Here is a 144,179-nt window from a genome sequence, read left to right as displayed (position 1 = left end):
GTTTATTCGTTCTTCTGCCTCTTGTATTCTGCTGTTAGCGGCTTCTAGTGAATTTTTTATTTCAGTGATTGTATTTTGCATCTCTTCTTGTTTAAGGTTTATATCTTGTATCTCTTTGCTCAGTGTTTCCTGTAAGTTAGCTATCTTTGCCTCCAGTTTATTTCCAATGTCTTGCATCATCTTCAGCATCAACAATCTAAAGTCTTTTTCCTGTATGCTGAGAATCTCCTCATTGCTTAGCTGATTTTCTGGGGTTTTTCCTTTCTCCCTCATCTGAGTTATAGTTCTCTGTCTTTTCATTTTTATAGGTTTTTAGCCTGGTGATCTTTTTATAGATAATAGAGTTGTATCCTCTCTTACTTCTGATGTCTGCCTCCCTTGTGGCTGAAGTCAGTATGGGGGGCTTGCTGTAGGCTTCCTAGTGGGAGGGCCTGATGCCTGCCCACTGGTAGGTGGAGCTGATTCTAACCCCTCTGGTGGGTGGGGCTTAGTCTCTGGATGGAATTAGAGGCAGCTACGTGCCTGAGGGGTTTTTAGGCAGCCTGTTTACTGATGGGTGGGGCTGTGATCCCACCTGGGTTGTTGTTTGCCCTGGGGCTTCTCAGCCTGACTGATGGGTGGGGCCAGATTTTCCCAAAATGGTCCCCTCCAGAGAAAGGCAGCTGCTGAATATTCCCGAGAGCTTTGCTTTCAATGTCCATCCCTGACAACAAGCCACATTCACCCCTGTTTTCCCAGGAGTCCTCCAAGAACTGCATTCAGGTTTGACCCAGATTCCTATGGAGACCTTGCTCTGCCTGGGACCCAGTGAACGTGAAAGTCCGTGCACACCTTTTAAGAATGGGGTCTCCATTTCCCCTGGTCCTGTGGAGCTCCTGTGCACAAGCCCCACTGGCCTTCAATGCCAGATGCTCCAGGGGCTCTTTCTCCCAGTGCCAGATCCCTGCAGGTGAGGGTTTGCTGTGGGGCTCAGAACTCTCACTCCTGTAGGTGAGTCTCTGTGAAGCAGTTAGTTTTCAGTCTGTGGAGCTTCCCACTCAGGATGTATGGGGTTGTTTATATCACGAAATTACCCCTCCTAGCTCTTGATGTGGCCTCCTCTTTTTCTTCTGGAGTAGGGTATCCTTTTTAAGGTTTCTGGTCCATTTGGGTGGAGATTGCTCAGCCTTTAGTTGTGAATTTTGTTGTTTTTAGGAGAGAAGTTGAGCTCCAGTCCTTCTATTCCGCCATCTTAATCTCTCCTAGTCAGATTCTTTTCCACTGCGCCACTACAGGAACTCCCCTGTGAATCTGTTTGTTTTATATATAGATTCATTTTACTATGTCTTTTTAAGAAGTATTAATAATTTCATTTTTTTCCAAAGACATAAGGTAATTTCTTATTTCTCTTTGGGTAAGTAGTGTTTTTCAAGGACTTTCTCCTTTTCAGATTAAGTTTTCAAATATATTGTCACAAAACCATCCCCTTAATTCTGGATGGATCTGTTACCTTCTGATAATCAGGTCTGGTCGGTTTGGAAGAGGAAATAATGAATGTAGGCAAAATGGCTCTCCTCTAGTCTCCACCTCCACCCCTTTGAGGTTAGTTTCTTGTACCTGACATTATTGCTACTTAATATCTTGCTGGAACAAATTCTCATAGGCTGTTTTTCCTTCTCCTATAATACTAATTTCCACCCAGAACACTCTTCCAGATAAAGGGCAAAAATGGTAGGCAAATCTTATGAATATTAACCACAAAACTTCCTGCTTTTTGGGTGGTACATCATCTGTGTTGCTATATATGCTTTATTTCTCCAGGCACCATCTTCTTCAGAATTCTTTTTTTTTTTTTTTTTAATAAATGTAAGTTCCCAGGCTAGGGGTCCAATTGGATCTATAGCTGCCTGCCTTCACCACAGCCACACCAATGCCAGAGCCAAGCCGTGTCTGTGACCTATACCATAGCTCATGGCAATGCCGGATCTCCAACCTACTGAGTGAGGCCAGGGATCAAACCTGCATCCTCATGGATTCTACTCAAGTTCATTAACTGCTGAGGGAAGGGAACTCCAGCAATTCTTAAATATTTATTTTCTCATTTGTCTTTCTGATAGCTCTAGATTATGATTGTTTCTCATTTCCTCATTTACCTTCCAGCTAGGGAAAACACAATGGTGAGATCTTGTAATTGTTCCTCATTTATTAACTCAGCTTGTTAGAAGGTGAGGCATCCATTCCAGAATGAATAGTCTGGAAATGTTATTGAGACTTTACTGAACTCAGTATTTTCCCTTCTCCTTTCTCCTCCTTAAATGCTTCCTTCTCCTTCTTAATTGCTTCTGGAGAGATAGAAGTAGAATTGTCCTTTCTTTAATGGAAAATTTGTTGTGGCACATATTACTGCTGTTTACTATGTTCAGTTCTTCTCTTCTTCTTAGTACATGGATAGCTTGTATTTCCCATTTTTTATAGTTAAATAGGGACATATGCTTTAATTTGACCAATAAAATGTTAGCAGAGTGGTGTGTGCCTTTTCTAGGTGGAAGCATTTATTTGCTAGTGCTCAGCTCTCCTGTTCCTTCTTCCTTTGCTATGGCCATTGAGAGAGAACAGGCTGATGTGTAAGTTCACAGAATTGAAGCAGTCAAATGAATCCTAAACCAACCCATAGAGAAGAGTTGTCTTAGAGAATTAGCCAATATGCAACAAACTTGACTCATTCAGTCCTCTTCTTTAATTCTTGGGTGTCAGTTCTTAAAGACGTATTTCTCACATATACTGTTTATTTTGCTTGAGTGCTGCTAATGTATTATTGCCGTTATATTTCTCTCCTTTTACTAGGCTTGTGTTTGGAGTGAGATTCTATGAGCAGTGTCACTCTGCTCCTTACTTCAGATATCCTAATACCTCAAAGCATATAAAAGAGTCCAAAATTTTAAATTTAAAAAACTAAATAAAACGTTAACTTATATTTATTTACTTGGGAAAGATTTTGTTTTCTTGGCATCACAATGAACATCAGATGTATTCTCTTTCTGTCATCAACCTAACATACCAAAACAGTTTTCATTCAACACTCAACTCATTTACAAACAACTAAAATAAGGGATAAAGTAGTAAGAACATGTTTGAGGAGAGAGTTAATTAGTTTATTTTGTACTTTTCAAGTTTGAGGTGCCTGCAGAATGTTAGCCTAAAAGCATGGGTTTGTATCTTAGAAAGAGAGGATGATTTGAAGTATAGATTAAAGAATCATGAACATAAAGATAGCAGTTGAAAACATGGGACTTACAAAGATGCTTTAAATAAGGTTTATAGTAAGAGAATAGTATAAAGAAATATCTAGAAATTTTACCTTCAAAGACCTACAGAGGAGAAGGAGTCAGTCAAGAAGCTGAAAAAGCAGGAGAAGGACCAGGAGAAAATGGGGAGAAAAGTGATGCAGAGAGTTTTAAGATGGAACACCTGACCTAGACTTTCAGTAGTTGAAATTAGTGCAGTTAGAGTGAAGACCAAAATAATTCCAAAAGATCTGGCTATTAATTTGTTATTATGGTAAAAAAAATGTTTCAGAAGAATGATGAAAGCAGAACCAAGAGTTTAAATTTTTTTTTTTTTTTTTTTTTTTGGTCTTAGGACCACACCAAGGCATATGGAGGTTCCCAGGCTAGGGGTCGAATCAGAGCTACAGCTGCTGGCCACAGTCACACTGCAATGCAGGATCCAAGCCACACCATGGCTCATGGAAATGCTGGATCCTTAACCCACTGGTTGAGGCCAGGGATTGAACCTACAACCTCATGGTTACTATTCAGATTCATTTCCGACATGCCACATTGGGAACTCCCAGAGTTTAACACTTAATATTACTTTAAGAGCATGTGCAAACTCTAATCCATAAGATCCATAGTCATTTATAAAAGATCTTGCAGTTTTTCCAAGAACTAGAATATTAAAGACTCTTCATCTATCTGGTTACTTCTGTGTTGCAGGTTCAGTTCTTGGTCTAGGTACTTTCACATGCCATGGATGCAGCCAAAAAAATTAACAAGTTCTAACTATCTATTCTAATAAGTAAAGAGGAGAAAGCAACAAAAATAAAATTTATTAATGATTACCAAGATAGTACATTTTAATAATGCCCATTAAGTTTTAACGAAATGTCATTTCAAGTAATGGAGCTACTGAGAAGGTTTCAAAGAGTCATTCTTACAAAGATCAACTTTTGACAATGTAAATCATTTTTTTATCTACCCTTAACATGTTTCACTCAGCCCTATTAATTTACAATTGTTTTGTTTCAAGTAGACTTCAGCTATTCACTATCATATTCTCTACATCATCATAAAAAATGACATCATAACCTGTTACTATGAAAACAAATTTTTCATCAAAAATATATTTATCTCTGGGTCATTTATGCCATTTGGGAAAAAACAGAAACAATGTTAAGTCAATGTTTTTACTACTATATAGATACTTTATGGTCAATCACAGTGAATCAATGAAATAAATTAGATCATTGTTAACTAACAAGCTCTATGAGAAAATGCAACTTTTTGAAAATATGTATAAAAAAACATTCATAGTTATCAAGACATAGATCCCACTCATATGATTCCTTCTTTTAATATGAAACATTAGCAGCACACTTTATAGAATAAATGTTCATTATTCTGTTGAATCTGTAGATCTCACACCCTAAGACTGTCAACCCTGACATCACACCCTCCTTCTTATGCCATTACATTCTAGTTATTAATAACAATTTAGGTAGAAGTCATGGAAGAAATTGTGACCACAATGAATAACTCTGTGCACTCTTTTTAGGAAATTTTAGATAATTTTTAAAACATGTTCTTGAAAATAATTTTTATCTGTTGCTACTGACTTAGATCATGGAATGAACATCTACTTTAATAAACAAGGTTGAGTCTGACTCAAATAGGAGTAACAGTTTTATCTAAATATATTTATAGGTTAATAATGAAATAAATCAAATGTAAGCTGTGCACCATTTGAAAACAAACCTGATTTTTTTAAACTGCAGCATGAGAAATATATTGGAAGGTAAATACAGAAGATTTTTTACATTTGCAAAGGCAATAGACTGAGACTTTCAAACACTGCAAATTTATGAATACCGTTAAAGCACCAACATTATTAGAAACAGTGCAGCCGGTCTAGCTCTGCTCCTGGATTTTTATTTGATTGAGTATATGCAGTCAAAGAAATGTTTCCTTGTACTTCAATGTCCTAGCCAATTTTATGGTAGAATAAATATAGCTTAATCTTAAAGTTTGCTAGGTTGCCATAGGTCTGCCTAGGACTACCAGATACCTAATCCTTGCTTCACATTCTTGGATATGAATCTTCTTGGAGGCACTTCTTCAATGATAGACCAATTTCATTTGCTTTCAAGACATTTTTCTTACTCTAAACTTTCCCCTCCTTGACTTTTCAGTTCTCAAGAAAAATCCTTCGGTAGCAATGTGGTCAGCTGATGCTGCTTCTCCTATTAACTTCATGGTTATGAAAAAAACAAATAGATAAACTTCTTAAGGTTTGTCAACCAGTTTTTACTTGTGGTAAAGATTAATTTTGTAGACTGTTGACTTCATCTCTTTTAGCTTCAATTTGCAAGCACTTGACTTTTCTTTTTTTTCATTATCACACATCCATGTAGAAGTCTAACCATGCTATGCATATACTCAAGCCACAATCAACTGAAGTTTGACCTTGACCACACTGTTATCCCTTATTTTATAAAGCATTTGCATTGATTAAAGCAGTTTCCTGATGCCATCTTACATTTTGTATATACTCTCCAAGTTGTCATGGAGTTCAGCATTCTTTTCTTTGATCTGTTCATGATTTCAGTATTCATTTCTTAAAAAACAAAACAAAAATGTAGTTTGTCTTCTCTTTACTTCTAAATCTCTAGCACTAACACCTGACTGGGAGAACCAGGTAACTTTAAAAAAAAATTTTATCAGTTCATGACAATTTCTATTACACTTTATGCCAGAGCAGAGAGATAAGGCCATATTCAAATATGGAAGATAGGTAGCTGGCTAGATTCATTCACTAGTTGAGCGATGTACTTCTGCATACCAGTCAGTGAAACATATTATTTAAGGCAAAGCAAGTTATCACAGAAGAATTGGGATGTTTTTATGATTGCTAAACAAATACTTTAACAACTAGGATGTTCATTTTAATTGGTCATGTGCTCATTTTTTCTGTACATCTTTTATGTGACCAAGAAATTTTCCCACCAACCACCCAATTCATCTGAAATTTTAAAAATATGTATGAGAACAATTACCACAATACAATAAGATAAAAATACCATCTTCACAATGGGGAATAGTATATGCTGATTAATGAAGTTTTCCAGGAGACCTCATTTATGTAAAGCAATTTTCCAAAACAAGCAATGTAGATTTAGTGTTGTCAAAATTTTCTTTCAGGTGTGCACTATTATTTCTCTATTACATATTTATGGAGATGTTGTGTCCTAGCAAACATAGCTCCTTAAGCTTGCAAATAGACCACTAAATGTAGCATCATGTTGCAAGGATGCCTCAGAGAAATATGCAAGTCAGGTGTTCCTGACAACATCACACTTACAAGCATTTCTAGTAAGTAGGAAGATGAGACACTCAAAGTCCAATCATTCCGTACTGATGGGAGTTCAGAGGTATTCCCTAGACAGGGACCTTCTGAAGAAATTTTAGTTTTAATAACAGTCTCCATAACATCTCTTTTAAGTATCCATTAAAGGCTATGGATCACAATAATAATTGACTAATTTCTCCTAAGTCATTTCCTGAATAGGTGAATGGGAAGGGGATGGGAAGTAATAATTACATCATTACTCTTTATTTTCAATAAATTATCAATTTTTTCTTCCATCTTTCTTATATTCCAATGTGCAATCAAAAGAAAAACTTAAGATGGGAAGTAATAATTATAATAGAAACAATAGCTACCACTTATTTAATACTTAGTATTCTTCCAATGGCAAGTGCTAAGTTAATAAGCACATGTAAACCTACCAATGAACCTTTGAACTCAGGATAGACATTATCATTATAATAGATGAGGAATCTGAGGCTTGAAGTGATTAAAGACTTGCCAAAATCACACAATTAGGAATTCCATTCTTCCTGTCCCTGGAGTTCAAGTTCTAACCCACTATGCTTACTTTTATCACTAGAATGACCAGCTATTAACTGTAAAAAACAAAAACAAAAAAACAACAAACTCTTCTAAACCGAACTGAACCAATTTTCCTTTTTCCTCTTCCCGTTAGTGCCTCAACTCTAACACGTATTGATGTATGTAAACTATTATAAATGTTAACTTATTTTAATTTTATTTGTTAATTTCCTAATACTGCTGTTAACTAACTTAATGTCTAGTCTTCTCTTCTTCTTTTTCTTTTAAGTAACTACAGAGTATGCATTCAAAGCCCTTTGTTAATAGAACAATTTATCTGGATGTTTAAAAGAATAGTTTAAAATATTATTTTGAATAATAACTTCATTTTATATTATTTATGGTGGCATTTAAAATATGGTACTGCTATGTGACTATTGCCTATTGTGTCAGTTGAACATAATTATTATAATGTGATTAGGCTTTTCTTTTAATGGTTGTTTATATCCTTAATTTTCCACATACTGTACAAATCTTATTTTTATAAGGTTAATTAGAATTACCCTGTCTAGGAGGCCAGCATTCTTGCTATTTAGGATTTTTAACCAGATTATGATGAGCACTTCACATTATGCCTTTGAAATAAGAGACAATCCTGTATGTCCTCCATTGCCATATTTTGAGCCTTAAGCTTGTAAGTAATACATTAAGAAATAATCAAATAATCAGTTACCATGCTCCAGCTTAATTCAGCAACTATTGTATGACTTAATTAGTTTCTTGGGCTGTTTGTTACATGGAAAACACATTTTAAAATTGTAGCTGGATGTACTGAAATAGAGTAGACCAAATCTTCAGTGGTAGGATATAAATTTGAATTTTTTTTTTACATAAACAAGTAATTCTCATATATAAACACAGAAACGCCTTTCTTTGATTTTTTTCCACAACTGTAGAGATTATTCCAGTAGTAAATTTACCCTTTAGAATGTATCTTCACATGAATTAATTGCCTTTTAATGGGTTGTTAAAATAATCTGCTAAATAGTTAACTTACCTGTTAGTAGTACCCTCTATATTAATTCCACATTACATGGCCAGATGAATCTTCTAAAATAGATTCTGATCATGCTATTCCCCACCCCTGCTCAAAATCCTTGATAGTTCCCCAACGTCCTTCTGGATGATTGGCAGATTCCATAAACTTGCATTCTCATCATGGCATGGTGTGGCCACAAACTATTTATCTTGCTCTGTCTCTAATCACTTTTCTACCCAAATCCACACAAGAACTAACTGACTATTCACCATATTTGCATGTTCTTTATCTTTGCTCATGCTGCCACTTTACCACTTTCACTCATAGAATTAAAAATCCTCCTGAAATCTTAACGTTGAGTTAAATAAATTAAATGGTCTGTACTAGAGGTCAGAAAACTTTCCTGTAAAGAGCCATATAGTGAATAGTTTAGGCTTTTGAGGCTATTCCATCTCTGTCAAAACTACGCAAGAGCAGCCACAGATGATACGTAAAATGAATTAGCCTGCCTAATAAAACTTGACTTGTGGAACTGAAATTTGAATTTCATATAATTTTCTCATGTCCCCAAAACAAAATTCTTTTTACTTTCCTTAATCATTTAAAAGTATAAAAACCATTCTTAGTTCATGGGTTTGTACAAAAACAAACAGTGGGTCAGATATGGCCTACAGGTCATTTGCTAAACCCTTGTCAATATGATAGAATACAAAGAGCCATTCAAGAGAATGGAGTAAGCTTGTTTAAACTGATATGGGATACATTATTATTTATTAAAGTAAGAGAAAAAGTATTATGGCATAATAACTTTAGTAATTTTTTTACATGTTTAATATATTGTTAACTCTTCTAGCAAGGCAACTAAAATCTGTGACATGTGGGAAGATTTTTACTTTCATAATATCCCTTTATGACTACTTGAATTTTCTGTTCTCGCTCATGTGTTACTTTGAGTATTAGTATTACTTAAAATATCAAGACAGTTTATCTGTGAGGTAGAATTTGGTTCATTTTATTTTTCTTTTTATTCTTCTGTGTAATAGAAATTCATTGATAGTATTTTTAAATTACCTATTCCTTGAGGCCAAGCAAAAAAGTCATCTTTCCCTTTTCCATTCCAACTATTGTGCGTTTTCTCTCCTTTAATCTCTCCCCTCTTCATACACACACATATATAAACATGCATGCAATACAGAATTAATGAAAACTCCTGATCAGTCCCTTTAGGAGACATTTTTATTTTTTTCCACTTTATCACACATATTTATGTATAATACACTCTTATGGTCACATTCAGATTTAGACTGTCATGTTGCCTCTAGGGTATACAACAATATGTCCTTTCTCTTTTTACTGGTAAGACCATTTTGGAATACAAATGAAACTAATGCTGTAGAATGATAGTTTAATGCAATCTAATTAAAAAAAACATGAATATTTTGGACTCTATAAGGTCTTTAGAATTTTCAACAGAGAAAACAAAAATCAGATCAGGAGTCAGAATCTCATTGGGCTTCTCAACACCCACATTGAAAGCTAAAACAAAATGAAGCAAAGCCTCTAACACTTTGAAGGAAATTATTTACAAACTGGAGTCAGTCATTCCTACTATCAATCAGGTATGATGAGAGAATAAAGGCATTTTCAGTTATGAAAAGTCTAAAAAATTTTCTTCAGAAGATACTGGAGGAAATGCTCCACCAAAAGGTGGCAATAAGTAAACCTGAAAAGAGAAAGACATGGTGTCAGTTCAGGCTGCCGTAACAATGTACCATAGACCGACTTAAAAAACACACTTATTTCCCACAGTTCTGGTGGCTAGAAAGTCTAAGATCAAAGCCTGGCAGATTCGATTCTGGTGAAAGCCTACTTCATTGTTTGCAGATGGCTGTCTTTTCATTGTATCCTCACCTGGTACAAGGGTGAGGGAGTTCTCTGTGGTCTATTTTATAAGGGGATAGATCCTATTCATGAGGGCTCCACCTTTGTGACCTAATCACATACCAAAGGCCCCACCTCCTAATACCATAACTTTTGAGGTTAGGATTTGAACACATGAATTTTGAGAAGACAAAAACATTCAGTCTGTAACATATGATATTGAGGAAATAGGGGATCAAAAATGGGAAGAAGAATCTTTGGATGATAGTGAAGAGAGATGCCATGATGATGATATATCAAGTATAGAAGGCAACTGGAACAGAGGATGCCAGAAGAGACTTTCAAAAGCATAAAAGTCAATAGAGTATCTGATATATCTATATATCTTAAGAAGGGAGGTACATGGTTAAGGGAGTTTTCTGCTTCACAATTTATAAGTACGTAGGAAATGGAGCAAACAAACACATACAAGACAATTGTTAACCCAAAGGATAAAGCTCTTTAGAATCAAATATTCATTGAGTGACTGAGGGTCAGTCATTTGAAACCAGCCACTGTGGCAGTATTTACACCAGGGAAATTAGCAGACTGTATAAATCAGGACTTCTGAGTTGAGTTTATATAGTCACCATCTTGTAAATACCAAATGCTAATGTAATCAAAATGATACTGGGAGATGGGGTGGAGGTGATAAGGGAGTACATGTGTGGTAGCAGCAAAGTAGTAGGGGAAGCTAAATCTTTCACCTCTCACATGGTGGGAAACCAATAGGTAATCTAAAATAAAAACCCAAAGAATTTGAATTACCTAGAGAAAAGAATCTGCTAAAAGAAATGAAGTGGCTGCCTCTAGAGAAGAGCAAATGGAAAGGAAGGAGGATGGCAAATGCTTATTCTTCATAATAAATCTTATAGAATTATCTGATCCTTTAAATCATTTGGATTTCCATCTTAGAAAATAAATTTAAAGCCTGAAAATAAAGTAAATAGGTTGTGACTATTCATACTTTTTATTTTATAAATTGTTTGCAAACTAACGCTAAGCAGAAATACTAATGTTTCAAGATAGTAGTAATGTGTCTTAGAGTGTTTCTGAGGTTCTATTTACAAGCTTTTACTCAAGCCAGCTTCTCTCCCCACTATTCTTATCGCCTCCTTGACAATATTTCTCGCATGCCCTGCACCTTCTTTGCTTGTCATATAAGTTCCAGAACACTTCCACTCAATTCTGAATGATCTACTGCCTTACAATACACAACTACATACACAATACACACACATACATATTTGGAACACTGTGTATGTATGTGTTTGTGCACCCACACACAAAAGAGTGGCATTTTTTCATGGTTTATTTGAGCCATACATACTAGAATTATGTAAAATGAGAGAAAAAAAATTAAAATTGAGTTACTTTTGAATTTACAACTTTAAGAATGCTAAGAGATATCAGTTTGAATTTAGTTAGGACTCTGTTAGATACATGTAATAGAAAACTCAATTAAGAGTGGCTTATAAGAAACCGTTAGCACATATAAGAAGTTTAGATTATGGGAAGGCTATAGATTAATTTATCTCGTCGTCCAACATTACCATCAAGGAGCATTTCCATCTGTCTATTCTGCTTTGGCTTCATGCTGAGGCTGGTTAAATTTCTGGAGATTAGATGGCTGCCAGGGACAATCAGAGATGCTTTATGAATTGCTCATTTTTGACAGGAGTGAAAGAAGGGATCTCATTACTCTGCCCAAAGAACAATAAAGAACTTTCTAGTTATCTCTTATTTCTACACTAATCACTAACAAACTTATTACCTTTGGAACAACCAGTTTTACCTCTGGAGTGGCGGGTTAGGCTGCTTGCCATGAAGCACTTGGTTTGTTTGGGAAGACGTAATTACCTGAACAAATTTGAAGTTCTATTAGGAAGACCTTGGTAATGGAAAGTGGGTAAGCAAGAGGAGTGTCTATTACAGATGGACAATAAGAATGCCATACCAGGATGTTTCCAGATTTTGAAATCTTGTTTCCAGGTCAACCCTGTATTTTTATTACTGGTTGTGACTTTTGGAAACAGATCTGCAATAATTCATTAGGATGTTAATATATTATGATGTGCCTTCCGTGATTATTGGCTGATTCACTGCCATCTGGTCAGGCAAGAAATACATTTTCAAAGCAAAAAAATGAGAAAAATTAGATGATGGAATGAAAATATAAAAAGTTAAGATACATGAATTAGAAATAGGCTTTGAATAGGGACACCATTTGGGGGGAGGGAGTACACTAAAAAGTCCTTTGTTTTATTTATTTATAATGTCGTAAATAATATTTTCCAAGCAGGGCAGCTAGATTTAATTACTCTTTAAATCATTTTTCTTTCCCAGAATCCTCTATTCTTCTGTAATGATCATGTGGGTTTTATGGCTAACTGGGCTGAATTGCTACCTGACAGGCATTAACCTTTTCTCCACTCCTTTTAAAATTTTCATAATTTAGTATCTGGATCAGTATCACTGTACTTTGTCAGAATTAAAACCAGGGATAACTTCTTTTGGCTTAAAACTTCTCTTAAAATTCCGAACCCTTAAAAACATTAGATTAAAAAGATAAATTCAATACACTTGAGTTATCATACTAAGTTATTGTTGATTCTTTTTTCTAAATCATTCAAATTTGTGAATTTTGTTTTCTAGGCATTTGTGAATTTTGTTTTCTAGGTACTGATGTCTCACTACCAGGAAAATATACCATTAAGGATTTAATGTCTCTCCTCTCCTATGCCCACCACACATGCCCCCACCCCCACCAACATCATCTCCTGACCCATTCTCCCAATAGTTATATTGTAATTTCAATTATATAAATACTCAATATTTACACTATTGTGACATATCAGCTCACTCTAGACCTGAGTCATGTGTCAGATATATTTAGTAAAGTGTAGAAAACTACAAATGGTTTTGTGTTAGTGAGTAGAACTGATAATCTATTCCCATGACCTTTTTTCTCACTGCTTGAAGAATTTTTACCTTCCTTGAATTTGATAACTGCTAATTTGGTAACTTACATTGCTTTTGCCTTTTAAGAAATTAAAGCTTTGTATACTTTCTGGCTTTGTGTGCTACATGGGTTTCCTAAATTCCTATTGATTTCCCACCCCTGGATATTTTTACCTGCCCACATGTTTGCAGATATCTTGCTTCTGCCTTGTTACTTCATAGATAATATCTAGAATTTTTCTGTTGTATTGCCCTTTTATGCCTTCATATAATCAAATATTATGTTTTGCTATGTTCCAAGTGGCCTTTCTTTGAGCTTGACAGAATCCATACAAAACATTCCCAGACCTTGTTCTTTTGTTGTCCTCCTATGTAGGAGTCACCTTAAAGGTGCTTTAGAAATGCTGCCTTAAGAGTTCCCCTTATGCCTCAGCAGTAATGAACCCAACTAATATCCATGAGGACGAGGGTTCAATCCCTGGCCTCGCTTGGTTGGGTAAGGATCAGTCGTTGCTGTGAGCTGTGGTGTAGGTTGCAGACATGGCTCTGATCCAGTGTTGTTGTGGTGTAGGCTGGTGACTGCAGCGCTGATTTGACTCCTGGGAACTTCCATATGCCATGGGTGCAGCCTTAAAAAGACAAAAAAAAAAAAAAGTGAGAAAGAAAGGAAGGGAGGGAGAGGGAAGACAGACAGGAAGAAATGCTGCCTTAAAGAAGGGATTAAATACAATTAAGTTAAAGTCTCATGTGGGGCTAAGTCTAACATGGCCACAGACACATTGGTGTGTATTGTTGCATCGGGTGAAAAAAAAAAACAGAAGTAATATGATCTGGGTTTCATGAAGACGATCCATTAGGGCTGCAAAAACCACTCAGGGTACCAGCAATTAATAATAATACATATCTAAGGAATGCAAAAGGGACAAAATCACTTAGTAGTCATTGTACAATAACCCTTAAACTATAGATACTAATATGCTAGTCTGTATTCTCAAATACAAAAGGTAAAGGATTAAAGACTTCTACCTGTGTAAATCTAAGATTGGTATAAAACATTCCAAATTACCTATCATAACTACCTTTTGCTACATTTAATTACTTTTAATGTCCCCAAATTGTTGTGAGATAATATATGTGGAAATGCTTTAAGAAAATACTCAACAAATGTTTTATGTTATTAGTAATTTAACAAGTTTTTCTAATAAAAAGAGCATGTATACTACAGAACTGGCAACTAGAAGAATTCTTCTCTTTCATTTTAGAACTCTAAGTCTGCATAAACAAAAACAAATTACCACTTTCTTTGTCTGTATACCATTTGAACTACAAAAACTCACCTAGCCATGTACTTCGTCTGCTAATATTTTGGTTTTATATCCTGAGTTAAAATGTGAGATCATTCTCCCCCAATTTAATTTTTTTGACAGTGAATATTTATACTAAATTTAAATTAAGTGTAAAAGAGCAGATTGATAAGAACACCAAAAACCTTGTAGATCAACCAATAACACCAGCTGTCCAAATTATTCTACAGCATTGCAAAGGTTCCTCTAAACTGCATATTTATTGCTGGATACATTCCATCCATATGACGTACAAATTTGAGATTTATACTTTTAAACATAATAAGATGGAGTTCTGCCATGCCTACTGGGTGATAAGTAAATGCATACACAACCAATTTGGTTTAAATCTCAGTCCATAATATTTTTGCATTAATCTTAGGCCATACGACTTTTTTTTTAGATCAAGTACTTATAATTGTAAAATGTACAATCTCTTTCCTATATACTTTCTTCTCAAGGTTTTATAAAAACTTTAAGGATCCTCAATATCATGAGGAAATGTGACAAAAATCATTTCTATTTTCTGCATTTGTACAATCCTGATTTAAAAAATAAATGTATTACATTTATTTATACAGTGCCTCTATATAATGCTTAATCGTCAACAATTGAGTCAGTATATAAAACGTCTTTTAAAGCCTTTACTATTTCTCCTGTAGCCAAATAGTTTGTAAATAAATGTTGCTAATGGCTGAAATATAAAGAATAATATCCCAATGTATGCACTGATGATACTTGAAATAGGAGAAACCTCTAATTAAACAAAATCAAAAAAAGCATGGCTGAATTAGTGGGCAAAAATTAACTAAACAATATTTTAAGTAAATGAACTTTTATTTCAGATGCACACAATAGCTTGAATTAGGCTGAAAAAAAAGAGTTGCTTGATTATTGCCTTCATCAATAGACAAGTCTGTTTAATTAGTAAATATATTTTGCTGTGTAAATGAGGGCTTCTCAAGTGCTGAGAGGTAATCTGTTCATTTAATTCTTTAAACAAATTTGTATATAATCTCTACTTGATAACATCTAAGAAGAAAGAGTAAGGAAAGTAAATGTTAGCCCCAGTGCTAAAAGGCCCCTAGTTTAGAATTTAAGAGTTTGCATTAACAAGATAAACCTGATAGATAATTGACACATGAGGTTCTGAGAGTGTTGAGAATTCTAATTTCAAATTTTCTGCATTATTAACAATGATGCTATTGCTCAAAAACATACATAATGTGCTCTTGATCTTGTTCAAGGCTGGGCCTGTCTGATCTTCAGTGATTCCGAGGAATTTAACCATGAAGTTAATATGGTCTTAGTAACACCAGAATCCTTCTATTTGTCGATTTACAATGTTGTCCTGTATTTATTAGCTTAAAATTCACCATCCTGTCAAATGTGTTCATGAGTAATACATGGTTGCTATTTCTTCTTTGTCTTGAGGCAGTTTTTATTTCTACAAAGAGATCATCACAGTGGAATGTCCAGAATGCAACATGTGAACAAAACTGTCCTTTTTAAAAAGTAAATATTAGAATTGCTACTTGTGTACAGTTTGATCTAATTTCTTACACTTTTTTCTCTTTTGTGTATGCTTTTAATATACATAACATACATGTATAGTACTATATGTTTGTCATTTATAAATGTGTAAGTTGGACTCCATCAAGGATAATTACCTAAATGTTTATTTTATGTAAAGAGGTTTTAAGAAGGATGAGCCAAAGGTTCTCAGATGTTGCATTCAAATTTACCATTTTTTTCACCTTTTTTTTTTTTAATGTTATTTGCTTCCCTAAAAGACAATACAATGTTTAGTGGTCAAACACACAGACTTATCTTTTATACTTCCTTTATTGGCCTACTATGCTACCTACCTTAGCCAAAGTTTGATTTTTTGTTGTTTTTAGTAGTAATAAAGTGTCTTCTTCCCTTTATGGGCATTTTTAAAAGTCTTTTTTCACCATGGTGTTGACTGATCTTCTTACTATGACTTGAAGTTCATTTTCAAGTTGAAAACCAGGTTTTAATTTTTACTCTGAGTGCCTTGTGACCTGATGGAAGTTGAAAGGCAACTATGATTTGCTCCTTATTGGCCTTTTATTGAGTCAGCTAGTCCCCAAGACTTCCCACCCATCCTCCTGCAATGAATATGCACTGTTAATATAGCTGTAGACAATATTTGGTGCATATTATGGTTATTGTTGTTCCTGCTGATGTCATTTTTATTGCTATAGACTTTTGACTTATAATAATAATCACAGAATGAACAGAAGCCAGAACTGTGTAACTAGAGACTTTTTCTTTTTAACAGCTGTTGTCAGCTCTGGGATGTGACGCATAAGGTTCAATCCTTTTTCCAAAATAGTATGATATAGCTTGCTAGAAGCACAATTAGACTCAAGAAAAGTTTTCCTCCATTTGTGATTTGTAATATAATAACACTGAGTTTGTTTAAGGTGGGTAGGAAGTAGATGTGTTTATGAATCTGCTGTGAGTGTCAGAACTTCATTTATCTTTTTACCACTGTATAAAGACAGAGCCTGGCTCGTGGTAGATACTCAGTAAATAGTTAATGAATAAATGAATGAATGAACAAAACTGAAAATCATTTTATTTAACAAATTTCATAATAAAAAATTTATAAAGTTCTCTTGAATCATTGAATAGTATAAGCTTTGGCTTTCATTGAATCATAAGAGTGCTGAATTGAGCACTGGGAATGGAAAATGTCTATACAGGATACCATTTAAGACAGAGTAATTTGCACATAGTGATACATTTTATGGATAGAATTGATTAAAACACAATTTATATAAAGGAGCTAGATTTAAAAACAAATATACAGCAAATTGACATAATACACCTAAAGAAAATATGTATAACATGAGGCTACACTTTCAATTTGATTAGCAATTGCTTAACTCGTAGAAGTGACCTAAATATTTATTGAATGTTGCCAAAGATGATACCATTGACCTGCTACCATGAAGGCATGGGAATTAGTTTTCCAGAAATGGTGCATAGTTCAATGATGATCAATCTATGTTATTTTAACCTTCTTCTCTTTGGAACTAATAGCATATCCTTGTGGATGTGGTAATACAATTAACTTTACTCTGTGCTATACCAAAGCACAGAATACAAATAACTTTAACTCCAAAGACCAAAATGATCCTGTGGCCTCATTGACACCATTGGGTAATCACTTGAGCTAATCTTTTTTTAGGTTGTAAACTTGAACCAATAACAAATGAATAATGAAGAATCTTGAGATCTATAAGTTTATGACTCGTGCAGCTTTTTCCTCCTTTGAATAATGACGTGATAATAATACTGCTTATCTGGGCAGAGGTTACTGGAAGCTTTAAGAAATTATGTCATTGCCATTTACTCACACCTTTAGTTTTATGTCTTTATCTTTAAGTAAAGTTCATTAGGCTTATTTAGATTCTTTAAATTTGTGTTTCAAATAGCTAGGCTTTCATTATTTTTACTACTCTCAAGACCCTGAACATGAACCTGATGAGTTTCTGAGTTTATCCCTTGAGAAATTACATTAAGGAGAAAACCAAACTAAACATGATCACTCATGGGAGTTGAGTATTTCTGGTGCTTTCATTGTTTGTTTGTTTTGCCCTTTGCTGAAGCTCTATGAAGTTTTACTTTTATTCTTATTAAAAAGTTTAGCAACTTTAGATTCAAAAGTGGACACTCTCTCAAGCTTGATCTAAAATGGAGTCTGTTCAAAGAGTTCTATCTCTTACAATAAAGTAGGCATATAGTATCTTTGAGAGTTACAGCATCTCACAACCAAGGGTTTATAATATATTTTAATAAGGTCAACCATTTTTTTCAGGTAAAAACCTTATGTAAAAAAAATATATAGAGAGAGTTGAGAACAGAAATGCAGTATCTTGAAAATAAATTTTCTCAGTGAAACTGTACCATATATGAGTACTTAAAAACTGATGTTAGAATGATGAGTTCAAATTTTTTTCTGAGTATGATACACAATGATTAACTTGATATTATCAGTCATATATATCAGTTGTTTTCTTTTATTAGGCTGCATCCTACAAAGATTAGGTAATGTTTTCACATCTGTGTACCAAGACATATATAATACCTTTTGAAATTAAAGATGAATTTTATAAAAAAACTTAATTTCCTTCCCTTCTAAAGCTCACTTTCTAATTTTTCTGAAGTAAAATATTTCACTTAAAATAAAACAAAAATTTTTAAATTCATTTTATATAGAAGATTATTTAGAATATAAATGTTATTGAACCACATACATTAAAATATGGCATTGATATTTTTAGTAAAAATATAGTTAAGTTAAATGGGAAGTTAATTTGATAGGGTTAAAGATTAATTATGTTTATTTGAAAACTGCTTATAATATTACTTTGGATGTATGCAGCAACAAACAAACAAACAAAATTAGATTCTTTGTGTGGATTTAGTCTTAGAGGAAATGTGTATTTTCCCAGGATTTTAAAATGTTTATAATTTGGATGTCTCCCAGTATTCACCCTTTTCCCATCCCTGAAACATCAATCACTTTCCACATGGCACCTGGACCTGAAATGATGCTTCAAATGAATATATGTTAAAAATAAAAATTTTAAATTTAAAAAAGTTACCCAAATGCCTCTTTCTCTGTAACAAGAGAGACAAAAAAGGGAAAGATCCTCATATGTCTGCATGGTTTTTCTCTGTAATCTGACTCAGTCCTGCCAGAACTCCACTAAAACCTTCACATTCCTTGTAACTGGTGAGTTACTCTTTTTGGAGTTGTAGCTATGTGGTTTCTTACGCCTTTCTCTGATAACAATTGTGATTTAACTTTTCCAAAGATGTTACTATTTAATAGTCTAAATAATTTGAAAAATAAGTCATATACTTTTATTTCCCAGTTTATTGAAACATTTGGGCAAGCAGAATTATTTATACCTACTATCTATGCTCCATTTTTTTTGAGATCATTAATAATTATTTTCCCCACATGGACTTGCATCTTTTTATTTAGTGGTTTAAAGAATAAGCCTATGCAATAAGATTCCATCTGCTCTGTTGTGTAGGATTCATCTCCTTATTTTTTATAATCCTATTAGAAACAAAAGATGAGAGTTATATTAAAATGTGCTCATTTCTTACTATTGAATCTCAAGTCTTCTTTTGAGTTGAATCCTGAGAAAAATAATCAGTACTAAATTCCTACAGATTAATAGCTTAATAAAAAAACATTGTTTCACGAAGCTATTTTTAATCATATAAATGTTAGTATATTGAATGCTTTTTCCTTTGATGTTAGTAAAGCTAGCAAAGCCTTTGTAGAGAAGGATAAAGCTGCTATTAAAAATAATGTATATGCCTTTAGAATATGACAAGTGCTAACACTAAAAGGAATAATTGATATTTATTGAGTGCTTGCCATTTGGCAAATTCCTTTGCATATATTATTTATTTTTCACAAGATTATTTTAAAGTTCATGTTAGCATCTCTGGCTTTACATGTGAGGAAACTAATAACCAGAGAGGTTATATAATTCCCCAAATCATAGAGCAGAAGGACGAAAATTCAAATCTGGATGTTTTAGTACATGGCCCATGCTCTGCTCTTTCCACTATATCATACCATCTATGATTTTATTTTGGAAATCATCTTGTTCAAACCTTTCATATTTACCCATGAAGAAACGGAGCCATAGATTTCTATTGCGAACTATGCAGGATCTGGGACTCTGAGCATTTTCCACTTTGCTGCCCCTGGTAACTTGAAGCAAACTGTCGGGACTGAGCAACTGAATGAATGGATGGACAGAGGACGATGGGCAGAGGCATACAATTGATAGAGCACCAAACCAGAAGTCAGGAAATCAGGCTTTGGGCCTCTTCTGTCTTTTATGACCCATGTGACTTTGAACATGTTGTATAACCTCTTTGTGGCTCTGATTCTCCACTATTTTCATGGGCGTCACAGTGAGCTTCCTGTCCTAGAGAACTGTTACAAAAATCAAATAAGGTCATATATTTAAAAATTACATTGCAAATTATGGAACATTTTATAATGTAAATCACGTAAGATAATAGTAGTGTGTGTTTAAAGGTACATAGTTCAAAGTTCACATAATATGCAGTTAACTTTACAATGTAAGCCATTCAGGGGAATGACATGTGACATACCAATTAGTCATTACTGGGCCAGAAGAAGGTGGCTGGCTGATGCACAAGTCAAGACAAATTTGGTTACCAGGCATCAGAAGGTGATAAAGGGACTCTTTCTGGGTGGCTCGGGGAATCTCTGATGTTAAGAGACCGAGGCCCTGTGTCACAACTCTCATTTTTGTCGAATATCATGAGACTAAAATTCTAGTTTGAGGAGGGCGATATGGGTTCTTCAGGCCTACACTATTTTCTGTGCATTTGTTCAAATAAAAGAATAAGAAATTCTTCTTAGCAGTAATCTAATTATGCTAATGCAGATCTTCAAAGAGCAGTTAATTTAGCTAATTTATATGGTTTTTGCCAAACAGAACTTTTAAAATTCCGAAAACAGGAGATGATGAAGTATACAGATACAGAGCAGGTAAAGTTAAGTGATTTGACCGAGAATGGAAAGCGGACAATTACAGAATAACATCTAGAGAAAGTTGGACAATTAAGGACTAAAATATAATTTATTAACTTTCAGTTCAATGAATAATGCATTAAATTTCTTTAAAAAAAAAAAACATACAAGATCCAGGAAGATGATGTTTTATGAAGTCCCCTGAAAATTTAACCAGAGCTTTGAAGATAATATCCTGACTTTGAATAACTCTTATTTGAAAGGCTTACCATACATTAATCTTATTTTTCTCTTTAAGGTAATCCTGGGAAGCAGGCAAGGCAGATCACACCCTTATAATACCAGGACATGGGCTCAGATTGTGTGTTTTGCCTAATATTGTTGAGTCAGCAGGTGTCAGAATTTGGGAATTTTGACTCCTAGCAATCATGCTAATTCTTTAAGAAAGGGAGCATTTGAAACTGACCTTTGCCTCTTTGACATCAAAATCCATATTGATAAAGCTAGTAACTATTTCATGTGTTGAAAGCTGAAGATAAAATATTTTTTAAAAGAAAAAACGAAATCCAAATGATTTGCCAGTCATTTTTATCTCAGATTCAAGGTATAGCCCTAAATGAGGCCAAAGGAAACTTTTAGTTTAAAGGGGGAACATGTGAAGTAAAGAGACCAATCCTTCCCATCTCAAATTGCAAATCATCTCTCTTCTAACCCAGAGTATCTTCTTGTCCCCTCTTGTCTAGCAGGATTGTAGAGAGTGTTGTTTTTGAAGTTCCATCAATCTATTAAACATTAGACAGAAGGTTTTAGGAAACAGGCCATGTGTATTGTGACGTACAGTCCTGGAAAGAAAAATGATCAATCTGTGTATTTGCCTTTTAACTAGTTGTAGACAAGTTGGCCACATCCTTGGCACATTAATGAATTCTGTCATATCTCATCTCCACTGCTCTCTTATTATATGAATTCAGATCTCTGTTTGGCAATAAAAATAAAGTGACTGATTTAAGTTTCTACTTCCAAGCCAGGGCCCATGGTCCCTAATAATCAAGAGACTGGATACCATAAGGAAAAGAAAAAGTTTTGTAATGTGATTTGTAACATGTAACTTGAATTGGATTTTAAATGGAATTTTCTATTTGCAGAGATTTATTTTTGCAAATGTTTACTTCCAGCTAGTATGTGATCTACATCTCTATCAAACCACTTTTCCTTCTTTAAAAAAAAAGCCTCAGATATTTTTCAGGATATTTGGATGTTATTGAAAATAATAGGGGCTTTTTCATTTATTCATGGTTATAATTCAATAATTTATACTTAAATCTCTTCATTAATACCAAAATAAGTGTGTGGAACATTTAATTTTTTTCCAGTTTCCATTCAGGGAAGTGATTGAAAACATGGCTCACAAGGCACAACTGTGTTTCCCCCAGTGTCTCCCACTGAAGGGCCTTTCTAGAAAATAGGGCTACTTTTCCTAGCATCTGGTCTCTTTTATCTGGCGCATTGATTCCTGGCTTCTTTTTATCTAGGACAGCCTATTTATAAATCAAGTATAACCACTTAGATCACTCAATTAGTATCCCCAACTTCTGTATTTAAATTAGTTTTTAGGATTTGTTCAAGTTCTCCCTAATGATGTGTATTAAGAGTTTAAAGGCTTTTTTTCATCCATTGGATAATGTCAAAAGAACAGAGTGAACAGAATATTTAAAAAATCATTTTTATGTACTCTAGATATTATCTTGAAGTGGTAAATACATCTATACTCTGAGATGTATGTGTTCATTAACAAAATATTTTTCTCTATTATGAAGTGTTCTGCTTTTCTCTTTTTTGGACAGTGATTTTTTTTTTTTATTCAATAGCTGTAAACCAATAGTAAGAGGATTGCATCAATAATCAATTTGACTGATTTCAGTTTTATTTTCCTGCACTGTGAGTGGCAAAATATTTTGTTTTCTTAATGGCTACATTAATGTCAATTTCCAGTTTTAAGGGTTGTTTGCATTGAGATAATTTTGTTAATTCACTGATTTAAGAGTATTTATTGGAATGCTACTATGTGTCATGTATATGTGCATATACATAAAAATGTGTGTATATATATATACACACACATATATATACACACAACATATATATGTCTGTATATACTACATATATATATATATATATATATATATATATATATGCATATATGTGTGTGTGTGTGTGTGTGTGTATGTAGTTACAGCAGATAAAGGTTCTTACTCTCAAAAAGCCGACACTCTAGTCAGGAGGAGAAAAAATAAACAAGTGTATAGCAAACATGTATTGTGTTTCATTAATTCCAAGAGGCACACATTTTCCCATTTGAATGTATCTGAAAGCAAGATGTATCTTATAATTACTTGGTGTCTGATAATTATTACTGGCTGTGGGCAGTGGTAAAGTGGATGTCATTGCCTGCTGATGCATAAATAGCAAAAACACCAACATAAAAAATTGAAAAATTGGTGTCAGTGACTACAAAGAAATTGCACACCATAGTGCAATGGTCTCTTAACTCCTAGCAACCAAAAAGTTTTGAGCAGGCACTGGAAAAGGTGGGTAATCATATATTTAGGAGTGCCCCAAAGAGGAGGTTTTAGTCTGTGCTTCTCCTAACACCACCTTGGGTGAAAGTTCTTACCTAATGGAGAAAATTAAACAAACCAACAAAAACTATCTCCCCGCAACAAGCCTATTCTAAGATACACTGATCAAAAATTGAAATTAGTTAATTAATATTTCAATACATTATCTCATCATTCCTTCAGGCTAAACATGCAAAGCAGTAATCCTTATTTCCTCACACTTCAAAATTACCACATGATATAGGTAGTCCCCAAAGGGAAATTTGGCTTTTCACAACATATGCGTTGAGTGTTTTCACTCAGACCGTACCAGAGAATTTAGATAAAAATTATAATTTAGTGAAAAATATGCAAACAAACCTTGTTATAAGAAAGTTCACCAAGAGATTCAGTTTGATTCCCCTCTCTGATTGTTTTGGTCTGCAAATTATTCTAAAATTTCTAACAGCAGAAGTACCTGTTGTGGTTCAGTGGAAACAAATCTGACTAGGGACCATGACGTTGCGGGTTCAATCACTGGCCTCGCTCAGTGGGTCAAGGATCCAGAGCTGTGGTGTAGGTTGCAGATGCGGCTCAGATCTGGCATTGCTGTGCGTGGCATAGGCCAGCAGCAACAGTTCTGATTAGACCCCTGCCTAGCCTGGGAACCTCTGTATGCCATGGGTGCAGCCCTAAAAGGACAGAAAAGACAAAAATAATTAATTAATTAAATAAAAATTTGCAAGTTAAATTGTGTCGCCAAATGTTAGCAGATAAGTCTATTTCCCTGCACCAATTTGCATTCAATGCTATAAATTCTATATCTATATCTATACAATTCTTTTGGATGCTCAAAAATAATCTAACAGAAAGCACATTTTCACACATACTGGCTTAAGACAATATATACAGCTTCATTTCTAAGTTAAATCCAATGTTATTTTATTTCCCTAATGTCTTTATGCCTTTATGATGGGAAGCTTAACATGTTACCTTTTTTCCTTCCAATGCTCTTCTAAATTATATCTCAAGGACTGTGGCAGCAAGCAAGCTATTTTTTTCCCTAGAGAAAACAAACTTTGCTACTCAAGTCACTGATGATGGCTTATTTATTTCAGTCCTCATGTGTAATCTCATTGGCATTTAAATAATGGTTCTTTTCTTTGAATGTATGGCTTTCAAGTCTTTCTTTTAGGCATTAAACTCACAGTTGTTTTACACTTGACATGGCCATTGATTTGGTAAGGGGAACTTTCTGTATTTTTTTTTTAAATAATACAAACAAAATTCCACTTTCAGTAAATTCTGCAAGATGTCTCAATTGCCTATAGCGACATCATCAAATGACAAAACCCAGAACCTTCTGGAAGGCAGAACTTGTCTTCTGAAACTAAAAAACAAAATAACACAACACAGAGACACACAGACACATATGCAAGCACACACAGACACATGCACTTCATTGAACAGAGTATAGAACCAGAGATAGATTTTTTGCACTGTCATTACCTTGTTAACTCTTATAAATTCCCTAGACAGTGAAAGGACAGTTACGTGAAAGGAAATATAAATTAGAAAGTTTCAAGTACCTTCTTATCTGTGTGCTTATGTGGGTAAAATAATAGGTATAATCTTGACAATCTGGCCCTCCTAGTAGATTTAGGATTGTCACCGAGGAGAAATGATCAACTGGAGAGGCCCCAATAATTAATTTTTAACAAAAACTATTGTTGGCTCAACTTTTCTGACCTTTTTTTGTAAGTCTAAAGACCCAACATAAATCTCTCATTCTGTAAAATTCCTCTGTTAAAGCTTTTGTTTATCATATGATTATGCAAGTTACTCTGTTTTTCTTACATTCTTGAGAAGGTTACATGATGTGTTGGAAAAAATGTGGATTTTGGAATCACTGAGACCTTGCGACAAGTTCTGGCTGTATTATTTGCCATTATTTACCTTAAAAATTACTTATTCTTTGGTTTACATACTATAAAATGGGATTAATGATGAGAATTAAATAGCAGTAGACAACCCATAACAGATACTAAATAAACATTTTCTTTTATCTTCTCAGGGCTTTTTTAAAATAAATAAAAGTTTGAGCATCACGATTCCCATGAAAAATTAATTTTCCTCTCATTAATTGAAATACTTTGAATTGTGGAAACTGGGGGAATGTGGTAATTTAATAGAGAAGTATGACTTAAGAGTTGCAAAATAAACACAGGCACATTTCAATTAGAGGAAAAAAATTGGAATGATTATCCAAATTGTGGCTTAATACCAGTGCCCAATTTTCTGATAGCTAGCAGTCCCTTAATCAGTTTCTCTTCAAATCTATTTAAATACTTCTGAAGACATAGGAAAAAAATAAAGCAACATCAGCACCAAAATGAAGATTTCCAGGTAATCTAAGAAAATAACTGAAGGAATTTTCCTCAACCGGAAGCCAATGACACTGACAGGACAAGCCAGGATCTTACAGCAGTTTATTATTATGGAGCAGCCCCCTCTAGATTCAAAAATGGAAGAAAAACTTTTTTTTTTCCTTCTTAAGCTTTCTACTCCTTGGTAGAGACACAGGATATATTGTCATATAGTTAGAAAAAATATAATCAGTCAAAAATATGAAGTTGGTGAAGGGACCTATAGAGCATCCATATGACAGAGCATTACTGAGGTCATGTTGCTGATGAGTCTCTGCAGTTATTCCTGGGATTGAATCCTCTCCATTACTCACTGAACCAGGTATCCTTGGTACAGCATCCTCACCTGTGAATGGAGATTAAAAGCAAAAGATGTCATAGGTTTGTTTTAAGAATTAAATAATATGATGCATAAAAAAATACTTCTCTGAGTTCCCATCGTAGCTCAGTGGTATCGAACCTGACTAGTATCCATGAGGTTGCGGATTTGATCCCTTGCCTCACTCAGTGGGTTAAGGATCCATCATTGCCATGAGTAGTGGTGTAGGTTGCAGATGCAGCTTGGATCTGGTGTTGCTGTGGCCGTGATATAGGCCCGCCAACTGCAGCTCAGATTCAACCCCTAGTCTAGGACCTTCCATATGTCACAAGTGAGGCCCTTAAAAGCAAAACAACAACAACTAAAACAACAACAACAACAACAAAAACCTTTCAGTATTTGACACAGATTAGGCCTTCCATAAATTTTTGAAATTGTTATTATTATTTTTGACAGGAAATATTGGGGATAAGGGATAAATTAGGCATTTAGGATTAACATATACCATCTACTACTATATATAAAAAAGATAACCAACAAAGACCTAATGTATAGCACAGGGAACTATATTCAATATTTTGTAATAACCTATGAGGGAAAAGAATCTTAAAAAATATTGTGCACCTGAAACTAACACAACATTGTAACTAAACTATACTTCAATTTAAAAATAAGATTGCATGGATGCAATCTAATGTCACTTTTGTGTGAATGAATGTCTAAACAATGTTAAATCTTCTGAAATATAATACCCATTTATTTATGGTTTCTTTAGCTAACATAGCATTGTTTTGGTTTTTGCTTTCAGTTTGTAGGCCTTACATATCTTTGATTTATTATTATGTATATTTTGATGCTATTATAAATATCATTGATTTTTAATTTCAATTTATGATTGTTTAAGGTAAGACAGGTAGAAATGCAATAGTTTTATTATTTATCTTGAATCTTGAAATCTTGTAAACAAACTTAGTTATAATAGCTTTTTTGCACATTCCATAGGACTTTATATATACATGATGTTATCTGCAAATAAAGACAGTTTTACTTTGTGCTTTAAAATATATATATATATAAGAAATATCCATGTTTTAAGATTAAACAAATAAAATAGAGTACATTGACATGTGTGTGTATATAGCATGACCTCACACACACATGCGCACATGCACACATCAGAATATTATCAGAGTTTATTTTAGGCAGTGGAATTATGAATCATTCTTCTTTGTAATTCTGCATATTTCCAAAATTGTCAATAGTAAACATATTATTTTTAGCATCAGGAAAGCCAAATTAACACATAAAAGTTTCAAAATACAGTAGATTTTATACAAGGCCTACCTTACTCATAGTAGATACTGAACAAATATTTATACAATGAATGGATGAATGAATGAATAAGGCTAGTTAATTCTGTGCCCTAAAATAACCCTGATAATCCTCCCAAAACTCAATTATCTACCAGAAATCCTTTGCTCACAGACTTTCAAAGCTTCACTTGAAGCCAAGAATATGAGTCCAGACTCCTCCAAGAATGGCATACAGGGTTCTACATGACATGGTTGAAAATCACCTTTGTTTTTAAATTCTAACCACTTCAACTTTTTTTCCACATGCTACAGTTTAGCTAAATCACTCACCATTTTCAAACACAAGACACCTTTGTCACATTGATGTCCTTATTGCTGTCACCCAGACTCCTCTACTATCACCTTCCCAAGTTTTCAGGCCTAGGTAAAGGAACTTTGCCCCAATTCAAAGCAGAATTAATTCCATTCTTTGTTGTATTCCCATGGAAGTGCATTTGTACATTTTAAATACCATTTGTTTAGCTACCTCATTTTTCCCTTTTTACCCCAAAGCATAAAATATGTCTTCTCTTAACCTGTTGGGAAGAAGGATGAAACAGTTCCTCAGTTTTTAAATATCTCTTCTTTAGACTATTTTCTTCAATTTTGTGAAAGCATACATATGGTGAAAATTCCAAATGTATAAATGAGTATAGAGAAAATAGGTATATAAATAAAAGTATACTTCCACAAACCATTATTCCCTAGCACGAGAAGCAACCTCTATTACCAGGTTTTTGCATATCCTTCCAGAGCTATTCTGTGCCTACTAAAGAATTATATACATACTTTATTTTTTAACACAGAGATAACATCCTTTACTCACTCTGCTTGCACTTTGCTTTTTAGATTTAACAGTATTTTTGGGAGAGGTTTCTATATCAGTATGCTTGCTTTTTTATGGTTGCATAGTATTTAATTATATAAATGTACCCAAAAAATAGTTAACCAGTTCTTTTGATGGTTATTTAGACTATATAAACTCCTTTGCAATTATAATGTGACATAAATAACTTTGCATATATGCCATTTCACACATATGAAAATATATCTGTAAGATAAATTCTTAAATGTGAAATTTTCATATGCACTTTGAATTTTTACATGAACTTCAGAATCAGCTTCCTTAATTTCAGAACAACCCTGTTTTTACTGTATTAGAATCCATTAAACTATGGATTCATTTAAGGATAATTGATGTATGGTATATTGTTCTAAATAAGAATTTTCTGTGCTTTCTATTTGTTTAAATCTTTTTTTTTCTTATGAACCTTGCTCATTCCTGGTATATCATTGTTTTTGTTGCAATTTTAAATGCAGTTTTACTTCCACTATACTTTCCAACTGGTTGGCTTTTGTATAGATAAAAGTTAATGATTTTCAAGTATTAGTTTAAAGCCCAATGACTTAGTGAGTCTCTTGCTGTTACTAAAGTTTTTTTAATATTTATTTGGTAAACAATTATCTACAAGTTTGTTTTCATTTTGGATTGTTTTTTTGGCTGTGTCTGCAGCGTATGGGAGTTCCTGGGCTGGGAATCTAATCCAAGCTGTAGGGATCAAATTTGGCAGCAACAATGCCAGATCTTCAACCCACTGTGTCACTGTGGGTACTCATCTACAAGCTTTATTTTACTTTTTCTCACCTAATTTGTTGGCTTATACTGCCTCTAGAATACAGTTAAATAATAATTTTACAGCAAGTTTTTAAAAAGTCGTTTTTGGTGTTGCAGCTCAATGGATTGAGAACCCAACATAGTGTCCGTGAGGATGCGGTTTCATTTGTTCTCTGGCATCACTCCATGGGTTAAGGATCTGGCATTGTGGTGAACAGCAATGTAGGTCTCAGATACAGCTTAGATCTGGCATTGTTGTGGCTGTGGCATAGGCCACCAGCTGAAGCTCTGGTTCAACCCCTAATCTGGGAATTTCCAAGTGCCATAGGTGCAGCCCTAAAAAGAAAAAAAATTTTAAATTTAAAAATAGAAAGTCCATTTTTTTCTGAAATTAGTGGAAATGCTTCTAATATATCCCATTACTGACCATATTGCCCATAAGTAATATATATTCATATTTTATGAGTTTTTCTATTATCATATCTTTCCAAAGGTCTATTGAATCATATCCGATGTGCCATAAGTTACATATAAAGTGAATAATTTTATGAGTTATTAATTAGATATATGCCTGTGAAACCATCATCACAGTCAAGAAGCTTATCTATCACCTCTAAAGTTTTCTCATTCCATTTTTATTATTTAAAAATCAAGGGTAGCTACTCATTTCTTGACAAAAAGCTTTACTGAGATATAATTTACATACTATAATTTACATAATTTATGTGTATGTTTAAAGTGTACAGTTCAATAGTTTTTAGTGTATATTCATAGAGTTGTGCAACCACCACCACAGTCAATTTTAGAACATCATCTCAGAAAGAAACTCTATTACCATTAGCAGTTACCCACTTTTCCCCTACTCCCTCCAGCCCGGGGCCACCCTGATCTATTCTCTTTTCCCATAGATTTACCTATTCTGGAATTTTATATAAGTGGAACCATACATTTTTATGTGTTTTTTTATAATTGGTTTATTTCATGTAGCATAATATTTTCAGGGTTTCTTTATGTTATAGTATGTATCAGCATTTCATTCCTTTTTGTGGCTGATTAGTATTCCGTTAGGTGGATTTACCACATTTCATTCATCTGTTCATTGGTTGAGGGACACTTGAGTTGTTTCCATCTTTCAGCTATTATAACTAATGCTGTTACAAACACTGGTATACAAGTTTTGGTATTGGAGCATATACCTAGGACTGTAATTGCTTAGTTTTAAGATAACTCTGTGTCTGATCATCTGAAGAACTATGGGACCATTTTCCAGAGTGACTGCCCATTTTTACATGCCCTTCAGCAGTGTATTTCTCTATATGCTTGTCAACAATTATCTGAATATTTAATTTTAGTTACCCTATTAGATATGATAGTTCATTGTGGTTTTGATTTTCATTCCCTGATGGATAATGATGTTGAGCATCTTTTCATTTGCTTATTTACCATTTGTATATCCTTTTTGAAGAAAAATCTATTTAGATCCTTTTTCCTTTCTATAATTGGACTGTGTATCCCTTTATTATTAAGTTGTAAAAGTTCTTTCTTTATTCTTGACACAAATCCCTCATCAAAAATATTATTTGCAAATATTTTATCCTATTATGTGGGTTGAATTTTCACTTTCTGAGTGGTGTGTTTTAAAATACAAAGTTTTTAATTTTGCTATAGTCCAATTTTTTTTATTTTGTTGCTTGTGCTCTGTATCATATTTGAGAAATCATCAACTCAACAACAAATAAAACCAAACAACGCAATTTTAAAAAATGGTCAAAGTTCTCCAATAAACTTTTTTCCAAAGAAGACAGACAAATAACCATGTAGTATAAGTGCCTGACATTAAACTTTTGATTGCCAAGGCATCCATTTCAGAGACATCCATCTCAAATAAACACAGTGCCAGTGTATGAGTCAGCTACTAGTAAAATAACTAAATAAGAAATCAGGTCACTCCCACATATGAAGTTTAATTTTTAGAAAGCCCTGAGTAACCTAGATAACTACTTGAATGAGCCCACATTTCCCTTCCATTTCTTTTGTTTTAAATTCACCAATAAAGATTTAACTCAAAAAAACCTCTGTACACTTCCTTTAGACCCCACTAAAAGCAGAGCTCTGGGTCTGTTCCCTTGCTTGTACCCCCAATCCTCAATCCAACCATCTTCTTGTGTGGGCCCTGGGTATGCCAGGTACTCTCTAGAATTTGTGAATAACATATCTTCTTCTTTTTTTTTTTTTTTTTTTTTCCCAAAGTTCCTGATAGCTGTTATTGAAGTGCCTCTTAAAGTCATGGTAAGAATTACAAGTGCCAGTCTGGCCATTACATTGGCTCTGGTCAGGAAAATGTCTGTAGGGACCTCACCATAAGTAGAACAGGACCAGGTGAGTGACCCAGTCATAAGCTGAGATCTACCATAAGCTGAGATCTACCCAAAACAGACCAATGAGCACGTGAAAAGAAGTTCAACATTATTAGTCGATGGGTAAATGCAAATCAAATCTACATTGAGGTACCACTGCACACCTATTAGAATGACTATAACTATAATTTATGACTATAAAAACAAAGTGGAAAATAACAAGCTTGTCTACGGAGCAGTGAAATTGGAACGTCATGCACTACTGAGAGGAATGTAAAATGGTACAGCCACTATGGAAGCTAGTTGAGTGATTTCTCAAAAAATAAATCATAAAACTACCATATGACCTTGCAATTCCACTTTTAGTTATATGTCAAAAAAATTGAAATCAAGAACTCAACAGATATTTGGACAACGATATTCATTCAACCTTCATTCACAATAGCCAAGAGGGGTAAACAATCCAAATGTCCATCATTACATGAATGGATAAGCAAAATGTTACAAGTAAATGCAATGGAATATTATTCAGCCATTAAAAAGAATGAACTTCTCATATGTGCCGCAACATGAATGGACTTTGTGCATGGACTACATTTAGTGAAATAATTCAGATACAGTAAGACAAATATTATATGCTTCCACTTATATTAGGTGCCTAGCATAAAGACAAAAAAAATGAAGGATACCAGAAGCTGAGAGCAGGGGACAGTTTTAGTGTTTAACAGGTACAGAGTTTTGCTGATGATAATGAAAATTTTTTGTGTATAGATTATGGTGATGATTACACTGTGATACTTAGGATTTTCAATATATTTTTCTTTATATTTTAATCATGTTATCTTTAAATAGAGATAGGTTTACTCCCTCCTTTCCTTTTTATTTGATTTTCTTGCCTAATTAGTCTTGGTGGAACCTCTAGTAAAATGTTAAGGAACAGACATCCTTATCATGTTCTTGAACTTAGGGGGAACATATCCCATCTTCCACTGTTGAGCATGATGTTAGCTATGGGTTTTTTCATGGACACTCTTTATCAGCTTAAGGAAGTTCCCTTATATTCATAGCTTATTGAATGTTTTGTTTTTCATGAAGGAGTGTTGGATATTCTGAAATTCTTTGTCTGTAGTTATTGAGATGTTCAAGTGTTTTGTTTTGTTTTCTTTCTGTCATTCTCTTGACCAGAGTGGGTTAGATTAATTACTTTTCAAATGTTAAACCAACTTTGCTTTCTTTGAATAAATCATATTTGGTCAAAGTGTATAATCTTTTTTTTTTATATGTTAGTGGATTCAGTTTACCAGTATTTTGTTGAGGATTTGGCCATTGATTTAGTCTATGAAGATAATTGTAGATTTCCTCTTTGAGCTCTTAATATGGTGAATTAATAATTTTTCTAATTGAGAAATATCCATTTGATAGTAATGTCTTATTTTAATATTCAGTTGGAGTATTTTTCTAATATTTAATATTCGAGGTTAAAATTCATAAGTGAAATTTGTATGTAATTTTTGTCACATTTTTCAGTTTTTATATGTGATATAATATTAACTTTAAAAATGTGCAACTTTTTCTTTTTCTAGGCTCTTTAAGTAGTCCTGAAATTTTCTCTTTCTTAAAATGTTGGGTGGATTCACCTATGAGAATTACTTGTCTTGGTCCTGTGGTGTGCAGGCAGGTATAGGCAACAGAGTTTGGTAAATGAGGTTTTTTTTAAATTTAATTTTTTTTACATGTTTTTCTCATCAACTAAATTTGAATATAATTTTGCATATCTATTGTATGTAACTACAGACCATTTGCAAGTATCTAGCATTGTGTTCTTATACATTATAAAATTTTCAAAATTCATTTATTTTTTAATTTTATTTTATTTTTTATTTTTGCTTTTTAGGGCCATACCTATGGCATATGGAAGTTCCCAGGCTAGGGGTAGAAATCAGAGCTACAGCTGTCAGCCTGTGCCATAGCCACAGAAATGCCAGATCTGAGATGCATCTGCAACCTACACCACAGCTCATGGCAGTGCTGGATCCTTACCCACTGAGCAAGGCCAGGAATTGAACCCACATTCTTGTGGATACTAGCTGGATTCATTTCCACTGAGCCGTGATGGGAACTCCCTAAATTCATTTATTTTTATTTGGAATTGATACTATTTAGGTAGCCACTACTACAGTTTTTGTCTCATTATCTGTTAATAGTGACAGCTGCATGCAGCTCTTTAGTTTCAAGCTGGAGTTTGACATATATTAGTAACTGAGGCCATATGAACAACTCCCACGAATCCAGGATATTGCTTTTCTCTTATTCAACACCCCCAACTTAAGCAAAGATTATCTCCACAAGCCATTCAGGAAAAGCCACATGGTTCTGGAAATTGCTCAATACTGGTGAAGAAGCTCTGCATTGTTGCTCATGTATAAATTAAATTTCACAATCAGATTTCAGATGAAGAACAAAAAAATAAAAATAATAATGCCAAGGAAACCATTTCAAGAGAGAAAAACGTTATAAATATTCCTGCATTGATAAGTAAGACAAATTACATTGGAATATCAAAAGGAACCCCTTTCGAAAAACTGACTTAGGGCCAATTCTTGAAAGTTTCTTCTCCTGAAAGATCCTCTTCATATTCCTATCAGGTTGCAAAATATTGAGCCTTAAAATCCTATAATTTTATCATCTAATTATTTTTCTAATAATTTTTAGTCATGCTTGATTTATATTTTTAAAGTATTTTATCAAGCATATAACCTCAATATTTATGTCAGTTCTCAGTAAGAATATTCTTGTTGATTTTCAAAAGCAGCATAAGATAAACATATGATCAATGATATGATAGGAACCAATGATAAAGAGTTGAAACTCTATAACCATTTGATACTTCACCCCTGTTTTCAGTATTTTCTTTTGTTTTCTCAATCCTATATCCTCGGAATTTTAAATATTTAGTTAAATTTTATTTTCTAAACATCCAGAATTAATGTGCCTTTAAATCTTTTCCTAAACAAAATAAGATATTTAGCCTGTGTTTATTTCCCTTGTTCCTTCTACCTTACCCTACTCAAGCTGTCCACCTCCTGAATTACTTTTAATTACATAGTACTATTTTAATTATATAGTACTATTTCAATTTTTTGACTAAAATGAATTTATTGAAGTGAATTTAAGTTGTATACTACTGCTTCCTTTTTTTTTATAATCCAAGTTTTCTTTTGGGTTCATTTGTTATTTTGTTGTATGTTGTAGTATATTCTCAAATAATCCTTTCAAAATGATTTCTTGGGTGATAGGTGTTCTGACTCATTGTAGTATGACAGCATTTTATTTTTTCCTCATATTTGAATTGTTATTTTTCTAAGTATTGAATTGAAGGTTCAAAGCAATTTTTCCTCAGAACTTTGATTCTATAGTAATAATGCTATACTTAGTAGTATATGCATTGTACTAATATATGTATATGCATGTATATATCTATCTATACTTTAGTATATGCATTATACTAATATATATGTATATATAATAATAATATATGTGTATATAATATAATAATAATATATATTCAGTTTTATAGGATGGGAATTGTTTCCAATCTTATTTTCATTTTTCTACAGTTAATGTTTATTATTTCATGATGTTTTCAATGCTTTTTCTTTATTCTTGTTTTGAAATTTTACTATTTGTATGTCTAAGAGTGGATCTTTTCTATTCATTCAGTTTAGCACTTGATAGATCTTTAGACTCTGAAGACTTTATTTAGGTCAGATATTTACTTTTCTATATTTTTTTTTTGTCCTTCCTCCACTTTATTTTTCTCTATTTTTTTTCCTGGATCTCCCAATCAAAGGATACTGGCATTTCTGGGTTTATACTCTAAGTTTTAACATTTTCTTTCATTCTAGCAATTCCTTTGCCCATTTTGTTGTTATATTCTTGGAGGATCCATCAGATTAATTTTTCAGCTCCACAGATTATTTTTGATTGTCTCAGTGCTGCCATGTAGTGAGGCTTTGTTTTAATTCAGTTCTTTTTTCAATTTCCAAATTTTCTGAGTTTTTCTTTGTTTTTAAATCCTCTTGCATTTTTCAAATTATAATCTGTTGCTCTTAACTTTGTCTCATCAAATAGAAGTTCTTCTCTTTTTAGACTTAAGATACTAATTTCGGAGGTGTTGTTTTTCCTCAAATATTTGATGATTTTTGGTCATATACCAATATTTGTAATTAAGAGTCTTTTTTGGCTGTGTTTCACTACTGTAAATGTTATCAAATCCTGCTCTTAATGATTTTTTTTAGGTAAAGAGCATTTGTACAAATGATAGGGCTTACCAGTTACTTGTCTCTAGGATATGAAAGATCCAAATTATTTTGGGGTGTTTCCAGCTACCCAGAGCATGAGATTTCTTTAGCCTAAACTATAATTTCTGTTCCAATTTGCTACTTCTTCCTTTATTAAAAGAAAAAAAAAGCTTATTCATTGGCTGCTCTATAACCCCCCAATAAATCATCCTGATATCACCATAGGAGTCACTTTTGCTCACCATGTGTCACCTCTAACTCTATAGCACCCTTGCACATGCTGTTACCAATTGTAAAAGCCTACTACACAAATTGGGGTCTGTGGATTCATTTTTAGTCTGACACCAGTTACTTCCTCTCATTCTGGGATAGTTCATGGTTTCTGCTTCCACAAAGGCACTTTTCTTGTTTTTCAAGTCTCTCTGTGTGTGTGTGTGTGTGTGTGTGTGTGTGTGTGGAAGGGGGATTATTGTTTGTGTATATAATTTTACTAGAGTTCAAGACTGTCAACATTCCTTTTTTTTTTGTTTGTTTTGTTTTTTTTTGGTCTTTTTAGGGCTATACCCATGGAATATGGAAGTTGCCAGGCTAGGGGTCAAATCAGAGCTGCAGCTGGTGGCCTATACCATAGCCACAGCAATGCCAGATCTGAGCTGTATCTGTGACCTATACCACAGCTCATAGCAACGCTGGATCCTTAACCCTCTGAATAAGGCAAGGGATCATATCCGTGTCCTCATGGTTACTAGTCAGGTTTGTAACTGCTGATCCATGGTAGGAACTACCAAGACTGTCAACATTCTTGTTTTCCACATCAGTGTGTGTGTTTGTGAGTGTAGAGGTACATATATAAATATACACTTAGTATAAAATATAAACATCAATATTTTTAATATAAGGATTTAAGACCAATAAGGAGAGATTGGCTATATGCTCTGATGATATCTGCAATGTTTTGTGACTCCCTTATGGCTCAGTGAGTTAAGGATCCAGCATTGCCACAACTGTGGCTCAGGCTTGATTCCTGGCCCAGGAACTTCCATATGCTGCAGGTGCAGCGAAAAGAAAAGAAAAGAAAGAAATAGACTTTTAAAGCAGTTTTAGGTTCACAGCAAAATTGGGTGGAGGTACAGAGATTTCCCGTATACCTTCAGCCTCCACATATGCACAGCCTCTGCCAGTATTAATATCCCCCAGAGTGGCACATTTGTCACACTTGATGAACCTACATTGACATATCATTATCACCCAAGGTCTACAGTTTATATTAGGGTCCACTCTGTTTTGTACATTCTATGGGTTTTGACAGATATGTATAATGACATGTATCCACCATTATAGTATCAGACAGAGTATTTTCAATGCCCTAAAAAATCTGTGCTCCACCTATTTGTCTCTCCTTTTCCCCATCCCCTGACAACCAATGATCCTTTTACTTTCTCCATAACTTTGCTTTTCCAGAATGTTGTATAGTTAGAATCTTGTAGCGTGTAGCCTTTTCAGATTACCATCTTTCATCTAACAATAACATTTAAATGTTTACCCTTTAAAAGTATCAAGTAATGCACAAAATAAGCTTTCCTATTCAAACGGCATTTCCACTTTTTTTCAGCCTCCACTCTGTCATTAAATCCCGGCACAGGGGTAATCTTGCCGAAACTGAGATCAGGGACAGAGTGAAGATGAGTGATCAGTGCAAGATAAGATAGACACAGACTTCTGTAATATAAAGGAGAGTTGATTATGCTGCAGTAACAATCCACCCCAAAACCCCAATAGACCAAAACAGAAATGGTTCTAGTTATATGTCCACTGAAGTTCATTGTAAAACTCAGAAGCCAGGATGACAGAGCAGTTACCCTCCAGGATATGGCTTTTCCCCATGTTAAAGGGGAAAAGGGCCCTTTGCAGGGCCTCACGCTGGCAATGAAAATCTCTGGCCCAGAGGGGTGTACATTGCCCCTTCTCATGGTTCATGGCCACTAGTCATGTGACCCATCTCCCCACATAGGACTAACAAACAAATACAGTCCCACTCAAGACGGAGAACTAGGAATAGCTGTGAACCATACTAGTGCATAGGTTTGTATATCAAATTTTATGCTTGACCTCAAAAGAGCTGCAAAATCTAGGGTCAGCATGTATTTTAAAATATTATATACTACCATCACTTTCTAGACATTCTGACAGAGACTCAACTCTTCCATTAACGTTCATTATAATTTACGCAAAATAGTAAATGTTTTTATATTACTGTAGAGGCAGAAAATATTTTGAGAATCACTGTCTAAGAATTAAACAATTTTGCAGAATCTTAGAAATGGAAGGGATTTTCGCCATTATTCAACTCAATCCAGCTACTTTTAGCTATTGTATACATTTATATACAGGAGCATTCATGTATATATTTGCACATGTATATATACATATGCACATACACAATTTGATATGGATATATATTAATATTTCTTATTCCTTTGGAATCATACACATGCATTTATATTCAACAAATATTAATCATTATATAATATGCTTTGCTGATTTCTGGGGATGGGGATAATTATTATTTTTATACCATATCTGCTATTTGAAAATTGTTGAAATACAATATGTTCCATCTAGGAATATTCTGGCATGTATAACTAGCCAAAGTAAAGGGAAAATTGTGATTTTCATCTCTAGTTAGATTGCCACCTCTTGACTTGATTCAAGTTAATGTCTTCACTAAGTTGTTTTTTCATTGTGTTTTCATTGTCTGCACATTAGTTTCTTTGCACAGTTGCCTAGAACCTAGATGGGACTGAATAAAATGTTTTGAGATTAAATGTCATCAGTAATAATCTAAAGTACTACAATAAAATATCTAAAAATTAAACATTAAACTTGAAGATGAAGGTAAAATTCTAGCCAGAACGAAAGCCATAAAAGTAATTTAAATATAATCATACCTAGCATTTTATGTAGTAAAACTAAAATGGTGAGAGATTTCATGGATAGTAAATGTCAAAGTATATAAAGCCAGGTTGATAAAACTACAAAATCTGTTTTTATTTTACTATGTCACTGTAGCAGAGACAGTACTGGATGGTAGGTCCCACGTTTTCCTCTCCTGAGCACAGGGGAAGATGACGTTTCCTAAGCTCCCCTGAAACTGAGACTATGTCGCTGAACATGGCTAATGGGATGTGGGTGGAATTCAAGCATGCCACTTCCAAGGCCTGGCCAGTCTTCTGGGGACTCTCTGATTCTCTCTTCCTCTGAGCTCATGTCTTCTGGGTGGTCCAGCTGCAAAATGGCAAAGCTTAAATCAGCCCGGGTTTCTCCACTTTACACCAACTCTTACTGGGCAGTAATGACAGCAAAAAAAAAAATGTTGTTGCCACTAAACTTCTGGAGCTATCCTATAACAGTGGCATAGTCTAGTCCATCCTGACTAAAACATCTAGTTTAATATAGTTATTTTTATTCTTAATTAAATTATACTTTGGGGACAAAGTATCTAAATGTCTGACATATGAGAAATAAAGCTAGACTTTTGGTTTAAAAGATGTTGTAAGTACATTAAACATTACTTTATCAAAATACATTGATCCTTTTAAGCAATTATTTTGGGGATTTGGGGAATGTTTCATAAATATAATAAAATCAGGTCAACATTTTTTAAATTTGCAAGGATGTAATAATTTAAATAATTTATACTCTAAATGTATTATGTTTTCAAAGAATTAAACTAACAGACTATTGTAATTAGATGCTTGTCATCTATAAACTTAAGTCTGAAAGTACTTTAAAAAATGAAACATCTATAGAATTTTTTTTTTTGAGAAACTGGCAAAATTCTTTGACATTTATTTTATCTCCAACCATCAAATAGATTGCCTGACTCAGACCTAATCTGATCCAACATGCTTTGTTTGACCTAGTGATCTTTCCATCTTCTAAAGTTATGTCAATTTTATGACATATCAAAGGAAAGAACTTCAAGACTTTCCTGCTTGGAAACTGACAGTCTTTTTGCATAAAAATACTTCCCTACATAAAAGCTCTTATTTATTATATTAATAGAAAACAGAAGAAAAATTTGCATTTTGAGTGCTATGGAAAAGGATCCCAAAGTCATCAGTTGCTCTGAGCAACATATTGTACATGTTACCACATGACAATTGAACCACACACTCATTTGTTAATCTCCGCAGTGGCAGCATTTACCATTCTTGATGGAGCAAACTTTATTCCAAGAGGTTCATTTGCAGTAGGTTAAGGGTGATAGCCTTATTATGACTACAGATCAGAACCATTTCCTGCTTCCTTTGAAATTATACATATGAATATGTAGAGCTGTGCGAAGAAAGAAGGAACTCATAAAATGTCTTTATGCAAATTGGAAAAGGCACTCCTTCTAAGCAGACAAACTGGAAAGAGGGGCTTCCTGGCAGGACGCTTTTGTGTACTGTACAAACTTGACCACAGAACACAGTGACCATGTAAACATGGTTCAATACATTCTTGATGACTGGCAATGTATGATATTTATTTACAGATGATTATTAGTTTTAGCTGACTCTAAGAAAGTCAGAATATAATTACAGAAAGGTTTCTAGTTCGTTTCTAAGGATTCATTGGTGACATTCATCTTAAGTACTGCTGCTTTAGATAGCTGTCTATCCCCTGAGGTGCTAGCTCATTCTAGTTTGCTCTTTAACTGCTCAGTAGTTAAGAATCAAATTTTTGATCCATTCTGTAGTAGTCAGGACTCTTGCTTTCAAGAGCTGAATGTCCCTTGAGGGACAAAAGTGTCTCTAGTTAAAAACTACTGGGCCAGACAATTGAAAAGTCCAGATATTAAAATAGCTTCAGATAGGATCACACTCCTGTCCAAACACAAGTGACCCAGGGCAGGCTTATTTTCCACCAGCTCAGTAGCTCCAAGGGTTATGGGGAGTGGGAAGAGTACATCTTTCTGCACATCTCTCCAAAGTTCCAGGTGGGGTTTTCCCCACCACAGATGATGTGAGGATCCTCCTAGGAGCCAGTGGTACATTCAACACTCCCTAAACTACAAATGGCAGATGAAGTGCTTGTTGTAGGAAAAGAGAGGAATGTAAAGAAGTTGGACATGCAAAACCAACAATTGTCTGTACATGGTTTTAAGCAAATATTTATGTAGCAGCTTTTAGATTCTGGAAATATAGTAGTGAACAACAACAACAAAAAGAAAAAAAGACAGCTCACGTTTGGCATTTAGCATATTGTTTCTTAATCCTTTTTTTTCTAATGTCATCATTTATTTTTTATCTTGTATATATGTAACTAAGCTGCTAAAATTATTTTTCTGGAAATAGAGGCCATAGACAAATTATGAACATATATGTTGGAGTAAAATCATTTTAGAAAAAGATCAAGTCATAGTGATTCCCTTTCTGCTCTATGCATTTTGAGATTACTTTAGCTTCCTTCTTAACCAGAATAACCAGTTGTTAAGATATATTTTTGTCTTCAGGTGAGTAAGACACAGCTGAAGAGTCTTACTCACACCATTTCTCACTCTTATCCTGACAGTTATAGGCTCATTCCCTTCAGGGTCCACTGAGTTTTCTTTCCCTCCCTCCAACCTCATTAACAGTCTGAAAAATATCTGGTAAGGTTGTGGGTACTAGTTATGACCACAAGTGACAGTGATATCAAAATAACAGTGAGTTAAATCAAATAGAACTTTTATCCCCTCATATATACATGCCTAGAGTTTGCTATCTTGTTCTCGAAGGCTTGCTCACAATATTATGGGTCCAGTCTCTTTTTAGCTTTTTGTTTTATTATGTGACTCTTCAATAACCCAAATGCCATGATGGTTCAAAATGGCTTCTGGAACTCCAACTATTCTTTTCCAAACAGCAGAAAGGAGGGGGTATGAAGAAGGGAAGGGCTCTTTCCTTAGGGACATTTTCTGAAATTGTGCACATCACTTCCATTTACATCCCATAGACTTGAAATCACTCACATGGGCCTTCTTAGCTTCAAGGAGCTTGTTTTTTCTTACCAAGGAAGAAGAGTAGAACTGATTTTGGAGGACAGCCAACAGTGTCTGCCTTGGTGGCTCATTTCCTGGTGGCTCCAGGTTTCAGAAAGTTGATCCTAAGTTCTCGGGTGGTTGAAGGTCAGGGACTGGAATGGGTGTCAGTTAAGATTCACACAGGAAAACCAAACCATTCCATGTCTTATGGGAATGAATGGTGGGAGGGAGGTGATACAGGAATTAGGAATTGCAGAAATGTGAAAAAAAGCTGCGTGAATAAAGGTCAGGAAGGCAGTAGATGAAGATTGGAGAAATAGTAACTGCAGACCTCATTTGAATACTCAAATTGAGTACTTCTCAAAAGTTTCATGGGAAAACTGCTGAAATTCTCAAAAGACCATAGAAAGACTCTCACTAAACATCTCAGTTTGTATAGCCGTGGGGGTACCCTCAAGAGCCTTGTAAGTCTCTGTGAGCTCATGTCCACCCATGTGACCTGCCACAAACTCCTAAAAATAATAACCTGTCCTTATTTCTATCTTCTATATCTACCTGCATTTTCTTTCATTGACCAACTCTGACCTAGAACAATGTAAGAAGGGGATTCTGGAAAGAGTGGTTTTGAGAGGTAGAAACAATGCTGAATTGACAATAGACCATCAAACATAAGAGGTCTAAGTATCATTTATCACCAAATCTGTCTCACTCGGGTTTATCAAAATCCTGGCAACAGCCCAGAAATTAAGATGGATCACATTAATATGAAAGATGAATCATATTATTACAACTTCTAATCCTCAATACTTCAGTACCTTCCTTCTGCCAAAAGCAAAATGTTATGGTGTAGTGTGAGAATGCTCAGTGACAGGTTCAGGTTCCACTACCTAACTCATTCAAAATCACTTATCAGCTCTGGGTATGTGCCACACCCTGTGCTAGTCTTGTGACCTTGAGCAAGTTCCTTAACTTCTTTGGATCTCTGTTCCACTTCTTTCATTAAACATAGGACAAACAATTGTAGAATAGATGTGAAGATAAGATAAAATAACATATAAAGAAAAGAACTCAGGAAAATGTTTTTCATGCAGTACAAGTTCATTTCACACTCATTTTTATCAAAAAGGTTCTATAATCAGTATACCATGATTGGATTGAGATCCAAGGCCAGAAAGACATGCCAATCTAGGCTAATACCAAATTTTTTCTTATACTGAGTCTGTTTAATACACTTTGTAAAAACAGTTTGTAAATATACTTTGTTTAATACATTAAGAAATGTTTTAATATAGATATTTTATGATATAAATATAAATATTTTTAGTACTAGAATCAATTATTTTCTGTTAGTAATTTAAAAAAACTCGTTGGAGAGTTCCTGTCGTGGTGCAGTGGAAACGAATCTGACTAGGAACCATGAGGTTGGGGGTTTGAACCCTGGCCTCACTCAGTGGGTTAATAATCCGGCATTGCCGTGATCTGTGGGGTGGTTCACAGACACAGCTCAGATCTGGCCTTGCTGTGGCTGTGGTGTAGGCCAGCAGCTGTAGCTCTGATTAGACCCCTAGCCTGGGGAACCTCCATGTGCCACAGGTGCAGCCCTAAAAACAGCCAAAAAAAAAAAAAAAAAAAAAAACCTCATTGGCTCTGAGGAGAAGCTGACTAACATCTATCAGGAGTATGGTTGTAATAAATCTTGTGCCAGTTTATTGGCAGGGGCAGATGAATTAAAAAGTAACTTTAAACCCTGAGATTCAAGTGATATACCTTCAGAGTTTATCTATTTTCTTTATATCTTTCACTTTTCCAAGGACAATTTTAGGCCATGACATAACTTCCTTGTTTAGAGGAGATTTTATTTTTTTCAAAGAAATGAGGATTCGAACAGGAGATATGCTGTGTGCTGGCAGAAGTTGCAAGTGAAACTCTTGTGACCCAACTGGCAGAGGAGATGACTACAGAAGAGTAAATGAAGTGACACACAAAGCAAGGCAAAAGTGTGCGTGCTCACACATGCATGTATGCACATGTGTTTATATGTGTATACACACGCGTATGTGTATATGAGAGAAAGAGACAGCGAGATGAAGATAGAGTGTTTTTCAGTGTATTAGTTTCACAGAATCTGTATAATACCTAAATTCCACTTTACTTTTACTCTGTCATTGTTTTATTTTTAAAACCCAAGAAAGTATCTAAAGTTGGGATCCTGTTACTTGCAAACAGAGAAGGGGAAATAAAATAGAAAATAGGCCATGATCTCAACTCTCAAGGAGTTTAACATCTAGTTAAAGAGGCATGTATAGCTATTTGAACTCCTAACCAGCATAATCTCTATGACCTTAAATAATGGAATGAGATTCTCTTTTGTAGGCCATCTAGTTCCTCAGAAGTTAAAAACTCACCTATATCCAGGCAGGGAGCATACATGAGAGAAGGGAACCAGTAAGGCACTTGGGTGAACTGGTGGCTCCTACATAGTCAATAGTGGCAGCTCACTAGCCAAAACCCAGCTCTAGAAGATTGTTGTATGATTAAGATTGTATACTTAGAACTTTTGTTGTTTAAAAAAAAAAAATACTATGTTGGAGCCAGAATATAGGATACCAGCTTTCAAACTATGAATCCAGACTTAAGCCAGCAAATGGAATACATTATTCTCTAAGTGCTAAAGTGTGCAAGAATGTTCTTTTAAACTACTCTTGTCTAAAAATGTTACTCAGTTTTTTTGCCCAAACATCTTAGGAAGATGAATCAGTCTCTTAGATGCTATTAGATATTTTCCTTTTGGAGATTTGTAAAACAAAGCAATTTTCTATCTACAATCACAGAGGAGGGAAAATCAGATTGCTTTTAGCAACTGTGCTCACAGAGTTTTGAGGGGTGAAACAAGGCTGACCCTACAATTTCTGCCTGGCCCTGCCAGCAAGTCTGTTTCAAGTTCCAGAACCATGGCTGTCTATTCACAAGCAGATCCTGCTGTTCCCATTGCATATTTATAGGTGCATCCTGGGTCCTACAACTAAACAAGCATGATCTTCACCTTTACTGGGTAATGAAATTATATTTGTAGTTTAATCATAATTTATTACTTATTAAATTTAAGGTCCTATGACTCATAAATCTGATGGCATTCTTTTGGTGTTAGGTTGTTGCTGTTGGTCTAAGTACATATTTGCCATGCTCTTTGTGCTGATTTTGGTAGCTAAGGTTACTGTTTCAATTACCAGGCATCACCAAATTTTGCTAAGCCGCATTTGAATTACACGGGGAAGCCTTTTACTAGACCTTGTATTTAATTCAAACAGGTTTGTCTTTGGCTTCAAATGCTTGACCGCTCAGAACACAGAGACACACAATATTCATTTGCCCAATGGGGTCCATTGACTAAAAACCTTTTTTTGGAATGGCCACTTCTCAAATTATTGGTTCTATTGAAACCGGTATTTATAACACCAGATGAGGTGCTAGTCCATTCTGTTTCAAATTGTGTCATGGGCACAAACATGCATTCCATGGCTCAAACCATGAGAAAAACACTTAGGAATACAACAGGGCCTTAACTCTTGACTCCATCTATTATTTTCTCCTTAAGGCCGTGATTACCATAGGGACAAATGTTTTCTTGATTTAGCCAGTTAGAAACTGACTTTATAGAACATTAGCTCCCCAAGACCTCCTGAAGTTGTTACTTGAAGTTTAGTTCCAGTGAATTTTTTTTTTTTTTTTTTTTTTTTGCATTTTGCTTTATTGTGCTTCACAGATAATGAGTTGTTTTTTTTTTTACAGAGTGAGGGTTTGGAGCATGTCTTTGGCACCATATTTCCAGTAGCATTTGGTCACTTCATGTCTAGTTCCAGTGAATTTTGCTTTAAATGAAATAACTATTCTCTCATTGAACAAAATTTATAGTTAATATTTTTAAAAATGATTTATTTCCATAGTCATCCAAAGAATAGCATAAGAACACCTGGATTAAGAGAAAGTTAAGCCATCTTCTAACTCAAATTTAAATAATTATCATGAGATTTAATTTATTTATGGGTCATTCTGAGCATACAGTTCAAGTTTTCTTTTGCCAAATTTCTTACTTAAAAATTATACTTCTGTCTATCCATGAATTATTTAGTTTGAAATAACTAGTAAAAGTGGGAAAGCCTCTTGCAAAACTTGGATAAGGACTACCTTTAAGGAGATATGTCTTCACATTTTAGATTCATCTAAAACATAACTAGATTTGACAATCTAAGTGTGGCAGGGCCAATTTTAGATCAGTAGTAGGATCAGCCTTCTGATCTTCCTTAGGCAGAATGACACATCTAGAATGCACAGAAAATAACTGACCAAGAAACAGCCATTGGAAGGGAAATACATGTGTGTAAGAGAAGTAGCATGGCTTTGGAGACAAAACAGGGATAAAAATCCTGAATCTGTACCTAACTGACTGTATTCTTGGATAAGTTACCTAAGCTCTCTGCATCTCAGTTTGCTCAACAGTAAAATAAAGATCATAATAACTACTTTCAAGTATTGTTTTGAAGTTAAAATTAGGGAATCTATGTAAGATGCTAGTGTTGTCCTTAACACATCATAGGTGCTTATTAAATGTTAACGATTATTAATATTACTCATATTTGTGATATTGGGGTGATTAGTGTACTCATTTTTTTTTTATCATCCTCTTTGGTCAATAACATTTTTACAAAACAAAAATATCTGTGTCTTGAGTGTTTAACTGAAAGTCATTTAGAAAAAAAATACATTGAGAAGCACAAGATTCCTTTGAAGAAGTAAATCTCAGACATTGGTTTTTATTAGGACAGTGCTGTGGGAGACATAGGAGGAGGGAAAGGTAAGTTCTAGGGTTCATTTTAACCTTGCTTCTCTATTGGGAACAGAAGGCAATTGTGGTATGCATATGATGTGGCTTCTCTTCCTCAGTGATCATGCTGAGGCTAGCAAGTGACACTCAGATGTTAGCAATTTGGGGTCACATTTGAACTGGTGACTCAGGGGACAAGTGTTCTATATCCCACTAGTTCCTTTAGTCAGCTGCTGAGTCACAACTTTCTTATTTTCTCAAATAGAAGGAGATTGCCTCTTGGGAGCCATTTAAAATGAATAAAATATAGTGTTCCATATAGTAAATTCTAAATTAGCTAACATGATCAGGGAGTTCTCTGGTTGTTCTAATCACTGTGAAAATAACTGCTTTTCAGAGAAATAAAACCAAGTCAAAAGATACTTATCACTAAAATGAAACTGGACAGAATTCTGTTATTCTTAGATTCCAAAGGCCTCTCAGGATTTGCAGGACCAAACTGGTAACTATGAATTATCTTGTAGATGTGTAGACAGATAAGGTAGTGAGAATATTCAGTTGATAGACCACCAGATAAACTAGGTTTTACTAAATTTTAGAATTGATATAGAGATGAAGAGCTCTAACTGACAAACAACAGCAACAATGATAAGTTAACAAACAAAAAATGATTGAGTTGAAGAAATGGGTATTTTTTTTATCCTACCAGAAAGTTGGCTCTATTGAGCTAGGTGCTCGAATATTTCATCTTCAGGACAAACATGAAAGTGGGTATTATTGTATCTGCTGGTAAGACTCAAATATTGGCTGTGTCAAACATACAGTGAGCACCTAATGAATAACAAGACATGTATGGCAGGGCCAAAAGGAAGTGCTCCCTTCCCAAGAAATGTCCTCATCCCCAGAAAAATAAGTAATAATTTCTCAGGATAGCTACTTTTGCACTATAAGTAATAGTTTGGGACCTATTCATGTATTTTTCTCTTTTTTCCCAAGCAAGTATGTTACTTTCTCCCTTACTGGCCTGAGACCACCTCCTACTTAAGAAGTTCAGAGGAGGAGAGGAAGATAGCTTTGTTTAATACAATGCAAAAGAAAGAAAAAAATACCTAGCTTCTGACATTTAAGATATCACATAGGAACCAAAAATATATCACTGAAATTTATGTCAAAGAGTGTTCTGCCAATGTTTTCCTCTAAGAGTTAGAGTATCTGGTCTTACATTTAGGTCTTTAATCTATTTTGAGTTTATTTTTATTTTGGGGTATGGTGTTAGAGAAAGTTTTAATTTCATTCTCTGACATGTAGTTATCCAGTCTGCCCAGCAGCACTTATTGAAGAGATTGCCTTTTCTCTATTGTATATTCTTGCCTACTTTGTCATAGATTAATTGACTATAGGTTCATGAGTTTATTTCTGGGCTTTCTGTCCTTTCCCACTGATCTATATTTCTGGGTTTGTGTGTGTGTGTGTGTTCAAGTAATACACCATTTGGATTACTGGAGGTTTGTAATACAGTCTGAAGTCAAGGAACCTGATTCCTCCAGCTCCATTTTTCTCTCAGGATTGCTTTGGCTATTTGGGTCTTTTTTGTTTCCTTACAAATTTAAAATTTTTTGTCCTAGTTCTGTGAAAAATGCCATTTGTAATTCAATAGGGATTGCATTGAATCTGTAGGTTGACTTGGGTAGCATAGTCATTTTGACCATATTGATTCTTCTAATACAAGAGCACAGAACATCTCTCCATCTGTTTGTGTCTATTAGTTTTGATTTGATCTCTTTCATCAGTGTCTTACAGTTTTCAAAGTACCTTAGGTAGGTTTATTCCTATATATGCAATGATAAATGGGATTGTTAATGCAATAATAAATGGGATTGTTTCCCTAATTTCTCTTTCTGATCTGTCATTGATAGTGTATAGAAATACAAGAGATTTATGCATATTAATTTTGTATCCTGCAAATTTACTGCATTCATTGATTAGCTCTGGTAGTTTTCTGGTAGTATCTTTAGGATTTTTTATGTATAGTATCATGTTATCTGCAAACAGTGACAGTTTTAGTTCTACTTTTCCAATTTGGATTCCTTTTATTTCATTTTCCTCTCTGATTGCCATAGCAAAACTAGTTTGAATGAAAGTGATGAGGATGGTAATCTTTGTTTCTTTGTTTTATTCCTGATCTTAGAGGAAATGCTTTCAGCTTTTTACTCCTTAGTAAGATGTTAGCTGTGGTTTTGTCATATATGGCCTTATTATGTTGAGGTAGTTTCTCTCTATGCACACATTCTAGAGAGTTGTTTTTTTTTTTTTTTTTTTTCCCACTGTATAGCAAGGGGGTCAGGTTATCCTTACATGTACACATTGCAATTACAGTTTTTCCCCCACCCTTTCTTCTGTTGCAACATGAGTATCTAGACATAGTTTAGAGAGTTTTTTTTTTATTATAACCGAGTATTGGTTTTTGTCAAAAGTTTTTCTGCATCTATTGAGATGATTATATGGTTTTTATTCTTCACTTTGTTAATGTGGTGTATTAAGCTGATTTATTTGTGGATATTGAAAAATCCTGGTACTTCTAAGTAAACTTAAAAACTTTTGCACAGTAAAGAAAACACAGACAAAATGAAAAGACAACTCACAGAATGGGAGAAAATATTTGCAAATGAAGCTACTCGACAAGGAATTAATCTCCAAAATATATAAACAACTCATGTGTCTCAATATCAAAAACAAACAACCCAAACAAAAAATGGCAGAAGATCTAAAAAGACATTTCTACACAGAAGGCATATGGATGGTCAAAAAGCACATGAAAAGATGCTCAACATCACTACTTATTAGAGAAATGCAAATCAAAACTACAATAAGTTATCACTTCATACTGGTAAGATGGTCATCATCAAATAGTCTATAAACAATAAATGTTGGAGAGTGTGTGGAGAAAAAGGCCCCTCCTATGCTGTTGATGGGAATGAGAAATTGATGCAGCCACTATGGAGAATAGTATGGATATCCTTAAAAAACTGAAAATAGAACTACCATATAATCCTGTAATTCCACTCCTGAGCATATATCTGGGGGAAAAAAATAAACAAACATAATTTGAAAAGATACATGTACCCCAGTGTTCATTGGAACACTATTTACAATAGCCAAGACATGGAAGCAGTCTAAATGCCCATCAACAGAGGAATGGATAAAGATGTGGTACATATATATGGTGGAATATTACTCAGCCATGAAAAGAATGAAATAATGCCATTTGCAGCAACATGGATGAACCTAGAGAATATCATACTGAGTGAAGTAAGTCAGGCAGAGAAAGACAAATATCATATGATACCACTTATATGTAGAATCTAAAATATATCATAAAGGAACATATTTATGAAACAGAAACAGACTCATAGTCTTTGAAAAGAAACTTATAGTCACCAAAGGGGAAAGGCAGGGAAAAGGGATAAATTAAGAGTTTGGGATTAATATATTAATTATATTATCAAAATAACCAACAAAGACCTACATTATAGCACAGGAAATCCTAGTTAACCTTCTGTAATAACCTCTATGGGAAATGAATCTGAAAAAGATCTTCAGTTTAGGGATTTTCAAGGGAAACAGGATAGAGGGTTTTACTAAGCCTTTTTATCCATTCTAAGAAACTATTTGCATTTTTGGAAATTCCTAAGTATACAACTTGAGAGTAGCATTTTTTTTTTCCAATCCAGGAAATGTGGACTCAAGTCATTCACCAGTTTACCTACAGTTGTGACTACAATTGTGACTCTGGTAACCCATTCGAAAAATTGTGTTTTATAAAGGAATGCTTCATACTTTGGTAGTTTTCTATTGCAAGGTTACAGCACCTTTGCCATCTTCTTTTTCCCAGGGCCTCACTCCCAGTTCCTGGGTATCCCAGGCTGAATCATCTCACATGTACTCCCAAAGACATCTCATTGGAAATGGACCCAGTACCATTTCTCTTTTTCTGCTCTGACCTTCTTAGGGGTCTGGTTCCCAACTCAAGCTAAACATTAGAATCATGGGAAACTTGAAAAGTAGTAACCATGCTGTGGGTATTCTGAATTAACTGGCTATAGTGAGACCACAGACATGAATATTTCTTTAGAACATCCCAGGTAATTTTTATCAGCAACTCAAGTTGGTGACCTATGCCTTAGTGTACTATGCTGCAGAGTCTGGCCTCAGGGATGCTGCATGAAGTTGCCTGATCACTGCTGATGGGTCCTACTTGACTCACCAATTTGTCTTTCCTGGGTATTGCTGCTCCTTCTCTCAAATACTGTCCCTTCCCTTGGTAGAACCACTTCAGCCAGCCCTTCTAGCAATAGCACTTCTGATGTGCCAGAGTCCTTGTGGTCACTAAATTGTGCTTCACCCATCCAGTCAGAGGCTGAGCCAGGGTTCAAACTCCTGACACTTTATTTCCCGCATTCTCTACAAAAGGGGAAATAAGCACAAATTAAGACAAAGGAAGTCCTAAATCAGATTATGTTTTTAGTCAGTACAAAGATTAGAAACTTGCCAATATTATAGGAGGGAACCACTAATTTTCCCATCCTAAGTCTGCATCTGAAGAGGATGTGATACCACCCAAGACACAAGTGAGAAAAGTATTATAGACCATTCTGATATCTAATGGGAGAACATTCATTCAACAAATTACATTTAACGATGACTCTTGGTGTGAAGCTCTGAGCTAGAAGCTGAAAATATAGTAAGTAAGACATGCAACCTCCTGCCTTCCAGAAACTCATGTTTGTTTGGTTGTTTCCAATTTTACCAGCAACTTTTAAATTATTTACTTAGCACTGCTTATTTGAAATATTTTAATCTGTATAGAAGCATAGAATAATATACAGTTTCACTTGCTTCTAATTGGATTTAGAATAGTTATCTTGCTAATAAATATTCTTCACTATTAGGACAATATGATATACCCTGGTTAAAGTGAATAGGATAGGGAAGAAATGGAAAGAAAATTTCATAAAAATAACATGAGTGCTGCCAGCAAGTAGTATATTGCTTGGCTCCATCCTCCTGGATGTGCTGCAAGCTGATTACTTGATTTATCTCAGATTTTAAATAACCTCATAAAAGAGTCCAATCCACCAACTATTTACACCTTTATTGAAGTAACAAACTTTTTATTTTATAAAATAGGTAAGAATTCTTAGAGGAAAAGTATCAAAGGGTGTAGCAATTAGGAAAAGTCAACACCTATAAAGCATTATAAAAAATTTTGCTTTCCAATGGGAAAAAGAATCTGAGGTAATTTCATGAGTTATTCATGAGAATGGGGCAAAAGCTCTGCAGCCAATTATAGCTTCGAGTTCAATACTGTCTTTTTGTTGTCATTTTGATTTTTTGTTTGTTTGTTTTTTCTTTTAGGGCCGCACCCACAGCATATGGAAGTTCCCAGGCTAGGGGTCAAATTGGAGCTGCAGCTGCTGACTTACACTACAGTTCACGGCAACGCTGGATCTCAGACCCACTGAGCAAGGGCAGGAATCAAACCCACATCCCCATGGATACTAGTCAGATTTGTTTCTGCTGCACTACAAAGAGAACTCCAAGTTCAGTACTATCTTGGTATATGCCATAATCACCATCCAAATTCAGCATGTGGAAGAATCTGTAATGGGAACACAGTCTACCCTAGCTGGTCATGCTTCTATAACAGTAGTTGAACTGATCTTGAACTAGAAGAAACTGTGGATGGGGCACCAGTGATAGGTTTTATGAGATGCCAAAGTATTGGAAACTTGGTAATAAAAGTATGGAAGAATTTAATCTTCAACTTTTTCTTCAAAAAAAGGTGACAGAGTAAATGAGGAAGTGATATGAAAAGGTATTTTTAACAGTGTCCGGAGAGCATGAATTTGAAATTCAAGTCAGTTATTTTAAAAACATTTAAAAAATGAAACAAGAAAGGACTTGACAATTTGCCGATTATTTTTCTCTCCTTTTCAGCCTACAGTCTGTTGCTAATACTGATAATGTCTCATGGACAATAAGGAGATTCTTTCAATACCCTGCTTGGCAACTTCTGTTTATGTTTGTAAAGATTTCTGTTTCCTAATAATCAGGGATCCTTAGTTCTTAGTGTTACTTAGCTAATTTGATTTGATAACATTTGAAGTGAGTATTCATCAGATAATGAAAGGCTTGAGATAAAATTTTAAGGAAAGTTTAATATTTTTATCATAAAATGAGTGATTTATCATCAATATTTTAACAGCCAATAAGCACTTAATTAGACTAATAGGGGCTTAGTACATATTCTCGATGTTGAAGCTGATAGGGAGAATCTGCTTTCAAACTAGCTGAGTGATAACTCAAGTCCTGCCAACATACTGTTTGCAAAAACAACCAGAGTCGAGTCAGATTTGTATTATGAGTTACCTGTATTTTCATAAAACACAGTTGTCATGAGGGTAATACAGTTCATAGGCATAGTGGTATGTACTATACATTTAGTGTGTGGGTTGAATTATTTAAAGAGCTCTAGATGGGGTATGCATTTTGACTCTGCTTAGCCACTGCCAATTCCATAATGATACCAGGTAATCTATTGGCATTTACCCCTGGAAGTGCTCAATCTCAGCTGAGTACTCAGAGCCAGTTCATGAAGCCTTAAATAGCTATAAAATTTGACAACATAGGAGAACCATAGCTCAGCTTCTGAAGAACACTGAGGAGATTCTAATTTGGGGAGGAACCAAGTGAAAATAATAATATTTCTAGCCTGCCTACTTTTTTTTTTTTTTCACAGTCCACAGTAACAGCTAGGAAAACCAATGGCAAAAAGAACTTGAAGCTATCATTCTGTGAATTCCCGTTGGTATCCAAATAGGTGGAGATTAAGCATTTTATCTTTGCTTAACCTATAGATCATATTACATGTTTTTATGATACCGAGCAGAACACTCTAAACACAGAAAAATAGTGGTTGGTAGGATCTCAGCTAGAATGTTCTCTCTTTCTCTTCCCCTGTCTCTCTTTAACCATCTTCTACATGATTTGCTAATCTCAAAATGACCTTTTTTGTGTGTTATTCTCACCTATCCACTTCTCAGAATATGTTGAAATATCTCCCCTCTTTTTCATTCTTGATTGCTAATATGCATAAAATTCCCTACCCATCATCAGAAATATTAGATATAGTTTCCCTTTGTGAAAAGGTCCTGAATTTATAAGTTTAAAAACCAATCTTCTTGATAACATAAAAGGGAGTTAAAAGTACCATTGTCACCTTATTTCCGATGGGAAATGGCAGAGTGAGCTGCATTTCATAGTGTCTTGGACACTTTTGCTTCTTCTCTGGGTCCATAGCATTACTGATGGAAGTCATCCTAGTGAAAGCAGAAATTTACTGAGAATAGTTTGTGCTTAAGAAAAATGTGTGTACACATTTTATAAAGTAAACTAAAAAATACTATATTAATTGAATGGATCAAAAATTTAGGCATTTCATAGAAGTAGTGTAATTCAGAACCAGAGGAGGGGATTATTATAAATCCACACCACTAGGTTAGACAGGGTAGTCAAATGGTCACACCACTAATCACAAATCCATTCTGATCCAGTCAGGAGATTCCCAGGTACCTTTGTGGCACTAATTATCTCCCTGTGCTAACTTAGGTGTGTTTCTTTGTTCCTGTGTTTGTTTAAACATATAAGCTTAAGTCACATCCTGCTATCAATCGTAATAGCTACAAGGAGAACTTCAGCTTAGGGAACAGAAGGCCTTGACTTTAATTAACCATCAGGTGGGGAAGCTACTTTTGGGCTTAGAAAGGCTGTGTATCAATACATCATCACCCAAACTCTACTTAGTATCTAGAGACTAAAACTAGCATATCATCCAGTATTTCCTCAACTTTTGGCAAAAGTACTGGAATTTTGGATTTATTTGCCAATAGACCTAAATGCTGGAAAGGCATCCCCAGAGTTTGTATGGTTTAAGAGCTGTGATAAATTCACTTTAACGAGTGCTGCCAAGCTTTTACGTAGATTAACTAACTATAAAGTTTAGTTAATCCAAATTACAGTGATTTTTAGAAATAGGTGTATAAAAATAATTGCCTATCGTAGCTGGGCATAGCAAGGTGTTTGTTAAGATTGTTGAGTAACTCACATTACAGCTACATAACAGGATTTGATTCTTTAGATCAGCAGTCTCCACCCTGAGTTCATTTTAATGCTGATAGAGCACTGCATTCATTCATTCATTCATTCATGCAATCAGCAGCCTGTTTTTGGAAAGGCTGTGGTGTGTGCAATATTCTGCTTAGGGTAGAGAATTCAAAGAAAAATGAGATGACATCCTTACATTCAAGAAGCTCACAATTCTTCACTGTGACTTGTGACTTGAATATTGTTAACTAACATCACACATTTGAAAAACTATTTTGATAAGAATTGGGCTACCCTGAATTAAAAGGTTACCAACAATAGGGGAAGTACTTCCTTCAGCAGGCTTTACTTATGTTGTTTAATATCTATTCCTTGGTTTACACGGTTCTCTGCCTCTCCCCTGCTGCTTTTGGAAAACACATGGAGGAATATTGTTCTCTCAGATCTGTATTTAGGGTTCCCCTCGTCCCACCTTCTTATAGCTTTTAAAATATATTCCATTTGACTCTGAAAACAGCAGCACTGAAGGGGTAAGAGAAGTGACATGAAAAGCATTTAAGGAATGAAATTTCAAAAATGTATTGGCGGCAGTGATTCTTATCTACTTTACCTTGATCAAACAAAGCAATACCCCCAGACAAAAAATGATAGTAATGTTCCTTAAAGCAGTTCACTTTCTGGACCAACAGTACAGGGTTGCTGGAGATCCAAATAGAGGACACTCTTCTTGTGCTTGTGAGTAGCAGACCCATGCCCTGTGGTCCCCTGACCAATGCTCTCTGCTACAGCAGCAGCAGCAGTATGAAAAAACAGTTCTTCTCCCTGGCCCTTCAAGTTGAGATTGGCCATAATAAATGCTTTACTCTCAAAGTAACAGCGCTTGATCTGTCTTTTCATTAGCTATGCAAATTATTTGGACGACAGAGGGATTGTTTCACAGAAGTATAAATCAGTGTCTTCTATTTCATGGATAATAGATCAGAACTCAGGAGAACATCAGCTTTCTATGGTGGTTATTCCAGTAAAGTTCCTGTGCTTTCAAAAATTTGGGCATTAAGGGCAGGCAACTGAAGAAACAGAGTAATGGAGTAGCCTATAACATTTCATTGGCCAATTTTTAATTTAAAAAATTGTTAGGAAGAAATGTTCTATTAAATGCGAATTTTTTTTTACTCTTTATAATCAGAAGGCAATCTGATATTGAATTAATACCATTTAGGAAAATATTAGTAGAGCTAAAAACAATGGGATTCTGTTGCTTTATAATAATTCTCATTTGCTAGAATACAAATAATAAATCCTTGAACTATATATGGATGGAGAAGATGGTGAATAAAGATTTATTTAGAATTTTATTTTTATAACTTGCAAAATATTGTTTAGTGTCTACGCTGAATGCATCTAATTTTACGTTTTATTTTCAAACACTAAGTATTATATAACATGTTCATAGTAGAAATATAATATTTTCAGATAAGATTAACTCTTAAGTACAAGCTCCTACATAGTACAAAAGATAATTAATGATCGATACACTGTGAATATACAATAAAGTAAAAAAGAAAAAAAAGATCTAATTTAAAATAGTGATGAGATCCCTGATTTTGGATTCTTGAGCCCACATTCCTTAAAGAGTAGAGCCAGTTTTCATGAGGGGAAGCTTAAAATTACCAGAATAAAATTAATTTTAATTCACTTTAGTTAAAAATCCACACATTTGAGTATATACATATGTATCTCCCCAAGACCATTTTTAGGAAGAGTGAGAATATCAAGGAAAGGAAACAAACTTCCACTGAATGTGTAGTATCAGGTTATTTTTTATCCTCATGGCAATCCTATAATGCTGGTTTTATTATCCCTGCTTTTACAGAGGGAGGACGATAGTCTTGGAGAGTTTGTGTAACTTTCCCAGGACTGTGAGGTAAGTGGCAGAACAAAGACTCACTCTCCAGAGAGTCTATCAAAGTTTTCCATCCTATATCCACCTCGAAAACTCTGGGAGGGCATCACAACATAAAAGGAAAGGTTTTGGCTTTTGTTTGTATGTTTCCTTGTTTGATGGGAGGATATAAGTTCAAAGAGGTGATGATACTTTGGGTTCAGTGTTCAGAGGCCTAAACGAATCAGTTTCCTTTCTTACCTAGCATGTGAGTACTCAGATATGAGGGGGGAAATCCTGTCTTTCTTGTCATTCCCGTTCTAATAATTAAGGGTAGTTTCAACTTGTCTCCCTGATTTGATATTAGGGATAATTAATTTAAATTGTTTAACATCAACATAAAGACTGAATTTTTAAACTAAATGTAATCTTTAATAATGAGTGTCAGAAAACTGTATCTTAACCTCCAAAAATAGTTTTTCCTTCTCTTAAAATGCAATTTCCACATGTTTTTAGTGCCTTAGTGGGAAGACTGCCATCTACTGAATCAACAATACCTTTTCATGTGCTACCTGAATGATTCTTAAAAATCAATACCATATAGAAGTTAAAGACCTATCTGTATAATTATATATGAAGACATATGTGTATAGTCATATATATAAACATATACAGTGATAATCATTTTACTTTCTCTTTGACCACTTACCTGTGATTTGTTCTTAGACCCCAGATACGTAGAAATGCATCCTGTAGAAATTCAGATATTCAGCTAAAAAATCTAATTTGTAAAGAATTAGATTTATTTACTACAAAGAAATTCCAAATGTTAACCTAATTCTCTGTTCCATTGCTTCTAGTCGGGTCTGGCAGTCACGATATCTATGATGATCTAAAACATATTATTTTCTTTGCTCCCTCTCTCACATGTCTGCTCCTAACTCACATTTCTCTCATTAATCCAGATGTGGAAAGTAGAATTTTTCAAAGTCATTTTTATAATTATTTCACTTTCATTGTAAACATAGGTCTTACGGTCTAAAAAAGTCTGTGTCACTAAGTTAATAACAATATGAAAGGACCATCATTCAGGACAGCCTTTGTCCTTCAGAAACATGATCCTCCAGTTAAAAGGAAACTGTTTATTTTTCAGTTTAATTGTAATTAGTAACAAAGTCTCTAATCATGTGGCTTATTTGTTGAATTCATATGCCCCTTTCTTGCACTGAGCTGCCCATTTTTTCCTCTTCTGCTCAGTGACAGCTCAGCCCCATGAGTCAGCAGGACAGCGTGTTTACTCCTTCCACTGAATCTTTTTATTTGTTTATTTGTTTTTGGTTTCTGGGCTATGTCACTCCTTCAGGGGGAAAAAAGTTTGTCCTGGATTCCCTCATACACAGGAGAGCCAAGTTAAGACTTAATTTGTTTTTCTTAACTCAGGGACTCCAATAAGGAGTCACATTGGGTTTGGTATGAAAAATCCTTCCATCTATTTGATTATATAGGTATTACCTTTCTCTCTATTGGTATCACTAGTAAAATGCCATGAAGTTAAAAAAAAATCTGCTAAGGGCTCACTAAAAAATTTCTGGGTTTTCAAAGATTATCTTTTAATATAAGATTCAAAGTTGTCATAGTCTTAAAAATAAAAATCATTATAAAATTTTTTTAGAAAGCTTAAAAATGGCCAGAAAAAGAAGAAAAATCTACAACATTTATTCACTCTAATTAGTTTTGATATATGCTTATAGAATAATTTGTATTATATTACATAAGAAAAGTATAATAACTGATACATAGTGTATGCAACAAAATGGCTGCTTAAGCTTTTCATTTTCACTGATAATGTCCATAAGTATTACAGGCAATGTTAAAATATTTACCTCTGTAAAGTTTTTGTGGTTACAAAGTAATTTTAGTAAGATCCCTATTTGTATCTCTTTAATAACAAAAGTTACTTATGCAGTAGCTTTTTGGAAATTCCCCAACTTCTGCATATATCTTTGCAATTATGATTTCTCACCAAATTTCAAGATGGAGGGGGGAATTACATTCATACTCACAGATTTCTTGGGAGCAAAGATTTTAAAATGAATGCTACACAGATTATTCCAAAGTAAAGTTATTCCCATTGGAAAAGAAGAGATAATTTCTCAGGGAAAAATAATAGAAAATATAAATTTGACATTGTTGGAAGAAACATTTTAAAGATGTTGAATTTTTAAGTGTTATTTTTGCCAAATACATATGTTGCCCCAACCATTTAATTATTCAAAACTCTTAGTATCCCTGACATACCTAGATATATCACAGTTGAAAGAACAGCAGAGAATCCATAACGGAAATATGTAACCTATGGTAGTTCATTGAAATAGCTAATCATTAGCTGTTGTTTTCCTTTCATCTGTGAAATGTAAGACCTTGAGGATTTTGTCTCCTAGGTCACATCTCAGTCTTTTATCCTATAATTCCATGAAATGTCTTAAATAATAATCCTCATCTTCATCATCTGTTTCTTATGATATTTCCACCTACAGTTATAACCCCATACTCACTTCTCCCTGTAGCATTTCTGTTCTCTGGTGTCGGTCCTCAGTTAAGTAGATAGCCCATGAATGTTTAAATGTATAATTTAATTGTGATCTGTAAAGATGATAAGATGCCACCCCCCATAAAGAAAATAAAAAATATGGATGTCAACATGTACTAATAGAGAATCAGAAATGAAATTTCTCTCTTTGAAAGTTCTTTCTTGTCATCCTGAGTTTTCACCTAAGATTCAATTGGTCTTTAGATTTTCTCAGGGTTTTTTTTTTTTCTTTGTTCTTTTCCATATACCTTTGTTCTCTATTTACTGCCCGTTTATAGCACAAGGGCTCGGCTTGCAATTAGTTTAGCTCCTCCAATATACATTTGACTTTTACCACCAACGTTCTTACCAGCCCTTGTGTCAGCTTTATCTTCCTACACCCACAAGCTGGTCCTGTTTGCTTGCCCTGTGATGCATGGGCAATGTGGGGACCCAACACGTAGGGAGAAAGACATAAGAGTGCAACTTTCTTGCGGTTTGTGTAGAAGACTGGAGATTAGGAAATTTGGCATTTTTAAGCTGGATTCTGCCAGATACATGATTTGTCAAATATAATTTTAAAGTTTATGCAAGTATCCTTTTCCTCCCTCCTTTGCAACAGCTATAAATGATCAGCTAACGTACCTCAATATCAGGATAATACTAATTTACTCTAATAAATTCACCAGGTCCTCTCTAATGCTTCCTAAATCCCATCAAAGGACAAATGTTACTATAAAGAGTGACTTGGGGAAAAAAGTGCTGGTCATAGTTGATTTCAAGTACTCTGTTTAAAATTATGTCAATGTAATTCTTGAGTGTTGCTTTTTCAGTGGGAGTTGTATCATAACAAGAAGTTACTTCACCTTGATTAAATCTAGTCCTGGTAGCCATATTAACTAAGAAGATATATTTAAACAAATTGTCTAAGCATTAACAAGGCTTCATAATATTTCTATGCTTCAAATAAAAAGAAAACATACTCCTTTTGTTTCTTTGACCTATGACTAGGAAAAAAAGTTTGATGGAAATACTGATGACTTTAGCTTTCTGAACCTAATTCACAGGCAATGTTTAGAAGGGAAAGTAAAATGTCCATTGTCTGAGTGGTAAATAAAAATAGGAACTTTTAAATTATGAATTGGGTTAACATCTGTTGGGCAAACTGTTTGCTTAGCCTTATTTTAACATTTCACTTCCCTCACTACTCCCTCTGTCTCCCTTGCACATCTGGGAATGTGGTGAGAATACCGCAGAGGCAATTATAAAGCCAGAGTCCAGTTAAGGACCCTGAATTTTCCATTTTTAGCCTCTGCTGCAATGTAAGGATGTCCCAAGAGTGGCCTGTGTGGGCTCCACAGGAAGAAAGATCTTGATTTAAAATACAAATTAAACCAAAGTCGCAACAAAACAAAAGAAAGACTTTTAAAAGACCAATTAACACAAAGCAAACGGAACCATAAAGAGTTCATCTTAAACATGCTATTAAAGATGCTGAAATATTTTTATTTGAAGAAGAATATATCATCTATTAAGGAGAAATATTTTAGAAACAAGAGTTAAAAGTTAAAACATTCTAGTGGTAAGTGGTTCAAACAGGCAGAATATAGAAATTATTAAGGACAGATGCTTTGATAGAAAACAACTCCTATCCTGGCTCTGCCACTTCTTGGTGTTGCAGGGAACAGATCAGGTAATTTCTTTAAGCCTCAGTTTCTTCATTTATAAAATAGGGGTCTGAGAATTATGATGAGGATGGCATTAACGCATAGACTTATTGGAAGATTAAATGCAATTATCCATACATATGCTCATCACAGTGCTTAGCATGTGATAAATGACCTATTACTAATAGCCAATAGCCATAATGAGATTGTTGAAGAAGGACCATGATTACTGATGATATATGGTAGCATCAAAAAATATATATGTATATACACACAGGAGTTCCTGTTGTGGCTCAGCAGATTAAGAATCAGACTAGTATCCATGAAGATGTGGGTTCCATCCCTGGCCCTAGCTCAGTGGGCTAAGAATTTAGTGTTGCCATGACCTATGGTGTAGGTCGTAGATATGGCTCAGATCTGATGTGGCTGTGGCTGTGGCATAGGCCAGCAGCTGCTGCTCTGATTTGACCCCTAACCTGGGAATTTCCATAGGCTGCAATGGTGGTCCTAAAAAAAAATTTTTTTTAATAAAATCCTAATAGAGAAACTGTGACAATGATTTTTTTTATTACTCAAATGAATTTATCACATCTGTAGTTGTATAATGATCATAACAATCCGATTTCACAGGATTTCCATCCCACAGCCCAAGCACATCCCCCCACCCCCCAAACTGTCTCCTCCAGAGACCATAAGTTTTTCAATGTCTGTGAGTCAGCATCTGTTCTGCAAAGAAGTTCCGTCTGTCCTTTTTTCAGATTCCACATGTCAGTGAAAGCATTGGATGTTGGTGTCTCATTGTATGGCTGACTTCACTCAGCATGATAGTTTATAGGTCCATCCATGTTGCTAAAAATGCTGGTATTTCGTTCTTTTTGATGGCTGAGTAATATTCCATTGTGTATATGTACCACCTCTTCTGGATCCACTCCTCTGTCAATGGACATTTAGGTTGTTTCCATGTCTTGGCTCTTGTAAATAGTGCTGCAATGAACATTGGAGTACATGGGTCTTTGTGAGTCGTGGTTTTCTCTGGATAGATGCCCAGGAGTGGGATTGCTGGGTCAAATGGTAGTTCTATGTTTAGTTTTCTGAGGCATCTCCATACTGCTTTCCACAGTGGTTGCACCCATTTACAATCCCACCAACAGTGTACTAGGGTTCCTTTTTCTCCACACCCTCTCCAGCACTTCTTGTTTGTAGACTTTTGGATGATGGGCATTCTGGCTGGTGTAAGGTGGTACCTCAGAGTGGTTTTGATTTGCGTCTCTCTAATAATGAGTGATGCTGAACATCTTTTCATGTGTTTTTGGCCATCTGTATGTCTTCTTTGGAGAACTGTCTGTTTAGATCTTCTGCCCATTTTTGGATGGGGTTGTTTGTTTTTTTGGTATGGAGCTGCAGAAGTTGTTTATAAATTGTGGAGATCAATCCCTTGTCAGTCGATTCATTTGCAAAGATTTTCTTCCATTCTGTGGGTTGTCTTTTTGTGTTGTTTAGGGTTTCCTTTGCTGTGCAGAAACTTTGAAGTTTGAGTAGGTCCCATTTGTTTATTTTTCTTTTTATTGTCGATACTCTGATAGGTGGATCTGAGAAGATGCTGCTGTCGTTTATGTCAGAGAGTGGCCTATGTTTTCCTCTAGGAGTTTGATAGTGTCTGGTCTTATATCTAGGTCTTGAATCCATTTGGAGTTTATTTTTGTGTATAGTGTTAGGGAGTGTTCTAATTTCATTCTTTTCCATGTGGCTGTCCAGTTTTCCCAGCACCACTTATTGAACAAGCTGTCCTTTCTCCATTGTATAGTCTTGCCTCCTTCATCATAGATGAGTTGGCTGTAGGTGCATGGGTTTAATTCTGGGTTTTCTATCCTGTTCCACTGATCTATATGTCTGTCTTTGTGCCAGTACCATGCAGTTTTGATGACTGTTGCTTTGTAGTATAGTCTGAAGTCCGGGAGCCTGATTCCTCTAGCTCCATTTTTCTTTTTCAGGATGTCTTTGGCTAGTCTGGGTCTTTTGTTCTTCCAAACAAACTTTAAAATATTTTGTTCAAGTTCTGTGAAAAATGTCCGTGGTAATTTGATAGGGATTGCATTGAATCTGTAGATTGCCTTGGGTAGTATAGTCATTTTGATAATATTAACTCTTCCAATCCATGAGCATGGTATATCTTTCCATCTATTTGTGCCATCTTTGATTTCTTTCATCATGATTTTTATGATGAAATGGAAAGCAAAGTGACTTGCCAAATAGCAGATGATGGGGCCATTCACTGAAGAAGAACCTATCTGCTTTATTTTGACTATCTGGAATTGTCATGGTTCTAGTGTCTTTCCTGTAAGACCATTGACTGAATGAGAATGAATTCCAATAAGGCATAATGATAGTCCGTATTTTCTCAAAGACCTCAAGCAGAGCTAGTATGCTTAGGAATTAAAACTGAAGAGATAAACCATGGCGCTATCTCAAAATAAGTTAAAACACCACTCATTCCTCTCTAGTCATTCCAGTCTTATCTTCTCCAAAAATTTTCTACACAGTTCCAGTGAAAATAAAAAAATTTAAAAAAATAAAAAAAATAATAACTGACTGATTCCTGACACTCCACCATCTTGGAAGTTTTTTAAAGATGCCAAGTGTTGTCAGTATAAATCCCAAAGCATCCTACAGAGTTCTCTGGAATTGCCTCCATTACTCTAGCCTCATCTCAGATCATTCCCCTGCATGTCCCACCCTACCAATTTGTATTGGCAAGCCAACTTGTATTGGCAAATTGCCCTCGTGCCCACAAATCTCTTCTGATTCTATTACTTGACTAGCATCGCCCCCCCCCCCACCTGTTGAAATACTCTACCTCCAGCCCTTGGCCATTAGACTTTTAAGACTCAGCTTAAGGACATTCTTCCTCTGGGAAGAATTTCCTCTCCTTACTCATGTTGCTGTCCAGCTGTTCGAAGTACCAAGGTGTGCAGTTCCCTATCCCTGTAAACTGCAGTGCAGTTCTCTTTTACATATTTGTATCCGTTGTGTTTTCTACCACTAGATTGTAAGGTTTTGAGGTCAGTAATAATATCTTGTTCTTCACTTACAGTATAATCTCAATAAACATCACATGAAGGAACGAACTCTCTATGAAGCTCTAGGCTTGCCTTTTGTATATCAATGTGAATATTCATAGTTACTGACTTTTTTTTTCCTTTGGATTAATAGCAGCCTGTTCTCCAAAAGTAAGACTCCTTGAGACTTAGGTCTTAAACACAGATATTGAAATCAAGCTTAAGAAAGTTATGATACCTGCAATGTACACCGCAGGATTTGGCAGAAGTTTGATTTGGCTTATTTAATCACAGATTCGAGGAGAATTCCAAAGATTTCATGCATTATATCTGAAAAGTCGTATAAACTTGGTTCTTATCCCAGTATTAGAGGTCTGGATTTGTTCTTTACATAAAATCAAAAAACATGTAGGATTCTTCAAGACCAGTTGGTGTTTTATTCATCATAAAGTGCATCATTCACATTTTATAAGTGTTAAGTAATATTAACAGTGAGGCTAATCAACGCCTGGTTTTAGATGTCTGTGATGAACGGAAAAATTTAACCTCTCCGTCTCCATGGGCATGTGAGTGTCCTCGCTGCTCTTGACTCGAGGATTACTTCACATGATTGAGGCGTAGACACTTTTAAAAGCAGGATTTCATGGTTTGATCACTGCCATCTCAAATTCCCTCCCAAACATCTGAAATCATCAAATTAATATATTTTCCTGCCATTTTATTGTTTTATCAAGTTATTTTAAAATAACATTAAAAATTTATTTTTATACAACCTTGGGTTACTATTCACATCTTTAGATTGGTGTTATATGTAAGTATATTCCTACATTTCTCAGGCTCCTTCAAGAAAAATAAGATCCCTTTAAATTCAAATATGTGGATACCTAAACTATAGGGACAAAGAAAGTGATTCTAAGAAAAGATAACCTAAGAGAATCTTAATTCTGTTGAGAGGGCAACTGAATACCAAGAATGGCTTATTGCTGTTGACCTGCTCCTTATATGCCTCTCATTTCGTCTCCTGTACAATACACCTCTTCATGTAGTGAATTCCATGTGCAGAAAGAAATGGGTTCAGTTCATAGGAATATAAAACTATGTCCAACTGTATTCTATAATGGGAAAATAGCCATAAATATGAAGTGAGTCAAGTCATTCAATTATTGCTCCTTTTCCTTTGAAGTAAAATGATATTTTGAAAATACAGTAGCTTATCTGTTCAGAATAAATTTGTAACCGATCAGAAAGCCATTCATTTCCTGGGAAATCTCATTTTCCCCCAATTATGCTACTCAGTGTGTTTAATCATTAACTTGAAAAGAAGAAATTCAGTTAAAGAAAAAAAGGAATTATAAGTCTTCATTGTTATTGCTAAATTATCTCTCGATTAGTATGAAAGTAAACATTAAATGGCAAAAAAAAAAAAAACAGAAATAGCATTTCCCCCCTAAAAGTAGAAGCTTAAGATCCTTTCTGCAAATTTATGTCAAATACCAAATATTTGTTTTAAATAATAAAAAATACTCCCCCATCACAATTAAAGAGCAGATTGAAATGTAGTCTTTAGAATAAGGATTTAGTTCTGATTTCTTGCTTCTTTCAATGAAATGTATCACAATTTTGAGACCCTAAAAATGTACATTTACTGAGCCTCTTAGGGTTCAAATATAAATAAAAATAATATATTCAAAGTCCAGATAAATGAATCAAACATTTATTAGTTTTGTCTTTGGATTACACATGGTTTCAGACTTGAATAAAAAAGTTTTTGCTGCATTTAAAATAGTTTATAAATGCATTTTATAAACTTGTTATTTTTGGCAAATGCCATTAGTAGTTAAAACCAAAATCAGATCTCAAGCCTATCTTGTCTTAAACAGATGACATTCTTATAATAGTAAGAAAATGATCATGAATCATATCATAAATGTGATTATAAGTCTTTTCAATTTAGATTTGAAAATTATTACGGTCAGTTTTGGGTTACCTTCTTTGCAGACACCTGATTAACTCAAGTTTAGACATAACAGTGTGGTGTTTTTGCTCACAACAGTCCTAGACACGATGGAGTATTTCAAAAAGAATAGAGCTCTTCTCTCACTATGGGGGCCTGAGAAGGACATAAATGCACACATACAAAATACATACAAAAATGTTTTGTCAAAAACCTTTATTGGGCATAAAGTTCCAGGTCCAGTGAGAATATCAGTATGAGTAAGACACACCCCTTCACTTGGGTTCAGTTTAATGGGGGAGATAAATATCTATATGGGGGTAGAAGGACATTATAAAAAACACACTTGAGAATAAAAATTCAAGGCTAATCTCTATGTGCTCTTTTAATTACTTCATTTCCACAAGCGAAACTTCCTTTGGCCTTTCTTGTCTAAATAGTGAAACAAATACCAAATTCTGCTTGTCCTTGTAGGCAGCTGGTGAGAGCTCTGAGAGGTTATGTATCAGTGTCTTTAGGTTTCCTTTTGAAGCTGGGTTTAAAGAAAAAATCCTAGACCCTAGATAGTATAAATGTTTGAAGGTAACTGAACACTTCTTTTCCTAGTTTTCCCTTTCTCATTGTTCCTGTCTTCTCTCTGAATGGTTGCTTATTATATGTATTTTTATATAGCTATATATGGAGAAGATGGGCCTGAAAGCATTTTGTGAAACGTAGTTATAAGATACCACAAAAGCCACAAGAAGAGAAAGAGTGAGCTTGAAAGAACGAAGCTAAAACTAAATTTTCACATTTTCCATCCAGTAATTTGAGTGGCTTGGTGTGATAGACAGAAACAGGTGAAAAATGCAGAGGCATTGCAGGTTTCCAGGTACACAGGAATTGTGAGAAATGGGAAGCCTGATTGAGGGAAAATCAGATTCTTAAGAGAAAAGTGAAAAAAAATTTAGATCTGTTCAATGTGGGGAAATGACAATATGTTTCATGACCCATTGCTTTTATTTTATTTAACATGATTTATTGTCATTTAGAACAATACATTCTTGTATTACTTTAGTAAGTCTCATGTGTATTCAGAAAGCCTGATTCTGAGGAACTATCTGAAAGAGACAATCCAGTGTGGGTTTATATGCCCTCCCTTTCCAAAGCTACCCCTTTTGAACTTTATTTGGAGAGGATTGTGAGTGAGTGTGTGCGGAAGAGGAGTGGATATAAATGTGTTTTTCTAAGCAATTTCCCTTTAATTAAAAATGTGTTTTGGATTTATATTTATTTACACTTGAATTATCAAAATGTTCCTTTGGAAGAATTTTTTCCCTCTGAGGCATCTTAACTCACCCTCCCGGAAGCCACATTTTGCCATAAGTAGAAAAACTCCACACCAAGAAGTTGGAGTTTTGTTCCAGACTCTAACCCTACAATTTTGTGTGGGTTTTAAACTTGGCAAAGCATATGATCCCATCCTTAATCACAATCCATAATAGTACAGTGTGTGACAGTGGGGACAGAGGAAGGACTCTCCTGAAATATACCAATAAATCTACCTGGGACAGTTGTCTGTGTATTACTGTCCCCTCAGTCCACTGATTCCCAAGGAGAATTTCTCCTCCAGACAGACCTTTCCTTACCCCCAAGATATTTGATAAACAGAGATCCCAAAGCCTCTAGCATGTATCTTGTACTTTAAAATTACAGGTCTAATTACAGAGATGCTCAGGCACTCACTACCCACCATTTGTTTTAAAGTGCAACTCACATGTCGTGCTTTGATTCTTGGGACCAGGACCATAATCCAGCTAGGAGAGTCCCACACAGCTGTCTGTCTGTATGTCCCACTGGGTTCTTTACCTGAGAAAGTTTTACTTACAACCTTGGCTTTCTCAAAGGCAGGGTGTAAAGCAGGTAAAATGTAATTTAAACATAAATCCACTAACATTGAAGATTTTTGGACTTCATCTCTTCATTGGAAAAAAAAAAAAGTCTTCTCTGAGTCATCCCAAGTGAGCCAAACATTATTTTCTCCTCAGAGGGGCTTAGCTGGAGGCCCAGTTAATCCTGACAAAAAGTCTCTTAACTTGAGTAGTTTTGCTTCCTGTAAATGTGGCACAGCCTGGCCCTCTAGATAACAATGTACTCCACCCTTGAGGATGGGCTGATGGGCCTATGGGCCGAGGCCTCTGCTTGATTGTTAACCACAATCTCTAAACCTCATGGGCCAAAGCTCAGGTCTTTTACTGCTTCTAATGGCATATGTGGAAAGTGCAAAAGCATCAAAACAATGAAAGTAATAAGAGTATCTTTAAAAGGTATTTGTTAGCACTCACCCCATGGACTTAACTATTATTTAAGAGAAACATTATAATTGTGGTGAAATTATAGATTACCGTTTTTCTCAGACTTCCTACAGTTAACCTCTACCCATTATGCTCCTATATTTGGAATAGTCCACTGAGCTACTTGGAGGAAGGCCATTAGTTTAGTCCTCGCAACTGGAGTTATAGGAGAAAAAAAAGAGAGAAACTTTTATGATAATTCTTATTTCATAAAGTGTCATGTTATTTATAGAAAAATGAGACAGTAAAGTGTGCTTTCTTTTAAATCTGGCCTTTACTGCACCCTATAATTTATGGTAATATAATAAGTGATTTGAAAATAAAGATTTGAGACAACATTTCAGCATTAGTGTTTTTAAGACAAAACAAACATTCAAAATAAAACCTAAACCACCAAAGTGAACTCTATCATTAAATGCCTACTTTTTGCTAAATTTGTAGTTATGGCAGCTCAAAATCTCAAACTCTTCAATTGTGACCTCTTGCAAAGTAAAAATAATTATATTATTTTTTGTGGAACAAGGGCATTGTGGCCCATTATTTTTTCCTCCCCGAAGTCCAAGTGGATTTGCATCAGCTGCTATTAAATGGGATTAATGAACTTAGAGGAATTTAAATAACAGTATGAGATTTCAGAGATGAACAAACTGCCTATAATATTTCAGGCTCCTGATTCTGAATTATTTCAGCTTTGTCTCCTCAAGGCTCATTGACTTTTATTCCATTGTACATTTATAAATCAGTGTGAACTTTTTAGCTTGCAAGAAATAAATTAAATTCAAACACCTCCTTTCCTGCCCATGGTATGCAATCTACTAACATACTATGGTGCCAAAAATTAATGTGAGAAATACTGTAAATAATGAATGCCAGACAGTTCAATTGAGATCGTTAATGCCATGAAACAACTCTCTCATCTTCATTCCTTATTTTCCCTGTCATTTAAGAGGAGAACACTGCACGTCTCAAGGCCCATGAGATGGGGGTAGAATTAGGAAGGGGAGAAATTCCCTAAAATTAAGGACATAAAACAGGATTTCCTTCACCCCTACATCCCCACTCCCCATGTCCTTGTCTGGGTGGGCTACTCTAAAATGTTTTTACAACATTCTATGCCCATTTTACCTTTGTACTCTTAAGTTTTCTTACTTGCTTTCTAGATATTTGATTTTAGTCCAAAAGCCTCTTCTCATTATGAGGGAAAAAAGACTCTGCTTCTTACCCCATCTTTAGGACTAAAGTTGTTTCTTCTTGTTTGTATTTAGCAAAAAAGTAAAACAAACAAAAACCCCTTGTTTACAAATCAATTTAAATTTTTAGTTTTTGTATGGGGTCTAAAGAAATTCTTGCATCATCTTAAAATTCAGTATTAATGATCACATTTCTCCACTAAAATCTCTTTTAAGCCAAAAGTTCTGCTTCCTCCTCTTGAGGTGTACAAGAAATTCTATTGAATTAATTTGAACTGGAAAGGATTGGTATGGTATAGTTGTTCTCAGATTTGAGCACATGCCAGAATCATCAGGAGGCTTATTAAAACCCAGATTTCTGGGCTGAACCCTCTTGGTCAGAGATGTAGACTTTCTAAGAGATCTTGCATTTCTAAGAAATTTACGAATTTTGCTAATGCTGCTAGTCTGGGAACCACATGCTGATAACCGCAGGGGGGCAGGTAGCTTTGAAGGACTCTCAACTTCTTGTTTCCCCACACTGAAATGTGTGAAACGTCTGTGACATAAGATTAAAGAAAATCTTGTCCTCTGTCATTACATTTGGAGGACATTTCAAAATTTTTGAGGTAGCATGAATAAGAATCAAGTACATTTTATTGGTTCATCATCCTATCATTTCAATAAACCAGTAATCTCACTGGTGTAGAGGCCTGTCTGTTTAATGTAGTATTGTAGGGAAAAAACAACAACTCTTAAGTTTTTCACCACCTTAAAGAATTTGCTCAATTATAGAGTTCTTTTGATGCAATACCCTTGCTCTCTGGTTTTGTTATTGTTTTATGTTTAACGAATCTTTTGTGTGTGTTTCAGTATTTAAAAGCAGGCAGATGTGAGGAGATATTAATATTTGCACCACCCTTTAAGGTATTACACAGTTTTGTAATAGATGTCCCAAGTAATAAACCTAGTCTAACAAATTTTGAAGAAGCTAGTTCAGTGTTAAGGACTCGGCTTCTGCATCGGGAATGCAGACTATGCCTGGTTGTTTCAGGCCTCAGCCAAACAGAGTCTCTGGGTCCTGCAAAGTCATGTTCTCCATTGTTAACAATCCCTGACTTAATTTAATTCACCTTCATGAGCTGCTTTGTGGACACCGCCTGTCACTAATTTGATCGCAAATACCAGGACTAGCTCTGTGAACAGGCATAGTCTAACTCCTCCACAGGCAGTACAATGAATTATCCAAACAACCCTGGATTAGGCCTGTGTACATCCCAATTTATAAGATTAGTAACCTTTCGTGACATTCACTGAGCTTTCATGACATTCACTCAGTAGGCTCCTAAGATGCGAGCTCTATTTCCTCAGTTGTTAAGTCAAGTATCCTTTTGGATCGAAATGTCTGAAATGGCACTGTCCATTCAAGATATTGGATAACACACAGGTGCTTCTTGGAACCATCTACAAAAAGAATCAGCCAGTCGTTACTGGCATCAGACATAGAAGAAGGGCCAAACCTTAGCAGAAATTTAGGAAAGGGACCACGAGTGAATCCACGGTCATACAAAGGCTCTGAAGGTTATTTGTATGGAATTTTGTGAAGCAAAGGACTGAAAATGTTGTCAACAGACATAGACCCCATAGACCCCCAAATCACTTTCTCACTCTTTACCTCACAATTAAGTTGTGTTCAAAATGGTCAAATCGTGAGGACCCTGAGATGGTCCCTTAAAGTCTCACTACTCAGTGCAGTCAGCAGGTCTGTGGCTCAAGCATCACCTGGAAGCCTATCAGAAATGCAGACTCTAGACAATTCACAATCTTCATGTTAACAAGATCCCCAGTAATCTATATGCATAGCATAGTTTAAGACGTGTGTTCTAAAGCATTTGTTCTTAAAATGTGGGCCACAGACCACCTTACCAGCACCACCTGGGTTGCTTCTTAAACGTTCCTGTTTTGCTCACCATCTGGGTCCCATTTAGACCTCCTTAATCAGAATTTCTGAATGTTATGCCCAAGAATTTGCATTTTAAACAAGTACTGTAGGTCCTTGATGCTCCAAATGTGGTCCAAAGACCCCGATAGGTTCAGCATCATCTGGGAGCTTATTAGAAATCCAGCTCTCAGGCCCCACCTGCAACCTGCTGAATCAGTACTTGCAGTGTAACAAGATCCCAGGTGGTCCCTATGCACATTAAATTTTGAAAATTATTGCTCCAGGTGATTCTTGTACATACTAAAATCTAAAAAACACTATTCTAAGATGCATAATATTGTGGCAGGCATGAAGGGAAAAAAAGCTTAATGATGTTCAGTCTCCTGTAGCTTTAAAATGCACAAAAAGAACTGGACATCCAGGCCCACTCCTAAAAATCGCAGAGCCTGGGACAAGTATACAACTGAGGTCCATGTGTCTAAACATTTAAGAGTTTTCAGTCAACCTTAAACAACTGTAAAATAAAATCTTCTCTGACCTACTTGGAAAATGTTTCCATTCTATTACCTGGAAGGCAGGATATTAGGATCTTTAGACTCTTGGATTTCTGTGCTAGAATGTGATAGGGCAGAGAAAATCCAGTCTTAACTCCTGGTCTGCCATCTGTGCCCTTTCTCCTGACAGCCCTGGCTCTATCCCACACCATGAGGCCCCAGGTGCACTTTGTGGACACCCCTTGACAACACCTGGGCATCGCTAGAGGTATGGACCCTGGCTCCATGGTCTTTGCTCAGAAGAACAGACCCTGGAAAGAGGACTGTGCATGGCCTGGAAGTGGCACAAAGCCTTTTGGGAAGGCAGTTCCAGCTTCAGGTACTCCAGGCATCCTTAGAGGAGAAGACATGAGCTTTGGGTGGTATGGGTGGTTTGGGTCCCTTTGCAAAGAAGACTCTTTACCCTGTGCAGAAGTCTTAGAACAGAGCTAGCCATGGGATCCAGGCAAGGGCGTGTCTTCCTTTAGTCTAAGGGTAATACTGCTGGCAATGCTAGATGCTGGTAATGCTCTGAATTTATCATAAGGCCATTCACAAGGAAGAATCTATCCAAGAACATGGAATCTAAACTTAGGTCTAGCTAGGTTCATATCTTAGATCCACCATTTACTCTGTGAGACATTGAGCAAGTTATTACGTTCCATTTTTGTTGTCAAGAAATGAAGGTAATGATAAGAACACCTCATAGGATTATTGTGAGAATGAAATAAAAATGTTCCTTTGAGGAATTCCCGTCATGGCTCAGCAGTTAATGAACCTGACTAGTATCCATGAGGATGTGGGTTTGATCCCTGGCCTCACTCAGTGGGTTAATGGTCCAACATTGCTATGAGCTGTGGTGTAGGTCACAGATGTGGCTCAGATCCTACATTGCTGTGTCTGTGGTATAGACTGGAGGCTACAGCCCAGATTTAACCCCCAACCTGGGAACCTCCATATGCTATGGGTGTGGCCCTAAAAAGACAAAACAAAACAAAAACAAACAAAAAAAACCTTCCTTTAAAGCAATCAGCACAATGCTAAAAACACAGCAACTCTCAATAAATTCCAGATTATCATTATAGATTATTATTTTCCCAACATTGCTACTTAGGCATAATTTATACTGACAAAAGCATTTTAATGTATGTAAGTCACCACTTAGGAGAATTCATGTTTTAAAGGTGTTTAAGAGAGTTCATTTCTCTTTCAAGAAGCCTAATTTTAAGACAAGTGGGAAAGACAAAGACAAATGATATCTTCGGGGGAGGGCAGGGTCAAAAGAAGATAATTGGGTGCATTTTATTTGTTTTTACATGTTTGAGAATAAAGCCTTCATCAATGCACATTCATTGAACACTCACCACTTTGTTTAAAATTTGGCGGTAGCTATTAAATTTGAAAGATGAGGGGAAAGATTCAGAGGAAAAGAATAAGAAAAAGAAGTATAAATGGTATAGTAGTATCCCAGGGAAATAGCTTCTGACCCTGTACTGGTAAAATTACGGGACTTTCCGGAAGATATTTCCAATTAATTGTGTTTTCTCTGTAGAGAATAAACAAGTCATCTGATGATGTGAATCGGGTGAAAATGGAGCAAGGACCAAGAGAAGATCTACATCACCTTAGGCATGAAAGAAAGTGAAATAACCTAGCAGGTAAATACATTTTGGACCTGGTTATCTGGGGATATGGCTGGGTGGGCAAGCTTTTTTATGACATTGATTGTGTAGATAATTGCCTCATATTTCCACTGTCTGGGTAGATAATACTTAAGGATTTTAGATGTTTCCCTAGAGCTATGAACTGTCACCATAGTTCATGCCTCACAATAGAAACTGAACAAGCCTTTTTGGAAAGAGAGAAGAAATGTTTTGCATCAAACCTCATGACGTGCCATGCTGCTAATGCGTTTTGAATTCCACACTCCAAAACATCTGGCAAGACTCCTATGATTCATACATCCATTGAGAGCTTGAAGCTCCAAATTTAGTTAAATAAATTGTTAAGAATGTGTTTTTATTATATAAACTTGAGCTCCAAATAAGTCCAAATATTCTTGGAAATTTCAAACATGAATCCCATAAATAGTTCTAGATTTTGACTGTAAAGGTCTTAAGGGCTAAACAATTATTTAACACTCGTTTTAGTACAAGAATATACTATTGAATTGTTGCTTGCCTTTACCCATTGTGAACAATTTTAGTCATTGATATTTCAATAATTGGTACTTAGCATGGCTATTTCTACCCTACGAGGAAATATGTATACACTCAAAATATTTTGCTGTGTTTTGAGTAAATTTTAAACCTTGAAACTGCTGGCAACATGCCTAGAGTAATTGTTTCCTAGTGAAACATTTTCCATAACAATAATTAAATTTGAATTTATGAAAGTGTTAAGGATATTTTACATTAAAATTATAATTAACTACAAGGAAGCTAATTTTAAATTTCCTCTCAATGCTCTAATTTATACATTATTTTGAATTCATTTTTCCCAGTACCTAAAGCAGTGCTTCCTAAACTTTAATGTGCACAAAAATCCCCTTGAATATCTGGATAAAACGTAAATTCAGATTCAATGGGTCTGGGATGGGACCTGAGACTCTGCATTTTTTACACACTCCTTGTGATGCCACTGGTTTTGAAGAACTCACTTTGAGGAGCAAAGATCTAGCATCTTTCAGAATGTGCAGCCTACAGGTAGTTCAGCGAATATGTTTGGGATCTGTCCTCTAGCCAAATAAAGAGAAAAGCAATTCTATAGTTTAGAATTGTTCCAGTCAATTTTGTTGATTTGGATACTTTTTTCTGGAAATGGCAACTTCAGGTAAGCATTATTGAGCCTCGGACTGTCATGTTTTACTGTTATTATGTACTGTATTCATAGTAATCAGAAAACTCTCTAGGCATTCTATCTGCTGGGTAAGCAAGCTGCTCCTTCATAGAGAGGCTACTCAGAGGGAAATGAATTCAATACAGTGTCCAAGATAATGCACATTATTTTCTTTTGTGAGATAAGTGTAAGGGTGTTCTGTGAATTCCTAGAAATATTTTTAGAACTGTTTCTCAAAGACTAATCAAAACGATATTTATAGTCGTACCTGCAAACCCTTGTATTATACGGCCCCTGGCTAACTCTCCAACTTCTAATACTTCTTCCCCTGGGGAGTGGCTGTGGCCTGCTTTCAGCTTCTCTAGTGTGTCTGGGGCCTTTGTACACACTGTTTCCTTTGCTTTGCACTCTTTGCACTCTCTCTCCACCCTGAATTTCCAGCACCCAGTTAATTCCTACTTATTCCATACACGTGTGTGTGTGTGTGTGTGTGTGTGTGTATACAAAAACACACATTCTACTTATACTGTACTTAAAGCTCAAAGGACTCATACAACTCCATAGCAGAAAAACCCAAACAATCCAATGAAAAAATGGGAGGGAATCTGAATAGACATTTTTCCACGGAAGGCATACACATGGCCAACAGGTCCAGGAAAAGGTACAAAACATCACTAAATCATCAGGGAAATGCAAATAAAAACCACAACGAGATAGTATCTCACACCTATCAGAACAGCTATTATCGAAAAAGACAAATAACAAGTATTGGCGAGGATGCAGAGAAGAAGAAACGCCTGTGCACTGTTTATGGGAATGTAAATTGGTATAGCCACTATGGAAAACAGCACGGAGGTTCCTCAAAAATCAAAAGTAGAATCACCAAATGATCTGCTGGTGATCATTTCTCAGCATGTATAAAAACCAAATCATTATGTTGTACACCTGAAACTAATATAATGATATATGTTAATTACACTTCAACCCCCCCACCACATGGATGCTCCCCAAGGGTTTCCCTGAGACCCCAGTTAATGGTAAATTTCTCCTAGAACCTTACATCTTTTTCCAAATCAGTTAACATAATTAGCAACTATATACGTGTTTCTTTGCTCAAGTATTTACTGTCTCCCACTAAAATAAAAGCTCCATAAATATAGGAACTGGGTTTGTTTTGCTCTTCCTGGTGTCTCCAGGCCAAGCACGGTTCCTGGCATATAACTGGGCTCTCTCAGAACAAACAAGCGAGGAAGGAAAGCCTGATTATTTCCTTCTTACTGATACATATGCTTTGCCCGTGTATGGAGCCCACTGACAGACATTCGTAAAGCTCTTACGATGGTCAGGGAAGAGTCTTAAGGCACCCATTACCCCACCATTCTAAGATGGTTATTAGCATAATAGAATTCTAGAATGCAGGGACTCTAAGGGATCTAAATTTACAGGAGGAAAATCTGAGGAAGAGGGAGAGTGACTTGCCTACTGCTCTTCATCTAGTTAGTGTCCAAGGGAGATGAGCCCTTAGATCCCTTGTCCCCCTTGTGATCATCCCATAGCACACGTATGCATTTATATCGCTGAGGAAATGTTTGCAAACACAGCACAAAGGATATTTGATCCAGCTTCAGTTCTCCCTGGATGTTGAACTATATAATTATGAAGTACACAGCCTATGACAAATACGCAGGTATAAAGTGGATTTAGACTATCAAAATCAGACATCAGCATTTTCCCAATTGTATGTCTTTTCAAAATTCTTTCCAGACTAAATCTCTTTACTCTCATCAATCCAGAACTTCTATAGCTTTATATATATTGTTACCATCCAGAATTGGTTTTAATCTCCTTTATATATTTTTGATGCCTGGATTATCTATCTTTCTTATGGGTTAAGAGTTCCTTTTAAATTATTAATTCCTAAGGGCCGGTGGCCGGGGGGTGGGGTATATTGACGATTCCTCCTATAACCTCACACATTCTGTCAAAATAAATATTGTTCACTGACTTGGGCCCCAGAAAAATGAAGATCAAAAGGTATAACTTTACCTGAGAGTAGCATTCATTTATTTGTCCCATCTTTCAAAGAAATTTCCTAAATTTGACATTTATATTCTGTACCAATTACTTAATTCCTGACTCATTTTAACATCCTCAGAAACTCCACCTCCCCTATATAAAATGAAATAAGACATCATGCAGTAAAGCCTATTAGTATCAGTAGTTACTTCTGATAATAAGTATTCAGAAGGCTCAAAGATGCTGACGAGGGAAACACACGAGTTCCACATATGAAAAGCCTTGAAGGAATTTGCCAATGCTTCAAATGTCACTCCCTGACAACCTAATATTAATGAATAAATGTCTTGAGGGGAATTCTGGATTAAGTGATAGTTTTTATTAATTTCTCAAACTGCTTTGGCCTGGTGAACCATGGGCTTTGACTACAGAAGGTAGGGAGCATGGGCTCCGGCCCAAACGCTGTCAAAGATAAGAAATGGCTCCGACAGACATCAATCTGTTACTGTTCACAGGGCTGTCTCTTCCACTCCTTCTCCTTCCAGTTATTAAGCAACAGTGTCAGTCATGGGCCCGATCCTCTTTTCTCTTTTTATTAATGATTTAACATGGATATGTCATTACTGCTCTATACATCTTTATGCAGATGGCACGACTGTGCATTTTAATGGCAAATCTGTTTCTCACTTAACTACTGAACTGCAAAAAGACTTTGGCAGACTGGTTCCAGGAAAACAAACTGGTTTTAAAAGCAGCAAAAACTAAAACAATGGTTTTTGGCTCTACTGCTCATCGGCGCTTGAATAGTGATTACTTTAAAAGCCAGAATGATTTGAGAAAATGGCTTATTAGAGGCAATTTTCAAATATTAGGTTGAACTTGAGTATATTATATTGTTTTTTTGAAAAGTTAGAAGGTGGGACTCTAGAAAGAATTTCCTTAGCTTTAAGCTAGAGAGATTTTTAAACTAGGTGTAATATTTCTCATTTACTAATTAATACCATGGTAATTTCTCTTTTCTTCAGTTTTCTAAAGACCAACCCCTAAAAATGAATTGATCTTAAAAATCATATTGTTTAATGTAGGCACCCAATGGATAGAAACTACATCTGCTAATATAATTTCTAAGGATGGAAAACACCTGAAACAAATATGATTTGGGGCTGATTTCAGTTATATAAAGTAAGTCATGGGAGTTCCCATTGTGGCTCAGTGGTAAGGAATCCTACTAGTATCCATGAAGACGTGGGTTCTATCCCTGGCCTTGCTCAGTGGGTTAAGTATCTGGCATTGCCGTGAGCTATGGTGTAGCTTGCAGACGTGGCTCTGATCCTATGGTTACTGTGGCTGTGGTGTAAGCCAGCAGCTGCAGCTCTACATTCGACCCCTAGCCTGGGAACTTCCATACGTTACATATGTGGCCTTAAAAAGCAAAAAAAAAAAAAAAAAGTCATATATTCTAATGTATATAAAATGATTTTAAGATTCCATGCTTTGAAACATCAATCCATAACTGTGCACTTTTTTCCCTGTCTCTCTTTCTCTCCCTCTTCCAACCCTATATTCAATATATAGTATATATATTTCAATAGAATTTCTTTAAAATCCATAGTTTTTCTTGACTATTACTTAGTCTGTGTTCATTTTAGCTATTTTTAAAGAGCATTGATTGTTAAATAATAATAGTCATGTATGCTCACTGTATAAAATACAGGAAAAAAAAAAGAAATGGAAAACTTTGCATAATCTCACCATCCAGAAGGGCTTTTATTTTTCTTTATTTCTTGTGTAGTCTATATAATCAATAAGATGCTCAAAAATAATATCATAAAAAATAGCTAATACTTGAAAGAGCATTGGTCATCATTTAGCCCAGAGATTTTCTAACTTGTATTAATTTTGTGATTCTTTCATTATCCGAAAATTCAATATGCAAAATAAATCAAATAGGATCTGCCCTAGTGAGAATAGGAAAACCAAATCTGCTTTTTCTTTTCCTTCTTCTCTTCTCCTATTTTCCAGAACAGCAGTTTGAAGTCAGCTTTCTAGCTCAATTCCCTTATTTTACAAGTACAAAAAAACTATTTTCAGAGTGGTTACTGACTTGTCCAAGATCACACAGCTAATAAAAGAAAAAAAGAACTCTGCCAGCTGTGTGTCAAGTTTTAATCAAAGCTTTGGATTCAGACAGGCTCCTTACTCCAAGAGCACCTGCCATAATATGGAGGACCAATTACTGCCAGAGGGAACCGGTGACAGAAGCACAAAAGAATGGGACCCAATTCAGTTCAGTTGATTTAACTTGAGAACAAAAACTTCCAAACCAAAATCTAGTCTTGTATAGGTATAGGCTGAAAACTACCAAATATTTTTACTGTTTTCTTCCAGTCTTTGTCTAGCTTGTAATAAATGAAATTAACATTCCCGGGGTCAGGGTCCATAAATTGCACTAGAAGTTGAAGACACTGACCATTTTTGGAAACATTTATACTTATTGTAGCCTGACTTAGCAGAAAGCCAAGAACATCCTGAGATTGCATAAAAGGTCCACTTCCTCTTTTTTTCTCCTTTTGATCTTGTGTATAGTATTGGCAATACTTTCCTCTTTCAAAAACAAATGAATAATAATGGTCCCCAATGAAATCTCTTCAAATTAATAAATGTGCGTGAGTGCACATGCACGAGAGAGAAGTGAGGGAGAAAACACACATGCAGAGTATATGCTAATGGAAATGAAATTGCTAGTGAATGAATAGTGCAATGCACACATATTCTATAAAGTCAAAGTACTGTCAGGCTGAAGTATGTGACTTTAAATGCTGGAAAATAATGCCAAGCAGAAAGCAAAAATCCCTTAAGGCTTCCCACAGAAGACTAGTCACCTAGTACAGCACATATAATTAAAGTGTGTTAAGATCACAGATCTTAAAGCATGTGAATTTCATTCCATTGACAGGTGAGTACTAATATCTCTGAAGATGAAAACAAAATTAGTGCTTGCTTAGGAAAAAATTGGAAGTGGATAATATATTAAGACTTCTAGTCTAATAGAAAATGCATCAATCCTTACCCACATGGTGGCCGAGAACTCTCTTTTTCACATCAACTACCCCAGCACGTGCATAGTGGAATCTATAATCGTAAATTAGGAAGGAGTTGTTTCAAGTACCGTGTATGTATTTTTAGAGCATCACTGAAAGCATTTTTTCATGACAAAGTGTAATGTCATTTTTGTTTTATCATAAATAAAGGGAATGCAGGATAAAATCTTGGCACAGGGGTACCTGCCCAAAGTAAATGTTTGAATTTATCATAAGTGATTGATTACCGTTATTAGGATTCTCTGATCCACTGAGTTAGTTGGTCACATCTTTTTATAGGCTATGTTGACTTCTTTTCCTTCATTCTCCTCCAACCTGTGCCACAAAAACTATCTACACAGGTAGATAAATCTCAAGGGATTGATACTATGATGAATTGGTTTTACAAAATGCTTAAGTTTTTTTTTTTTAATTTTCACTTATAAATCATCCTCTCTGTTGTGGAAGAAAATGATTGATAGGATCTGATATGCTATGATAGTAAACTTTTCTTTAAAAAAGTTTGGTAATTCATCAAACATTTTCAGTTGATTTATTTAGCACCTACTGTGGCCAGCCACTGTGGGCACAAAGGACCCAGCAACAAACAGAACAGATTAAGCCCTTGTCCTCACTAAGCTCACCTTTTAGTGCAGGGAGTGACAAGCCAGCCAACAAGTATATCCATAAGATGCCAGATGGTAAGTGCTATAAAAAGATTAAGGAGTATAAGAGCAAAGAGAGTGAGTCATGGTGGCTCAATTATTATGTATTGGTCAGATGGGTCAGATTTCTGAAATAGATGGAGCCAAGGCTAGATTAGGGAAAACAAAGGATACATAATTTCATTAATATCTGAAGAAATTAAAATTTAAAACGACAAAGGAAACAATGTGAAAGAGTGGTTTCCGAGGAAGTATACTTTGTTGACAATAGAAATTTGAATTCAAGTTCTAAATTTTGAGAGTTGGTTCTCATAAAAGAGTCTAATTCCAGACTTTTTAAAATGCTGGAGTAATCGTCATTTTGGAACAAGGAGATAATATAATAGTATTAGCAATGCTGTTCAAAGGAGAGTGCATGTAAGTGTGTATGTGCTTCATCTACAGGGTTTCTTGTTTCTCAGTTTTGAAAATCATCCCAGGTATCAGTGATGCCTTCTGAAACCAAAGAGTTGCCTGCTTTTATGGTGAGGAAATTGCCATCCTGAAAAAGCCTCTCTGAACATTCACCCTCTTTACTCTTTCCTATCCACAAATGAAGGGTTATGCATTAATATATCATTTTCAGTGCTAGGTTTGCCTGGTATTTAACCCTCAGTTTCTTAAAGTGAACATTTATTTTTAAAATGAGCTGGACAACATACTTGGAGGATAAATTCAGAAAGGCAATCAAATACATCATTGAACACAATTAGTTAATACTTGCTACTAGAAGTTATTGCTAATCATATTTTATGTTATAATTAAATAATGTGCATATACTTAAAAAATATAGTTATGTATATTCTCACTCTATAAATTTTCTTTTTGATTGAGAAACTATTGTAGATGTTAAATTTATGATTTATCCTAGCAGACAGAAAATAGGATTCATGTTTAATTTTAATATATCAATTTATTATATGTACATATTAGTCTAGACCCATATAGTTATTAAGTCATCTGAATTACATATACATTTGGTTTTACTTTTACAAGAAACACCATGAACTGTTATTTTGTTGTAGCTAAGGCTTGTGACATAGATACCATCAATATCTACTGAGCTCATCTTTAAAAGATCTGGATTTATGACATCTCTGGAGTGAGAGTCACACTGGCCACCATCCAATCGAGGCATTAAAATTTAGAGGTGGATCCTTCAAAATGAGAGAATACAACCCTCTTTATGTTTAAATTGTTTTATTAGATAATGTGTTGATACCACAATATTTCAATTCAGGTAGACGGCATTTTAATTAATAAATGGGTTTAAATACCTATAAATTTTAATGAAGATAAAATCCACCCTTGAGCTAGATGCATCTTAGCCAGACTTCAAATGAAGTAGGTCCTTGAACCAGACCTTGTATCAGCACTTATGCTGTTTTAACTGGAGACTTGCTTAAATGTATAAGCTTGAGAAACTTTCTGCTTTGGGCCTCAGTAATCTCAGCAAGTAAAACAGAATTCAGTATACCTGAAGTTGACTTCAGACTGGAGTTCCCTGGTGGCTCAGTGGATTAAGGACCTGGCATTGTCACTGCTGTGGTGCTGGGTCTGATCCTTGGAACTTCCGCATGCTTCAGGAAGCATAGCCAAAAAAAAAAGAAAAAAGAAAAAGAAAAGACACAATACAAAATCTCAAATACCAATGTGTTAGAAATGTCTAGTCCTATGATATCTCTACCATTACTCCAAACATAGATAGATTTTTCTCAGTCTTCTAGTACAAAGCAGCATGAAAAGTACTAATTCTCAGAAATTCTTGATTGACTGAGTAGAATATGTATGATCTTGCAGAGAATTAGTACAGATCTTTCATAGGGGCTAATTTACCTAAACTCCTGTGGTTGGAAGGAAGAAACTTTTGTACTGCTCAAGTGGCCATTTTTATTAGTTTAATTCATCACTTACATCAAATGGGCTTCAGTTTTCTCAACAACAGTTAAGAAAATAAGGGGATTAGATTCATCACTAAGATTTTTTTCAACTCAAAGATCTCATAACTTTTATATTTCTGAGTCCTATGTAGATGCCCATTATTCCTTAAAGAAGAATTACATTTAAAAATTTTTCATCTGTTACAGTATAAATGAGTTACTAAGGAACTCAAAGATAGGACAGATAATGTTTGATGTTGGAGAGGGTTATGATAAAGTACAAGGGCATGGAGAAATAACTGGTCTCAGAAAAAGCTTAAATTAAATGACAATAAATTCAAAGACATAATAGATTTCATCTCATGATAAGTGCTAATTTATGAAACAAATATACCTCGAATTTTATAGTCAGCACAATCATTTACCTATGAATACATAGATTATGGGAAATAAGTGCTCTTCAAGGCCAGTGCTACAAACCTCAAGCTGGAAGCACCTCCTTATTTCACACCTACTTACTTTACAGCTACCCACCTGGTCCCTCCGAGTCCAGTCTCTCCCAACATTTTCTTCCATGCTCTTACCTATAAAATACCACTTTTATTGTATCATATTCCTTCTCTCCTAGAATTCCTCTACTGGATCCTCATTTCTGATCAAAATAGTCTAAACACAAATGCTTTTTTATCCCTTTCATGTGGAATGTTTGTCGTACTCGTCAATGCACATCCCTAAAGTCCAGGCTACCATGATTATTCATTGTTTGAATAATCCTACCCATCCTATTTTCCCTTCCTGTTCCCCTCTTGATTATCCCAAGTCCTTTTAAATTTGCCTTTAAATTCCCATATTAAATCCCTTTATTCATGAAACATTCTTTGAGTACTTTACTCTTCATGCATCTTCATTCCTTTCTATTCTAATGTTTGCGGTGACTTTGAATGTCTAGAGCAGAGGTGAAAAACTTAAATTCCTATAGGAGCCAGACAGGTTATACAAATTGAGTGAGACAGGCTAGAATAGGGTAGAGACATCATGGCAAACCTGAATGGATATATTGCACTTGAATGGGACAGCTCCTACTCAGATCAAACCAACTGTTGCTGTGTGGGAATGCCCACTGTTGCCTGATTTTTCAAAATGAAATCAGAAATCCAGATTTTTTTTTTTTTTGCATGAAATGTCCCTATGTTTAAAACACTATGGGCCAAACAAAGTATGTCTCTGTCTGCAGGCTGAATTTGCATGCAAGACCACCAGCTTGTGGTCCCTGGATCTAGAGCACTTATACTCTGCAGTACACAATAAAATATGGACACACACACTCACACACCCACCCATCCACATACGCACTCCCTTATATCTTCAATACTGTCTCATGAAAATTAAAGAGGCTTTCTCACTTTCTCTATGAACTCTGTGAATATTTTCTGTATTCTTAAAATGAATAGTCCGATGCTAAGTGTGTGGACACTTAACTGTGTAATTGAGCCATCACACATGTTTGAAGATACCATGGCTCTCTGATGACAGGTAAACCTCATTATGAAGTAGTTACTACCCTATGCTAAGCAATAGAAATTTATCTTCTTTGAAGACAGCAAGATCACAGATTTTTATTGATAGGAAAGTCACATTAATATACATATTTAAATCCTGCCTCGATTTATTACTATTAATACTTAATTAAGTCAATTTGTATCTGTCAGCAAATGTCAGATCTGTAACCTTTAGTAATACAACTCAGATGCTATTATTAGTAGTATGTGCTTTATAAGTTCAATTTCCAACATAATTTTGTTTCCTTGAGACAGACCTCTTTAGTAAGGTAAAGTGTCAGGCCAACTTGTTAGTATTAGGCATGTGTAAAATCTAGCAGACCTCTGCTACTTTAGCCTATTAAGTAATTTGGTGCATCAATTAAGTAATATGATTTACTAAGCCTATTAATTCAATAATATGGTAAATCTTTTATTTGATATATTCACATTTCTTTCTACTATCCCTACCCCAGCCCCTTATCTGTTGTATAGAGTTTAATGAATCAGGATCTCATCAGGCAGGTTTACCTTGAAGAAGGACGAGGCTGGACCACTTTGGGGGAAAGGAGTTAATAAATACAGATTTCTAAGGAAAAAAAAAAAGAGTCTTTGGAAGAATACGTGGCCATGGAATTATTGACATATAGTGACAACAAGACAGAAATGATGTACTCAAGAAAACATGAAAAGCCTGGTGCTTAGAAAAGAACAGAGCAGAGGGTTGGTATCACACTCAGAAGTGGAGATTGTGGAGCAGAAAATGAGACCTCTATATGGAGCCATTGTGTATCCAGCCAAAAATCTGAGGGCTCTATGACCCTGAAAGAAGGGAGGAAGGAACACTGGGCTGGCTAGGTCTGTCTCCCAGCTTGCAGCTATAACCACAGTGCTGGAGTGTGCTTTAGGGCTTAGTCTTCCATAGTTCCATTGTTACTCTCTGTAGCAGGGCCTAGGCTCTATCCCAGGGAACTGACATTGCCTGGGCCTTTGAAAATGGTTGGAGCAAGTGAGATGATTCAGAATTGCTGCATTTTAAGACCCAGATGACTACCAACTGAAGAGGACATCTATAAGCCCCTTGGCAGGCCCCATTCAGGTAGCAACCAGGCCAGTTGGCTGGTCTCCCCCACTTAAGCCTGGGCAGAAGTGCCCTACCCTACAAATCACTGAAAGGAGTGGAGGACAGTCAGCGCTGGCTCATTTTCCAAGCCTTCCTTAGTGTTGGCCATAGACAGTGCTGGTATAGGAGCCTTGAGAATTCTCTCTTGCTCATTCCTTCTCCCCACCAGGTCATTGCAGGTATTGAACACTTCGGTGACCTCTCTTCTCATCCCCTCAGACTTTCCACTCTTCCTGGGATAAGGCTGCTTCCTGAATCAGCATATGGGGGTAGATTTATGTCCTATTCTTTTAAAACTCTTTTTTTTTTTTTTTTTTTTTTTTTTTTTGCCTATGCACAAAGCATGAAGAATTCCTGGGTCAGGGCTAGAATCTGCAACACAGCAGCGACCCAAGACAACACTGGATCCTTAACTCAATGTGCCACAAGGGAACTCCCACAACTCTGTCTTTTGATTCTCAACATTTTCTGCTCTCAAAAAGCCCAACTCCTGGAGTTCCCATTGTGGTGCAGGGGAAATGAATCCAACTAGGAACCAAAAGGTTGTGGATTTGATCCCTGGCCTTGCTCAGTGGGTTAAGGATCCGGCGTTGCCATGAGCTGTGGTATAGGTTGCAGACACAGCTTGGATCTGGTGTTGCTGTGGCTGTGGCATAGACCGGCAGCTATAGCTCAGATTTGACCCCTAGCCTGGGAACCTCCATATGCCATGGGTGTGGCCCTAAAAAGAAAAAAAAAAAAAAAAAAAAGCCCAACTCCTGCAGTCAAAAGCTTTGACTTACTGACATAAGCTTAAATGAACCATTTTAGAGGCCAGAAGCTGACTATTAACTGTTTTCCTTTGTCACAAAAACCTAAAGTTGCTGGAAGGAATGAATTCTTCCAACTGAATGGGGTGTGTGGGAGGGTCACCTACCAGAATGTGTGGAAAAAGCAATGCACATTAATTAATATTTTAAAAGTGTTACTAATGTTCCTGTTTGCTGTTCTGTCTCTGTTTTCAGATGGCAAGCTCCTCTAGGAAAAAGGTCATGTCTCATCTTTAGATCCTGGCATAGTACCAGAAATACAAAAGTTTTCTTTTTAGTGAGCTATTAGAATTAGAAACAGACATTATAAAGATGTCTTGATTTGAACTGGATTTTCTAAAACTATTGTAGACTTATTTAGAGAGAACTATCCAGAGAAAGGTGATGAACAGGATACCAACTTGCCTTTATCTTTCCATCCCAAGGCTCTGGGTTGGCACAGTCACTCTAATTTGCCTCAGAGAAACAATTCTGTTTGCAAATGAGTATGAGACTGTAAATCTATAGTTAAGCTACCAAAGAGTTTAAGAAAAAGTGAATATTCTCACCTTAGTTGTTCCCTATCATTTTCTGGGAAATACTTGCTGGGATTGTGACTTTGAAGCAGTGTGAAGCAGCTCCAAACCTTCACACCTCCAGAAACTTTGTCTCTAGATCTCTCTCCTGCCCCACCTAACAACCTGCTTTGTCTAATCAAGGCTTGGTTTAAATAGCAACAGAGGATCTTTCCTTTTGCAAAGTGATTCAAGGCTGAGAAGATCTTTTAATATAAGGCATAGGAGATAAGGGAGCATAAAGTTCATCACACAAGTTTTGATCTTGTTTCAAAGGTTCTTCCATAGACTGGATCTCCCAGACAGCCTGCTCAGCCTTCATTTCTCATGGGGAGGAGTCTTTTGAGGAAGAGAAGGATGGCTGCTCTGGTAAGGGAGGCAGAATCTGGGGACAGAGGACAGGGAGTAAAGGGACGAAGGGAACCAGTCTGAGTAGGGGAGGGAGGTGCTAGCTTGACCACCCTTTCTCCCTAAATAAGAGGCCTAGCACCTTTCTGGGTTACATTAGTTTTCTACTCAGAAAGCAACTTGAGAGAATATAAGATGTATATGTTTTCAGTAGTTTCTATTTTAATTAATCTCATTATGATCTTTGGATTGTATTAATTAGGTGCAAATGACTACCCTTACTTTCTCGCACTCCTGGGCCTTTCACTAAGAAGAGCTTGAGCCATATGTTGGTATCAAGGAAGGTCTACACTGGCAAGACAGTAGTTCTGATTTCACACTAGGGTTTTATAGGAAAGCACAGTTGGGCATACATGCTTTCTAGAGTCCTAGAGATGTCTTCCACATACTTGCTATGTGATACTGGGCAAAGTTTTGATGATATCTAAGCCCTAATTTCTCCATCTATGATAATAGCCTCCTTCACACAGTTTGTGGGAAAACTAATTCATATATATTAAGTGTAGTAGGTAGTAGAATTCCCTCCCTCTTGGGTAGGCAACTTGCAGCCATATAGGAAAGCTTGGTGTTCTTGAGCAGTTTGGAATTCTTGGCTGGATGTTTCTTTGTCTAGCTTTTATTTTTCTTGTCTCACATAGTTTACTTTTAAGGTAAGGAAAAGTTGACAGATTTCTGAAAAAAAAAGTCTGGGCATGAATTTTAATATTTAATTTACTTCCAAAATGCTTTGGAAAAATGTCTTCATTTTGTAGAAAACTTACATTCATATTGTGGTATGACTGCAGTTCATGTGGTAGATGAGTTTGTCTCTGTAGCAGTGAATAGGAATATAAATGTATTGAAATAGCTGGACATTGTCACTATGACAATGGGATGACTTGAAATTCTCTTTGTTAATATGGTTTGAATATCTCCAATTTAAATTTAGTATTTGCCTGTCTTGAAGGAGTGATATCTTTTGATAAGTGCAAAGAAGGGAGGTCTTCATAGAAAAAAACAAATTTATGTTTGCCAAAGGAGAATGCTGGGGGCAGGAATGGACTGGGGTTTTCAGACTGGCCTATGCACACTACGGTATGTGGAATGACTGGCCAATGGGGACCTGCTATAAAGTACAGAGAAATCCACCCAACATTCTGTGATAATTTATATGGGAAAAAGTATCTGAAAGAGAATGGATATGTGTGCATGTGTAACTGAATCACTTTGTTGTACAGCAGAAATTATCGCAACATTGTAAGTTAACTATACTTCAATAAAACTTAAAATATGAAAAAAAAATTTCCTAAAGTTAGATCAAATTGGTTTAATTATCAGTGTCAAATTATGATGTGAAAATAGATTTTAGTATTATCAGTATGATATGAATGGAATAATGCAGCTGAGCATTGAGTCAGTAAAAAAATCTTTGTGTTTTTTCCTATTCTCTTTTTTAACCTTGTATGTTTTTCAAAAATATACTACTCATTAAAGAAAGGGTAGAGTTCCCATTGTGGCTCAGTGGGTTAAGAATCTGACTGGTATCCATGAGGATGCCGATTAGATCTCTGGCCTTGATCAGTGGGTTAAGAATCTGGCATTGGGATTACCCATCCTGGCGTAGCAGAAACAAATCCTACTAGGAACCATAAGGTTGCAGGTTCAATTCCTGGCCTCACTCAATGGATTAAGGACCTGGCATTGCTGTGAGCTGTGGTGTAGGTCTCAGATGAGGCTCAGATCCTGCGTTGCTGTGGCTATGGTATAGGCTGGCAGCTGTAGCTCCGATTAGACCCCTAGCCTGGGAAGCTCCATGTGCCACAGGGGCAGCCCTAAAAAGCAGAAAAAAAAAAAAAAATCCAGCATTGCTGTGAGCTACAGCAAAAGTCACAGATGTGGCTGGGATTTGGCATCGCTGTGGCTGTGGTGTAGACCAGCAGCTGCAGCTCAGATTTGACCCCTAGCGTGGGATCTTGCATATGCCCTGGGTGCGGCCCTAAAATGCAAAAAAATGAAAGAAAGGAAGGAAGGAATAAAGAGAGAGAAGGAGGAAGGGAGGAAGGGAGGGATGAAGAGTGAATTATCAAAATACGGAAAAGAAGAAAATATCAACATTGAAATTATGATTTGTGGACTATAGAAACTTTTTAAAATGAAAAAAAAAAAAACTATAAAAATCCCAACTGGTAAATTATTGGGGATTTCCACAAAGGTGTATCTTCAAAGATATATCTATAAATACACTTGGGGTGGCACTATTTAAATTTGTTTTAAAAAAACATAGAAATGCTTTTAAATTCTTAAATTTCCAAATCTGGAAGATTAGTTAGATGAGTTATAGGTCCATATGATAGGATACTATGCTGTAGCCAAAAGTCATTTCGTAAAACACTTGTATAAAATGGTACATCTTTACATTGTTATAATTTATTCAGCAAAAAGTCAGGTTACCAAAAAGCTTGCATGTCTATCACAACGTCCCAGACTTTACCAACTGGTGTGCTCAAATAAAGGTCAAAATTGTACAGAAACTTCAGACCCCCTCCTGGCAAATTAGCAGAGTCCAGCCCCTTCCCTTGCTTTCCACATGGTATAAGATGAAGTCCTATGAGTTTTCTTAGCTTTGTTCATGCTGTCCACCTGCTGCCACCCATAGACCTAGGTGCCAGGCTCTGAAGCATTAGGCTCCCACCTGGTGACGTGTTATCTGTAAGCTCTCCACTGACCTGCATCACTGCCTCCTCCATGATGAGGGTTTGCTGGAGGGAGATAATCTGCTGCAGAACTGGTGAAGTTGCTGGTCACGCCATATCCCTATAGACCTTTTAGAGACAGAATCTCTTGGAGTCACTTTTTGTAAAGACAGAAACTGTAGTCCACTTGCTAAAGACCTGAGAAGGCTGCTAACTCAGCTCTCTCTCTCTCTACTTGGCTTTGGTGTGAGTCTCTGCCATTTGCCAGATTTGGGTGGCTTGTAAAGGTACAAAGGAAGCTACTTCTTATATAACTACTATTGGGTCAGAGACTTCACAGCAAAAATTTCCTGGGCCCTCCATTTACTAATTTTGGAGTTCCTGTTCTTTAAGGTACAAGCAGCCCTTCTCCCCAGTGTGACAGAATGCCAAAGTCTTTGGTTTGGGGTGTAAATCATCAGAGGAAGCTCTCCCACTTTCTGCTCTCCTCATGATTTTCCTTGTATAGGTTTCTCTGGGACTTTTCTGCCACCTGGCCTCATTCAGTGCCTTCACTATCCATTGGATGTATTTTATCAGCCTTAAAGTTTTTAGGAACTCATTCGCTTTTCTCTCAAACTTTCTGGAAATGGGCAATCAAGAGTATTTTGGGGGATTTGAATCCAATAATGTTTGAGAAGTTTACTTTAGGTCATTGTTTCAATTTTGTTCTTTGCATAGTGGTCACTGTGTGTGTGTGTGTGTGTGTGTGTGTATGTGTGTGTGTGTGTGTGTGTGTGTGTGTGTGTCTATCTATGAATTCCTTTTCCCAATAAGAGACATAGCTTCATCTTGTGTAAGTATATAAGATCCATTGCTATTTTACTCCTCCCCTTGTATCCTTTTAGCTGTGGAAAGATATAAAGATATAATTTAGTTTCTATCCTTTCAGCTCTGGAGAGGCTTCTTCCTGAACTTACTTCAGTTCAGAAACACATTACCGTTTAAGCATGGAAACAAATTGAGCCTTCCTGTCTCTCCACTCCCTATACCACCCTGACCTATAATTTAATTTTTTTCTCTTAGGATCTCCTCAAAAAATTGAGCATCCTGTTTTTATCCCTAGTCTAGATCAGGATATCACAGTCTTTCCTCAGTTCAAGAATCAGAGAAACAAAGTACCTGCTTAAATTGTGTTAGATCTTTGTGGTCCCAAATCTCTAAAATTTGAAACTCTAACAGCAGGGATGACCATAGTTAGCTCTCATGGCTCTAAGTGTTATCACCTATCATGGAAAAAATTGGAAAACCTCAATTCTGAAGTTGCTTGTCTCTTTTGGAGGCTGAGACTTACAAGGGATATATTCTTAATTTCCTCCATTAAAGATAAGCAGAAGTTTAAAAAGTGCCTTATGGACTAAGGGAAAAGAAGAGGAAGGAAGAAGGATAAAAGGAAGGAGAGAGGAAGGGAGGTAGGAGCAAAGAAAAAGGGAAGGGACGAGAAGGGAAGGGGGAAAAAAAGAAAAGGAATGGGGAAAAAGGCAAAGCATGTTAAGGCCAGGAAGAGGAGAAGGAAAGCAAAGTCAAGGAGAGGCTTTTTTTAATGCCTGTAAAAGTCTGCGTAAAAGCAGAAACTTTCTCACAGGGAATCTTATCCTTAAGGCATTAGTACTTAGGTTTTTAAGCCTTGAGAGGTCCTGCCCTACAAATAATGAACTTAGAAAATTTATGATACCTCCCCAGAAGAAGTCTATTTTTATTGAATTTATCTCTCCATCAGCTAAACTTTAAATTTTGCATATTAGAAATGAATTAAATTAGAGTAACTCCTCAGAATAAGCCTAGATTATAAAAGGACAGAGAATTGCTAGCATTGAAAAGGATCCTATTCCAAAAGAAAGCTTGAATATATATTGAAATTCAAATACACCTTAAGGGAAGCGATTCTCTCTGAAAAAGAGCAAGGAGTTCTGAATTTGATACAAACATACATTTATTGAATTTAAAAAGACATCTTTAGATTTCAGAGTCTGAAGAAAGAATCTGTTAGAAAACATTCAGTTGAAATCATGGAATTTCAATTGGCACCATTACGACATAAAGAACTTATGTTTGATTATTTTGGTATAGGTATTAATATGTATCTAGCCAGCAAAACAGGATGACATTGGGAATATATATATGGCTAAAAACTGTATTTAAATCAATTATTTTTCCACCTGACCCCATGAGATTTATAATAAAAAAAAAAAGAGAGAGATTTAACCTTGTGATGAAATAAACAATCCCAGGCTAAGGAATAAATAGGCAACTAGTAGAAAGAAAAACAAATATCAGCTTAAAATTTTTACCATTAGCAAAAGCCATGATTGTAGAAATTTAGACGTCAAATCAGCTATCCCTCCTTTTCTAATTAATAAATAATTTGTGCCTTTTAAATATCATAATTTGATAAAAATATACAGTAAAACTGCAAAACTTAGTGTTTTTCCCTAAATTTAAATTATATTGTTTTGTTATTTGTTTGGTTTTTTCTCTGCAGAGTTTAATACAATTACTAGTAAAAGAAGAAGTGTGAATGTTGAGTGGCCTTTTTTATTCCATAAAGGAATTGAATTTCTATTTCAAGAAAGTATCTAAGGTTTTATTATAAAGCATAGATTTAGAATTGAAACATATCATAATAAAGCATGTTAAAAGTAGAAAAACTGATTTTTAATGAATTAGTTCTAGCAGAAACCACTAGTTTTATAGCCTGTAGAAAATTTTAGGTACATGATCCTGATATTTACTGATTTACAGTTTAACTTCATAGATTCTAGGTTTTCTTTTTTTAAATTGGATTTTAGAAGTACGAATTTAAGAAGCAATATAGTAAGTCCACTGAAAAATTTGAATCCTTTGTTAGGACTATTTTAAGTTAAAATAAAAATTCATTATATATATATATGTATATATGTACATATATATATATGTATATACATACACATATATGGGTATGTATGTATACACATATATACATATATACACATATACATATATATTTATATGATTTTTATATACTGAATGTATAAAATAAGTTTAAATTGTATCCCCTACTGATAAGAGGTCAAAAGAGGATTTTGGATAAAAACTCAAGAACCTATACTTACACTTAATTCTTTGCTAATCTAACTCTATGAAATAATTTGGATCTTTATTCTGTAAACTTTGTTATAACAATATGTAGCATAAATATCATGTTGACAAGGAAACTTGCGCAGTGTAAAGAAGAGTTTGTCATTTCAAAAAGGTAGCAAGATAAATTTAAAAGCTTTAATATCAGAACCAGATTTAGAAAAGTTGCTATGTATTTGAATATATGAAAATATGACGGTTCTAATATCACTAGAAATTAAATAGTAGGAAGCAGATTTTCTTTTTTTGTGTGCCAGCCAGAACTGAAATATATAAATCTTGCCCTTATAAATATACATTATCTCATTGTAGATGAACCAGATGGTGGTGAAATGAAACTCATGTACAAAATTTTGGATACTGTGCTGCTCAAGTTTTCCTCTCTTCTCAAGGTGGATGGGAATGTAGACTTCACCCCCTTCTGTGAGATAAGCGCCCCCCCAAAAAAGATGCATAGCTTAGAACAGTCACCTTCTAAGGACTCCAGTCAGCCTTACAAATACCAAGGTCTTTAATTTGAAAATGAACTGAAACTATTGCGAGAACTATCCAGGGAAGTCCTTACATGGCAAACCTGAATGAGAATTTGAATGACTCAAAGATACAGAAATGTGATTCTGTGTATCTGGCAACAGTGATAAATGGGGGGCATGGGATGGAGCTTTGGAAAGGGGATAACCTGGGTTCAGGCAAGAAGGGTGCAATGCCTGAAAAACATTTAGAAACAATTCTGAGTGACTAAAATCAGTCTCCTTTTTATTATAACTATGCTCCAGCATCTCTAACACTGTTAATAAGATGTTCCTCGCTGGGGCAGATGGCTCCCACTGGCCTCCCCGTCTCTGGTATAACCACTGTCTAGTGGGGTGCATTTTAAGGACAGAAAGAACTACATAAGAAAGCCTTGAAATTCATTCAGGAGTGTTATCATCTGTATTATTATTATTAGCATTGTTAGTTTGGAAAAGATTCTAAAAAATTGTTGTGAAAGTACTTTTATTTTCTTGAAGAACTAATATTTCCATATAAAGAGGAATGGTGATATAATTTGAGATTTAAAAAAGTATAGAAACACTCTATTGTTAGAAATGTGTAGTAAACATCAATATACATATATTTCCTGAGTGTGGTCCAGTGATATGATCCAGAAGCAATGTCTTACCATGATTCATCTTAATGGCTAGATTATTAGATTATTATCTCTGTGCTATTTTTTTTTCCTACTGACACCTGGACTTAATCAGAAAAAAAGCAGCTAATTTCAAATCTCGTGCAGAGACACAGGCTAGAACAGCTAGTGTTAAGAAAACACATTTTTCAAAGAGTCATGGGACCATTTCAAAAAGGCACAGGTGCCAACCTTAAAGGTTCTCCCACTAGTCAAAACTGCTACAAGATGAGCATCAAAAGGAGAAAATGAGTTATGGTTGCTTGAAAAACATGGAATTTATGTAAAACCACAATGTTACACAAAACAGAGAAAAGTTAATCTAAAATGTTCTAAAGAAAGCCTAGAGGAGAAAGAGAAAGCCCTGTGGCATCCATAGGCGACAGCGAGAAGGCCACAGAGAAGCCTTGAACTGCATGGAGATGGAGGATGTATAACTTCAGGACCTCTGGGACACCCCTAGCTCACCATCCACATCCCTTTCGCCCTAGCCCTAGCAGCCACAACAGACAGAACCTATGCTGTGAAAAAATGGCAGTTAGAGAAAATGATACAGTCTTAGCAAAAAGAAAAGAATGTCCTTAATGCTTTCCCAAATAAACATTGTGACTGCCTTGAAGTGTATGTTATCACCAGCCTCCCAGCCCCTTACAAGCTGCCCTTTACCATTTGCTGACTTGGGACCCTATGATTTCCCCTGCCTTCAGCCCTCATCTAAATTAGAAGGGAATTCTTTTTAAATTTATTTTATTGAAGTATAGTTTTTTGTTTGGTTGGTTGGTTTTGGTTTTATCTTTTTAGAGCCACACCCATGGCACATGGAAGTTCCCAGGCCAGGAGTTGAATCAGAGCTGCAGCTGCCTGCCTATGCCACAGCCACATTGACACCAGATCCCAGCTGCATCTGTGACCTACACCACAGCTCATGGCAATGCCAGATCCTTAACCCACTGGGCAAGGCCAGGCATTGAACCTGCATGTTCAATGGTCACTAATCGGGTTTGTTACTGTTGAGCCACAGTGAGAACTCCCGAAGTATAGTTGATTTGCAACATCATGTTAGTTTCTAGTGTATAGCAAAGTGATTCAGTTATACATACATGTATTATTTTTCATATTCTTTTCCATTACGGTTTATTGTAGGATATTGAAAACAGTTCCCTGTGTAGAGAAATTTTCTTAAGCTGAAGTGTGTTGAAAAGGAAGTCTGAAAGTTGACGTGTTAAGAAACTGCTTTGCAGTGGTCAGGCAGCTTCTTTTATAGGAGGGAAGGTAAACACTCTTATCCTTCCTTCCTAAAAAAAAATTATTAGTAAACAACAGATTCTAGCTTTACATTAGGAATTAAGTCCATTATGAGCCATTGGCATAAATTTTAAGAAAACAATACAAGCAGGATATTCAGTCACTGAATGAATGAAAGTTGAATGTATTTCTGAGCATGTGCTTCTTCACTGAATGTGTTCTCAAGCTGTTAGATATGAGGCCATCAGAAAATTCTTATGATGCATCTTGCTCCACTCAATGATATGATGTGATCTTGTACCAGTCACTTAATCTCCATGAGCTTTGTTATATTCACCCAGAAAAATGGGGTGAATAATTACTAACTTGTAGAATTGTCATGAAAATGTAAAAATGAGATAAAAAACACTAACATCTACAACAGGGGATGACATGGAGAAGGTGTCAGTAATCATTAGTTCCTTTTGGTAGTAAAAGTTGAATATAGAATTTTTCAGAGAAATAACTTACTGAGCATCCACTGCTGAAGCACCAGACTAAGGTCCAGGTGCTTTGCCTGCAGACTCTCATTTAAGCATCAGAACAACTGTGGCAAGAGGTATTATTATGCTCTTTTGAAAATAAAAAGCCTGAGGCTCAAAGAAGAATATCAATTTCCAAAGGTCTCATAGCTCTTAAATGATGGAGTTGGGATTGATCCTAGTTCCATCAGCTTCCAGAGATGGCTCTTCCATGCCTTTTATGCCTGGAAACTGAACTGGAGAAAAGAAAAAAGACGTCAAGTCAGGAGTACAACTGGAGGCACCCATTATACAAAACTTTCCAACCACACTACAGTTTTGTTACAAGAAGAGACTGGGATTTAAGTAAGAGGGTATTAGGCAGTCCAAATTACAGGGTCAAGAGAAGGGATAAGTGCCTTATCCCAGGGTTCTTGGCCTGCAGTCATCATGCATGATGGTCAATAACATTATTATACTCAGGCCATTTTGAAGACATAAAGACATTTTTGAGTCCCCATCCTATATTATATCAAACATATTAAAATTATTCCCATCCCATGATAAAGAAAACACTTAGTAAACTTTTGAAAGATACTTTTGCTTTTGAGAGTGTTTAGACTCTGAGTAACTATTTATAGTAGGCAATGATTTCTCCAAAAGCATTATACATACTCAGGATTCTTGTGACACAGACACAAGACATGAGCCTACAAGGTTATTTCGAATGTAATGATATTTTAATGAACATTAGACTTAAAAACTAACAACTTTGGCAGATTTAGTATTTTGGAGATGTTTAATAAACCTTTATTAAATTTAATTTTCCTGATATTTTAATATTTTTGAACCAATATAGCTTTTAAGGTTTTAGACCCTTGGAAAGTATGTAGTTCTAGACCTATAATTACCGATATGGTAGCCACTAGCTACAAATGGCTATTGAGCACTTGAAATATGGCTAGTGTAAATTAAGCATGCAGTAAGTATGAAATATACATTGGATTTAAGTATCTTAGTACAAACATTTCTCACTAATAATTTTTATGCTTACTACCAGTTGAAATGATATTTTTGATATATTGTAATAATGTATACTATTAAGATTAATTTCATCAGTTTTAAAATACTTTTTAAATGTGCCTACTAGGAAATTTAACATGTTGCCCATATTATATTTCTACTGGACAACACTACTGTAGCCATGGGTCATAATGCCTAATGGTTAAAATTGTCTTAATCCTATACATGAGTTTGGTAGTCCATTTGACCTCACCTCCACCCTGAGAAGCTGCATACATTTTGGCATATAGTAGACTTTTCTTATTATAACATTAGAAACTCTAATACATGTATTAATTATATTATATTTGTAAAGAAGTTTTAATAGCTATGGCAGTGTTCATAGCATCTATGTTTAAAAGAGAAAAATAAATACTTTCACATACACACATACACATATGTAAATTTCATATATCTTCCTACACTGTTTGAGAGTAGATCTACTTATCCAAAATGTATATGAACATAATGAATTTTTGCTTAGTTTTCAACATTTAATTAATGTCTGCTGTTTGTTCTAAGCACTTATTTTATTAATTCATTAAATCCTCAAAACTATAAGACAGACACTATTACTAGTCTCATTTTAGAGAATGGGAAAGGGGGGCATTTTATGAGGTTGAGTAACTTGCCCAGGGTCACACAGCTAAGAATTAAATGGACCTATGGTTCAAACACAGGCAATGTGGCTCCAGAGGCTGAACTATTCACCTGTCTTGTTGATGATAATTTTTCACTTTCTAAACTGAAAAGCAGAATGACTTTTTAAGATTTGATGATTATTTATTACATGTGTAGTTTCTGTAGTAGTCTGAAAAATTTGCATACTGAATTTCTGTCCCTACCCTGTAAATAAGTCTCTCCTTTGGCATTATCCTCTGGGTCCACTTCAGTGTCACCAAAAGCAACACAGGCATTCCACTGACATCATCAGATCTAATGGTTCACCAGAATTTGCATGCTTCTCATCTTCTAATCTAAGACAGAAGACACTATTTAGGACTCTTTTTTTTTTTTAAACTTTTTGTTTTATCTAACAGAAATACATCTTGCTGAGAACCTAGATGCCAATTTCATGTGTATTAAAATATCAGAATTCCTTTCAAAGATTATAATGGGAATGCTGGCAGACCCTTCCCTACATCAGGTTTGGGTGGGTGGTACTACTGTATATATCTGTTGTCATGGCATATTCGTGCAATAAAATTAAAATCTTGGTCAGGAATCAGATAGAATCAGATATTTTTGATTCTCCCTTTTCTATTATTGCTTATCATCCTTGAAGATATATTTTCTTGGCATCTTGAAAACAAGGAATCTGGTTCCTATTTCTTTAAGCTATATAAATACACCCTGTGCATATTAAAATGATTGGCAAATATATAAAGTTGGAAAACATGACCACAGAAAACATTTTTTTTCTCTCTCCTTACTAAATACCCTGGTACACTTTTATTATTGCCAAACTTTTGCCCGTGACCAAAAGAGCCTTCTTCACATTTGAACATACTCAAAGATTCCTTTCATGTGGTTTGAATAGACTCTATTGTAGATATTATTGTGTTCATAAAAATATCAAAGCACATATTTTATAAGCACACAACACTGCAATGTATGTTCTCATATTTGTGGATGATGTAACCGTAGTTTTCTTTTTTCTTTTTTTATAATTACAAGTATTGCAATGTTTTACCTTAAAAAACCAACCAACTTTTAAGACAGCAAAACAAAGGAGAATCAGGAAGATAGGGATTTGAGTCCAGCCTTTACTGTTGACTGGCTGTGTGACTACCCTTCTACCCACCTTGACCTTCAGTGTCCTTCTGTTTATAGGGGGAATGATAGTACCTACTTTCCAGGGCAGTTGTGATGTATTTATAGAATTAACACAAATTAAAAAACTCATAGTAGACATTCAATAAATATTACCTCCCTGCCTCTCATCTCTTCTCACTTTCACTCATTTAGCAAGCTCAGTTGAAGACAATTTTTATGTGAGTATTCATTTACAAGTTTTAAAACTATAAATAAACCACCCTAAGAAACATATTATTCTTCTTACTTTTAAAAATCAAGTTTATTCTTGTTTTGTTTTGTTTTTAATGTTTATATGCCTTCTGTACATCTTTTGACTCGTTTCATATTTTTGGAAGGCATTAGTATACCATGGTTTTAATTTTTTTATTTTTTAGGGCCACATGTGTGGCATATGGAAGTTCCTAGGCTAGGGGTTGAATTGGAGCTGCAGCTGCCTGGCCTGCACCAGAGCCACAGCAGCTCAGGACCCGAGTTGTGTCTGCAACCTACACCACAGCTCACAGCAATGCAGATACTTTACCCATTGAATGGGGCCAGGGATAGAACTTGCATCCTCATGGATACTAGTTGAGTTCATTACCCCTGAACCACAACGGGAACTCCCTATACCATGGTTTTTAGATCACAGGCTCCAGCAGATAAGAACTGTTTGTGTAAAAACTTTAATTCTAAACATTAAATCATAACATTCATGCACCAATCAATATTTTCTTCTACTCTTGGGTTTCTTGTGAATGATTTGCTCTTATATATTTATAATACATAACTGAGCAAATTATATTTATGATGTAAATTGCCAATGGATTTCTGATTGTAGCAAATACTCTGGGTGCCTAGCATCTCATCCCCTTGGCTAGGGCTTTAATTTTAGCCTTTATCTCATGTGTGTGCAGAGTCTCAGCTCAAACAAGTGAGCTTTCTGCATGCCAAGCCAGGAAAGCCATTGGAACCTACTTGGCCTGTGCATCTACTAGAACTGGAGATCTGGGGAATTATCAATACCTACCCCCAGGCAACCTTCAACCAATGAGGGACAAGAACCTTTTGATAAATGCCTCAGCTTCTATCTTTCCCAAGGCTAGAATGCATTTTGTACCCTCCTCAGAAATACTTATGGACTCAAACCCATGTGTCTATGGCAGCCATGTACTCAATTGGCTATTTTATTGATCTTCTCTACCCAGCTCTCTCTGATCCCTCATTCCTGCTTCTTGGGATCACCTTCAAATAAACTACTAACACTCAAGTTCATGCTTCAGGCTCCCCTTTCAAAGAAACCCAATCTAAGACCTGACCTTCAGTACACCTCTTAAAATTCTTTTTTTCATTTTTTAAAGTTTTATTGAAGTATGGCTAATTTACAATGTTGTGATAATTTCTGCTGTACAACAAGGTGATTCAGTTATACACATACACACAACCATTCTTTTAAAGACTGTTTTTTCATAGAGATTATCACGGAATATTGGGTAGCGTTCCCTGTACTATATAGCAGGTCCCCATTGGCCAGTAATTACACATGTCACAGTATGCATATGCCAATCCCAAACCCCCAGTCCAGCCCTCCCCAACCTGTCCCCTTTGGTTACCATAACTTTGTTTTCAAAGTCTGTGAGTCTGTTTCTGTTGTACAAATAAGCTCATTTGTATCCTTTTTTAAGTTCCACAGGTAAGTAGTATCTCATATGATATTTGTCTTTTGCTGTCTGACTATCTTCACTTAGTATGACAATATCTATGCCTATCCATATTGCTGTAATGGCATCATTTCATTCTTTCTTATGGCTGAGTAATATTCCACTGTGTATATATACCACATCTTCTTTATACATTCCTTTGTTGATGGGCATTTAGGTTGCTTCCATGTCTTGGCTATTGTAAACAGTGCTGCAGTGAACATTGGGGTGCATCTATATTTTCAATTATAGATTATTCTATGTTTTCACATGCTGTTGTGTCTTTAGAGATGTTCTTCTTGACCCAGAAAACTCTTTTCTCCCTCACTTGTCTTTCCATCCCCAATTCACTAGTATCACCCCCACCAGAAGTCCAGTCAGGTATTTCTACACACAAGGCAGATTTCCATCATAGTCACCATTCTGTTTTACTATAATTGTAGCTTCTGAGCTAGGAATTGGTAAAAATTGGTGGACAGATGTCACTTCTTTATTCTGAGCATTGTTGATAAGAGGGGGGAAAGAATATTAAGTGGAACAAAATTGTTCTTAGTGATAAACTGTGTTAGGAGGAAGAAAACACTTATTGCCCTTTTTTCAGAGTATTAGTTTGGATTATCACTTGATACAGTTTTTTAAAATTAATGTCAGAGTTTTGGGAAAAAGGACGGCTGTAATAGAGACTGAGTTAAACAAAAGTTGAATCCCTGGGTACTCTTAAACTGAGGGCAAAAAATGGTGGAGTGGGTTGGGTTGGGTGAGAAACAACCAAATGATATAAATTTTTCTCTATATATAGTATATTATTTGTATATTATATATTATATCATATATATGAATCTTTATATATCTAAATGCAGAAAAGAGAATGTACTCAGTAGAGGCATGCCATGGAGTCCCAAGTAGTGGTAGCTATGGTGTCCTTCTTTAGGCTGCCTTAGCCAGCCTCATACATAAGGCATGGTTGGTTAGGGTCATTTTTCACTAAAACCTTCAGTAGGTTGACATATCTATTAAATAAAAATATTGTTTGAATTTCAGATAAAAATATCCCATATACTACATGGGACATACTTATACTAAAAATATTCACTTATATGAAATTTACATTTAACTTGGCATCTTGCATTTTATGTAGTAACTCTCCCTGAGTGCCTGGGAATCATGGGAATAGTCACATGAAAAAGAGACTCTCAGTTATCGGTCTCTAGTCTCTTATTTGGCACCTTTGAGATTAAGGGCCTCGGGGAGGCCAGGGTTAGATCAATCAGCCAGTGAACTAGAACAAAGAATTACTACTAGCGATTGTTTTTAGACTATAATAAATATAATATAATATAATATAATATAATATAATATAACATAACATAACATAACATAACATAACATAACATAACATAATGTAATATAAAACTGGCCTGGGAAATAACTCTGTGCTTATCCCTTCCTTTTACTAGAATATGAACCTTTAAGAGCAAGTGTTATATTCATTTCAGATCACCATGATCAAGTTAGAATGTATGGCACACAGTAGGTATCATATATATAAACAAATAAATAAGTGCATATTTACTATGTAATGTATATTATCATGTATGTAAAATATGTTAATATATAATGCGTAATGATTTATCATCTCAGAGAAGGGAAATTAGAATGTGAAAATGTTATTTTTGTTACTTTGTGTTATTTATTAGCACTTTGACTCAGGATTCACATTTTTCCAGTTATTAGCCTCCATTTTAGCTTCTATTTCAAAACATTCATTCTTAGAATTAAAAGCTACCTTTAAAAAACAATTTCTTTATCTTTCCCTTTTTATTCTTCCAGTATGACTGAAATAAATGTTTCAAAATATATTGATTCAGCTCTCTGTCCAGATCCTTATTCTGTAAGGGAGAAAAATCACCTGGATGTTAGTCTTTCCCTGCCATGAATGCATGCTACAGACTTGGAGAATCTTTTTAACATTTCATTTAGTTATCTAAAAGCCCCACTAGAATTATTTTCCAAAATAATTAGCCAGTATTAGAAAAATATCATCACAAGTAAGAGGCAAAAGACCACAATAATCAACACAATATTGAAAGAAAAGAATAAAGTTGGAGGACTTAAGCAGCCTACTTTTAAGATTTACTCTAAACCTGCAGTAATCAAGATGGTGTGATCTGGCAAAAAAGAGGCAAATAGATCAATGGAACATAATGAAGAGCATAGAAATAAACTCACATGTAAGCAATTGATTTTTGAGAAAGGAAAAGACAATACAATGGAGCAAAGAGAGTCTTTTCAACAAATGGTGCTGGGTTAACTGTACATCTACATGTAAGAAAAAAAAATGAGTCTTGGAGTTCCTGTCATGACTCAGTGGTTAACAAATCCGACTAGGAACCATGAGGTTGTGGGTCCAATCCCTGGCCTCACTCAGTGGGTTAAGGATCTGGTGTTGCTGTGAGCTGTGGTGTAGGTCGTAGACATGGCTTGGATCCCGTGTTGCTATGGCTCTGGCCTAGGCTGGCGGCTACAGATCCAATCAGACCCCTAGCCTGGGAACCTCCATATGCCATGGGTGAGGCCCCAAAAAGACAAAAAGACAAAAAAAAAAAGTCTTAACAAAAACCTTACACCTTTCACAAAAATTAACTCAGAATGAATCACAAACCTTAGTGCAAAATGCAAAACTATAAATTCCTAGAAGGTAGCCTTTTAAACCTAATTGCCCTTGAGTGTGGTGATGAATTTTTAGATAAAACACCAAAGACATGATTCATGGAAGAAATAATTGCTAGGCTTGACTTCATTAAAATTAAAAACTGTTGCTCTGTGATAGACCATGTCAAGAGAATGAGAAGACAAGCACAGACTGGAAGAAAATATTTGCAAAAGGCATATCTGATAAAGACATGCTATCCACAATCACCAAAAACCCTTAAAACTCAACAATAAGAAAACAAACAACCCAATTATAGAATAGACTGAGGACCTTAACAGAGATTTCACCAAAGAAGACATACAGATGGCAAATAAGCATATGAAAAGATGTTCCACATCATATGCCATCAGGGAAATGCAAATTAACACACTGAGATATGACTAGACAACCATTCGAATGGCCAAAGTCTGGAATACTGACAATATTAAATGCTGGTGAGGAGTTACAGTTCCCATTCACTGCTGGTGGGAATGCAAAATGGCACAGCCACTTCAGAAGACAGTTTGGCAGTATCTTACAAAACTAAACCTACTCATTCCATACCATCCAGCAATCATGCTCCTTGATATTTGTCCAAAGGAGTTGAAGACTTATGTCCACACAGAAAAACTGTACAAAATGTTTATAACAACTTTATTCATAATTTCTATAACTTGAAAGCAACCAAGATGTCCTTCAGTAGGGGAATAGATAAACTTTGGTACACATGGGCAATGAACTATTATTCAGCACTAAAAATAAGTGGGCTATCAAGCCATGAAAAGACATAGAGAAATCTTAAATGCACAATATTAATGAAAAAAATCAATCTGAAATGGCTACATATTGACTCCAACTAAATAACATTCTAGAAAAGGCAAAACTACGCAAACAGTAAAAAGATCAGTGGATGGCAGGGGACATGAATAGGCAAAGTATGGAGGATTTTTAGGACAATATAATTCTCTGTATGATATCCTAATCATGAATACATGCCATTGCACATTTGCCTAAATCCACAGAATGTACAACACCAAGAATAAACCCTAATATAAATGATGCATTTTAAATGATTATGATGTGTCAATGTAGGTTCTTCAATGGTAACACATTATGTCACTCTGATGGGAGATACTGATAATGGAAGAGGCTATGTATTTGTGGAAATGGAGTAAATGTGAAATCTCTGTACAATTTTATTGTGAACTTAAAACTGCTCTGAAAAAAACAAAATCTGCATTTAAAAAGTCGCAAGCATGCTAGATGGAAATGTATAACAACCAACTCAATGGGTAATTCTCATAGGAGTAAAGGTATGAGTTCATCACTTTTCAATTGTCCTGCATAAAGACATTATAAAAATGTACCAGGCCTCTTAGTTGTCTTTTGGAGAACAATATCTGACTTTGCAAGGTTTGCAAGAGTGACTCTTTGGTATTTTCAGACCTGGGCTGGGGCTATGAAAAATAGACTTTTGATTTGAGACTAGTCACATATATCACCTCACCTCTCAGCTCAATTTTTCTTTATTCTAGAATGAATTAGACACACAATTTAACAAGGCACAATGAATGTATAGATGAGTTAAAACCAGATTTCATGGAAAGATGGATGGGTGGATTGAAGAAAGATAGGGCTTTTTACTTTATTGGTGTCGTTTTTAATAAGCACCAAATTCCCATAAAGATGGTTCTTACTTGTTGAAAAGGAAGATCATTACTTAAAATAATGATTATTTTTAGTTTTAAAACTTAAAAATATCCTTTAAATGGTCTATCATTAAATATTTGATTGATAGTGATCATATCCATGAGTAAAATTTAAACACAAAAGATATAAAAAAGAGAATATTCATTAGAATAGGATTGCACCCTTAGTTCCCCAGGAAATTTAACATGTTTGAAACAGGTATGATTTTTTGAAATTTTATTAGAATCTGAAAAAAATCTCCTAAAATAATTCCCCCAAATTTGATCTATTTGAATTTGAACATACTCCCTATTAAAATCTAACTCTTTTGTTAACAGGACTTGGAATACTGCATCAGTTAAAGTATAATAGTAAATCCTGGAATCAAAGTTAGAATACTATTTCAAATCCATCATTAGTGCTTCAAATAACAAAAGCTGACATTTTGTGCTCATTTGCAGTCAGCAGGAATTTGGCAAGAAGAGATCAAGTAAGGGGTTTCAGAAATTTTTCACAGAACTGATGGGATGTCTATATGGTACTCTCTCTGGTGAAGGGGCAAACTTTTGTAACCAGTGTGGATATGAGATTAAAGCCAATATGTGCCTGATCAGACCACTCTTTTGCGCCTAGAAAAATGACAGTTATCCAGAATTGTCCTCTATAAAACTAAGTGGGCAAAATACCTGTGGTATCCATGTAGGCTTTATTGCTTTATTTTTTTCACACTAAATTTTCTGTTGGATCCTTGGCAAGTGAACAGATCACTACTCACTGTACAAAATCTCCTTTCTATTCTTGGTATCTTTTTAGAAAATGAACAGAAGAGACCTTGATGAGAGCATGGCCGTCAACTTCTTTTTCTCCTGCTTATCTTTACATATGAAACAGAATATAAAATTAGGATTATTTTTAACATTCTTATTTTAAAATGATAGTACCTACTATACATATGATTTATTTTTAAAAATAAAATAGAATACCATCTATAGAGTAATAATTTTTCTAAATTACTGTGATATAGCAGTCAGAGAAAAACAGGGTCTCTGTTCTTTACAGAGCTAGGTGCTAATGGGGAGATACACATTAAGGATGTAAACAATGTGCCGAGTTGTGATGGTAAAGAACAACTAGAAGATGGTTAGCATGGCCCTCTTTGATAAGATGTCATGTGAAGGAATGAGCCTTGTAGCTCTGAAAGAAAGAATGTTGCAGGCAGAGAGAATAGCCACATGTGTAAAGATCCTGTGCCACAAATGGGCTCAGCTTCTTTGAAAATTTGCCTATATGACTGGAGTAGGGCAGGGTAGAGGGAGGTAAGTGATCAGGTCAAAAAGGTAGTGGATGGTCAGTTTAGAAAGACTTGAAGACCATGAAAAGGACTTTGGGTTTTACCAGGGTAAGATGGAAACAACTGGAAATGACATGATCTGATTTGTGATTTGAAAGGATTGCTTTGTCTATTGTATGGGGCATAGACCACACAGGGGCAAATGTGGAAGCTAGGAGACAGCAATCCAGAGGCACAGGATTGTGGTCTGGACCATGGTGGGAAATGAGAAAAGAGATTTCAAGATTGACTTTAATATGATAACCCCTAGAGATTATCATATTAAGTTAAATAAGTCAGAAAGAAAAAGACAAATATCATGTATCACTTATATGCGGTATCTAAAAAAAATTATATGAATGAATTTATTTACAAGACAAAAATAGACTCACAGACATAGAAAACAAATGTATGGTTACCAGACAGGATAGTGGTTGAGGGTGGCAGGGAAGAAGATAAATTAGGAGCTTAACAGATACACACTGCTATATATAAGATAGATAAACAAGAGCCTACTATATGCAGGGAACTATATTCAATATCTTATAACCTATAGTGAAAAAGAATCTGAGAAAGAAAAAAAATCCATGTATATACAGATATAATTACATATACACTTTGCTGTACATCTGAAACTAACACTGTAAATTAACTATACTTCAATTTTTAAAAGTGGTTAAAACAAAGAATGACTTTAGGTTTTTGTCATTAGTAACTGGCATATAACAGTTATAATATATTAAGATGGGGAAGATTAAAGAGCAAATTGAGAGAGAGCAATCAAGAGTTGGGCTTCATCCATGTTAAATTTAAGACACTAATGAGGTGATCCCAGGCTTACAGCTGATGTACAGATTTGTTAACTGGAGAAATTGTTAAGTCTGGAAATGCTCAGTTGAGACTAATCATGTATGGAGGGTATTTAAAGACATGAGTATGAATGATATCACTTTGGCAGTGAGTATAAATAGAAAAGAGAAGAATTCTGAGGACTAAGCCTTAAAGTATCCAACATTTAGAGGTTGGAGAGAGAGAAAGAAAACAGGTCATGGCACCAAGAAAGAGTGGTCAGTAGAGCAGCTGGAGAATCAAGAGACAGAAGAGCCTATGAGTCCAGTTGAAGAAAGCATTTTAAGAAGAAGTGATCAGCAATATCACTTGTGACTAAGAAGTCAAATAAAAGGTAAATTGAAATATGTGTATGATTTGTCAACTTATTGGTCATGAGTGACCTTAACAAGGATGATTTCTACAGAATGGTAGGTGAGCAGTAGTATGTTGGTAAATTTTAAAAACTGACCATCTGGGGGGAAAAAAAAAACTCTGTGATTTGAAGCATTTTCCAATTTCCACAGTGTAAACACACTCTCTATTGCCAATTGCATGCTGCCAATACGATATTTGAATATGGAATTGGAAAACAATGTGCACAATTGGCTCTTGTATGCAGGAGAAAACCAGCTCGGCCCACAACTTCTGGTGTGGATGAAATTTTTTTTTTAATTCTATTAAAAATACATGCAACAAAGTAAAAATATTTTATTTATTTTAAGGTATAGTAAAAATTTTTTTGATGTCTAGTGATAAAAATGTATGTTCCTGGGCTAGTGACAAAGTCTTGCCAGTTATGGATACCATAAATAGTTTTAATATTTGGTAGAGCAGTTTTCTAACTAGCATTATTAAAATGTCTTTTCATAGTCTCAAGGTTTCAAAAGATAAAAAAGAAGTTAATCTCTAGATGTTTACCTTGAACATAGATATGTTGATATCTTTTTTTTTAAACTGGTATTTGTTCAACATACTGGAATTGTTAACACCCTTTTTTGTCCTAGTGTGTCAAGTGCTAAGAACCTAATGCTCTTATAAATGAAATTTCTAATCTTTACCTTCATTTTAAAATAATTTTAAAAAATTTACTGGTAACATGTACTCTTTATAGAAAAAAATAAATAATAATGAAAATAAGCCAAAAAGAATATAATGTGCAAAGTATCATAACCTACAATATATAAAGGACCTCTAGAAATCAATAAGAAAACTGTAAACAACCAATAGAAAGATTGGTAAATTAAACAGGAATTTCATAGGTAAGAAAGTTCAAATGGCTTATAAACATATGAAAAGATGCTTAATCTAATTAGTCACAGAGAGACGCAAATTATAATCATAATGTGACACAGTTTCACACATACCAGAGTGGCAAAAACATTTTTTTCTTAATTGGACAATATAAATTGTCAAGGATGTAGAACCAGAAAAACTCTGATAGGGATGTAAATTGATATAAACAAATTAAAAAGCTGATTAACATTAATCAGCAAAGCTGAACATGCACAAATCTTACAATTCAGCATTTTCTTTTTCCAGAAGAAACGCCTGCACAAGTACACCTCAAAACTTGTATGAGGATATCTAGAAGAGCACTGTTTGGAATATAAAGAAAAAATGAACAAGAATTAGAATAGAGGAGCAAACTTAGGTAAATTCATATGATGAGATATTACTAGCAGTGAAGATAAAGTTACTACTGCATACACCAAATTAGATGAATCTAATATATGTGACATTAAATGAAAGAAATTGTCACCCATGAAAATATATACTATGATTCATTCTATAGAATGTTTTCTTTAAATATTATATATACACTGGTAGTTAAAATATAAAGAAATGGAGGGGACTAATAAATATAAAATTTGAGATAATGGTTACTTTGGGTGGAGGATAGAGGAGATGAGATTGGAGAGGCATACACAGGGAATTTCTAACTTACTGATAACACTTTGTGTCTTAACCTTGCTGGGAGAAACCATGCATGCCCATTTTGTGCTTTCTAATCTGTAAAATGTTTTATATGCTTTGTGTGCATGCTGTTTTTCATTTATATATATATATATATATATATATATATACTCTATAGTGTAATATTACTGTATATGTAACAAAAATGAACAAGATGAGGAAACAGTAAAGAGACTTCGTTAACAGTTGTTATTAGGAAGTTACCATGGTGGCTCAGCATGTTAAGAACATAACATAGTATCCATGAGAATGGGTGTCCAATCCCTGGCCTTGCTCAGTGGGTTAAGGATCCGGTGTTGCTGCAAGCTGCAATGTAGGTAGCAGATGTGGTTCAGATCCTGTGTTGCTGTGGCTGTGGAGTAGCTAGCAGCTGCAGGTCCGATTTGACCCCTAGCCCAGGAACTTCCATATACTACAGGTGCAGGCCTAAAAAAATAAATAAATAATAGAAAAAAAATCTCCCATTAAAAAAAAGCAATCATTATTAGGAGTTACTGCTGTGGTGCAACAGAATCAGTGGCCTCTCTCTAGCACCACAACATAGGTTTGATCCCTGTCTCAGCGCAGTGGCTCAGTACAGAATCTGGCATTGCTGTAGCCATAGGTCGCAACTGTGGCTCAGATCCGATCCCTGGCTCCGGAGCTCCATACACTATGAGGTGGCCACAAAAGAAAAAAAAGAGTCATTACTAATAATCTAGATAAACAACACCAGATCTGTTACATTGATAAGAATGGGAATGCAAAGGAAAGAAAAAAACACCAAAAAAAAAAATAGAAAAATAGAAAGCTGTCAACCCTGATAAATGGAATAAAAGAAAGGAGGTGACATCCCCATTGCTGTGAAGCCCAGCTGATTTTGGAACACAGCACCATTATAGAGGAAATGACTTAAAGCAGGCACAAGTAGAATGGACCTTATTCAGGAGCAAGGTCAGAGGCAGAAAATAATATTTAATAGTCAACTGGTTATTATGAGAATAATAACAGACTATACATTAGTAGATACAGTCTTCCAGAAAAAGAATGTGAAATAACACCAGAGGTCATGAGGAATTTCCTTAACAGAGGAAATGCAGGAAGCTAAGTAAAGGAAGTCTTGCCCTCTTCCAATTTATTCTACACATTGATGCCAGAAAAATATTTCTAAGCCACAAATTGATCATGTCAACTCCGCTGGCCAAAATGCTTTATAGCTTCAGGATGATTTCCAAACTCGATAACCTGCCAGAAAATGCTATTTACATGGTGATCATATATTTCCAGCCGGCTCTAGCTCCTGTGACCATCACCCAGTCACCTATCTTCCAGCCTCATTGAAGGACTTGCCACCTCTCCCACTGCTCCCCAACCTTGATATTACTTCCCTTTCGGACTGGGTAAAGCTTGATCATCATAGCAGCCCCAGTGTCTCCTCCTCTCAGAAGCATTCCCTTACTTCTCTAAGTTGATCAGAGTCCACTTTGTAGAAACCTATCCATGGCTCTTTGATGAATTTGTCATACTCATTTATGACTATTTCACTTTTTGTCTCCTGCTTACACTGGGCCAGCTTTTTGTATCTGCATTTCTTAGCTATAATGGCACCAAGTGGATCTTTAATAAGTGTTTGCTAAATAAATAAATGGATGATCAGATAGGTCAATAATAAATGAGTCAGCCAAAGATGATATCAGAAAAATATATCAGGTGAGATTTTTAGAAAGGGCATTAATAGTTAATAGCACATGTTACACCTATGATATAGGGAATGAGCAAGGAAAGACACTGATCTAACAATGAGGCAGTCGACGAAGAGTTATGGTTCAATAAGTGATTTGACCAGAAGCCACAAGAAGGCTGGGATGGCGTGATCAGGACACTGAGGGTTAAGTGAAACATGGAGTCATTGTGTATGATTAATTCCAGGTTGAGAAGTCCAATGACTAAAGGGAACAACAGCAAAGGCAAGGTCAAGCAAACACTTTGAAGAGTATGTACCTACACATCCCAGGGAGAAGCAGTGATGGAAGGTGCACTAAAAAGGAGCCGCTAAAAAGCAAAACAGTTCCTGGGGACTGGAAGGTGGGTTTGCATCAGTGACACCAGTATTCTGAAGAAAGGATGGGATTATACCATAGAAAGACATTTAAGGCTGAGTGGAGAGGAAAAGCATGGAGTCCTTTGAAAATAAGAGCTAGGATTATCCTGATGATGATGAGTCTGGTTGAAAACATCTGCATTAGGAAATGTGCTTGAGTATGAAAGGAGTAGAAAGAAGAGATTTTTACTGAAGGGTGACGGTCTGGCGAATGCAGTGTGGTTTACAATAGTCTGGGTGGTTTCATCGTTATGCAGCACGAGGGCTGGAACACATCTAAAAAGCTATTGCTCACAGCTGATGAAGATAATCCTTCCAACCTTCCATTTGCTGCCATTTCTAAAAGCATCCAGAGCACCTGTGTAGTTCCTGTCTCCCAAACCTGCTGTGTAGAAGGTAACTCAGCACTTAATCCAGACACTGTCTTTTTTTTTTTTTTTTTTAACATTTCAAGACTTCCTGGTTCACATCCCTTGACATGGATAATACATCTGCTTCCTCCCTGCTCCTAATACATGCCAAACATCATACACTGCTTATTCTGTTACCATAATAGTGATGACTCAAAATGTGAAAGTACTTTTTTTTTTTCTTTTTACAGCCGCACCCACAACATATGGAGGTTCCCAGGCTAACAGTCGAATCAGAGCTGCAGCTGCCAGCCTACACCACAGCCACAGCAATGCCAGATCCTTAACACACTGAGTGAGGCCAGGGATTGAACCCATATCTTCATGGAGACTAGTTGGGTTCTTAACCTGCTGAACCACAACAGAACACCTGAAATTACTTTTTATATGTATATTCATATTTCTTGGGCTTTGTGTTGGGCTCTATAGTAGCCATAAAATATTATTTATTAATATATCAAAAAAATCTGTCCTCAATTTTCCACCTTGTGGAAAAGCCTTCGTGGTTGTGTAGTATCTACTTGAGATCTCGATAACTTACTTTTTGAAACTGGAATGGGTTGTTGTATTTAATATTGTTCAAAACAAATTCTTCTCCCAATGTCTATAAAATCTTAGTTTTGTAGCATAGTAATAAATCCCTAGCATCAGACAGGTTATGTTTCAACACTTTCCAGTTGTGAGAGTTTAAACATGACACTTACTCTCTCTGATCATGTTTCCTTATCTGTCAGATGAAGATTAGAACAGTACTGTCTTATGCAGTTACCTAATGGAGGAAGTGAACCTGCTGCTGACAATAAGGATATTCAACAAACATTTGTTCCTAGTAGAACAGTTATAAGGCTATTATGATTTAAAAAGGCAAGCTTGCTTTTAATTTTGCATCAATTTTGTAATGGATTTTTAATATTAAATAACATATATCCCTCACCCTCATCCCTTAATCTGGTGGAATAATTGGTCATGTGGTGTGAGGCCAAGACAGTTTGTGATATGTTAAAAAAAAAAAAAAATCCAGAGTTCCCATCGTGGCTCAGTGGTTAACGTATCTGACTAGGAACCATGAGGTTACAGGTTTGATCCCTGGCCTCGCTCAGTGGGTTAAGGATCCGGCGTTGCCGTGAGCTGCGGTGTAGGTTGCAGATACAGCTCGGATCTGGTGTGGCTGTGGCTGTGGCTGTGGCGTAGGCCAGCAGCAACAGCTCCAATTCGACCCCTAATCTGGGAAACTCCATATGCAATGGGAGTGGCCCTAGAAAAAAAAAAAAGCAAAAAAAAAAAAAAAAAAATCCAAAAAGCGATGTTGGATATTTAAAAGTTTCTTAGCTAGTGAAAGCCATGTGAACCAAGATATTCAGGAGTTATCATTACACAACTGAGGTCGCCTGTGTCTTCTTTTCAAATATGGTTAATAAGCACACGTTGAAGACATGAGTTGAATGGCCGCCTGGTTTGATGTCATTTTTTTAAGCAGTTGCCAAAGAAAGGAAAGCTCTGTAATTTAGGGTGAGGGAGCTGAGAAAGAATAAGCAGACTAAAAATTGTTAGTTGATTTCAGGGAATGAAGTTGGTCCCCTGGCACCAGTTCTTTTCAATAGTAAGTGACTCTCAGTTGCTGCTCCAGAAATCGTGACAATGTCTTTGAATTTGGTTTCTGTAAAAAGACTGGGACTTGTTAAATCCACCACAGCCCCAGCTTTCAGGACCATATTTGGCATTTGCGAGAGCTGTGACCCACAGAACGTGACCTAAAGGCTGCCAAAATGCATGGCAAAGAGGCAGCGTCTCAGGATATTATTAGTGGATTATTTCTATCTATAGATTATTTTAAAAGGTTACTTAGCAAACTGTAATTTTAAGCCTGTTTCATGTGTCTGGCATTGTGAAAGCAATAAAAATTTGAGTTGCCATCAAACTTTCTAAAGAGGGCACAACATTGACAAAAGTATCAACAGAAAGTCACCAGTAAGATTCACGTACAGGAGTTCCCACTGTGGCATAGTGGGTTAAGACTCCAACTGTAGTAGTGCTGGTCACAGTTGCTGCAGCCAAGATGCAATCCCTGGCGCAGGAACTTCCATGTGCCACGGATGCGGCCATAAAAAGAGATTCAAGTACACCCACAGATTAGAGATATAGATCCTGAAATTTAGAGAACTAAGTTTTTTAATAATCAAATTAGTTCTAGTACAAAAACATGACCACATTATGATATGTGAATAGTCCCAAAACAACTGGCCAGATGATTTTTTAAAAAAATATGAAAAAGTCCATTATCCAGTGTCATGGAAAACAGTTTTTGGACTGATATTTACTTACCCTTTCTTTTTGGCTGCACCCACGGCATGCAGAAGTTCCTGGGCCAGGGATCGAACCCTCACCATAGCAGCGACCCTCACTGCAGCAGTGACACCATAGGATTCTTAACTGCTAGGCCACCAGGGAACTCCCTACCCATTACTTCTAAACTAGCTAAGCTCTTCACTATAAAATGATTTAGAGATCTCAGAGCATTCTCCTCTATGCTCTGAAGAGATCAAAACTTTTTTTTTTCACATTCTGAATAGGCCTTTGATTTAATATTACTATCGTTGCACTGAAAAATAATATAGCATTTTCTATCATTGGAGGACTCTGAGGAAGAACTTTAGCAAAGGCAAGTGCTAGCAACTAACTGCCTCATCCCTGAAGGTTGTATATTTTAGAAAACTCTCAGGTCACAATTGATTTGCCATCAAATACTTACGGATTCCTATTCTGTCACAAGTTCAGCGCTTGGCATTCCCAGTTATAGACATGAATGAGGCAGGCATGATTTCTGCTTTCTAGAGTTTGTACTCTACTGAGAAAGATGTGCAAAATATAAGTCATTATGAGAGATCTGAGGATCTTAGCAAGGCTGAGTATAAAGCACTGTGGGAACATTTAGCAAGGGATTTAACTGACTTCCAGCAAATAAAAATTAGACAATTCCTGGAGATGAGAAGCACCTTAATACCTCTTTTATTGGAAGAGTGAATAGTTCTCTTGGGTATATTGCACATAAATATTTCAAGGCTGTAAAATTTTTATACCCTGCCACCTCCCCAAAATGATTTGAGACAGCTAATATTTCACTTAGTAAATTAGCCTCCTAACTCTATAAACAAACACCAGCACTTTCCTTTCTCTTCCCAGTAAACTTTAAAGAAGATAAGCAACCCTAACCTTTGTTGCTAAATGTGTATATTATAGCACTTTCAGCGAACACAAAAGAGCAGTGAGTCATGCTAGAAGGCGTGGATCTCTGAGCCTCCTCACGTGTACCACACTTTTGGTTGAAGGTCTGTCTTGATGTCTGCTGCCGCAATAAATATTTTTCCTTTAACCACATGACAAGCATTTAATTGACAATCTGATAAATGCTACCAACAAAAAAGCTATCGGTTCTTTTCCCCAGTGTTCTATCATCAATTATCTTACCATTCAGAATATCCATAAAATATTCAGATCCCCATGGAATAAGAAGCTGTGGCTGAATGCCATCGTGAGGTAGCATATGTTCAGCGGCAAATGCTCAGTGACCTAGGAAGTGTGCCTTCCTCTCCTAACACATGCCTTGGACAATCCTTAACAGAAGTTCTCAAGTGGCAACCAAAACACACTTCCTTCCCGACAGATGATGCATCCTGTCATTTTTTTTTTTTTAGAAAAATGATTTAATCATTTCAATGAAATGTTTTTTTGAAACGAAACTGAATCCTAGCCGTTGACATACTTCATACCTGATTCAGTGTTTCTTTTACTTGCCCTGTGGATGACAGGGATGCAAAGAAGAGTAGACAAAATGCTATCCTCTAGTGCTATAAGAGAAGTAATTTAAATTTATATATATGTAAAGGTTATTATAAAATTATTCATCCTTTGTGGGTTTCAGTTTTATCATCTCTCAAATGGTTCGGGAAAGAGTGAGGGGCCTGTTGATGTCATTTCCTAGTTTCCTTTAGGACTATTATATATTTATATATATAATTTTTAAAATTTATTTTTATATTTTTTCAGTGTTTATTATAGTTGATTAATGTTTTGTCAATTATTGCTGTAGAGCAAAGTGACCCGGTTATACATATGTATACATTCTTTTTCTCATAATATCTTCCATTATGCAGAATAAAGGTAAACAATTTTCAGGAAAATGTACTTAATAATAATCTTATAGAAAGAAGATCAGACTTTGTCACATTGGTTTGAAAAGTTAAAACTAAAAGGAACCCTAGGAATCATTTAGTCACAACCTCTCAATTTATACATGAAAAACTGGAACCAAAACTGCTAAGGAAATTGCCCGAAGCTACACAGCTGGTTGGGGCAGAATTAAGAGTTAGTTCCTGCTTTCTTGGCTCCTGGCTTACATTTTACCAAAGGTTGGTATTTATGAATCTGTTTCCTACTTGTGAAGAAGATTGGTTGAAATTAACAGATCAGGAGTTCCTGTTGTGGCTCAGTGGAAACAAATCTGAGTAGCATCCATGAGGATGCAGGTTCGATCCCTGGCCTTGCTCAGTGGGTTAAGGAACAGGTGTTGCGGTAAGGTCACAGATGTAGGCTCAGATCCCGCGTTGCTGTAGCTGTGACGTAAGCCAGCAGGATATGACCCATAGCTAGGAACCCCTATACGCTGTGGGTATGGCTCTAAAAAGAGAACGAGAGAGAGAAAGGGAGGGAGAGGGAAGGAGGGAGGGAAGGAGAGAGAGAGAAAAGAGAAAAAGAAAAGAAAGAAAGAAATTAACAGATGATAACAATGACTCAAACTAAGGAGGCAATATGACAAACTAGAACAAAGACAGGTAGAAGGAGTCTGAACCCCTGAGCTCACATCTGAGTGCCACAGACACCTGCCCCTTCAATTGCGTGTCAGAAAAGTGACACTCTCTCAACCCTTTATCTAATTACTCAGGAAAGAAAATGAAATCTTTAGGGGGAAAAAAAAGAACATGTAAATTCAAAACACAATATAAGTAACAAAATCAAAGAGCAAGATTCAAAATGTACTGGCATAGGTTTAGGACTTAAGAATTCAGGCATTGGTATCAGACACCTGAGTTTACATTTCAGCTTTACCACTTCAGACGATTTAGTTCACCTTTCTGCCCCTCACTTTCCTCATCTGTCAAATAGATTTAATAGTATTTCCCTCCTAAGGCTGCTGTTAGGACTAACCGAGATTGTGATGCATGCAGAACTGATTTATAACACTGGTGCGTAAATATGAATCAATTTAACTTTTTTCCATAATTATCACTCTAACTTGTGGCAGTTCCTTTGGTGACATCATAGACACATTCTTTAACTTTAAAGTCACATTTGGTCACAGAGTAACATACATTTTAGTACATCAGAATAGTACATATATCAGCATATAAATCTCATTCCTGGTGATGTTAAAACTTCAATCTCATCATTTCACATTCAATTCAAAGCTGAACTTGGAGTGGACCCCGTGAAAGCAGGAGCAATGATGTGCCCTTACACTTTGTCAGTGTCTTTCTTTATCTGTCTCCTAACCTTTTCAGCCTCTAGAACCTGGCTACTTCCAGAGTGTCTCTCCTTCCACACCCTTAAGGGAGAGTGCGATTCTGCTCTGGTGTCTTAGTGTCTGTAGGGAGAGAAGGAGGCTGCTCTATTGCCCCAGTGCTTCTCTGCCTGATGCTGGAGCACAGCACCTGGTCCTCTTTCACCTGCGCTGCTTCTTGGAAAGCCTGGGACCTGAAAGTAGATACTTCCAGTCCTCAGGGTGTGTTAGCCATTTCCAGTTTCTTTAAACCTGATGCTTTAACATCTGCCCCACATGGATATGCCAGACTTGTCTTGTTCCAGACAATCCGATAATATGCTGGAGTCACTTAGCCTTGACCTCATGCCTCCCTTACTCCTGCCCCCTCCCTTTCCTCCTGCTCCTTCCCTTGCCTCACCTCCCCTACTCCCAGAGGTGTGCTCTTCAAATACAAACCAATCAAAAGTGTCCATACCCATCTTTTATTAGGTACCCACATTTTGGGTGACTAAACACCTGCCTTTTCTGCCCCAGGGCCAGGTACTAGACAACTGGGAACAGTCCCTATACACCACGGCCTGTGAAATTATTTACTAGCCAATCTAAGCCTGATTGTCCTTCCTCACCTGTTCTTTCCAACATAAACCACAATCAAGCCACTTTGCCACAGTTTCCCCTTCTCCCTTTGCCCCATGGTTCTTCCTCATGTGTTTTTCCTGGCATAGCATGCCCTCCTCCTTCTGGGAACTGTGAGTAACAAACTTTTCAATGGAAATGATCTCCTGAGCTTATTTACCTCATCTCCTTATTTTACCTCAAATTTTCTATTAGTATAATACACACACACACACACACACACACACACACACACACACACAGTTGTATTTTGGGGGCCGCACCTGCAACACATGTAAGTTCCCAGGCTAAGGGTTGAATTGGAACTATAGCTGCTGGCCTACACCACAGCCACAGCAAGGTCAGATCTGAGCCACATCTGTGATCTACATCACAGCTCATGGCAACGTGGCAAGGCTGGATCCTTAAGTCACTGAGCAAGTGAGGGATGGAACCCGCATCCTCATGGATACTGGTCATGTTCTTAACCCGCTGAGCCACCATGGGAGATCCAGTACCTATATTTTAAAACGCAGATAATGTCTGTCAAATATCCCTTTCTTTTCTCCCATGTTGAAGGAACTGGGTCTACAAGTCTCTCCTTCTTTCACCACATTCACCTCAGAGTAAGCTGGGGAGGTCAGAAACTCAGAAAGCATTTAAGCAGGAAATGAGGTGCCAGGGATTTCTTCTTAAGGGCACCTACAGTCTTTAACTTAGCTTTAAGTATAAGAAGCATGCCCTACTACATCCCATGGAAAGGCAATAAAATAACCTCAGTATGAAGAGGACACTCTCCATAAGACCAAAAGTCTTTCATACTCCATTGAAATGGAAGTATGAGATGGTGTATTTAGGTTCTAGCCAGGTATTCTACCAGAAGTTCTGAAATCCAGTAAAGCACATTTTGTCAGTTACCTCTGCTGCAGAAGCAGGGAACATACATTAATTAAGGCCCAATTTTTTGACCTAGGAATAGTTCCACCACCCAGTATGTCATGTATACATGCTTTGTAACAAACCACCCAAAACTTGTTGATGTAAGCCGCCAACAATTCATTGCTGTTCACAATTCTATCCACTGATAATCTGGGCAGTTCTTCGACTGTTCTTGGCTGCACTCACGCATGCAGCTGAAGTCATCTGAGAGTGAGACTGGGCTGAAGAGTCCAAGCGGCCTCACTTACATACCTGGCAAATGGTGCTGGCTGTTGGCTGAGGCACCAAATATCACTTTTGTGAGACTGCTCATCCTTCAGTAGGATTTATTGGATTTTTTTTTACAGTATGAATTTCTAGGGTCTCAAGAGGATTAGAGCAGAGGTAAAAGGTCTCATAAGGCCTATGCTTTAGCACTCATGTTACTTCTGCCACATTCTCTTAGTAAAAGCAAATCACAAGGGTAGATCAGACTCAAGGGAGTGAAGAAATAGACTCTCATCTCTTTATGGGAAGAGTGACAATGTGACACTCAAAGCAGCATGGGAAAAGCAGTGTGACACACTGGGGCCATTATTACAATAACTTTAGATCTTTTCCTCATTTTCCCTTCTTCTTGCATGGCAGACGCAATGCTAGAACAGAAGGCATCTTACAAACATAAGAATGAATACTAAGGATCTCCTGAGTTCTTCATGACATCCTGGATTAACTTCACCAATCTTGACTTACTGCTGTTGGACTTCTTCTTTTGTTTAAAAATAATCCTGTTTCTGGATACATCAATATGATGAGGTGTTCTTTTTTTGCAACATGTATAGCTTCAGTTAAGAATGATTTTGTAGCAAAGTCCATCCCTAAATACATGTGTATAGATATGAATATACCTAATTCTATTTATTCTAAATCACAGCTTTGGTACAAAAGCAAAAATCTCACTTACGTTCTATTACATATATAAAACAATTCTCCTTGTGCCTGGCCCAAAATAAATTCTGAATAAATTACAACTGTTGTTATTACAACTTTTACACAGTATCAGTTATGGTTGACCTAAAACAAGAAGACTGCCAATTATTTATACAACAACAACAAGAAAAATTATTCAGGATCAGCAGAGAATTGCAACTTGAGTTCTGCAACCATGGTGAGACATGTATAAGTCCCTACATGCCAAAGATAGGGGAATATTTTATAGAGGAGAAAAGGAAGTAGGGAGGCTATAGTAAACAAGGAGTCCATGGCTTTTCAGTGGCTGAGTTCCTACAAGGAAAGCAGAAGAAATTTTCTCCTTCCCTGTTAGGTTCTGCTATCCTTACAGGGCATGAGAGTTCCCCTCTCTATTCTCCTAACTCTATTTGAGTTTTTTGTTTAATAAAATTTTCACATTTTCCTCTTTTGATCAATAATTTTTTTCTGAAAGCATCACTGATCAAGAGTCAAGTTTCCTGGTTTTAGTGGCTTTTTTTTCTCTCAATGCCAGGAAAGAGCTTTCCTGGGTGTAGTGTCTCAAGGTGGAGAGAAAGTACACAGAGTAGAAATGTACTGTGGTCACACGTGAGTCACAAGGAGGAGTAGGAGGGAGGACTCTCAGTTGCTTTTTATATAAAGTCAGTATGTTATCAAGATGTCAGGCATTGGAGATGATATGATATATTATATCATTGTCAAAGGTTGGGTGACATACACCCAGCAGGCCTGGTCTGGATATCTTAGGAAAACTGTCATCAACATCATCTACTTCAATTCCAGAAAATCTTTACTTGAAGAATACTAGATGATGTGCAGTTCTGGTTGGGATTCAGTTCTTTCTTTAGATGTGTCAGGTCAATCTAAGAATCTGTTCCGCGGAGTTTGGAGGCACAAGGGGTGGTTAGCAATACCTGCTAGGGGCATTTCCAGTGATGTCAAATAGAGTCTTTCTGGAGGTGTCTTTTCCAATAGACAAAATCTCCAGTTTGCAAGGTGTGATGCAAAGTGTCTTCCTCTGCCAGGAGTGCAGTGTGAAAATATTGCTCCACCAAAACACAGTTATTTTTAATAGAAATAATTAGGCCTTTGAAATATTGGAGTATCTCTCCCTTTAAAAGTTGTTGATCAAAAGAGGCAGAAACCAAGTGCAATTCGACATCTTATGATTCTCTCAAAGGGTAAAAGTTTATGAGTTCCAAAAGAGATGGATCTGAGATTTAGAAGGATGAACTTCAATGCTTTTAGTCAAAGTACTTAGAGGTCCTCTAGATATTTTGCCAATTGAGTTTTAATAATGCTATTAGCATGTTGGACAAAACCAGAGGATTGAGGATGGTAAAGGCAATGAATGTATTGTAAGGCCAGCCAAACAAGGACTTGTCGAATTCCCTCATGGCTCAGTAGGTTAAGAATTGGCATTGTCACTGCTGTGGCATGAGTTTGATCCCTGGCTCTAGAACTCCTATATGCCATAAGCATAGCCAAAATAACAACAACAACAATAAAACTACATACTTGTCAAAGTATCTGACTAGTAAAATGAGTTCCTTGGTTACTATAAATTCAAGAGAAGTTCCTAAGATGAGGACAATCTTTTCTAAAAGGACTTTAGCTATAGACAAAGCAGTAGCCTGTCTGCAAGGAAAGTCTTTAGTCCAGTATGAAAACATACAGACCATGACTAAAACACATTTATATCCAACAAAGGGAGGAAGTTGTATGAAATCCATTTGCCAGACCTCAAATGATTCACTAGACCATTTAAAATGCCCAGGAGTAGAATGGACAGGAAGACCTAAGGCTGTATTTTGGACAAGTGGGACAAGTGGAGTAGATATTTTTTGTGGCACTATTAAAAATTTTCCCACCAATATTGATTCATGAATGCTATAATTTTGTTTAATGCATGGACAGTATTGAGGAATGGAACTTTCAGTTTCCAGTAGAACTGGATTGTTATTTGATCCAAACCAGAGATTTTTCTCTTTATCAAACCAACAATTGTTGAATTTACAATCTTGTTTTTCCTTTTCTGAGGCCAATTTTTCGGATTTTCTAGCCATTTTTTCTAAGTTATCATTTGGGGAAATATCCCTTTGTATCATTACAGAGGTTTGGCAGCTACTGGTAGTTTTAGGGGCAGCATTCCTTATGGAAATGTCAGCAAGGTGATTTTCCTTAACTTCCAGAGTCAAGTTTTTAGAATGCCCAGGAATCTTAATAATAACTAAAATAGCAGGTAAAAAAAGTATTGCATCCAATAATTCCTGAACGTAAGAGTCATTTTTAATTGAATTTCCACTGGAAGTAAGGAAACTACATTGCTTCCACAACTTTCCAAAATCATGTGCTACTCCAAAAGCATGTCTGCTATCAGTATAAATATTGGCATTTTGTCCTTGGCAAAACTTGTGTAAGAGTGTATAATTCAGCCTGTTGGGCCGAAGTAACTATAAGTAAAGTGTTGCATCAACAACATCCAAGCATGTTGGCATACCCAGCACAATACTTGCCATTGTCACCTTTTAAATAAGAGCCATTGAGGAACCATGAGAAGTCAGTTCTACACAGTGGAATTTCCCATAGATCATCATGAGGAATCAAAAGTTAATCCATCAGTGTTAAATAGTTGTGAAGGACTTCATCAGTGACAAAACAGAGAAGAGCAGCAGTGTTAGGGTTATTACAAAGTAAGAGAGTTAGGTAAGTAGCAGTTAGCAAAAGGACTTCACAGGAGGTGATGCAACTGACTGAGAAATGTTGAGCTTGAAGAGAATTCAGGAGGGCTTCTACTGCATGAGGCACAAAAATGGCTAAAGGGGATCCCACAATGATTTTCTTGATGGCATTAACCAAAAAAGCAAGCAGCCATAATGCCTCTAAAGCAAGAAGGTAGCCCCATGCCACAGGGTCCAGTTTCTGGCTTTAAAGCCTGTGGATGGATGGATGCCACTGCATATTTGGGCGAGTGACCCATGGCTTTCCCCTCCTGTTCATATACAAAAAGTAAAAATGGAAACTGACAATTGGACGCCCAAGGGCATATGGATTTATCAAACTCTGCTTTGAAGTCTTAAAAGCTATATTGTCCTGTTCTTTCCATAAAATTGAAATGGGGTTGTTGTTTTTTTTTAGTTAAAGAATACAGAAGTTTGGCCATAAGAGAGAAATTTGGGATCAAACTTTGGCAATAACCAACTAACCTGAGAAAACCTCACAGTTGTTGCTTAGTTTTGGGTCTTGGGAAACTTAGGGCACCATGAAGTATATCTGGGTCTAAGTGGAGCACTTGTTCTGATATCAGATCCCCTAAATATCAAGATGGGGTTTATAAAAACTGTGATTTTTCTTTGGTGACTTTATGTCCCTTTAAGGGCAAAAGCTTTAGCAAGTCAATGCTGTCTTCCTGTGAAGAGGCTTGAGAAGGAGAGCAAAGAAGCAAATCATCCACATATTGCAACAAAGTAGAACCTCTAGGGAAATTATATCATCAAGATCAGCCTTCAGGATTTGTGAGAAATAAGAAGGACTCTCAATAAAACCCTGAGGCATTACTGTCCAGCTGAATTGTTTTCGTTCCCAAGTGAAGACAAAAAGGTATTGGCTAGCTTCATCAGCTGGAATTCTAAAGAATGTACTGCATAAATCAATTACAGTAAGGAATTTGCTTCCAGTGGGAATGGATGCTAGTGGTGTATGTGGGTTAGGAACAGCACGGTGTCAAGGAATAACAATATTGTTTATTGCTTGGAAGTCCTGGACAAACCTTTACCCTCATCCCTTAGGTTTTCTCGCTGATAAAATGTAGTATTACAGAGACTGGTACAAGGTTTGATGAAGCCTTGAGTCCTGTAATCTTCTATTATGGGCTATGTCTTGAAGGGCTTCTTTACTTATAGGGTATTGATTAATTCTTGGAAGAGGTTTTGAGGAATCGATCTGAATCTTGATGGGAAATGTGCTGTGAATTTTGTCAATGTCAGTTGGAAACTTTACCCATGTGGAGAGTGGTAGCTGATTCAATAGGGACAGATGATCAGTGTTTGCCAGAATCAGCTATAGTGCTGTCAGAGATGGGGACAGAACAAATAAAAGATGACAAGGGGTCATTTAATTCACATAGTTGACTGCTTTGATGACTACCATCATTCTAGAATTACTTCTCCCTTTGGGGAGAAAGACATTCTGGAATAATACTTGTCTTTGAAGTCTCAGCCTAATAAATGGATGAGGTGGAGAAACTAAAAAGAAAAGGCTGAGTATCTCTCAAGGGGCCTAACCGAAAGGGAATGTCTTCAGGTACAGGCAGCTCTTGAGTTCATTAGAGAGCCTCACTTTTGAACATGAACTTGTACTGATATAAAGGCAGTGGCTGCTTTATATCAGCAGGGTTGAGCACTGAGAGTGTGGCTCTGGTGTCAGGACCGGAAGAGAGTCATCCTCAATCTAGAGAACTGTTTCTCCTAGCTGATTAATGGGAAGGATTGGGAAGAGCCCCTGTGGTCCCTTGGAGCCGGTCATTGAGATTTGAGAGGACATTGGAAAGGTTGGTTAGAGGGCTGACAGTGTCTGAAGTGCTTAGATTTGTAACAGTCTCTTTTTCAATGTCCTGTAATAGCAGAAACTAGGTGAGTTTTAGTTTTGTTTAGAGGCCTTCAATGGCTGAATCTGAAGTTTAGGAATTGTGCTGGTCTTCCTTATAGGTGATGTATCTAGAGTGTGAGACTGCTGGTTTATCAAATTAAATCTTCAGTGAACATATTTTCTCATTCCATTCTGATCCTTTTTACTAGAAAGGAGAGGTCCCAGTGAAGCCTGTTAATAAACAGAGTTAAAATCTTCCTGGTGGAATAAACATCTAAAGGAAGATCAGAATTCCTTTAAAAACAATCAGAAGTCAGTTGTACTAGTTTTGAACAGGTTCATCAGATTTTTGTGTTCAAGCCTGAATTTTGTTCCAATCAATAGGCTTTGGAAAAGCCCTAGGGATTGCCTGATGAAGTTGCTTAACAATTGCCCAAGCCAGATAATATAAAGAACAAGCTGGTCTCCCTGTTGTTAATTCTAGAGACCAAGAAACAAGGATTATAAATTGAAATAAGTATATTAAATGCCTCAGCAAATTTGTGGGTTTCTTTGGTTACTTTGGGAAAATCTTGGACTATGGCTTGCTTTAGTCCTGGGAATATGAGAAAGTAAATATTTATTCTCTGGATCCCCAGAAGGCTTAATTTCTCTGCTGCCTTTAGAATTCTCTATCTTTAACTTCTGCCGTTTTAATTATGATCTGTCTTGGTGTGGGTAGGTTTAGGTTCACCTTGTTTGGGACCCTCTGTACCTCCTATACCTGGACACTTCCTTCTTCAGGTCTAAGAAGTTTTCAGTCATAATTTCATCAAACATGTCTTCGACCCCTTTCTCTCTCTCTTCTCATTCTGGTGGTATGCTGGTATTAACCCAGAGATTTTTTAAACTGCTCTCATTTTTAATTTGTTTTTCTTTTTGCTGCTCTCATTGGATAATTTCCATCATTCTATTTTCCATGTCAACTTATGCATTCTTCTGTACCACCTAGTCTGCTAGTAATTTCTTCTAGTGCCTTTTTTTTTAAATTTCAGTTATTGTATTCTTCAGTTCTGAGTGGTTCTTTTTTTATATTTTCTAGTTCCTTGTTATAATTCTCACTATAACCTAACTCAGTTAGCATTCTTATTACTAATGCTTTGAATTCTTTATCTGGAAATTTGGCTTTTTTTCTTATTATTTGTTTTTGCAGGGGTTTTCTCTTGTTTGTTCAGTTGAGACCAATTCCTCTATCTTCTTATTTTGCTTAACATTCTCTATCTCTATGAAATTAATTGAAACAATTATCTATTGTGGTCTTGAAGGGGTGTCCTTATATGGGAGTGTCCCTATATAGTTTGTGGCTTTGGTGGGAGAGCTGGATTTGACATGAGCACAAATCATGTCTGCTCTCAGGATGTACTATCAGCTATCACCTTGGTAGGAGGTGGGGCTGGAGGAGGGGGGCTAAGGCTAGAACCAGGTGTGGGCCAGGCTTACCCTCTTCTCTGTGGTCACCACCACCTTAGGAGGGGCTAGGGTGAGTCCCAAGTTGCTAGAGCAGATCCTGAGGTTTGGGTCCAAGCTGGCTCTGTTCCCTTTAAGTGTGGGTTATCCTCACAACCAGCACGGACACCCTTGCTGCAGAGGGGAGCAGTGTTGAAGCAAGAGGGTTCTATGGGGGCTCTGGATGTGTGATGGGTGCAGGCTGCAGTAGTCCAGCTGCAGACAGATGTCTGGGCTGCTTCTGATGAGCTATGTGTATAAGCACCAGTAATGGCTGCCCTCACCCTGCTCAGATACCACATCAGGTCCAGCCACTTCTTTCCTCTGTCTTGACAGCCCTCACTCCAGTGTGGAACTGCAACATGAAATAAGCAGTGCTGACTGCTCATTTAGCTCATGCTGGGGTGGGTGCCAGGGGTCACGGGAAACCCATCAACCACCTGTATAGTTTCCATCTGCACTCTCTGCCCTGCTTCAGGAATGCAGCCTTCTCCCAAGTGGAGTCCAGGCTTCCCATAGCCTATTTGTTTGTGTCACAGGCCCTCCAACCTGCCAAAGGGGCTCATGTCCCCAGTGCTGGACCCCAGGATCGGACCACCCAATATGTAGCTCAAACTACCCATTCCCCAGGAGGAACTCTGCCTGGGTAATCTCCTTTTTCTTCTGAGTCCTCTCCCTGGGGCATAGGTCCCAAACTGAGCACTTCTCTTCCTTTCCTGCCTGATTCTATGCGACTCTTTCTTTCAGCCTTGGTTATACAGGAGTTTTTCTGTCAGTCAGCGGTTTTCAGGGAGAACTGTTCCACATGTATTTTTTTCCAGATGTATTTTTGATGAGTTCATGGAGAGAAAAGTGTAAGTTTCACATCTTCCTACTCTGTCATCATGATCTCTTCTTCCCAATGTATCTGTAATTGTTTGTTTGCCTCAGGTAATCATAAAATATGTTTAATGTTTGGAATTCTCAAAATACTACTGAAAAGAGAGATTCTGTTTAATTCTGGAAATTTTAGAGATATTGTAGTCTAATTAATATTTAAGAAATTAAATTTGAAAATTTTAAAAGTTCTCCATAATGGCCATTGATATTCTAAATTGCCTTTGGTCAGATTGGTTGATTTAGTTAGAAATGCACATGAGGAAGTTCTTGCTGTGGCTCAGGGGTAGCGAACCTGACTGGTATCCAGGACAATGTGGGTTCGATCCCTGACCTCACTCAGTGGGTTAAGGATCCAGTGTTGCCATAAGCTGTGATGTAGATCGCAGACATGGCTCGGATCTGGCATTGCTGTGGCTATGATAGGCCAGCAGCTACAGCTCCAATTTGACCCTTAGCCTGTGAACTCCCACCTACAAAGAAAGAAAGGGAGAGAGAAGAAAGGAAGAAAGAAAGAAATGCACCTAAAGAAAGATGCAGTTTTTAAACATAAAATGGACCAGAGTCCCTATGGAGATGGGGGATGGGCACTCATCAAATATTTAGATAACTGGGATTCCATTTCTCAGAGGTTTTTCTCTAGAATAAAAGAATAGTTTTCAAATACCTTAAACAGCTCACAGCTCAAACAGCCTAATTAAAACAGCTTGCAAGTCAAACAGCCTGCAGGCCTAATACCAGCCAATTCTAAGGGAACAGCCTTGGTTCCAGAGGAGCCAGACCAAAGACTGCTCAGCCAGTTCCCATAGAACAGCCCCAATTCCAAAGGAATGGGCCGAAGGCTGACCTGGTACAGTTTCAGTGGAGCAGCAAAACGGTGACTGTTAGAAAATAATATGGCAACTCAAAGAGATGGCCAGATCAATGTTTTCCTACCACAACTTGGCAAAAGGCAAGAGAAAGTTATGAATGACCTGAGCAGAGAGTAAAGTCTATTTTAGGGACTGGCATTTGAGTGTTTCAGGAGTGCTAGAACTGCCAAAAAAGAGAGAGGAAATGGTGTACTTATTTTATTTAGGGTTAGCCAGCCCTGGATATACTACTACCTTGTTATTCATGTTGCCGTAGGCACTACTATGTGGTGTAAAACTGTTAGCTGCAAGGCAAAGACTAGAGGGGAAGAATATGTGACCTTCAAAAGAGTCCTTTAGGACATAATTTAGGATTTTATTATATTAAAGCCTTTTATGTTTCTTTCACAAGCATTTTAAATAATTATTAGAGAATTACATTGATTTGTTTAAAAGGGTTTGATTACTGCTTTCCATGAAGTGAATACTTACTTAACTTGGACAACAAAAAACTTAACACTATTCTGTATCCCAACTTTCCTTTGTTCTAGTTTTCTTTACTATCAAAAATATTAGAGGGATTCATACTTCTGCTTGTATTTGCAAATAACAATTATGAGTATAAATCACAATTAATCTTATACTAGAGCTATATATGTAGCCTGTTAGACCTAAAGTCAAAACAAAAGTAAACAGGAGTTCCCTCATGGCTCAATGAATTAAGGATCTGGCATTATCACTGCTGTGGCTCTGGTTATAGCTGTGGTGTGGTTTTGATGCCTGGCTTGGAAACTTCTACATACTATGGGAATAGCCAACCCCCCAAAACAAAATAAGCAAAAAGCCCCCAAAAGTAAAATAAAACAACACTTTCTTACTTTATGTTATTTGCTGAAATTACATCTGTATCTATCACTCTCACTATATTTTTTTTTTCATTTTCAAAGCAAAACACATGAGTTGCTCAGGAAATAAACATGTTTGATACAGATAACAGGCCCCACCAAAAGCAGATAAAATTGGTTTACTATATATAATGGTTCATAATTTTTTCTATTGATTGGAGAAAATTAGTAGTGTGTATGAGCTGATTAGGGTGCCCACATAAAATAGGTGGTAGAGAGATGGTCTGTGTATATCACAGAGAACAGAGTCTACTCTGCTACCCCAAACAGAACTTTCTTTTGTAACCAGATAAAGCAATAAAGATATTATACACACACGTGTACACACAGTATGGTAGAACTGAAGTTGCCTTTAAGGGTTATTTGCTTGTTCTCCAAATTATCATAATTTAAAAAGGCTTTGTAATACTATGTTTAGTAATATAATGTATCCATGTTGCTTAGCTAACAGACCTTTTTGTTGTTGTTGTTGTCTTTTTGCCTTTTCTAGGGCCTCTTCCCACAGCATATGGAGGTTCCCAGGCTAGGGGTCCAATTGGAGCTGTAGCCAGCAGCCTACGCCACAGCCACAGCAACGCAGGATCCAAGCCGCATCTGCGACCTACACCACAGCTCACAAGCAATGCTGGATCCTTAACCCACTGAGCAAGGTCAGGGATCGAACCCGCAACCCCATGGTTCCTAGTTGGATTCGTTAACCACTGCGCCATGACGGGGACTCCCGAACAGAATTTTTTGAAATGCAATTGAAGCTTCTCTATGGGATTCAGATTAATGGAAAAGAGATAGTATTATTGCTCAAGGAGTTCTGTCTCCTTAATCTAACACTCCCAACACGCATAGACACATATACACAAACAGCATTATTTAATATGTATCCAGTTAAATAAGGATACCATATTAAGGAAACCCACAAAATCCTCTGAACTGGGCATCCAATCTCTTATTGAAGCCCATTACTATACAGACAAATTTGTCAATTGAAAAAAAAAGTGAATTTGGTAACTTTAAGAGCAATAACCATATGATACAAAACACAGACCATTCAATATACAAGTACATTCTCAGAGAATCTGCAAACTATTTCCTTTCTTTGGGTGCTTTTTTCAGTAATTGATAGTAATAAGCATAAAACTCCTAGACATAATTCATCTGTAAAATGTTGCCTAACCCCCACCTTAAAGCAAAATGTGTGAATGGAGACAGTTTTAAAAGTAGAAAGTGTATATTTATCTTTTCAAGATACGCACACTCCTTTAAAATATCTCAGTGGCTTTGCATTCTTTTTAGGATAAAACCAGTTCCTTCAAAGGGACCACCTGGCTTGGTCTACCCTGGCCTGTCTCCCTCTGACCTCTCTTTCACATCTCTTCTGGGGCTGATCTCCAGCTTCAGACCCCTTAAGTACATGGCCTCTTCTGTCCTGGCCACGCCCCTCACCCCTTCTGCTGCTTCTGTCTTTGCCACCCCCTTACACACAAATGCTTCTGTCCTGGCCATGGACTCATCCTCTCCCCTTTGCCTGAAGGCTGTCCCTCAGATTTTAGCCTTGTCTTCTCTTCAGAGTTTACTCCCCTCCCCAAACAGTTTCTCCATTATGCATTCTCGTAGCTCACTATTGCTGTCCTTCAAAGCCCTTTATCACTGTTGTAATTTTACATTCATGTGTGTGACCATTGGCTAATGTCTGCCTCTCCCACAAAACTCTAATTTCCATGAAGGCAAGGACCATGCCTTTTTGCTCATTATTACATCCCGAGGGCCTAACATAGAGCCTGGCACATGGTAGCCATTAAAAACTACATTAACTAAATGAATGAATCAATTTAAATAATAATTGCTGTTATTCTAGATTTTAGGACTCAGCCTACACTAAAATTAATGGTGTATTTGCACATTTCCACCCACCAAAGTTCTGTCTTCCTTCTCTTTTTTTCTGACATCCAAGAATGTTTCATGAGATCAGTACATTAGGATTATTTTTCCTTTCCCCATTTATTTTTTAATGGAGTCACAGAATTTAACTCACTCTACAATTTGGATATGTAGAAAAAAAGGAGACTACTTTTAATTTCATCTAAATTTAATCTAGTTGTCTTCTGCCAATTACCACCACCCCCATCCCAAACTCCCACACAGTGGTTAGCAGGATAAAAAAGTCAAATATGGCTTAAAGTCTAGTCAAATCTACTGATTTTAATAGTGTCTTTAGAGATCAGTCTGTCATATATACACAGGCAATCTCTCTGACAGCCCCTCTATCCTCCTCAAGTTTGAGTCTGTATTTGTATGTCTATGACTTCATGACACCAGAAATGGAATGGGCACTCCAGTCATGATGCCCTGGGCTTTCACTGGTCATCAGAGCAATGCCATTCCCATTAGTGTTTGCTTTGCTGGCATCTGCTTATGGAGTGTGATACCTGATGTAACTCATCGTTTAGTCCATCTGACTGTGTCAGGGACCAGAGGTGTTCCTTAGTAAATAAAGCACCTTGCCCCACGTGTATGTAAATGCACCCAAATTATATAAAGGCTACTGTTCACTGACTTTCTGCCAAGATAGCCATCAAATAACTTGATACCTTATTGGTTGTCTTGTGTTAGCTATAAAACAAACATTCTTCTCTGAAAACAGGGTAATGTCTGATAATAGGTTAACATTCAAAATATGCAAAGAACTCATACAACTCAATAGCAAACAACAACAATGATCTAATTTTAAAAATGGACATAGAAACTAAGTAGATGTTTTTCCAAAGCAGACATACAAAAGGTGAACAGGTACATGAAAAGGTGCTCGATGTCACCAATCATCAGGGAAATGCAAATCAAAGCTATACGGTGATATAACCTCACACCTGTTAAGAGGTCTATCATCAAAAAGACAGAGATAACAAGTGTTGGCAAGGATATAGAGAAAAGGAAACCCTTTTGCACTGTTGGTGGGAATTCAAGTTGAGGCAGCCACTATATATGGAAAAAAAGTATGGCGTTTCCTCAAAAACAAAAATAGAACTACCATACTATCTAGGAATCTGACTTCTGGGTATAGATATAAGGAAACGAGAACACGATATGGAAGAGTTATCTGTACTTCCATGTTCATTGTAACATTATTCACAATCGCCAAGATATATAAATAACCTAAGTTTCCTCAGCAGATGAGTGGATAAAGAAGTTATCTATATATGAATATTATTTAGCCATAAGAAATAAGGGCATCTTCCATTTGTGATAACATGGATGGACCTTGAGGGTGTTATGCTAAGTGAAATAAGCCACAGAGAGAAAGGCAATTATTTCTTAGTAGCACTTATATGTGGAATCTGAAAAAGTTAAACTAATGGAAACAAGAGACTAGGATAGTGATTACCAGGGGATGGAGGATCAGGGAAAAGGGTAATCATTGGTCAGAGTACAAATTTCCAACTATAGGAAGAATAAGTCCTAGGGATCAAATGTAAGCATAGTTATTATTATTATTGATACTGTATCATATTCTTGAAAGTTGCCAAGACAGTAGATCGCCACAGAAAAGAAATGGTCCTTGTATCATGCGATGTAAGTATTAGCTGATGCTATAAGTGGTAATCATTTCACAATAGATATGTGTATCAAATCAACACATCATATACTCAAACTCACACAATGTTATATGTTAATTATATTTCAATAAAACTGAAAAATAAGCCAAAATGTACTATAATTTTAAACAATATTATAGTGGGGTTGATATCCCACCTTGGCTCCTCTAACCTGGTTCATATTCGCAACAGCTATTTACACAGCCCAAGTAGAACTTCGTAGCTTCTGTAATTATGCAGATATAGATGCCATAAGTAGGGAAGGACTTTCAGCTTTTCTCTGATTCTGAGATATGTAAATTGTTAAGTTTAGGATTTTATTCAGAGTAGTGCCAATCCAAGTTGGTTTCGGAGAGGCACACTTCATAAAAGCCACCCAATTTAAGAAAAAGTGATGTAGCGTAGAACTTCAAAAATTCACTAAAGGAACTTTAGAAGCCATGTTACCCAAACCTTTAATTTTACAGCTGATTAAACTAAATCTCTGAGTGGTTAGCAGTTCACCCAAGACCACAGTGGGTATAGGTGTCAGAGCCTCGATATTAACCCTAGACTTTCCATTACCAGCCCCTTGGACCTTTTCTCTATACCACACTGCTCTTTGGACTCATCATAAGGTGGGATAAATTGGAAAAGTCACCCAGGGTTCTGGCTTCAGCCTTCACTTTAGAGATTTTTTTATTCTTACCAGGAAGTTTAGAAAGAATCAAGGGATATGCATACATACCCACAGCTGACTTCCTTCATTCATCTGCCAGAAGTAAGAAAAGGAGAAATAGGAACCTTAACATTAAGGATAAATGTCTAATGAATAAAGAGATGAATAAAGAAAAAGAAATAAAACGCAGAGAAACAAGCCAAAAATAAAAGATTTAAGGGATGGTAGAAGGAAGAAAGGGAAGGAAGGGGAGGTAGGGAAGGAAGGAAAGGAAGGAAGGAGTAAAAAGTGTAAGGGAAGGGGAAGCAGTCTATTGCTGGAACCCACAGGATCTCTGGTCACCACACTATTCAGTTGCAAATACTTCCCTCTAACCTAGTAAGGGAAAGGATTAGAAGCATATAGAAAATTGTGCTGCTCTAGATAAGACCAGTTGTGATGGGAACAGAAGGGGATAAGAAATATGGGGGTTAGAAATGGAGGTACAAGAGGCAACTTCTGCATCACTCAAACTGCAGAAAACCTACAATATCCAGAGAGTCGTCAGGAAACCTAAGAGAGCACAGGCTATACATTTAATTTTGTTAATCAGTTTGCATAGCATTTCAGGATTAATGGATGGAATGTAGTTTATAAATGTCAGTTATAACTATAATGTTCACCCTGTGCCATAATTTAATTCAATGAAGCTAAAGGCTAGTAAATTTAGAACCAATAAAAGGAAATACTTCCTCTCATTGTACACTTCACCCCTCTGAGACCATTGCCAGGAGGTCATTGACATGGTGCCAGGTTTGAGAAAGAATTTGACAGGCCTCAATTAGATATATATCTGGGCAGTCAAAGGGAAGGTGATTTAAAGTGTTACAAAATACTGTGCTTTAGTGTATTATGGAAAGCCTGTGCAAGGGTCAGGGAGGGACTCCACCTGCTTTACTCTGCTCAATTTAAGGTGGATTAATCACGATTGCTTTCTATAGAGAAGGAAAACATTGTATCCATCAGTTCAGAGAAGAACTAACAGCGAAAGGAGCCCCTTCATACAATGTGGATGCTGAAATTTCCACTGAATCTAGACACTCTGCTTCCAGTCAGGAGGGAACCTGAAAAGGGGCCGAGGGATCCCATGAAAATTGCCTTCTCCAGACTTCTGAGCAAAGTCTCCAAGTTTCCCTGAAGATTAGATGAGGGGCATCTTTAGCAGTTCCCCTATGGGACAGTGGGTTAAGGATCTGGCATTGTCACTGCATATATATGCATCTTTGAGTCAAATGATCCCTCTCCCTCTAATCCCTCTAACTCTTCTAACCTTGCATGTGTCTTTTTCCATTGAAGAAATCGATCTCGGAAACAGTTCTCACTGTTTTCCACCTCAGTTCTACCTCTGTATAAATAATATCTTTGGAAATAAAGAGATGACAGAGCAGAAAGCCCTAAATACCATTCCTTCCCATTTTAGCTAGGAGAGAATCTAGTGAGAAAGTCTTTTTTTTTTTAATGATTTTTATTTTTTTTCCATTATAGTTGGTTTACAGTATTCTGTCAATTTTCTACTGTACAGCATGGTGACCCAGTTACACATATATGTATACATTCTTTTTCTTACATTTTCATGCCCCATCCTAAGTGACCAGACATAGTTTCCAATGCCACGCAGCAGAATCTCATGGCTAATCCATTCCAAAGACAATAATCTGCATCTATTAATCCCAAGCACCCCATCCACCCCGCTTCTTCCCCCTCCCCCTTGGCAATCACAGTCTATTTTTGTTCATTTGTGCTATATATTAGATTCAAGATATAAGTGATATTATATGGTATTTGTCTCTCTTTCTGACTGACTTCACTCAGTATGAGAGTCTCTAGTTCCGTCCATGTTGCTGCAAATGGCATTATTTTGTTCTTTTTATGGCTGAGTAGTATTCCATTGTGTATATATACCTCGTCGTCCTAATCCAATCATCTGTCGGTGGACATTTGGGTGTTTCCATGTCTTGGCTATTGTGAATAGTGCTGCAATGAACATGCAGGTGCATGTGTCTTTTTCCAGGAAAGTTTTGTCTGGATATATGTCCAAGAGTGGGATTTCTGGGTAATATGGTAGTTCTATGTATAGATTTCTAAGGTACCTCCATGCTGTTCTCCATAGTGATTGTACCAGCATGCCTGGATCCATATAACCAATGGATTTAGATGGTGCTTGTTCCAGGGGCAGTTTGGAAATGTAGGTGAGTGCATTTATCTTTGAGAATAAGTATCCCCAGATATTTAGATATTGAAATAGATTGTTTGTTATGTACCTTATTCTTTTTTATCACAACAGGGCATGATCCTGTTGTTATTTTTATAACATTCTCATATTACCTCTGAATTCCATTTTATAGTGGTAAAGGGGATTTGACAAAATATTTGTGGTAAATGAGGAGCATGAGTTCAGAGGATTTGAGAACCACAGATACAGTGCATTAGCAGCAACGTTCGTATGTATTTGAGTGAAATTTGCTGACTGAGTATTCAGTTTCCCACTGTATATCTCAGGGTTGACTTCTTCAGCCACATTGGTTTTTCACTAGGTTTTCTACTTCTGTTAAATAATGATTTTATTGCCTTTGATTACTTGCTTTTGCTACCTTTGTTCTTCCAAGTTCTGGATTTCTCATCAGTTTGAAGGCCTTATTCCCCTTGTTCTTTTCCCTGGAATTCAAAGTCCTTCCATATGACATTTTTGGTATCTTACAGTAAACTATAGCTGTATGGGTTTTCTCAGACAAAAATAGAAATCATTAACGTAGTGGTTCAAAAATCAAAGTTTGGGAAATATTTGTTCAATTCAAGAAATTACTGAACATCTCTAAAATTTAGTTTTCTCATATAAATGTAGATAATAATATCAACTTCACTGGAATGTTTTGAGGATTAAACAAGATACCACATGTGAAAGATTACCATGGTCTAAATTGTTGACATGTGGATCTCTTTATTCTCTGCTTTTAAATGACTTGTGTGATTTTTTGAATATTAATTATGTATTAGGCTTTTAATGACATCCATTCCTTGCAGACTTTTGTCATTAAGACCTGTGAAATTCACCCCAAATTGAATCTAAAAGGTATCTACCAGTTTTGGGAGATACACTAGTCCAATCGTTTATTATTTCAATTTGATCTTAATTAGCAGGGTGAGAGATGCTTTTGATACAGCATGAAAGTGTTTACTTAATTCTCCTATTCAGTACTCTCAAGGGTGAAAGCTTCTGCTTTAGTGCTTGGTCAAGCCTTAAACTTTATGTGTTTTGGCACTGCTCTGTAACAGAAGTGTTCATGGCTGATACTGCCAAGTGCACAGAATAAATATAAATTTTTATCAGTACAGTAAGTGTTCATAATACTGACTGTCAGTGGAAGGCTATGCAGTATTTTTATGATTCCAAGGATTAGAAAAGCAGCAAGGGTTGGGTGTGGTTGTGGATCATTCAAATCTAAGCTAATGATGCCCACAAATCACTATGTACACATAATAATGCCCATAATATTTAGCATGGAACAAGGGAGGAACCAAGAGGCCAGAGGCCAGGATCTAACCCAAGCTTCACAATGACTCTCTATGAGCCAGATAAAGTCCCCAACAGTCTTATCTGTAAAATGAGTCTATTACTGGTAGAGAGCCACCTTCCATGGTTACTAGGAAGAGAAAAAAATGAGGTAGCACATGTGAAAATGACATCAAAGTTATAAAGCATGACTATACAATTGCCATGGCCTTCATCCAAGTCCACTGTACTACTGATAAAGAATTCAGAGATTTTTCAAATAAGCCAGTTTCATTAACACAGTCTATGTGATGATGCAGAAGCACCTGTGTTACACTCAGATCCATCAACCTCAGGGGATATTCAGAAGTCATATTGCTTATATCATTCCATGTCCAAGAATTTCCATTTTAAAAAATGACAGTAACAAACAAAAACCATTCATATACTCTCCCAAGAGTTGACAAACATTTTTATGATCTATCAACTGGAAAATCCTGGTTAAGCAAGATCTGTGCTGAGCTATGAAACATCTCTTAAGAAATGAAGGCACCACCACACATATCCTAGAAGAGATTCCAGTGAAGCAAGGAAAAAGACTAAATAAAATCAGGGACAAGAAGAAACAGCCTCTCTAAAGCAATGCCTTTGGAAGAAATTTCAATTTGTTCTTTTCTTGACCCCTCCTATTCAAAATTGGGCCTATACTATCAATAGTCTTAGGGAAATGTGGGCCACTCTGGCACTTTTCTATAAATATTAAATCCACTTACTGCTTGAAAGAATGAATCATACTTCTCCCTCATTGAAGATTATGAATTTAATTCTCAAATGCCAATATTTTTTGGAGCCCAGAAAGATAACTCATGTAAACTAGGAACATTCTTGACCAGAAGAAAGGACTTGAGTGAAATCAGAATTTTTTCTGTCCTAGAAGGCCATTGAATTAAGATGTTAGGCCTGATCTATGACTCCTGAAGCCCTGGTGAATCAAATTTGGTGATCTATTATACCTTGGATTGCTTTCTAATTGTTTTATGTCCTCAACTATAAAAGGGCAGAGACAGCATCTTTTACTTCTGCTGTATCCCCTATAATCCCCAACACAAAGCTGGCATTCAGTGCAATTTTAATACATATTTTGTAAGTTCTCCTAGGTAACATGAATAATTCAATAACTCTTTTGTTAGAATGATCCGTTCATTCATTCAACAGCACATGCTGTTTATCCTTTTATTTAGAAAAAGAAATGCTCCAAATCTTTAAACTGGTAGAGCCCAAAGGACATTTTCTGTCTGGTTCATTCTGTGCTGAGTGGGTCCCTCTTATTTTCTCCTTTGATCTCTCACCATGTCCACCTGGTTTTCCAGTTTTTTTAATTCCATCAATAAAATGTCTTTCTAATCCACTTCTTCCTCTCTACCTTTAGTCCTACTGCCCAAGTTCAGAACCTAATATTTTTCACCTAGGTTGTTTCAAGAGCCTTCAAATTAATTTTTGCTTCATCTACTTTTTTATGCAATTAATATTTTTTAATAGCCATGGCATATGAAAGTTCCCAGGCTGGGGATTAAAGCTGCACTGCCACAGAGATGATGCTGGGTCCTTAACACATGTGCCACAGCAGAAACTCCAATAAGTATTTGCTGAGTAACAACTATGGACCTAGTGCTTGCTAGGTACTGACAATTTAGACCAGATCTCTGCAGTCACGGGGCTTTCACTCTGAAGACAGACAATGCCTAAGAAAATAAACTGGATAATTTGAGGTGGTTTAAGTACTACAAAGGAAATAAAATAGTGATGTGATACTGACTGGTGGGTATAAAGGGATAATACAGTTTTTTTAAGAAGTACACTTTGTATTTGTAAAATTTAGTTGCCTTTTGAAGAGTAAGAAGGACCCGATCACCTGAGGAACTGAACAGAGAGTCTTTCAAATATAAGTAGGAGCATGAAACTGGAACAGGGTGCAAGCCAGCACAGACAGATTGCAAAGGTGAAAGGCTTATATGAGCTGAGATGAAGAAGTGGGCAAACAGGAGATCATGTAGCTTTGTAGACAGCTGAAAGGAGTCTAGATTTTATTCTAGCAGCAATAGGATAATATTGGAGAGTTTTAAGCAGAGAAGTGTTTCATATAATTTAATTTGAATAAGCTCATTCTTGCTATCCTGAGGAGACTGGATTCACACAAGCAAAGCCTGAATCAAAAAGATTTTAAAATAATCCAGGTAAGAGAGGATGGTGGCTTATACTATAGTAGTGGAAAGTGAAATGAATAAAACAGAGAGATTTAGAATGTATTTTGGATATTGGGAGTGAGACAAAATGAAAAATAAGGAAAGACACCAAGTTCAGGGCTTGAACATTTAGATGACTGGTTTTACCACTTACTAGTACAGGCAAGAATGGAGAAGGGGAGTTCCTGTCATGGCGCAGTGGTTAATGAATCCGACTAGGAACCATGAGGTTGCGGGTTCAATCCCTGCCCTTGCTCAGTGGGTTAAAGATCCAGCGTTGCCGTGAGTTGTGGTGTAGGTTGCAGACGCGGCTCGGGTCCTGCATTGCTGTGGCTCTGGCGTAGGCTGGCAGCTACAGCTCCAATTAGACCCCTAACCTGGGAACCTCCATATGCCACGGGAGCAGCCCAAGAAATGGCAAAAAGGAAAAAAAAAAAAGAATGGAGAAGGAATACATTTCACAATTAGAGCAATTTTTCTAAATTTTCAGTCTGGTTATTTATTTATTTATTTTTGGATACTTAATATATTTCAATCATCTCCTATCATTTTCATTATAAAATCCAAGCTTTCTATCACACATAAGACATCATCTGTACTTGTTCTTCCAATTCAGCCCCCTTTCCCATGACTCCCCCACAAAGCACCTGCAGCTGCAGCCATAATGAGCTACCCACTTCTTTTCCTTAAAGTACTTTCTCCCTTCTCTGTGCCTCAAGACTCAGTATTTCTTGTCTAAAAAATTTCTAACCCTATTCTCTATCTTGTAAGACCTAACCTATCTTTCAAATGCAGTCCAAGTATTAGCTCCTCACCAAGGAAATATGGGTGCTTCCTGTGTTGTCAGGCCCTCCTGAGTCAGCCTCAGATAATGGACCAATCACATTGTATTTTCTGGATTTGTCTTAACTGTGATCTTTGTTATCAGTAAGGAGACTCATTTAACTTTGTGCCCCCCCAGATCCAGGAAACACTTGATCATTGCTGAATAATTGTTTTTAAGCAAATGAAAATTTGCAACACACTTAACACACTATCTTCTAAAATGATCAGTCTATTTATGTAATTCTTCCACCTGTTTAGATAGACTGACACCTGAATAGAGGACATTTAGAAGCCCATGGTCTACAACCTCTCATCTACCCCAACACCCTGAGGACCTAGGCTAAGATGAACTTCACCTCTAATTCATCTGTGGAGGATGATAATCTCTTTGGTAACTGCTCTGCAGGTATTCTTGGGTTGATTTATTTTTAGCTTATTTTGGTCCCTTAGAAGCATGGACCCAGAACTGGAAAGGAAATTCCAACCTATATACGAATTTAAATTTCAGCAGAATCCATCTTAGTGTCCAGAATAACACCAGGACACAGCAGAATGGTCTTTAGGACTCGCCAGTGAAATAACACTACTTGATAAGCCACAACATAGCTTGCTGAATGAGCCAAGGTAGATTCAACCTCACCCCAGTGACCATGGTAATTTTCCTCCTTCTAGTTAACAGGATGGGAGTCTTTGTTAATTGTTCATCTGTTTTTCACATACATTACATACAGCCCATTGCATGCCATTCCTGCACAGTTGTATTGCTAATGATCTCTCTCTCTCTCTCTCTCTCTCTCTCTCTCTCTCTCTCTCTCTCTCTCTCTCTCTCCCTCCCTCCCTCCCTCCCTCCCTCCTTCCCTGTCCCTCTAGCTTAGCTTCATGGATGTTTAGAAATGTAAAAAATATTTTTGGACATAAGAAAGAATGGCATCAGGGTAATTAGTTTAAAGGTTCTGAAACCCTAAGACTGGCCACCACACTTTGAGGCAAGATGTTCTCTTAAAGAGGAAGTCATTTTCAGTGTGTCAAAGTCATAAAACTTAACACTGACTCCTCCCTATATTTTATACCGAGTCTCCGTTGCACTTGCCTAATTATGCTGCCAGTAGATTTATACTCTAATAACTTGATTTTTAATTAGTGAGAAACTAAGGCAGTACTAGTTAAATGTCTCACAAAGCATTACAGATGACTCTAAATGCCTTATGATATAAATACCTTTAGTAAAATGAAAACACAAGTAGCTTTGCATATATTTATATGTTTTGCCCTTTAAGTTTTGAGTTTAAAGGCTGAAAGCAGAGGCAGTGGTAAAAGGAAGGCAACTTCTTCTGAAGATTCATGATTTAATTTGTTTGCGTCAACTCAACACATATTCACCAGGCACCTCCTAGGTGCTAAGGTGTGTGCAGGGCATGGGGGGAATTGCAGAGATAGGTAGCATAAAGGACCTACTGCCAAGTTGCTCTATAAGATAATGTATTTCCTAAGGGAAACTTTTTCTGTTCCTCTGAGTTGTCTCAAAAGATGACTGAGAGCAAGAGTAATGTATCAATTCTGAGGTCCTAAGCATTTTGTTGGACTTGCTAAATGAAACACTAAGTGAAAGTGATGCAGCTTTAATCATTACAATTTATGTCTGAAAAGGAAAGATTCATTTCACCTAAGAATTTATGGTGTTTTTTAAAAATAAAATTAAAAATTCTAAAGTAAGATAATTTAAAACAATCAAAACAGTTGAAAGGTTAAATAATCTGGATGAATAAAGAATTTATTCTGTGACATTTAGGCTCTGGACTAGAATAAAATTTCTGGTTCATTTTAGCCCAATACTAGGATAAAATTCCTATCCAAGCATGATCAAATGTCTTTCTTTCATCAGGAAATAAGATTATGTGAATTTTCTATTCAGAATTTTCTATTCTCTTCATATTTATAAGAGAATTGGTATTTGAGGCTGGGAAAGAGTCAAGTAGTTCTTGAGTTCATGTGAGCACTTCACTCATGCATCCAGCCAGTCACCCACAAATGTACTGGACCCAGAGTTGCTGGGCACCCTTTCTGTTTTAGGCTCTACAGCCCATGCTTTTATTTCCTATTCTCTTTCTATTTCAAATACAATTCACTCATTGGGCAGTGCTATTTTGTTCTCCCTTCATTTGTGGAACAGCATGTTGTTTGTTTTATTTGTTTGTTAGCTTGTTTGTTTTACCAGCACTAGCATACCATCTGCATTCCAGGCCACCTCTTTTCTTTCCTTAAAGAAACATGAGCCACCCTCCAGACTCATTTACTCTCCCCCTTGTCCCAGCTCCGCCTGGTGATTGGTCAGCAGTGTTGCAGGAAGCTGGAGGTTCTGAGTTGAATGGCCGGCATTTCTAAGACACAGTGAATAGAAGACAGACTGATGGCTCAATGAACCCTGCAGAAGACTCTAGGCCAATATTGTGTATTTCTTATTATCACCACTCCTCTGCCATGCTGGATGAGGTTCTGTTTGTCTTCTATTTTGTCTTGGCATCTGTATTAGTTTGGTTATGCAGCCACAACAATGTACCACAAACTGGGTGACTTAAATCAACAACAAATTTATTATCTTGCAGTTTTAGAGGCTAGAAGTCCAAAACCAAGGTGTTGACAGAGCCATACTTCTCAGACTCTTCTTTGTTTCTGATGGCTTCCAGAATTCCTTGGCTTATAGATGTATCACTCCAATCTCTGTCTGTCTTCTCCTTGCCTTTTCCCTTATGTGTCTGTGTCTAAACTTATCCTCCTCTTGGGGAAAAAAAAAAAAAATTGGTCATTGGATAGGGCTCATCCTAATCCACTGTGACCTCATCATAACTTGATAGCATCTTCAAAGACACTGTTTTCAAAAAAATTACATTAACATATTCCAGTGGAAATGAATTTTGAGGGGATACTATTCAACCAAATATGGTATCCAACTCCCTTTTCTTACCCCTTCAAATTCAGGGGCTTCTTACTACCCAAGAGTACTGAACTCTTCTTTGTTCATTTCCTTGAACTTGTTCATGCAATTGTAACTTGTTCACATTATGTGTAAACCCTTTCTTTAAGTCTCCCCAAATTACCCCTGTATGAATGTGTCATTTGTATTCTGCTGGGACCCTGAATAATACACCTGTCTTCCCATATACCTCTTTCATTGTCTGTAATGTTTTAGTTTTCTTTTAGTTATTGCTTATTGCAGAAATGTTAGGGTTGGAAAATATTGAGCTAGGAATGGTTTGCTTTGGGGCCCCATAGCTTTTGTAGAGAAGAACTATCCTTCATAAACTTCTGCTCTTAATCTTAACTGGGCAGAAAATTTTTAAGACGTATGGCACTAATAAAAAGAGTTCCAGAATAAAGAAAGTCAAAAGGGTGAGAAAGAAGATGGCATTAGAATGCTTTGGGGGAAAAGAACATAAATACTTCCATGCAGCCAAATGTTTTTAATATTTAATATTAAATATTTTAATAACCGTGGAAAAGTGGGAAGAGGATAGAAATATGAACAAATTGGGTATTCCTTTGCTAATCTGGCTACAAAAGTGCTTTTTTTTTTTTTCTCCTTTTATCTGTGATTTATACTGACACATCCTTGAAATCCTAGAATAAATCCTTTTAATATTCTTACATTCACTTTAATTTAGAATTTTATATCTATTATAAATGAAATTGATTCGCAGTTTTCACTTTTAGGCTATCATTTTCAGATTTCAGGTCAGAGTTATGTTAAATTTGAAAAATGACCTGGGAAAACTTTTATTCTTTATTTACATTCTGAAACAGCTCAACTGGAATAAGGTCTAGTTGTTTCATTAGTGTTTCCCTCTTGAAGATTTTAAAGAATTTGCTGATGAAACCACTTGACAACAAATATTTTAATAATCATCGATAAATTAAAAATTTTCTTCTATAATAACTACTATATTTAAGTTTTGTATTACTTTAGCAGTTTTGATTTTATTACAACGATCCATTTCATTAAGATTTAAAAATTATTAGTTTAGGAGTTCCCATCATGGCGCAGTGGTTAACAAACCCAACTAGTAACCATGAGGTTGCGGGTTTGATCCCTGGCCTCGCTCAGAGGGTTAAGAATCTGGCATTGCCATGAGCTGTAGTGTAGGTCGCAGACACAGCTTGGATCCCGTGTTGCTGTGGCTGTGGCATAGGCCGGCAGCTACAGCTCCGATTTGACCCCTAGTCTGGGAACCTCCATGTCCTGCAGGTGTGGCTAAAAAAGACAAAAAGACAAAAAAATAAAATAAAATAAAAATTATTAGTTTAGACCTCACGTGGAAAGTAGCAAGAATTTCTTAAATTTTTCTGCCTCTGATCATATTCTTATCTTCCTTCTCTATAATAATAAAATATCAGTAATATGGTGGTAATAATATTTGCCAGGCTAAGCACTGTATACATCTTACATTCTTTAATCTTCACAACAGTTCTAGGAGGTAGATTCTGTCATTTGCACATTTCAGATGAGAAAAATGAGATACATTCTTCTCCTCTGATGTACTAATATATGAGAGATAATAGATCTTCTCACCTTGAGACAACTTGGCTCAAAATCATGTGGATCATGATGGCATCATAGCAATTCAATCCAGACTGTCTAATTTCAGAAACCATCCTCCTAACCCCTATCCTCCATGTATCTGTGTTTGTATTTCCTTTCTTTTTCCTTCTACATCAGAGATTATTCTGTTACAGACAGAGAACCAATTACTGACTTTATTATCAAACTATCTCTTTTCTCCCTTTAAAAAAATCATCAATTTTGGTTTTTATCCTTGTATTTAGGTTAATTTTTGCTGTCTTTTTTTTAGTTTCTTGAATTTAATCTTGGCACTTTTCCTCACTTTCTCCTTATTTAATAATAAAGGTATTTAAGACTATGACATTTTCTCTGAGTATAACTGGTAAGAAATCTTACACGTTGCTACCCAATTTGAACCTATGAGATTGACATCAATGATAGATAATTCTTGACATCACAAAAATGATCATTTCATATAGTTCAACCTAGTTATTGTTATGATTGCTTCTCACTACTCTGTAATTATAATTTGGCACACTTTCCTGTTTCAGGAATTCTTTTGCACCAGAGATTTAAATTTCTTGACGGCTTGATTTTTTACTCATTTATTTTTCAAATTAAAAAGGTTAAAGTTATTTTCTAAAGCATAGCCCCAATGATCTTTCTTTACTCAAAAAAAAAAAAAATCCCTAGCTTTTCTAGGGTGACATTCATTGCCCACC

General features: G+C 36.1%; 1 long non-coding RNA gene across 3 annotated transcripts; it reads left to right on the top strand.

Moving 5' to 3' along the window:
* LOC110257001 lies at positions 56,485-138,332 on the top strand. Of its 3 annotated transcripts, XR_002339110.1 has the most exons (4): positions 56,486-56,863; positions 72,196-72,384; positions 73,597-73,702; positions 134,455-138,332. It is a non-coding gene; the product is annotated as an uncharacterized LOC110257001 (long non-coding RNA). The 3 variants fall into 3 exon arrangements; XR_002339111.1 differs by lacking the exon at positions 134,455-138,332 and having other exon boundaries at positions 56,485-57,089; positions 73,597-78,189; XR_002339109.1 differs by lacking the exon at positions 134,455-138,332 and having other exon boundaries at positions 56,492-56,863; positions 73,597-78,189.

The sequence above is a fragment of the Sus scrofa genome, chromosome 15, assembly GCF_000003025.6.
Source record: "Sus scrofa isolate TJ Tabasco breed Duroc chromosome 15, Sscrofa11.1, whole genome shotgun sequence".
In the NCBI taxonomy this organism is placed as follows: domain Eukaryota; kingdom Metazoa; phylum Chordata; class Mammalia; order Artiodactyla; family Suidae; genus Sus; species Sus scrofa.
The sequence above is the reverse complement of the archived record's forward strand: the minus strand, read 5'-3'. Positions and strand labels throughout refer to the sequence as shown.